The following is a 144,179-nucleotide window of genomic DNA, read 5'->3' on the forward strand; positions in this document are numbered from 1 at the left end:
CAGAGAAGTTAAGTGGCTTACTCAAGGAAAGATAATTTATTAATAATAGAGTTGGGATGGAAATCAAGTATTCTGACTTTTAATCCAATGTTCTTTCTTACAAGATCTTTAAATGCCAGCATAATTACTAGTTATCTAGTATTGACAGCCAAATTAAGACCAACCAAATTCAGGGAATTTATTTGGAGGTTAAATATGGCTTTCCAAAACAGAGGATAAGTATCAGGTAGACACTTTCAGATTCCCAGGCCTATCCTCTTAAATATACATAATTAAGAAGGAAATATATAAATATATGTGTGTGTATGTATGTATATACCTACACATATTTGCTGGAAAGGCATTTAAAGCTTTTAAATCTCTCCTGATTTTATCACTTCCTTTTAAAGAAGGAAAATTTAGGCTTATGGAGACTAAGCAAACCCAGATTGCGTTATCTGTCTGAATTATGTTCTCTTTACTCCACTAATGAAAAGGTAGCTGAATAACATGTCAGACTTGAATGAAGTAAAAAACAAAACAAAACAAAGCAGAAAACCCTTTGTTCTTGCTTTTCTTCTTAATTTCTGATTTGGAAAAATTTTCCTCTCTAGTGTCATATTTAACAAGTATTCAAATAACAAATCCTAATAACTTGATGTCTATCTCACATAATTTCTTCAACAGGAGAAATGGAGATTTTCAAAAATTAATATTTTGGTTTATTTTTAAAAAAAGCTGTAATGGAAACTGAAACTTCAAGTAGTTTCATATGTATCACATTGACAGTTTTCTCTAAGTTTCTTGGTCTTATGACTCGTTGTTTCATTATTAAAACTGTGCCAGTGTATGCATAGGGCTTAGAAATTTTTTAATGCTCACATGTATTAAGTGAAAAACCAGAATGCAAATTTGTATACAAGGTATAAACACCACTATATGTGGCCTTTTTCCTTCTTTATATATTCTACTCTTCTTAGGTTTCTACAATGAAGATGTGTTAGTTCTGTAATTAGCATAATTGGGAGACTTTTTTTTTTTTTAAGACACAGGGTCTTGGTCTTGCTCAGTCTGCCAAGCTGGAGGCTGGCGTGCGTTTGCATGATAAGAACTCACTGTAGCTTTGAACTCCTGAGCTCAAGTGGTCCTCCCATCTTAGCCTCCCAAAGCGCTGGGACTACCGGCACGCACCATCATGCCCGGTAATTTGTTTTATTTTATTTTTTGTAGAGATGAGGTCTCACTATGTTGCCCAGGCTTGTCTTGAACTCCTGGCCTTAACCAATCCTCCTGCTTTAGCCTCTCAAAGTGCTGGAATTACAGGCGTGAGCCTTCACATGTGGGAAGAAATTCTATAAACCACAAAATGTATTTAGAAGGCAGATTTCAATAATCCAATCTATCCTTGCTAAGGACAGAAGTATTCAGTTTTTTCTACTGGGAATTTGTTCTTAGCCACTTGAAAGGGAAGGTGCCTGAAGACGGGAAGAAGAGAGCTACTTTCATGGTAAAAACAAAATAAAGAAGCGGTTTTAAATGTTTAATTATTAAACCCCTAAATCTATATCTCCATTTCCTCCTATATAAAAGTGACTAGTCTTCATTCATGACCTAAAACATATTCTAAAAAGATAATTTTTAAGGTCACAATGATCAATAAACATTTAGAAACTCAACGGACAGTAATAAAACCAATGGGATTATGAACTAGAATTGATCAATGCAAACACATGAAAACCAATACATTTCACTTCAGAGGTTTATTTTATTGCTTTCTTGGAAATACAATTAATTAAAAAGACAATTTAAGATAATTTATGCAAATGAAATATTGATTGAAGAAATAATTACAGTTGGTGGGAAAATTGCCATGTTGGCCTTAGATATTCATATATCATTATAATTTTAAAAATTATTATTTTCAGTGATAGAAACTTAAACTAAGATTGGATAAGCACTTACAATAAAGCTAGGCAAAATTTTAAGTCATCGAATAAATGAGTAATTGAATGAATTAGTTAATACAATCAAATATGTTCTCCTAGAAGGCTTATAAGACATTTATTTATTCATTTATTAGATGAGGACCTAATTTATTACTGAGGACCTAATCTATGGGAGGTGCAAAGAAGAATGAAACATTGTGTCTGCCTGTGATGCACATTGCTTAATATGAATATTAAGAAAAATAGTCATCTGTTTCTGTTCCTGTCCCCCTCACTGCAAGGTGATCTCTTTGGGGTTCTAGTACCATTTTACACATATCACTTCCGAGAGTCAGTATGGTCAATAAATGCATTCACTCTGAACAGCAGGCCAAAAATACATCTGGAGGAAAAAGTTGATGTGTGTCATATGAGAACTACAAATAAAATTCAATGACTATTCACAGGAGAGAAAGATTGCATAAGGTGAGAGTAGGGAGGAGAAATGTGCTTGGCTAGAGGATTAGCAGGTATTTAAGAAGCTAAGCAGTATAATTTAGGTTCTCTAACAAAGCCATTTATGTAATAGTCTTATTCCACTGTATAAACACTAAAACCCTTTCAAGTCCTAATATAATATTCTAGCTCCTCCTTCCTCTCAGGCAGATTTTGACGTGCGTAATTCTGGTTTTGGAATAATGTGCCCTCTGAGAACACAGTAAAAAAAGAAAGGAGTCTTTCAGAAGCCACACAGGCCCAATTTTCCATAGTATAATGAAGTTGCAACGTCACGGCCATTTCTCCACTTCTGCAGGGGAAGCCAAGACTGCTTTTTGCTCAATGACCTATAGCTTCGGGTCAGTCTTTGAATGTGGACACACTGCCAAACTAGCTGGGAGTTGCCAGGATTACACAAACCAGAATTGCAAATGGGGGTTGTGTTGATTTAAGAGAAAAGGCCACAGAAGCCACATCTTTCTTACTTCCTGCGTAATATCCTCTTCTCTGAAATTTTGAAGAAGTTTCTAGAACTACTCATAAGAACATTTCTCTTTTTGGGTACACCTCCTAGCTGACCAAAAATTATGAACAACAGGAAATTTAAGAGCCAGTATGCAAATTAATTAATTTTCATTAAGTATCTATTGGATTCTTAGCAAGAAGAGGAGCTCTGGATGGAAAATTACACAGTAAAAAAAATTTTTGTCTAGTATTTATTATTTCATATACACAAGAAATGTTAAGAAAACCTAGAGTAAGAACCTGCCCTTGTGTGTGGACGAATGATTGTTCTGCTTTGAAAATCTGCTTTGTGACTGGCCATATGTGAACTTGAGTGAGCCACTTCACCTCTCTGCACTTCAGCCCTTCATCTTTAAATTGAAGGAGTGGATCATAGGAATTCATCGTTCCTCAAATATCCTTGGGGACATTTGACTAGATAAGTATCTTCTTTTGTTACTTTACATAAATTCTTGAGCCTTAGAAAAATATCAAAGAAAAAGTGGGAATGACCTACTGTTAATCACAGATTATCAGAGTCTGAAGAAATATTCTCTAGTCCAACATTTTACTTTAAAAATGTGGAAACGGAAATGCAGAAATATGAATTTAGTGGCCTAAGAGCACAGTCCGTGGTAGATCCAACTCCTGCAATCCAGTTCTCTTGCTTCTGTTTCTAATTAAGGAATTTCATAATCCTCCCAAATGTATAGCTTTATTTTCATCTGAAAGTACTGTTAGTATTTACTGAGGTTCATTTGTTTGTTTCCCACAGCTCTGATATTTAACTAGCCATTAAAAACTCAGATAGCATGAGAAATAGCAAGGGCAGAGCTCAATAATTTTTTTTTAGGGAACAGAAGTAATATTTAAATCATAACTTTCCATCACCTCTTCCTCCTACCTAGCACAACTTAGACATCTCTTAGACAAAAAAAAATATATAGTTGAAAAGAAAACTGGTATAAAAACTTAGATGTTAATAACATGTTAACAATATTGGGGAAGAGAGAGCTATAAATAAAGATATCAAAACTTTTCTATTCATACCTACATAAAGAAACATGATTTACTAAGAGTAGTTATTTGTCACAAAATTACGGTTACATTTTGGGAAGCAATAGTCAAATAAGTTGCAAACGTTAGCTTGTAGTGTTCTGAAGCCATCTAGAACAAGAACTACAAATAGGACTTACAGTTGTTTCATATCAATAATGCTATAATACTTGTTGATGTATGTGAATACCCTGGAAATTTGCCAGACCTTCTAAAACATGTCCTTTCCATGAACCTCTGTTTAACAATATCTCAACAAGGAAAGGAAGGCAGTTGATGTGATTTTAATATCATAAGGGAGAGCTGGCACACGGAGATACTTTTTAAAAAATGGTCTTATTGTATTTCATTCTATGGACTATAATCCAATTAATTGTTTGATTTCCTGTTATCGCATACTCATGCTGTTTCCAAGTTCTCTTTTTTAGCAATGCTACAATGATGTACACTTCTCCCAGAAGCATGAGATAACACCTATTTCCCCCAAAGTCAGACGATATGCTTTGTAACGTTATACATTTTTTCTTATCTCAGGAAAAATTGCTAAATTTTAGGGAAAATTTTTTATATAACCACCTTTCCTTCTTTGAAGGAAATGCTTTATGCTCCTTTTAGTTCAGAAAACCACTCGATAAGGACAAGCCTCTTTTTATGTTCTTTAAAAACACTTCCATGTGGCAGCTGAAAACAAATGTAATAAAGAACTATAGAAAACAGTGCTTGTGGCATTAAAATGATTGGAAAAGAGATGGGAAATCCACTTAAATAGTTATATCTGGGAAGAAATGTCTCACCATTTCATCAAAAGTAGTCTCAACATGTCTTTGATAGTGAAATGGACTCCAACATTCAGAGGTCACCTTAGAAATTAGAAAAGGAAAAAGAGACAACTAATGTTAACATTCTTTAAAAAAACAAAACAGTATCTCCACAAAGCTACCAAACTAATTGGGAAAGGATTCACTGTCTTAATTAGAAATAATTATCTTGTTATCAAAGTACAATGATTAATGTTTCATCAGTGACTTCATCTGCATATATACACATATATAGACAAATGCGGAATATGTGTATGTATATATAGTATATACACATTATATATCCATATATGTGTGTGTGATATGTGTATGTGTCTATGTGTATTAGATTCACTCCTCAGCCCTCACATAGAGCAATTCCAATCCATGATCTCACATTTAGAAGGACTGGTGGCCGGGCACGGTGGCTCACGCTTGTAATCCCAGCACTTTGGGAGGCCGAGGCGGGCGGATCACGAGGTCAGGAGATCGAGACCACGGTGAAACCCCGTCTCTACTAAAAATACAAAAAATTAGCCGGGCGTGGTGGCGGGCGCCTGTAGTCCCAGCTACTCGGAGAGGCTGAGGCAGGAGAATGGCGTGAACCTAGGAGGCAGAGCTTGCAGTGAGCCGAGATGGCGCCACTGCACTCCAGCCTGGGCGACAGAGCAAGACTCCGTCTCAAAAAAAAAAAAAAAAAAAAGAAGGATTGGTGGAAAGAGGGGATCCTGAAAGTTTTATGAAGCAGCCCACTCTAATCCCTTAGTGCTCTACATTATTAGGTACATAATGGGCATCCATTTTAGAAACTCTAATTGAGTTTAAACTCAAACCAAATATACATTTGGATTAATATCTCAAGTCATAGTGTGGGATATCTTTTATTACATTTGGTACCTGTCAGTGTAACCTTCTTACTGTCAGCTTCTACTCCTTTTGAAAACTTTATGTACCTGATATCCAACAATTTCTACCCAGGGGACTTCAGGACTGCAGCAAAGGGCATTTGATGGAGTCTGTAACAGGTAATAAAATGGTGCTGCGGTCTGAATATTTGTGTTGCCCCCAAATTAATATGTTGGAATGTAATACACAATGTGATAGTGTATTAGTCCATTTTCACATTGCTGTAAAGAAATACCTAAGGCTGGGTAATTGACAAAGAAAAGAAGTGCAATTTGCACACAGTTCTACAGGGTGTACAAGAAACATAGTGGCTTCTGCTGTAGGGGAGGCCTCAGGAAGCCTCCAGTCATGGTGGAAGGCAAAGGGGGAGCAGGCATTCTTACATGTCAGGAGCCAGAGCAAAAGAATGAAGGGGGAGGGGCTACACACTTGTAAACAACCAGATCTCATGAGAACTCACTTACTGTCATGAGAACAGCTCCAATAGGGTAATGCTAAACCATTCATGAGAAATCCAATCCCATGATCTAATCACCTCCTACCAGGCCCCACCTCCAACACTGGGTATCACAGTTCAACAGGAGATTTGGGCAGGAACACTTATCCAAATTATATCAGATCATATTAAGAGGTGGGGCTTTTGGGGAAGTAACTAAGTCATGAGGGCCCTCATGAATGGAATTAGAGCCCTTATAAAAGAGGTTGAGGGGAGCTGCCTTGCTCCCCTTTTGAAGCAGACACTGAATCTGCTGGTGCCTTGTCTTGGACTTCTCAGCCTCTAGAGCTGTGGGAAATACATTTCTGTTGTTTACAAATTACCCAGCCTAAGGTACTTTGCTAGAGCTGCCTGAAAGAACTAAGACAAAGGTGATTTCAAATTTTACTCTGGGGAGAGTCTGCAATGAGATTAAGAGGAATTTAGAGACAGGGAAATATGAATATTCGTTAAACATCTTGAGGGAGTATGCTCCTTTATTTAAACATTTATGACAATTGCAAGAAGTTTTATTATCACTATTTTACGCATAAGGCAATTGAAACACAGAGAACTTAAGCAACAAGTTTAAAGTCCAGTGTTTTTACTCATATAAAGGTAAGGCAAGTTTGGTTTCCATAAAGTTTAAACCCCAGTAGAATTCTGGAATTCTAGCACACAAAGTATAGCCAAAGAGCAAGAGGTTTGAAGCAGAAAACTGACAAAGTAGCTGAAGTGACCACAACAAGTACTAAGTGGTTGGATTTTATTTTTGACATAGTATATGAGAGTGCATTTACTAGCCATTTTCTGGGTTGCAAAATTCCTTTTTAAAAATGCGTGAGAATGATGCTAAGGAATACCAAATAAGTCCTCTCAACCTTTTAGGGAAATCAAAAAGGAAAACACCCACACATTTGTGGAGTTCACTCATAAAAATCATTTGTTAGAATCAAGTATTTCCTCTTTTTTAAATAAAAGCTAAATGTAGAGTTGCTTAAACTCTCTTCTTTACAAGTGAAAGTGCACATCATAAATGCAGTATAACTTTGGATAAGGAGATGAGAAAATCCAATATGATCTTAATTTTATTTCACCGGAAACAAGAGATTTGGATTCCATATTAATATCCTATGTTCCTTTAATACCAACAAAGCTACTCTTGAAAGTCTTCTACTGTTAAAGAGAGGAGATTAGATTTTTTTTCAAGATAACAAAATATAGCCCTATATTCTTTCTACCTGCAAAATAAGTTATAATCCTGCTCTTTGGAAGTAGAAAACTTCTCTGTCTATAACCTCAAAATAGTATTAGGTAGTGGTTTTAAAATACGCTCACAAATTCTTTTACACTGAAGAGGTCTTCAGAAGGTGGATCATAAGACTGCCCCTCACCCTTAGTGTGAGCTGGATTTAGTGAGTTGCTTCTAACAAATAGAATAAAATGGAAGTGATGATGTTTAACTTCTGAAATTAGGTCTTAAAAGGAATTGTGGCCTCTTCTTGTTCTGTGTCTTAGATACTCACTCTGGGGAAACCAGACGATATTCTATGAAGACACTCAGCCTCATGGATAGACCAAAGTGGAAGGGACCTATCCCTGCAGTCAATTCCCATAAAAAAACTGAGGTCACCTGCCTATAGCCATGAGAGGGAGTTAGAAACAAATCTTTCAGCCCCAGTCAGGCCTTCAGATAACACCTTGAGAGACATTAACCACCTGAGATTATAACCACATGAGAGACTCTAAGCTAGAAATGCCCAGCTATACCACTCCCTAACTCCTGACCCACAGGGACTGGGAAATAATTTTTGTGTTTGTTTTAAGCCCCTAAATTTTAAAGTAATTTGTTATGCATCAATAGATATGTAATACAATAGTTAAAAGGCATGTAATGGATAAGAAAGTACTTGAAATAAGAAACTGTTTAATACACAATATCATTATTTCATCATAATATAATCACATCATACATGAAGACTATCATTTGGTTGACACTGTCATGTTGGACTCTTTTTGTTTGTTTGTTTTCCACCTTTTAGATTGTTCACACTTTTGTTTAGAACTCCCTCAAATCTGTCTGATAAAACCTAGTGAAAGACCTGTCTCTCCTGCTTGTTAATATATCACAGCATAACCTTACATTATTTCTCCAGTGACCCAGTGTTGTGACCTCAATTAAGCCCATGAAAAATTGGTCCCATTTTGTCCATTCTACACGCATCTCCCAAAAATTGTGTGCTATGTTGGATACAGTTTTAATTCTGTATATAGCCAATGGGATGTGTATGGCCAGCCTTTTATTTGTTAGTAATCCAATTTTCATCTTAAGGACTAAATGACTAACTCTAAATGCTGGTTACACTACATGAGAACTGAAGGAGGCTAGTTTAGTTTGTGCAATAAGAGGTGAGTCTAGACACTGTTTAACTGTAGACACAATTTTGTCTGATCGCTTACATAGAGCAGAGTTTAGCATTAGCAAAAGTGACTGTTTTAAAAACAAGGTATCAGAAATGTATTCAGCTTTGAGGAAGAGAATAACCAACAGTGGTGGCTTAAACAAGTATGGGGCTTATGTTTCTGTAAAATAGAAGCGCAGACATAGGGTTTCCTACTCGGGTGCAGCTTCTCAAGGATGTCCTCAGTGAATCAGACTCTATGCATGTGCCTGCTCCACCGTCCTTCATGTGTGCCTTTGCCTCACGGCTGGAAGACAGCTGCTGACTTACCAGGTATTACATCCAGCTCCAGGCAGGAAAGAGAGCAAAAAACAAAGCTTTATCCTCATGAGACTCTGCCTTATTTTTTTATTTTCCAGAAAAGAAAGTCCTCCTCAGGAATTTCTGACTATATTTCACTGGCCAGAACTGGATTCCATGGCTACCCCTAACTACTGGGGAGGCTGAGAATTCAAATGCTGAAAATTGCAGTCTCCATAGTGAAAGACATGAAGAAAGAAATTGATTGAAATGGGTTAATTCAATTAGCAACACTTTTTCTCAGCAAAGGAGCTCAGAAAGAAAATGTTTTGGTTCAGTCCTGGGTAGGGGTGCTTAACAGTGCTTAATATCACCAGCACTGAAGGTAATAAATATTATCTCTCTTTTCTATCATGAATATGAATGATACTCTGAAGGCTGAATGCAACCTAAGAATTTACGTGAGAAATGAGGCATGCCACACTTTTGAAAATATATTAGCCCAAAGTCTGTATTACTGCATATTTTATTCCCCTCTTAATATGCTACAAAAGGTTTGAGCCATCAGCTGAATGCTGCTGGAGAAGAACAAATAAGAACAAGAATGCAAAAATAAATGCTGGGAGTCAAGTTTTCCCAAGATGTTCTCTATGGTTGGTGTATGATTACAGTACTAAGCAGACTGCTTTGTTTCAAGCTCTACCCATCAGCACTTCTTCCATAAGCCTGGTTCTCCAGGAAGTTTATCCCAGGCTAACTATGCAGAAATATACGTGGGGCAAAGTGGGTACTGGAGAAAGCATTCTGTGAACTCCTTCTCTTGCCCTGCTACCTGATTCTTTGTAACTTCTTCCATGCCTGAGATCTTCTCTTCCATTTTGAGAACATGAAGGAAACATGTTTGTTTAAGTATGTTCTGGTTGGGAATTAAATATTCAATTCTGATCATTTTTAGTGTCTGAAATATATTTTGTAGGCATGGTCATATGATAATTATAACTATAAAATGTTTTACATTCTACAAACTTTATCCCATGTTACTAATATTCAGGAAATGATCATAGGAAAATATTTGCACTAGGATACTATTCGTTATTTTAACTCTTTCTATTTATACATAGTTTTAAGAAATTCTACAATGAATTTATATCATCTCCATAATAGGGAACAAAAATCAACTTCACTTTTTCCACGAGGCTGTTGTCTTCCAAGACCATACCTAAGCCAAGTTTGGGTTTATAAAGTTAAAATCATGAGATATCCCATCTGTGAACAAATATTCATGGCTATAATTTGGACGTTTGTTGTTTCCAAACTTCATGTTGAAATTTGACCCTCAATATTGGATGTGGGGTGATATGGTTTCATTGTGTCCTCACAAAAAATCTCATCTTGAATTGTAATCCCCATAATTCCCACGTGTCAAGGGTGGGATCAGGTGGAGGTAACTGGATCATGGAGGCAGTTTCCCCCATGCTGCTCTCATAATAATGAGTGACTCTCATGAGATCTGATGGTTTTATAAGCATCTGGCATTGCCCCTGCTCGCACTCACTTCGTCCTGCCACCCTGTGAAGAAGGTGCCTGCTTCTCCTCTGCCTTCCGCCAAGGTTGTAAGTTTCCTGAGGCCTCCCCAGCAATGCGGAACTGTGAGTCAATTAAACCTCTTTCCTTTATAAATTACCCAGCCTCGGGTATTTCTTCGTAGCACTGTGAGAGAAGACTAATACATGGGCCTAATGGCAGGTGCTTGGGTTATGGGGCTGGATCCCTCTACAATAGGGTAATGTTCTCCCTCAGTGGTGAGTTCTCACTCTATTAGTTCTTGAGAGTGCTGGTTGTTTCAAAGAGCTTGGCACACACCTCCCCCTGCCTTGCTTCCTCTTTTGCCTTGGAATCGCTGGGTCCCCTTCACCTTCAGCCATGAGTGGACGCAGCCTGAGACCTTCACCAAATGCAGATGCCCAATCTTGAACTTTTTAGTCCTCATAATTGTGACCCAAATAAACCTTTTTCTTTATAAACTACCCGGTCTCAGTTATTTCTTTATTTTATGTTTATTATTGTTTCTTTATTTTGTGTTGTATTATTGCACCACAAAAGGGACTAAGACACTCACCAACTCTCTTGAATTCAAGAGTTTCATGGTTTGTGTACTGAACATTGTCACATAAAAATACCACTTCCTAGGTTCCAGTCATGATGATCCAGGTGAACAGGAGTATGGCACCAAAAGTCTGCTTTTTTCAGTAATACTCCAGTTGAGTCTGATACAGACAGTTCTCAGGTACACTTGGAAAAACACTTATCTGATAGTCATTTGTTCACTGATGGAAGGCCAAGTTTCACGCCATAGTCCACTCTTATGCCCACTGACAAGCCACTTGGCCACTCACACCAGCTTCTCCATTTGACTAAAGCTCCCTCTCTTCCCCATCTTTCAACAGATAAATTGCATCTCCTTCTCCTCAGTCACAAGGAGTTAATAAATTAATATTTTGCGTAACACTCCTTGTTAAACTATTCTGTCATATAGATAAGTGTTTCTTAGTTAAATTCAACTGAATGTCTACTGTGAATAAAATTTAGATAAGACCAGTGCCTACTCCCAAATGAGGATTTTTAGATTAGATGGTTCCTGCTTGTCTGTCACTAGCTATGAATTCCTTCAATCTTTAGTGATACACTATATGGCACAATTGAATGGTCACCATTTGGAAGCACCATTTCTTGGCCAATTTTAACCTTCAGAAGCATTGTTGTTAGGGTAAAGATTTATCTTTAACCATTTTATTCAAAGAACTTTCTATGTTACCTTCTTCTTTCCACAAAACTGGTCTGTTTTTCTATTAAAAACCTACAGAAGGATTTCCTCTTGACAGAAGGCATGTCTAGTGAGCTATTCCAGTAAACCAGCTGTTATTTTTCTCCTGGCTATCAGACAATGCTTCACTTAGATATTATATCTGAGGTCTCATCTGAATTTAGGAAAATGAGACTGCTTGTTTCAGAGATAATCTTCCAGCTGTGCTTGTGCAAGTCTCATTACGCCCTTGAAAGAGTAAGAGGAGAAGGAGAGTGAGGGAGAAGAGGGAGAAAAGAGGAGGAGCAACGACAACAAATGAATTTTTAAAAGTATGTCTTAACTACCAGACATAGAACTATAGTGTTTTAATGACAGGTCTCACTGAATCCCATGAAAGTACTGAGACATTTTTTATAGATGTATTTTACAGATGATAAAAACAGGCAGAGAGAGTCTAAGTAAATTGCACAATGCCACATAGCTACTAACAGTCAAAGCAAGATTCAAACTGAGCTCTGTCTCATATCAGAGCTCTCATCCATGCGCTGCAGGAGAACCCACTGGGAGATAGTACACGGGCAATGTGTTACCACGTCTTGTAGCATAGGCCTATCACTCTGGTAGCATCAGAGCAGCCAACAGAAACTCTAGTGGATCAAAATCATGATCTACCATCTAATTTATTGGAGGGCCTCCAACAGCCTCAGGCATCAGGCTGGATTTAGGAATGTGAGCCCCCCTTCCTCACCAAATCAGCACTTTACAATTCATATGCTATGTACCTTCTATCTACTACACCAAAGAAGTTCAGTTCTAAATTTTCTAATCAAACTATCAGAATGATTAAAGAGAACCTTATGGCTGTCACAAAAAATATCAAAAGTCAGTCTGATGCCTGAATTGGCCTTGTTGACTCATATATCCTCTCTTGTTACAGGGTGAATAGCAAGTATTTGGCTATTGATCAATGTTATGTTACTATTATTAGTGAGGCCAAACATTCAGACATTTTTAATCATCCAAACTCCTGGGCTAATTAATGCAATTTTGAAAGGGATTGGTCAGGACTCACAGTTTATGTTTTTATATAAGTGTTTAGCATAGGTCTTGAGAGAGAACATCCCAGTATATTAATTTAATATTCTCAGAGTTACTTATCAAAAGGCTGTACAATATGATGTTTTTGCAAAATCAAAATAGTTTATTATCTTATCATCATTGAATTTTTTTATTTATATTTCAATTCACAGGGACATAAGCATATCAATTACAAAACAACCTATAATAACTAAATAGAAAATAGCTAAAAGGCTGTGTAAATATTGTACACTATGCCTTATATATTACAGAGCTGAGTAACAAGACGATTTTCACAAATCATGCAAATGCTGATTATTCACATTACCTGATAGGAAGTTCCTTGTAGAGTTTTTCCTTGATGAGTATGTATGTTGTTACTTAGAAAATCATCTTCATTTAGATCTAAGAAAAGAGATAACTGTTACATACAGAATATCAGACATTACAGGATTTAGGAAGTTTATGTGCAATTTAACACTCATGTTTTTATTTAGTCTGTAAGACATTACATTGGCTAGGTCAAAAATTTTTTTTTGTTAAATATATGCTATTTTTTTTTACAAGAAACAGATCAAAATAAAATAGAAATTTAACAAAATAGGGATGCCGCTGACCAGCTGTGTCCCTGAGGAAGTGATGGAAATTCACCGTGACTCCCTTTCTTAGTAATAATAGGATTGTGGACTAGCTACAAAAGCCACTTCTAACTTCAAAATGCTATGACTCCATGCAGTTATCACCTCACCTGTTTCTATTAAACTAAGCTTTCTACCCCTGGCATTTTGAGCTTCATTAGCTTAGGTCTTCTCAACATGAATTATTTATGTTGAAATTGTTCTATGCATGCTTTAGTAAAAGCTTTGCAATGTAGCATCCATTTGCTTGCAGCTAAATGAAACCTTTTCAAATGTAGCAGCACTTCCCTTTTAGCTCCTGCAAATGGGAGCTTCATTTATTTAAGTCTGAAATATATGGTATGTTAAAAGAGGACAAGACTTTATGGGTCACTTAATCCAAGCCTCCTAATTTACAGATAAGGAGAGTGCGACCCAACTTCACCTGGTCACCAGGCCAGTGCCGTTTCCTTTCACTTTCACTCCTATTTACTTGCAACCATTGCTTCAGTTTTCTACTATTCCTCATTCTCATGTTCTGCAGCGGAAGCAGGAACAGGCAAGTCCTATCTTCCATGCACAGTGAAAAATAGGTGCAGATTTTTCTCCAGATCTCCATCACAGCTATAGTTAAAAGATACGTTAAATTCGCAGCTCAGTCTCAAAGTTATTTGCACCAATAACTTAACATTTAAAATGAGAGTAACCATACAACAGAATTCCAGAAAGTACCTAAATTTTAAAATGAGCTGATTTTGTGATCTGGTTCTTTGAATCAAGAATTTATGTCACAGGGTCAGGCTGCTAGAAGCTGAGCTTTTGCAGCTTGGTTTTTAGTTTCTGAATTGGGGAAAAAAAATATTGCCTCCCCTCTTTTATTCCTTTCCATCTTGTCCTTTTAGTCACCTTTTTACAGGAATTTTGAATGACTCCTTCTATAAGCATTCTTCTGGGTATAGAAAAAGAACAGTAAAGTGGCCTCCTGTGTTCTAGAATCTGGAATCAAGCTGAGAAAATAAGATACGAATATGTGCAATGCACTTACATAACAACACAAGGCAGAAAAATGAGTGATTCATACACAATACTATGGAGAGAGATCACTATGACTCAGAGAACTTGTGGAAGAGACAGGGCCACAGTGGAAGCTTGAAGAATGGATACAGTTTGAAAAAGTGGAAGGAAAGGAAAAGGTGTAAATATAGCAGTGATGCCATGAACGCTGGCCTATTATGCAGCATAAATGGAACATGTTTAATTAAGTGTAGAGATTGAGGCTGGTTAGGCCAGAGGGCAATTCTGGATATAGAGGAAGAAGAGGTAGGGCTGGATAGGTGACTGAGACCAAATTGTAATGGGCCCTGAGTACCGGGTGGAAGAATTTGGGCATAAATCATTAGAGCAATGTTGTAAATATAAATATCTACAGAAATCAAATATATAACTAAATGAAGTTAATTAGATCAAGAAGGCAATGGGAATTCTACAGTGAGCTTATGATCCAGCTCCACAGCTAAAGGGTAGCCATGGCTCTGAGCTCTTTCAGTTGAAGTCACCTGAGACTTTGGGTCCTGGATTGGCACTTTCCCTCCTGTTTTTCAAGGGTATACAAATATACAGATTTTAATGTAAAATTTCCTGATTTTTAAAACACCATATGGCCCCAAACAAGCTTTTCTTCTGAATAAATTCAGCTACAGAGGCACAACTTTACAGCCCCTGCTGTAGAAAATGGGGGACCTTTAAGGGCTGGGACTAAATTAGGCACACTTAAACCTTTGGTGTCTGGTCTTATATGCTTTTATTGATTTATGATTCCCAAATATTACTCTCCAAAAATGTTTTATAAAGACAGAATCTATTTGGTCCTAAGTAGCAGCAAAGGCAGGAGTTGAATTCAACAATATGCAGGCTATATTTTCCAAAGTTGGCCACAACCGTGCCTCCCATTCCTGTGTTTTTTTTTGCAAAGTGACTTTCCCATTCCATCAAGAAATGGAGTCTAATTCTTCTCCTGTTGACTCTGGGGTGATCTTAGTGACTCACTTGTCACGGTAGAGTGCAGTGGAAGTAATATTTTGTGACTTCCAAGGTTAGGTTAAAGAAGCCTTGTACAAGCCGGGGGCAGTGGAGGACCTATATACCATCTGCTTGGAAGGCTGAGGCAGAGGATTGCTTGAGGCCAGGAGTTTAAGATCAGCTTGGGCAACAGAGTGAGGCCTTGTCTCTAAAACCAAAAAAACAAAAAACAATTACAAAACAAGAAAGCTTGCAGCTTCTACCTTGGGTTCTGGGGATGCTCATTCCTAGACGCTTCTTCCTGTGATATGTGAAGCTCCCTTGCGTATTGCACACACTTGAAACCCAACCCTGAGGCTGGCAGAAGCTGGAGTGACATGAAAAGGCCACATACAGGTTCTGTAGTTGGCTGCCTGGCTGAGCCTGGCCTAACCTAGACTACTTGTCAGACATGTCAGTGAAGGAGCCTCTGTATGACTCCAGTTACCAGATGTTGAAGTCCTCCCCAGTCATTCAAGCCTTCCCAAATGAAGCCTCAGACATCACATTGTGAACCAGTTCCCCAGCTGAATTACTGACCTGCAAATGTGTGAGCCTAATAAGATGTTCTTTTATACTATTAACTATTGGAATGGTTTGTTTGCCACAATAGATTATCAGAACACGCATGAACTACATCGTAGATTACCAACATCAATGTGCATAAAAATATGCCATCCAGCATAAAAATTGAGATTACAACTGCCCTTCAAATACAGAGGCAGCAAGGGATGATGTAAAAAACGCTTTTATTTCTAATCAGTTTTGTAGGTTATTCTTGCATAGATATTTCTGAGCATATTAATTTTCAAGCAGGCAACTATAATCTCAGGAAGAACTCCTCTGAAGAACTGAAGGATCTTAAGATTCATTTGTATAAAGCACTAGAAGTCTAAGTGGTCTCATCATTGAATTCAGAAAGCCTTCCTTGGCTATGTGAGGCATCACACCATGCAGTGGGTACCCTTTCCTCAGGGAGTTTATTCCCACCTTGGAAGCAAGCATTTGGAGGTGTGAAGTAGGACTTCCCTCTGGTATTCCTCACGTAGTCCAGTTTGGCCAGAGTTGAATTACCCGCTCTTAGGAAACAAGTTTTTCTAAAATTAAATGTGTGTTTCCTGAAAATTAACCAGAATGGTGAATATATTTATGAATTTATACCATCTTTTGCCATCTTAAAATTAAGCCACTTGGCATCAGACCAACGAAGAAAAATAATTAATAAGGTCTTGAAAAATTAAGCCAAAATATTTATATGCTTACATTGAAAAGGCTGGCCAAATGATATTGACTAGAATTCAGGAGGGAAATTAGGTTTCAAACCAATGGTAATTCAAATGGTGGACTAGAGTAGAAGGCCTTAAGAACACCTCTTCTTTCCCACTGGGTTCCTCCTTTTATAATTAATCTCATTAAGCCATATGTAAAGAAGATTTATTTATTTATTTTACTTTTTTTTTTTTTTTTGAGGTGGAGTCTTGCTCTGTCGCCCAGGCTGGAGTGCAGTGGCGCGATCTGGGCTCACTGCAAGCTCCGCCTCCCGGGTTCACTCCATTCTCCTGCCTCAGCCTCCCGAGTAGCTGGGACTACAGGTGCCCACCACCGCCCCCGGCTAATTTTTTGTATTTTTAGTAGAGACGGAGTTTCACTGTGTTAGCCAGGATGGTTTTGATCTCCTGACCTCATGATCCGCCCGCCTCGGCCTCCCAAAGTGCTGGGATTACAGGTGTGAGCCACTGCGCCCGGTCAAGAAGATTTATTTTTACAGTAAGTTTGCAGCAGTATAGATGAAGTTAATGTTTCTCTTATTACTAACATTGTTTTCTGACTTTGTCTGGTCCCTCACTTCCCTTACTAACATACGCCATTTTTCCCCAGCTTTTTCTTGTGGAATAGTCTGTCACAGTTACACTGATTGAAAAATTTCTGAATCTCTAAATATGTTTTGTTTCCTTTTTATTATTTTTTAAATGTTGATTTATTTTTATTCTTTGTGGTATAAAATATGAAAACTCTGTTCTTGAAACTATCTTTAATTAAATCAAACTTAATCTTAGGTAAACTCCAATTCACAGATTCAAAAGTTTGTTCTTCTCAATTCTTTTTTATAAAGTCAAAATAAATTTAAATATTTTTAAATGGACTTTAACTTACTAAAATAAATATTATAAATATTCTTCCTATCTATAATGCTGAAAATTTAACAATTAACCTCAATTATAGATTAATTTCTCCTCACACCTAAGCTATGCCAATTTTTTAGTTGTAACGTCCTAAGCATTCAATTTATTCTACATTATTTTACAGATGTAGTCTCTTTTAATAGAACAGATGTAGGCTTAGATAAAAATCTCCTTAGAAGAAGGAAATGGACTAGATAAACTAAAAATATTATGCATCTGGAACTCAGCTTATTCTGATAAATTTGGTCTTAACCTATATAGTACAGTCATGTTGTTGAGCTATGGATTCAAACACCAGACAGAAATCTTAGCTAAATATAGCCTATGGAATTTTTTCATCAGGTCCTAATACTCTTTAGGGCTCAAATGCTATTAATATGTGTTAATGTAGAAATATCAATTTGAAATTGAAATTGAGGAAAATTACCCTTTTTTGGCCTTGAATTTTATAAGATTGCTTAGGAGTTAATGTCACTCCTACAGTTTATTTCCCTATATATTTTCTTGTATTCCATTGAAGCTATCTTTACAATTTCATCATTAGTATCTAATAAAATCATGTGGGTTGTGGATGACAGCAATGATGTACTTTCCCATCTTTATCTCACTGAACTCCACAGACTGCCTATCCTCAGGCACAGTAAACTACTCTTAAGTAGTTACACAATTAACAGCTAAAAAGGAGTGTTTAAAATGAGAAAGAAATATTTTAGGTTGATACGTAGGTCACTAATTACTTAGAAATACTCTGAGCCTTCCAAATGAAACCACCATACCCATAAAATTTGAGCCTACAACTTGTGGTCTTGAATTTCTCCCTTCAATTTATAATGTTACAGACAGCCTTGGTCTCTGGCCATCAACTCTTCCTAGCATGGCATTAATCTCTAGGAAATGTCCAGTGACTCAACTCCTTCTACTGAAATGTCTGCTGAGGTTCTTGGACACACACATGCACACTCACTCGCTGAACACGCATGGTCACTCAAGACCCTGGGAAACATCAAAGCTGGGAAAAGTTCTGTAAAGGCTTTCTTTCTTCCTTCTCTGACAAAGCAACCAGAAGTAACTCACCTAAGGTCAGGATTCTTTGCTGCTTTTTCAGTGTAGCTATAATAGAATTCCCTGCCTATTATTCCCAAATTAACAAAACAAAACAAAAAACATACATAAGAGAAAGGTAGTTTTAGGAAATAGAATGCTTGAAGAAATTTATAGAAAAATTTACATCTAAAATAATCTGTAACACCATTATACCTTCTTTATCCATAGATCAACATACAGTAATCTAAAATACAACATGTGCTTATAGAAGGATTAACAGATAGATGGAATGGCGGATGAATAGAGAAACTGATAGACGAATGTTTGATTAACTGACTGAAGGTGTGGATGCATAGAGCTGGCATCCATGTGGTAAAGACAGAGTCCAATCCAAACATGATAGAGAGGGAGGTGGAGCAAGGTGGCTGAATAGAACCCTCAGTAATCATCCCTCTCACAGGAATACCAACTTGAATAGCTATTCACACAAGAGAGCACCTCCATAAGTAAGTAAAAATCAGGTGAGTGATCACAATACCTGGTTCTAACATCATATCCTTGAAGGAGGCACTGAAAAAAGTAGGAAAGGCGGTTTTGGATTGCTGACTCCACCCTCCTCCTCTATCTCCTGATAGCATCCTCATGGTGCTGAGAGAGAATCTTTGTTCTTGGGGAAGGGAGAGTAAAGTTATCGTGGGACTTTGCATTGACCTCAGTGCTGTCTCTCACAGTGGAAAGCAACACAGGGCAAAATTCAGCTGTCCACTCCAGGGGGAGCATAGAGACTTGCCCCCAAATTCTGACTAGCCCCTCCACAGTGGGCTGAAGCACTTTGGGGTCCCAAGTAAACTTGAAAGGCAGTCCAGACAACAGGGCCTGAAATTCCTGGGCAATTCCTGGTGCTGTGCTGGACTCAAAGCCAGTGGAACTGAGGTGCACATGATCCAGTAAGACATCAGCAGGAGTGGCCAAAGGAATGCTTTCATCACCCCTTTCCCAATCCCAGGCAGCACAGCTTGCAGCCTCGGGAGAGACTCCTTCCTTCTGCATAAGGAGAGGACACAGGAGAGTGAAAGGACTTTGTCTTGCAGCCACAGTAGAATAGGGCACTAGGCAAACTCCTAAGGTTCCCAATCCATTCTTCACTCCCAGGTGAATTTCTAGACTCTTGAATCATCAATAGCTAAAATAATCAATTTTTTTCTCATTCCAATAACACTTGGGGGTGAATACCAAGCGGATCAACTTTTGATACTGTTTTTCATCTTTGTAAACTCTTAAGACTTTCTGTTATATTACTTACCTTCCCAAAGTTAAGTACTTTTAATTATGAAATTACATACTATTAATATGTTATCCTATACCTGACTGCTAATTTGCTCTCCTGGAAATTTTTACATTATAAAATGACTCAATTTTATATTCATAATCAAGGTTATTTCTCTTAAATTTTTTAAGAAGACTTAAATGTAACTATTAACATATTGATGTTATCTTTAGAGAGTTTTTTCGTGCTCTAATTTTTAATATATTTTCAAACTTTTTGTACATTAAAACTTTCAGTTTTCTTTTCAATTGCTTATTTGCTTCAGCAGGCAACTTAACCAGATTCCACTTCCTTTCTGTACATGTGTCTATGTGATATATATACACATACGTATATGTATACATGCATATATTAATAGTTTATAATAATGCATATTCTATTCTATCTTATTTGGTTTTCCTTTTTAAGTAGACCACAATGTTCTGCTTATTTTCATGGTGAAAGATGTAAATTTTTCTTACCTGCCCTTTAAACTACTTTGGGAAAAGGCAAAGTCAGCTGAACTAAATTTAGCAATTACCTTTTAGCTGACAGGGCCTTCTGATGTGGGAATCATTCTTATGCTTGCTGTGTTCCTGCCAGATTTTGTCATTCACAGTTTTTCCTTCTAAAGTGAAGCAGAGAATTGGTTAGCAGAATTCATAGTAACATTTGTCCAGTAAGTATAAGACATTTGAAATCAAAACAAGTTCAGCGTGGGGTTTGTAACTTGGTAAATGATATCTTAAGAGAGCTCTAGTCCTAGGTGACGTGGGAAGTCAGGGACCCCGAACGGAGGGACCGGCTGAAGCCATGGCAGAAGAACATAATTTGTGAAGATTTCATGGACATTTATTAGTTCCCCAAATTAATACTTTTATAATTTCTTACGCCTGTCTTTACTGCAGTCTCTGAACATAAATTGTGAAGATTTCATGGACACTTATCACTTCCCCAATCAATATTCTTGTGATTTCCTATGCCTGTCTTTAATCTCTTAATCCTGTCATCTTCGTAAGCCGAGGATGTATGTCGCCTCAGGACCCTGTGATGATTGTGTTAACTGCATAAATTGTTTGTAGAGCATGTGTGTTTGAACAACATCAAATCTGGGCACCTTAAGAACAGGATAACAGCGATTTTCTGGGAACAAGGGAGATAACCTTAAAGTCTGGCTGCCTGTGGGCCGGACACGACAGAGCCATGTTTCTCTTATTACCAAAAACGGGTAAGAGAAATATCACTGAATTCTTTCCCCAGTAAGGAATATTAATAATTAACAGCCCTGGGAAAAGAATGCATTCCCAGGGCGGGGCCTCTAAAATGGCCACCCTAGGAGTGTCTGCCTTATGTAGCTGTAGATAGGAATGAAACATGCCCTAGTCTCCTGCAGCACCCCCAGGCTTGCTAGGATTAGGAAATTCCAGCCTGGTGAATTCTAGTCAGACTGGCTGTCTGCTCTTGAACCGTGACAATGCGTGCACAGCAGGACATGGAAGTTCATTAGTGATTCTAGTTTCACCCTGAACTTCTGCCTTGTGATCTTTTGTTGCCCTTGAAGCATGTGATCTCTGTGACCCACACCCTATTCACGCACTCCCTCCTCTTTGAAAATTGCTTTTAAAAACTTGCTGGTTTTGTGGCTCAGGGGGCATCACGGAACCTGCTGACATGTGATGTCTCCCACAGATACCCAGCTTTAAAATGTCTCCCTTGTGTACTCTTTCCCTTTATTTCTCAGACCGGCTGACACTTAGAGAAATAGAAAAGAACCCACGTTGAATTATCAGTGGCAGGTTCCCCCATATCAGGGAGTTCTAGTCCTTCATGGACAACTGCAGGTATCCTGTGGGCTACCCACTTATTCCCATGAACTACATAGGCACCTCACCATATATGATAGAATGCTGTTACTCTAACGTCTCTTGATAGCTTATGATTGCATTATTCTTTGTAGTTTTCTTGAATTCATAACCAATTATTATTACTTTTCTGAGACAGCATCTTACTCTGTTGCCCAGGTTGGAATACAGTGGTGTGATCATAGCTCATTGCAGCCTCAAATTCCTGGGCCGTAGCTATCCTCCTGCCTCAATTTCCCAAGTAGTTGAAACTACAGTCATGTGCCACAATGACAGGCACATTTTTTTTTTTTTTTTTGTAAAGACAGGGTCATAATCAATTTTTTTTATTCATCCTTAAAAGGTTAAACTATCCTTACCCTCTAGATTCTCCATCATTTCTGACAAGCTAATTGTGTAGAAAGAACATTGAGCTGTGATAGTTTCAAGAAACTCTAAGATACTTGAATGGAATATAAATGATTTGCTCAGCTTTGTCCTCCCAACATCTAAAGCAGGGCCTGGACATGTGAAGAAACGAATCGCACCAAATGGAAAATTGGAGTCCCTTCTAAATTACCTACTACAGATAAATCATTCTACATGTTGTATCATACATTGATAAAACAAATGTTGAATAATGCAATCTATGCATAGCATGAAGACAAACTCAGCATGCTGTGTTGTTTCTAAAGTCACTATTTGCTCATATGTTTTGATTATAGAAAAGGCAGTTGATCATCAAGAACTGTGTTAGGATAGAAATATTGGTTGTACTGTATGTGCATGCAGAATAGACTGAGAATGGATCTAGATGAAAAATAAAATGTTGCCTTACTTCCTTTTATTTAAGACTGTGCACTATTCAAATTAGGGCTGATATTCAAAATATTTAACAACGAGTGACTGCAGGACCCTGATAGGATCCAGCACCTATAGATGCTACTGCTGGGAGAATTGAAACCTGATTAAAACGCAGATATCCTTCAAAGTTGTACCCATTGTGGGGTATCACCTTAGTCAGAATGAGCTTTTCAGACCCTACCAGGAAATTGGTTTTTTAAAAAGAAGGAAATGGGTACGAGCGCCTCACTCCTCTGCTGGGGAGAAGGAAAGGGAAAAGGGTACCCACAAGTTTGGCACACTACATTAAAAAAAATTATTGAGGCCAGGCGCGGTGGCTCACGCCTGTAATCCCAGCACTTTGAGAGGCTGAGGCGGGTGGATCACGAGGTCAAGAGATCGAGACCATCCTGGCCAACATGGTGAAACCCGTCTCTACTAAAAATACAAAAAATTAGCTGGGTGTGATGGCATGCACCTGTAGTCCCAGCTACTCTGGGGGCTGAGGCAGGAGAATTGCTTGAACCCAGGAGGCAGAGGTGGCAGTGAGCCGAGATTGCACCACTGCACTTCCAGCCTGGCAACAGAGCGAGACTCCGTCTTAAAAATAACTAAATAAATAAAATTATTGACTGGATGATCCAGATGTTTCACATTGTGAATGTTTTATAATTACTGACTCCCTATTTGCTGTAAAGTAAAAAGAGAGATAATCTATTAACTTTCTAAAAGTAATGAATAGAAATCGATTTTTACTTTAGAATTAAAATACAAACCAAACTGATTGCATGTATTATTACTATGAATGCTATCACAGAAACTAAAGAGAAGATTTGGTGTGTGAAATGTTGTAGAAGAGACTTTTATAATGAAAGCACTTTCTGCTAATTTTTTATTGTCTCCTAGATTCACAGATCTAAAAAGATCTCTAACAAGTCACCTTGACCATGGAGCAGCCAAGCTACACATGGAGAGCTGGAAGATGAGCAGCCAATGAACTACCAAAGAGGATTATTCTGTTTAAATATAAAAGGAAAATATTGCAAATAAATCAATGATTTCTTTGTCATAGCCATTTAAAGTTAGAATGAAGCCACTTTTAAAAAATGTTCTTCTATATAATTCAAAGACAACTCAATTTGACTTTCATTAATCAGTTTTGTTGCTTTGTGGCAGGAGCAGGAGAAAAGAACTTTTGGGGAGTCAGAATACATCGTTTACACTTGTAACCTTAGGAATCACTAACCAAATATTTTATTTTCAGACATAAATCTCCGGAATAACCTGGAAGAATAAAAGAAACAGATATTTAAGTCTAGATTTAATAAATAACATTTTAATCAAACAGAAATTAGAATATGTGCAACACTTTGAGAGCAGAAATAAATTCTACCTCTAACCGAGGTCTACCTATGGTCTTGAATTTTCCTAACCCTAGGTGGCAAATTACAGTAAATACAAGTACAATTTGGGTCTGTAAATTTCTATGCAACATGGAGAAACTGATATTCATAAAACTTGAAAAACATGGGAAGTCGTTTTACGTGAAAGTATCTCAGGATAACCAAATAGTTACTGGGGGGAAAGTGCTTTTCCAAATAATTATGTTAATAAATACAGAAAGAATGATGTAAATAGTATATAACCATTATGCAATCTCTAATAAAATAAAAGATCTGGAAGATAATCACCAATTACTGATAAAGCCTAATTGAAAGGCTGACGGGCAACCTTATGCCAGTGGATCCACCTGATACCATCTGAACCCACTGAGCAATATCACTGTCATAAAAATATGATCATGCTAGTCAATTCATGTGTGGGTGAACACACACATATCTCATAACTAACATTGTTATAGCTTAAGTGTTTTCTACTATTGATATTCTTTATTGTCATTAAATTAAAACTGAGGTTACCCTTTTTTTAAGCTCAAAATTGTGAGCAAAAACATGCATAGATAAGGTTTCCTTTTTGTTAATTTTTTGTTTCCTTTTCATTTTTTAATGCAAAATGGTCAGGACATCTCTTGGCACATAGCAAGCATTCCAAACAAATAAAGCTATTTATAATATTGTAAAGTGAGGTAAGTGAATAACAACGAGACTAGACATAAAGCTTACAATACAACAAAACAGAAAGTATGCAGTCACTGAAGACCAACTTTTAAATATATATATATAAATACGTATATTTGAACCTTTTCATACTTTATATGTATTTGAATCTTATCACACTTTGAGATTTAACTAAAAGTTTACAGGAAACGTAGAGTAGAGAAAAATATGCTTGAAAAAACACAAGGATTCAATCAGCAAAATTCAAAAATCTGGGAAATTCTTCAGGACACAGACTCCAGTTTCTTTAACAAATAAATGAAAAGACATAAATTAAGAGACATGAACTGAATCCAGCTGAGCTTTTTGGATCCTGATTTAAATAAACCAACTCTGAAAAAGCATTTGAGTCTTGTCAGAAATATTTTAATATTGACCGTATATTTGGCAATTTAATGTCATTTGTCTTGTTTTGTTCTAATGCAGTAATGGTATTGTGATTATGCTTTTTAAAAAATAATTCTTATTTTTTAATAACATACACTGAAGCATGAAATTATGTGTCTGGCATCTGCTTTATTAATACAAAAACAGTGGGGATGCAGTTGAGGGAGTAGAATGGGTAGAAATAAAATTGACTATAGGTTGATGCTTGTTTAAGTTTGGTGATATGAGTTTATCATTAACTCTTCCCCTATGTATGATTGAAAATTTCCATTATAAAATGTTTGGAAACAGAAACATGCTGACTTGACCGTGCTAATCAATTCATGTGTGTGGGTAAACACACACATATCTCATCACTAATTGTTATAGCTTAAGTGTTTTCCACTATTCATATTCTTGATAGTCTTGTGCTCACTTCAGCAGCACAGATACATATTCTTGAGAGTCATTAAAATTAAAACGAAGGTTACCCTTTTTAAGCTCAAAATTGGAAGCAAAAACATGCATATATAAGGTTTCCTTTTTCTTAATCTTTTGTTTCTTTTTAATTTTTTAATGCAAAATGCTTAGGACATCTCTTGGCATAGAGCAAGAATTCCAAACAAATAAAGCTGTTTATAATACTGTAAAGTCAGGTAGGTGTGTAACAACATGAGACATCATTTCCATCAGGAGAGTGGTGGGCAAAAAAAAAAATAAGGAACTCAAAGGAGTCTTCAATTTTATTTTAATTGCTTGAAATCTGAGGCCCACCTTAACTGATCTGGTTTATGTTGGAAAAATTGTAAATTGGTCAGCATCGGACACTTTCCCTTTAATTCAATCCTCCTACTGTCATCTATGTTTTGGTAGCCTATATTCTGTGGAAGCATCAATCATAAGCCAACAGTTACTACTTTGTTTAAGTACGTTCCTTGGAATTAGTGAATTTCTTATTCATGGTCAGAAAAACAGCCTCACATACATGGCGATAAGACTGAGAAAGGCCCGGCCGGGCGCGGTGGCTCACGCTTGTAATCCCAGCACTTTGGGAGGCCGAGGCGGGCGGATCACGAGGTCAGGAGATCGAGACCACAGTGAAACCCCGTCTCTACTAAAAATACAAAAAATTAGCCGGGCGTGGTGGCGGGCGCCTGTAGTCCCAGCTACTCGGAGAGGCTGAGGCAGGAGAATGGCGTGAACCCGGGAGGCGGAGCTTGCAGTGAGCCGAGACTGCGCCACTGCACTCCAGCCTGGGTGACAGAGCGAGTCTCAAAAAAAAAAAAAAAAAGACTGAGAAAGGCCCTGCCAAAGCCCCTTCTTTACTCCACCTCATGCTTAAAATGCCAGTGTTGTAGTTTAAATAGTTAATTGTAACTAAAATACAACTACACCAGCCTGACAGATCCCTAAGCTGTTAGTCAGCCGATTACCTACTTACTATGGATGTGTTTTATATTTTTAACTGGGAGAAAGCTTTGAGCAGGGGGGGAAAAAAAAAAAAGGAAAGAATATGAAAAAGCACAGAGTGTCTGGGTGGGAATAGAATAAGAGCTTTTGATAAAAAGGACACCCAGAGAGAACATCACGTAATTCACAATTGGCCTCAGACCAATCCAGGGTGCAAGGAAGCCATTCTTCTGTATCCTCGGCAACCAATCTGAAAGTTTCCCCATAAACCGGCTTCCTGCCCATGTGTAGCTCCTGCTTATCAATTAAAATCCCATTACCTTATGCAACATGTGTATGTCATATCCTCTGGCAGCTGGATGTGCTGAACGTAAAGCCAGGCCTGACCTAAATAACTTGAAACTCTTTGCAAACACATTTTTATGTGGATTAGAAAAATACTTCAGAAGAGTTATAGTTCACTGATAGAAATATGTTTTTATGTAGGCTCCCACTTTAATCTAGGCCTGGTTTAGACACATGTTTCTTCTGAAAATTTAATTTTCACATCCCTGTCTACTGGAATGTCACAACACAGCTTTCCCATGCATCAGCATAAACAGAGAAATGGTAGCAAAGCAATCCACATCTAGATTTGTACATGACAGCTGCAAAAAAAAAAAAAAAAGTACTTTGGCACAAAGTCCACTAAAAATTCACATTCAACATTACAGAACTAAAGGAATATGAAGTTTACCCAGTAAATTTGACTTACTTTCTCTTTTCTGGTTTTGCATTCTCCAAATTAGAAACTCCCTGTAAAATAAAATAAAATGAATAAAATAAAATAAATAACATAAAATAAGACAAAACTATACCAAGAGATCTGAAAGAGCATTCATTTTCTAGTATAATCCAAAGGTAGTTCCTTTTGCCTTTTCCCTAGTAAAAAAGACTGATATGTCCCCCGTTGTATTTTAGTAATGTGTCACAAAAGTTTGGCTCAAATTTTAACTTTTTTTTTCCTTTTGTCTTTGTAACTTTGAGAAAGGTAGGATGTTTCCTTTATTAAGTAGGGCTTATATCTTATTTTAAGCCCTTGCCAGTTTAAAAAAAAACAACAGTTCTTTTAAATTAAAACATCCAATTAAATCCTCATTATCTAAACCTTCTGTCCCTCCATCAATCCACCAAAACCAAGGAGAGAGACACATACCAGGGTGTGTTAGTTGTATCATAGAGTGCCTTCATTTGAGAAAGATGGAAAGTAGCCTATCACAATACCCTGAGGGTGTTGAAGTATATCCGTGATTCATCTGACCTTTTTATTCAGATCAAGTGACAGTTGTGTAAAATCCCTTACACTTTTGGGGAAAGAATTGGTCACATTTTTCACCATCCTTGAAAGAGCTTAAACTGCCCTAGACACCTTTAAAAGCTCTTCAGATTCTGTCTTTATTATTCACCTACTCCTCCATTTAAAAAACATTCACTGAATATCTACATGAAAGGCAACTGATTGTGTTCTGGAGAGGTTCATTTGTTCGGCATGGTAGGAATTTGCATACTAAAGAAAATTGCAACAAATATTCTGCTTTTGAGGGGAAAAAAACACAAATGCTAAGGCTAAGAGGAAAGGTGAATGGAAACCAGAAAAAGGAAGTTTGATTCTATCATTCCGGTCGTTAATAGTACCAGCCTGAGCACAGTGAAATCCAAGATAACCTTTCCCCAAGATAGTGATTGAAGGGGCCATTTATCTAATCTTTATTTTGTTTATATCAAGATTTTTAACTGCAGAGGACAATTTGAATTTTTTATTTTCCTAGTAGTTGAGCAGAGCGTTACTAAAACCCCACACTCTGAAACAGTCAGTCCCTGAACTCAAGGAGCACGTATTACCAAGTTTGAAATACTTGTGCATGACCCATAGGACATTGCTTGTAGGTAAGAGGTGGCGGATAGGGGTTGTAGGTAAGGACGTGGGAAGCATGAATTAAGCCCTAATGTGAGTGAGGATATCAGCAGGCCTTTGAGGAGTTAGTGGTCAGATGGACCACTCCTTCCATTCTCTATGCTTTGTCATCCTGTGCCCTAAAAGTATACAATCTCTATTCAAGGTCTTTTCCTGAAATTTTTAGGTCTTGGGCCAGATCTCTCCAAACCTCAGATTAGAAGCTAATTGTGTTCCTTGCCCCACAATCAGTAGCCACTCACATTTAACAAGCTTTGTGACAATCATGAGGAAAGAGGATGGCCATCCATCTTTGTAGTAGAGTTCTTCTGTTATGTATATTTGGAACTCACTAGGAAAGAACAAGCAAGCTCCATGTTCCACAGTTTATGCAATCGGGACCAAATAGGTCTCAATAGTTAAAATCCATCATCCTGAGTCTCATTAGTTTGTCGTATGGGTTTAGATAAATCTCTTGGGATTATGAATGTTGCCCTCTTCAAAATAGTCTACCTTTTGTGAGAATAGACAAGATTTGCAATAAGGAATATGGGAAACATTCGATACCTTTTAATTTTTAATTATTCAAGTCACAGTATTTTGGAACCAACTTCTTATATCAGTATTCCTCTGCCTTTGCTATCAAAGAGATTAACTCCAGATGGCTCACAAAATTTATATGCAATTGAGCAAGAGAGTTTGAATCTGGAAAGAAGACATATTACGCAAACATAGTCTCCTGTATCACCTGGGTGAAGCTTTTGTTAATACAATTAGGTATGGGACCCACACAAAACTTAAACACTTGTAACAGCTGATTGTGGTGAAAGGAACAAAATTAGCTTCTGGTTTGAAGTTTGGAGACATCCGGACTGAGATTAAAGTAATTTCCTAAGACCACAAATAGAGATTGGTTACTTTTACTATGTGTGTTGTCACGGTGTTCTCTAGGGACTATCCACTTTGTTCTGGTTTTACTGGAATTGGGGTCATCCAATTTTTCCTCATGACGAATCAGTTTAGGTTTGGGAAATTTTGTTAAAAGACTTTCTTGTAATGAATATTTTGGGCAAAAAATTGAGCTGAAATTTCTTTTTAATCTCTATTAAGATGAAAGAGTTAATGGAGTTCTCCTTAGGCAACCTGCTTCCTACAAGAGTAGGGAGAGTCAGGCATATTAAATGTGGGTCTGGAGTGTGATTATATGAGGAAGAGGGATTACTTAAACAGGCCAACATCTACTTAATTAGAATAATAGGTCTATTCCCTCGGTGTTGCCTAGTTGTAGATTACTACTGAACTGGTTAAGCAATTTTTAGTACTGCTTATACCAGGCTCAAAGCAGCTGTGGAAAATGTAAATGGCTTTCAATTCTGACTGCTGCTTACATAAGCAGACTGTCACGTACATTGCGGTTCATACCCTGGGTACTTTATTCCTAGAGGGGCAAGTCAAAGAAATACTACATAACAGTTTTATTTTTAGAACCACAGCTGTGTATGTGTGTGTGTGTGTGTGTGTGTTCTACTCTAAATCCCAAAAGGAAGATACCACTTCAGAGAGTTATTTCAGTGAAAAAATGTCTAGTCCTTTAATTTGACATTTGCCATGAATACTGGGTAAAACTTAACTCTTATTAGCCTTCACTTCAGTATCCCCTAAGTTAGGCAGTAATCATTCTTCTTACCTTTCATTCACTAGGGAATGTGTGGCTTAATTTTATTTTTCTCCCTAGCAATTGTTCGAAAATAAAAAATGAAATATAGAAAAATTATTACAATTGAACCAACAGAAACTAAGGAACATTTCCAAGCTGTGTTATTCTTAAGGTAAATGAGGGTAGACTCTAAGAGCAAAGCACTTCCATATATAAAATTAGGTCAAAGTTTTAAAAAATAGAGAAGATGTACCTTAAAAGAACAGATAAATTGTAGATATCAAATATATTTCTATTCTCATGCAGAGGTTACAGATGACTGTCCTCTGGGATTGAGCCTAATATGTGCCTGTTTCTTGCTTTATTGGTTTGTAAACCTCACTTTCAAATTACAAAGTCAAAAGGAAAAATGTAAATATGTCAGGAGTTGTTGTTGCCTAGCTAATGGAAATGTGAAAGGTGATTCTGTCCCAGAGAAAACTGATTGGCAGTAATTGATGATGTAAATCCCATGGTGAATTTTTAGGACTGTAGAGCTGATGCAAACTTTGATTTGAAAATGAAAAAATTGAGGCTCAAAATGATAAATGGACTCATTTAGGATCAAGCATATAGTGCTTTACCTTAACTAAATATTGGTGGATTTAAAACATTTCTGATGTATTTTTTTTTTTTTGGAATTGCACAAGTCATTCATTTCTACATTCACATTTTATTCAACAAACACTTATTGAACATCTACTATGACCAGACACTGTTGTAGGGGAGAAAAGATTTATTTCCTCACCTATCACAAAGTTCATGGCTGATATTCCTATAACAAAAGAGAGATTAGCAGGATAAAATAATGCACACTTATTTAATAAGTTTTATGTGGCATAAACCTTCAGAAATGAAGTCCCTAAAACTCAGAGAAAAGTGTATTTTTTAAATTGCCATGCAGAAATATGATTGGAAGACAAAAGGTATGATCTGATGGTAATAAACTGGAGGGAATTTAGCAAGGCCTGTTTGTTCAACGTCTTCTTGGCCTCTGTGTGACATCCCTTTTCTCTGAGTATAGGGCAGAATATCTGCCATTTGAGAGCCTTCAGAGGCGGAGAAGAGAAGAGTAATTCAGAGAGTGATCTTCTTAGATTTTATGGCCTGCTTCAGGGTAGAAGGAGAGAGGGGGAATTATAATTCTATGGCCTGCTTCAGGGGAGAAAGGGGCAATGGAAATTTCAGTTTCTATGGTCCACTTTAGGAGAGAAGGGACAAGAGAAAGTCAGAGATATCGTCCTGCTTCTGCTGTTTTCTTAATTTCCCTCACTTCAAGACAGTCAGTGATATGGTTAGGCTTTGTGTCCCCACCCAAATCTCATCTTGAATTGTAATCCCTAGGTGTTGAGGGAGGAACTTGGGGGGAATTGGGTCATGGGGGTGGTTTTCCCTATGCTGTTCTCATGATACTGAGTGAGTTCTCACGAGATGTGATGGTTTCATAAGTGGTTAACAGTTTCTCCTACACACGCATTTCTCTCTCCTGCCACCACGTGAAGAAGGTACGTTCTGCCTGCTTCCCCTTCTGTCATGATTGTAAGTTTCCTGAGGCCTCCCTCACAGAGGTTTGACTATGAGTCCATTAAACTCTTTCCTTTATAGATTGCCCAGTTCTGGGTATTTCTTTATAGCAGTGTGAACATGGTCTAATACATTCAGTATGCCAATGTGTTCTATTTTAAGGTAGCATTTCATGTACCCCTCATTGTTTTAGATGCAAAAAAGAATTGCAAGTAGTCTTTCTTTCAATTATCTATCACGAGTGACTGTTGATCTCAGAATCCTATTGAATTCCATTTTTATAGCTTTAAAGATTAAATGAGTTAACCTATATAAAATCCTTACATGATGTCAAACACACTGGAGATACATACAGATGATATTTCTCATTAGATAAATTGTTTATTAATAGTTACATAGAATTCTGATTTTGAAGTGAATTGAACATGGGTACAAACACATATGTAAATATGTATAACACACATATAAATTCCTATTAAAGTAAGCTAATTCAATTTCTATTTTGTTTAATTCATTCTCTTGCAAAAATGAAGATTGTTCACTTGCATAACTAAAATGGTTATATTAATATGAAAATATAGTGATTCCAAGAATGCCACACGCAAACTGAATAAGTATGTTTCTGAACATTTCTTGGCTTCCTATGTTTCAACAAATTTCCTACAGATTTTCAAAGAAGACACGACAGTTCATTTTTAAAATTCCAATACACATGTGGCAAAGAGGATGATTATGAAACTTCAAAGTTAATAGACAGGGTGGTTCCAAGATGGCCAAATAGGAACAGCTCCAGTCTACAGCTCCCAGCATGAGCGACACAGAAGAGGGGTGATTTCTGCATTTCCATCTGAGGTACTGGGTTCATCTCACAGGGGATTGTCAGACAGTGGGTGCAGGACAGTAGGTGTAGCCCACTGAGTGTGAGCTGAAGCAGGACGAGGCATCGCCTCACCTGGGAAGTGCAAGGGGCGAGGGAATCCTCTTTCCTAGCCAAGGGAAGCTGTGACAGACAGCACCTGGAAAATCGGGTCACTCCCACCCCAATACTGCACTTTTCCAACAGTCTTAGCAAACGACACTCCAGGAGATTATATCCCGTGCTTGGCTCAGAGGATCCCAAGCCCACGGAGCCTCACTCATTGCTTGCACAGCAGTCTGAGATCGAACTGCAAGGTGGCAGTGAGGCTGGGGGAGGGGTGCCCGCCATTGCTGAGGCTTGAGTAGATAAACAAAGTGGCTGGGAAGCTCGAACTGGATGGAGCCCACTGCAGCTCAAGGAGACCTGCCTGCCTCTGTAGACTTCACCTCTGGGGGCAGGGCATAGCCAAACAAAAGGCAGCAGAAACCTCTGCAGACTTAAATGTCCCTGTCTGACAGCTTTGAAGAGAGTAGTGGTTCTCCCAGCATGGAGTTAGAGATCTGAGAATGGACAGACTACCCCCTCAAGTGGGTCCCTGACCCTCAAGTAGCCTAACTGGGAGGCACACCACAGTAGGGGCAGACTGACACCCAACATGGCTGGGTACTCCTCTGAGATGAAGCTTCCAGAGGAACGATCAGGTAGCAACATTTGCTGTTCAGCAGCGTTCTCTGTTCTGCAGTCTCCGCTGCTGATACTCAGGCAAACAGGGTCTGGAGTGGACCTCCAGCAAACACCAACATACCTGCAGCTGAGAGTCCTTATTGTTAGAAGGAAAACTAACAAACAGAAAGGACATCCACACCAAAACCCCATCTGTACATCACCATCATCAAAGACCAAAGGTAGATAAAACCACAAAGATGGGGAAAAAACAGAGCAGAAAAGCTGAAAATTCTAAAAATCATAGTGCCTCTCCTCCCCCAAAGGAACACAGCTCCTCACCAGCAATGGAACAAAGCTGGACAGAGAATGACTTTGACGAGTTGAGAGAAGAAGGCTTCAGACTATCAAACTTCTCCTAGCTAAAGGAGGAAGTTCAAACCCATTGCAAAGAAGCTAAAAACCTTGGAAAAAGATTAGACAAATGGATAACTGGAATAACCAGTGTAGAGAAGTCCTTAAATGACCTGATGAAGCTGAAAACCATGGTACAAGAACTACATGATGAATCCACAAGCTTCAGTAGCCAATTCGATCAACGGGAAGAAAGGGTATCAGTGATTGAAGATCAAATGAATGAAATGAAGTGAGAAGAGAAGTTTAGAGAAAAAAGAGTAAAAAGAAATGAACAAAGCCTCTAAGAATTATGGGACTATGTGAAAAGACCAAATTTACATCTGATTGGTGTACCTGAAAGTGACGGGGAGAATGGAACCAAGTTGGAAAACACTCTGCAGGATATTATCCAGGAGAACTTCCCCAACCTAGCAAGGCAGGCCAACATTCAAATTCAGGAAATATAGAGAACGCCACAAAGATTCTCCTCGAGAAGAGCAACTCCAAGACACATAATTGTCAGATTCATCAAAGTTGAAATGAAGGAAAAAATGTTAAAGGCAGCCAGAGAGAAAGGTCCGGTTACCCACAAAGGGAAGCCCATCAGACTAACAGCAGATCTCTTGGCAGAAACTCTACAAGCCAGAAGAGAGTGGGGGCCAATATTCAACATTCTTAAAGAAAAGAATTTTCAGGCCAGAATTTCATATCCAGCCAAACCAAGCTTCATAAGTGAAGGAGAAATAAAGTCCTTTACAGAGAAGCAAATGCTGAGAGATTTTGTCACCACCAGGCCTGCCCTACAAGAGCTCCTGAAGGAAGCACTAAACATGGAAAGGAACAACCAGAACCAGCCACTGCAAAAACATACCAAATTGTAAAGTCCATCGATGCTAGGAAGAAACTGCATCAACTAACGTGCAAAATAACCAGCTAACATCATAATGACAGGATCAAATTCACACATAACAATATTAACCTTAAATGTAAATGGGCTAAATGCTCCAATTAAAAGACACAGATTGGCAAATTGGATAAAGAGGCAAGACCCATCAGCATCAGTGTGCTGTATTCAGGAGACCCATCTCACGTGCAGAGACACACATAGACTCAAAATAATGGGATGGAAGAAGATCTACCAAGAAAATGGAAAACATAAAAAGGCAGGGATTGCAATCCTAGTCTCTGATAAAACAGGCTTTAAACCAAAAAAGATCAAAAGAGACAAAGAAGACCATTACATAATGGTAAAGGGATCAATTCAACAAGCTGAGCTAACTATCCTAAATACATATGCACCCAATACAGAAGCACCCATATTCATAAAGCAAATCCTTAGAGACATACAAAGAGACTTAGACTCCCACACAATAATAATGGGAGACTTTAACACCCCACTGTCAACATTAGAAAGATCAATGAGACAGAAAGTTCACAAGGATATCCAGGAATTGAACTCAGCTCTGCACCAAGCAGACCTAACAGACATCTATAGAACTCTCCACCCCAAATCAACAGAATATACATTCTTCTCAGCACCACACTGCACTTATTCCAAAATTAACCATATAGTTGGAAGTAAAGCACTCCTCAGCAAATGTAAAAGAACAGAAATTATAACAAACTGTCTCTCAGACCACAGTGCAATCAAACTAGAACTCAGGATTAAGAAAGTCACTCAAAACTGCTCAACTACATGGAAACCAAACAAACTGCTCCTGAATGACTACTGGGTACATAATGAAATGAAGACAGAAATAAAGATGTTCTTAGAAACCAATGAGAACAAAGACACAACATACCAGAATCTCTGGAACACATTTAAAGAAATGTGTAGAGGGAAATTTATAGCACTAAATGCCCACAAGAGAAAGCAGGGAAGATCTAAAATCAACACCCTAACATCACAATTAAAAGAACCAGAAAAGCAAGAGCAAACACATTCATAAGCTAGCAGAAGGCAAGAAATAACTAAAATCAGAGCAGAACTGAAGGAAATAGAGACACAAAAAACCCTTCAAAAAATCAATGAACCCAGGAGCTGGTTTTTTGAAAAGATCAACAAAATTGATAGACCGCTAGCAAGACTAATAAGGAAGAAAAGAGAAAAGAATCAAATAGATGCAATAAGAAATGACAAAGGGGATATCACCACCAATCCCACAGAAATACAATCTACCATCAGAGAATACTACGAACACCTCTATGCAAATAAACTGGAAAATCTAGAAGAAATGGATAAATTCCTGGACACATACACCCTCCCAAGACTAAACCAGGAAGAAGGTGAATCCCTGAATAGACCAATAACAGGCTCTGAAATTGAGGCAATAATTAATAGCCTACCAACCAAAAAAAGTCCAGGACCAGATGGATTCACAGCTGAATTCTACCAGAGGTACAAGGAGGAACTGGTACCATTCCTTCTGAAACTGTTCCAATCAATAGAAACAGAGGGAATCCTCCCTAACTCATTTTATGAAGCCTGTATCATCCTGATACCAAAGGCTGGCAGAGACACAACCAAAAAAGAGAATTTTAGACCAATACGCCTGATGAACATCAATGCAAAAATCCTCAATAAAATACTGGCAAACCAAATCCAGCAGCACATCAAAAAGCTTATCCACCATGATCAAGTGGGCTTCATCCCTGGGATGCAAGGCTGGTTCAACATACACAAGTCAATAAATGTAATCCAGCATATAAACAGAACCAAAGACAAAAACCACATGATTATCTCAATAGATGCAGAAAAGGCCTTTGACAAAATTCAACTGCCCTTCATGCTAAAAATTCTCAATAAATTAGGTATTGATGGGAACGTATCTCAAAATAATAAGAGCTATTTATGACAAACCCACAGCCAATATCATACTGAATGGGCAAAAACTGGAAGCATTCCCTTTGAAAACTGTCACAAGGCAGGGATGCCCTCTCTCACCGCTCCTGTTCAACATAGTGTTGGAAGTTCTGGCCAGGGCAATCAGGCAGGAGAAAGAAAGAAAGGGTATTCAATTAGGAAAAGAAGAAGTCAAATTGTCCCTGTTTGCAGATGACATGATTGTATTTACAAAACCCCATTGTCTAAGCCCTAAATCTCCTTAAGCTGATAAGCAACTTCAGAAAAGTCTCAGGATACAAAATCAATGTGCAAAAATCACAAGCATTCTTATACACTAATAACAGACAAACAGAGAGCCAAATCATGAGTGAACTCCCATTCACAATTGCTTCAAAGAGAACAAAATACCTAGGAATCCAACTTACCAGGGATGTGAAGGACCTCTTCAAGGAGAACTACAAACCACTCTGCTCAATGAGATAAAAGAGGACACAAACAAATGGAAGAACATTCCATGCTCATGGATAGGAAGAATCAATTTCATGAAAATGGCCATACTGCCCAAGGTAATTTATAGATTCAGTGCCATCCCCATCAAGCTACCAATGACTTTCTTCACAGAATTTGGAAAAAACTACTTTAAAGTTCATATAGAAACAAAAAAGAGCCTGCATTGCCAGGACAATCTTAAGCCAAAAGAACAAAGCTGGAGGCATCATGCTACCTGACTTCAAACTATACTACAAGCCTACAGTAACCAAAACAGCATGGTACTGGTACCAAAACAGAGTTTTAGATCAATGGAACAGAACAGAGCCCTCTGAAATAATAACACACATATACAATCAACCGATCTTTGACAAACCTGACAAAAACAAGAAATGGGGAGAGGATTCCCTGTTTAATAAATGGTGCTGGGAAAACTGGCTAGCCATATGTAGAAAGCTGAAACTGGATCCCTTCCTTACGCCTTATACAAAAATTACTTCAAGATGGATTAAAGACTTACATGTCAGACCTAAAACCATAAAAACCCTATAAGAAAACCTAGGCAATACCATTCGGGATGTAGGCATGGGCAAGGACTTCATGTCTAAAACACCAAAAGCAATGGCAACAAAAGCCAAAATTGACAAATGGGATCTAATTAAACTAAAGAGCTTCTGCACAGCAAAAGAAACTATCATCAGAGTGAACAGGCAACCTATGGAATAGGAGAAAATTTTTGCAATCTACTCATCTGACAAAGGGCTAATATCCAGAATCTACAAAGAACTCAAACAAACTTACAAGGAAGAAACAAACAACCCCATCAAAAAGTGGGCAAAGGATATGAACAGATGCTTCTCAAAAGAAGACATTTATGCAGCCAACAGACACGTGAAAAAAAAAATGCTCATGATCGCTGGCCATCAGAGAAATGCAAATCAAAACTACAATAAGATACCATCTCACACCAGTTAGAATGGTGATCATTAAAAAGTTAGGAAACAACAGCTGCTGGAGAGGTTGTGGAGAAATAGGAACACTTTTACACTGTCGGTGGGACTGTAAACTAGTTCAACCATTGTGGAAGACAGTGTGACAATTCCTCAAGGATCTAGAACTAGAAATACCATTTGACCCAGCCATCCCATTACTGGTATATATGCAAAGGATTATAAATCATGCTGATATAAAGACACATGCACACGTATGCTTATTGTGGCACTATTCACAATAGCAAAGACTTGGAACCAACCCAAAGGTCCATCAATGATAGACTGGATTAAGAAAATGTGGCACATATACACCATGAAATACTATGCGGCCATAAAAAGGATGAGTTCATGTCCTTTGTAGGGACATGAATGAAGCTGGAAACCATCATTCTCAGCAAACTATCACAAGGACAAAAAACCAAACACCGCATGTTCTCACTTATAGGTGGGAATTGAACAATGAGAACACATGGACACAGGGTGAGGAACATCACACACCGGAGCCTGTCGTGGGATGGGGGTAGGGGGAGGGATAGCATTAGGAGATATATCTAATGTAAATGACGAGTTAACGGGTGCAGCACACCAATATGGCACACGTATACATATGTAACAAACCTGCACGTTGTGCAGATGTAGCCTAGAACTTAGAGTATAATTTAAAACAACAACAACAATATAAACACCAGGAGAACTTGATAAGACTTGGAGCTAATGTTAGATGCATAAATGCATATACACCAATGCATTTATGTCATATAAACATATAATCTTCCAAAATTTTTCACCAAATTTTACTTCCTCATAGACTCCTGGAAAACAAAAGGACTCTCTTGGTCTCTGAATACTCTCCATCCTTGCCTCAATATAGATATACTCAAGATGGAAGCACTCAGAGTGTGGCTTGATCTGACTCCAAACTGATCTAGAATTGAAGGCTGTTAGGAAGACTATTCTCACACATACTTGTACTTTGAAAGGTGGCTCTACAAATTGTCTGGAGGCCCATGGCCAATATCAACAGTGCTTTGTGAGGAAAGAGATCCCCCTAGCAGCGGTGAGCATTGTCATGCACAGCATGAATGCTCAATAAACGTACTAAATTGAACTAAAATTTTTAACAAGTATGAGGATACACTAACATAAAATCAAAAACAAAAAAAAGTAAAATGATGCTGCGAGCTTATCAGGGCATAATTAATAGAAAGCTATTTCATATTATCTTCTTAAGGCTAAAGGAAGCATTTTGGGAGTTAACTACGAGGATAAGTGATTCTAGGAAATGTGATACGGAAAAGGGGTTTGTGTCCCTGAGACTCCTCCCTTGTCTAGGGAGCAAGATTTCTCCTCCCATGTTGAATATCCTCACCCAAAAAGTGAGACAAAGTTTGCTCTAGTCCAGCAATAGACAGGATGGTACCAGGAGCTGAAATTATTTTTATAGGAATAGAAAGAAATTTCTGCAATAAGACTTAAAAATGTCAATTAAAACAAAGACAAATATACACGATGAAACACAACAGCATTCAATCAATGGGATAGGAGATTAAAATCATTTCATTAAAGGTTACAAATTATGCTGGATAGAAAGAATAACTTCTAGTGTTCCATAGAACTATAGGATGATTGACAATAATATAGTATAGTTTCAAATAGCTAAAATAAGGAAGTTGAGTGTTACCAACACAAAGGAATGATATTTGAGATGATGGACGTGCTACTTACTCTGATCTGATCACTATACATGATATATATCGAAACACCACTGTATACTCCCCAAATATGTACAATTATTGTGTCAACTAAAATATGAAATAAAATAAAATAAAACAATTTTAAAATAAAAAAAGAAAAAGTTAATAGATTAATTTTTCAGTGTATCTAAGGCAATCAGAAAGATGAAAAAATATATATTGAGCTATCAACTGTATTCTCAAAACAAGAAGATTTATGTGACTGGTAACAAGTGATCACAAATGTGAAGAAGTCCTACTGCCTTCCTCCATACCTGATTGCAAATGTATGGAAAAAATCCAATGAAGGAGAAGTCTCCCAAGTTATGAATGGGATCGCTATGGCAAAGGGGAATGTTGGTAAATGTCAGAGCCCAGTCAGTTAAAAAGCAAGTTACTAAGAATGACAAGGATAAAATCCTATCCTTTTTGTGATTTCTTGATTTTACACATTTGCAGAATAATAACGGTGGAATACATACAGTGTCAAGCATAGTTCTAAATGCTTTTTGTGCAGTAATTAATTTAATCCTCACAACGATCTGTAGGGTTGATACTATTACAATTAACCTCAATTTGTAGATAAATTTATAGATGGGTAAACAGAGGCACAGAGCAGTCAACATTCTTGCCTAAGCTCACACTAGTAAGTGATAAAACTAGGGTTTTGTGCGTGGTGTCTTCATTACTACATGATACTACTTCTGTGCTTGACAGCATACATACAAAATCTACCGATCATCTAGGTCAGAAATTTCACAAAGAAGCACTATTGGCCAGAAGGGAGATTAGCTACAAAAATGCAGAGAAATGTAATACCACATGTCACTACTAAATAACTCAGAAAGAACACCCTTCTTCAAGCACTAATACTAATAATTTAGTACTATTTGAAGAAAAGTGTGTAGACAGCACACTGATGTGTTTTAAAGGTATTAATCATTTTGTAGCTGCCATCATCATCATCAAAGAATGCCCAGCAATTTATGACAGCACGGTTAATTAAAAGTGGACACTTCAGGAACCAATGAATTTAGATGACAGACTGTGCATTAGAGCCCCCCCCCCACCCCCCGCATATTACTGTAATAATGTTATGGTTCTCAGGGAAAAGAGATTTTATTCTCCTGTGAGAATAAAATGAAGAAGGAAAAGCAATAATCAGCTCTTTCTGATGGTAAAAGTAAGGCTTTCCTGCAAGCCTGTCCAGCTCTTGTCTTCAAGTAACAACCCCATACTGCTAATGAATTCTGGTTTCTCTAAGAGGGTGGAGTACAGCATCCACACACAGCCTCTCATCGCAGGGCAGGTCCTGTAGCTTATAGTGCCTGGAGAATGCACAGGGGCCATAATCCATCAGCAAGAGGGCTGGTAAATTGCACGAACTTTGCCATTTGTCTGCTAGTGTGCGAAGAGAGCTTTATGTCAATCCTAAAGCAACAAACTCTTCTCAGAGCACTATAAATATCCAGGATGGCAAAGCAGGTTACCTAGGGGATGGTTATTTGCATTATAAAAGATTCCTCCTTTTCAAAAAGATTCCCTTCCAGATGTCTTAAAACAGAGGTCTCTTAAGTGTCCTTAAATGTGATTTATAAAATTATATTTACACAAGGTTTTAGAAAGAGAAAGAACAACTAATGTTTATTAAGTGCCATGTTTCCTGCCACTTATTATCTTCTTTAATCTTCACAGCCACAAATGAAAGAAGAGCAAGCCAAACAAACTTGCAAAAAAATGTGATAGGAAATCCGATGGGTAAAAATGTCAAATTCCAGGCCAGGCGCAGTGGCTCACGCCTGTAATCCCAGCACTTTGGGAGGCCGAGGCGGGCGGATTATGAGGTCAGGAGATCTAGACCATCCTGGCTAACACGGTGAAACCCCACCTCTACTAAAAATACAAAAAAATTAGCCAGGTGTGGTGGCGGACGCCTGTAATCCCAGCTACTCAGAGAGGCTGAGGCATGAGAATGGCGTGAACCCGGGAGGCGGAGCTTGCAGTGAGCCGAGATTGCGCCACTGCACTCCAGCCTGGGCGACAGAGCCAGACTCCGTCTCAAAAAAAAAAAAAAAAAAAAAGTGAAATTCCATCTTTGCAATGGAAAAGCACCGAACTGGTGCCCCAGAACCTGGCTGACTCTCCCAGGGCTGCTACTAAACTGGACAAGACCCAGGAGCCCCCTGAGAGCTCAGTCAGGCGTCCACGTATAAAACGAAGGCTGATGAACAGGAACTTTAAAATCCCTTTCTGAAGAAACAATCCGTGCTTCCTGATCTACGGTAGTTCAGTCCAATGTCAGTAGCGATGACAAATGCTTTTAAGAGAAAATTAAAGTCGGAACGGGCTTTTTTGCTTTACAGCTCTTTTTTTTTTTTTTTTTTAAAGATGATTAAAGAGATAACCATGGCTTTCATCAGATTCAATTAGTAGTTCTCCTGTAAGCCTAGGAAATAAAAAAAAGAACAGAGCACAATTAACCTTAATCTATTGATTTCATTTTATTTTAACATACGTCTCTATTTACGGGACAAAACCAATTAAAACTACAGAAAGGTTTTCATACGTGAATTGGTGGCAGAAGAACAGCTGTACGTAATCGTAGCTATGACAAGAAACAATAAAAATGAAAGAAAAGTGCAGTCTTTCTAGTCAACGTAATCTGTGTTTTACAGATTGGCTTGTTATGAGTCATTATACAATCTCAAAGTCAGGAAAAGGATTACGTGCACTGTTTCGACATTGACTCCTCTTGTCCACAGTTTCATGAAGACCCAGCTGATGGACGCCATTGTTAATCTCATCTTCTTCCTTTAGTGTCTATGCTATTAATAGCTACGTCAATGCTGACGATAATATAAGACAGAACAAAAAACTCGCAATTTTAATAGTTTAAGTCAAGTAAGAAATGCAGTTAAGTGGTTAGAATACCAACCTGGGAGTCACCTACTTTGACTTCTCCATTACTCACCTATTCTAAGATGACATGTCACATTTCAATGTGTCCATTTACCCATTTATAAGACACTAGACTCTAAGTGGTTTTTTAAGACCTTTTGTGAAAGGTTCTGGGACACTGTGCAGTGATAACATCTTCAACACCTCTCTTTCATCATTTTTAACTCTAGTTCTTCCTTTTTAAGCTAAGCTTAAATCTCATGTTCTCCATGGGACTTGTACCATTAAACTACGAACCACAGTTATGTACTTAGAGTTAACACCTGCTATTGATCATTTACCTTGTCCCAGCCTTCCTGCTAATAGTATAAAATACGTTGTCACTTTTTATTCTCACCTGATAATTGAGAGGTAACAAATAGTTTTCTCATTTTATAGGAGAAGAAACAAGGGCTTAAAGAGTTTAAGGAACTTGTCCAAGATGGGATTTGTTTTTTGTTTTTTGTTTTTTTTCTTTGAAACAGAGTCTTGCTCCGTCACCCAGGCTTTCTGGGTTCAAGCGATTCTCCTGCCTCAGCCTTCCGAGTAGCTGGGATTACAGGTGCCCACCACCATACCCGGCTAATTTTTTGTATTTTTAATAGAGACGGGGTTCACCACATTGGCCAGACTGGTTTCAAACTCCTGACTTCGTGATCTGCCCACCTCCGCCTCCCAAAGTGCTGGGATTACAGGCGTGAGCCACCGTGCCCCACCCAAGATGGGACTTTTATAATGTTTGTTTGACTTCCTCCCCCAAATTTTGTGCTTCTAATTACTGTATTGCATTATTTCTAGGAATTCCTTCTGGGGATTCTTATAGAAGTTAGGCTTGATACTTATAAATCAGAATTTAATCACAGTCACTTATGTTACTCTCTAGATATTTTGAATATATATTTTCTTGCTGAAGTGGACATCTGTCTTTCATTGATCTGAAAATCAACGTGTAGAAGAAGGAATAAGAAGAGGAAGATAAGAAAAAAGAGAAGTAGGAGGAAGGAAGGCAGGAAGGCAGGAAGGCAAGAAGGAAGGAAGGAAGGGAGGGAGGGAGGGAGGGAAGGAAAGGAAAAAACACATCTAACTTCTCTCGCTACTAGAAGAAGATATGTTGTTTAGGTCACATCTATCACAGATGCTAACTTAAGACACTGATACAAAACCTGACTAACATAGGGAAACAGCAAGGTGTGTGCATCTATTTTTAATGTCACAAACTTCAGTGGAGAGAGTGTGGTTCTGGATCCAGCTATTGTGGTAGTAGCTTCTTGATTTGGCCACTTCCTAACTGTGATAGAAGCAGCAGCAGCCGGGAGCAGTGGCTCACACTTGTAATCCCAGCACTTTGGGAGGCCAAGGAGGGTGGATCACGAGGTCAGGAGATTGAGACCACGGTGAAACCCCGTCTCTACTAAAAATACAAAAAATTAGCTGGGCATGGTGGCGGGCGCCTGTAGTCCCAGCTACTCGGAGAGGCTGAGGCAGGAGAATGGCGTGAACCCGGGAGGCGGAGCTTGCAGTGAGCCGAGATTGCACCACTGCACTCCAGCCTGGGTGACAGAGCAAGACTCTGTCTCAAAAAAAAAAAAAAAAAGAAGCCGCAGCAATCTTTGGTGGCTGGTTTATGCTGTGCCTTCTCGGTGTAATCCCCACAAGCTTAGAGTATGTGTTTTGAGTTCCCAATAATTCTGGGCTCTCTATTACCTGTAGTATATTCCTTTCTGCTTAAATTAACTAGCATTCATTTTATATCTGCAAATAACCCTGATCAATATCTTGTCACATTAATTTTAGTTCCCGTATTAGTTATTTATTGTTGTGCAACAAATTACTCCCAAATTTAATGGCTTAAAAAATACGTGTTTATTATCTCAGAGTTTCTGTGGATTAAGAATATGGGCCTGACTTAGACGGGTTCTCTGTTCCATGGTCACTCACAGGATTGTAATCAATTGTTGGCCCAAAGGTTTAAGGTTTCATCTGAAGGTTCAGCTAGGGAAAGGATTCTCCTTTAATTTTACTCAGTGATTGCTGGCAGCATTCAATTTCCTGAAGGCTGTTGGGCTGGAGGCCTTACTTCATTGCTGGCTATAGACCGAATGCCTTTCCTAGTTCCTTATCATGCGGGTCTCTTCCACGTGGAATCTGGCTTCATCAAAGTGTGCAAAAGAAGATAGCAACAGAGGCAGTCTGCTAGCCCGTCTTTTGTACCCTAATCACAGAAGTGACTTCCTGTCACCTTTGCCCTACTCTAGTGGAATCAAGTAACATGCAAGGATGAAGATTACACAAGGACATAAATACCAAAAGGCAGATGTTATGGTTAATTTATTTTATGTGTCAACATGGCTAGGCCACAGTACCCAGATATTTAGTGAAACACCAGTCTAGATGTTGCTTTCTCTCTCTCTCTCTCACTAAACACACACACACACACACACACACACCCCCACACACACACACACACCATGCACACCCTATTAGTTCTGTTTCTTTAGAGAACTCTGATTAATACAGTGGGGTTCATTGAGGTCCTCTTAAAATTTTGCCTTCTGCAGTACCAAAAGGAAAGTAATAGAGTTTAATGTTGGACAACCCTCCACTGCAAAAAAATCTCAAATGTATTTATGGAGCCATTTTAGTGCAGCATGGGGCCTTAAAAAACATCTGGCCTGGCCGGGCGCGGTGGCTCACACTTGTAATCCCAGCACTTTGGGAGGCCGAGGCGGGCGGATCACGAGGTCAGGAGATCGAGACCACAGTGAAACCCCGTCTCTACTAAAAATACAAAAAAATTAGCCGGGTGTAGTGGCGGGTGCCTGTAGTCCCAGCTACTCGGAGAGGCTGAGGCAGGAGAATGGGGTGAACCCGGGAGGCGGAGCTTGCAGTGAGCCAAGATTGCGCCACTGCACTCCAGCCGGGGCAACAGATCGAGACTCTGTCTCAAAAAAAAAAAAAAAAAAAAAAAAAAACATCTGGCCTAACTGTTCGTTTATAGAGGTAAAAACTGGGTTCTGGATGGGGTAATGACTTAATCAAGTTCTATTTAGGAACCAAGCCAGGAGGAGAACTCAGTTTTCTATTTTGATGCTCTTACTATTGTCTGATAAGTTATCCCAAGTTGAAAGTGGAGAATTATACCTGGTGGCCTCATACTGATTATAGTAAAGGAAAATCTTCATGGACTAATGGAGCAGGGTAGTTCTACCCTTCAGTTGTTCTTCCCATAATGGGCAATGGTTTTGTGCTGGTGCCCTCTATCCTTCAGCCGAGACTCCCTAATGATCAATAGCGTGCATATCCAAGTCAGCTATCTGAGGTCATGGATGCTGCCTTTGGCTATGAAATAGAACAAAACTAACTAGCCATGAGGGGATTAACCCCTGACTTTGGCCCCATTAGTGCTGAGCTCTAACCAACTGTTGGACACATATCATATTGTTTGTCTTTAAAACTATGCTTGAATCTGCTATATTACTTTCTCATTAACATCTAGTAGCTGGGAATAATTTAATGGATTTTTTCCAGTGCTTTTTATCAGTACAAAATGTTGATGAATAAGTATATAAAAAATTAAACTTGGGTTTTTAAAATATTTAATTTTATTATTATCATTATCCCTATTTAATAAATGGTTCTGGGAAAACTGGCTAGCCATATGCAGAAAACTGAAACTGGACCCCTTCCTTACACCTTATATACAAATTAACTCAAGATGGATTAAAGACTTAAATTTAAAACCCAAAACTATAAAAAAAAAGAAACCTTAGAAGAAAACATAGGCAATACCATTCAGGACACAGGCACGGGCAAAGATTTTATGATGAAATCACCAAAAGCAATTGCAACAAAAGCTAAAATTGACAAATGGGATCTAATTAAACTGAAGAGCTTCTGCACAGAAAAAGAAACTGTCATTGGAGTGAACAGGCAATCTACAGAACGGGAGAAAAGTTTTGCAATCTGCCATGTGACAAAGGTCTAATATCCAGAATTTCTAAGGAACTTAAACAAATTTCCAAGAAAAAAAATAAACGGCCCCATCAAAAAGTAGGCAAAGGAGATGAACAGATACTTCTCAAAAGAAGACATTTATGCAGCCAACAAACATGAAGAAAAGCTCAACATCACTGATCATTAGAGAAATGCAAATCAAAACCACAATGCAATACCATCTCACGCCAGTCAGATGGTGATTATTAAAAAGTCAAGAAAAAACAGATGCTGGCAACGATGTGGAGAAATAGAAAGGCTTTTACACTGTTAGTGGGAATGTGATTAGTTCATCCATTGTGGAAGACAGTGTGGTGATACCTCAAGGATCTGGAACCAGAAATACCATTTGACCCAGAAATACAATTTGACCCATATATCCCATTACTGGGTATATACCCAAAGGAATATAAATCATTTTATTATAAAGATACATGCACATTTATGTTTATTACAGCACTATTCACAATAGCAAAGACATGGAGCCAATCTAAATGTACATCAATGATAGACTGGAAAAGAAAATGTGGTACATATACACCATGAAATACTATGCGGCCATAAAAAGGAATGAGATCATGTCCTTTGCAGGGACATGGGTGAAGCTGGAAGCCATTATCCTCAGCAAACTAACACAGGAACAGAAGACAAAACATCACATGTTCTCACTTGTAAGTGGCTGTTGAACAATGAGAACACATGGACACAGGGAGGGGAACAACATGCACCAGGGCCTGTTAGGGAGCAGTGACGAGGGGAGGGATAGCATTAGGATGAATACCTAATGTATGCGGGGCTTAAAACCTAGATGATGGGTTGATAGGTGCAGCAAAACACCATGGCACACATATACCTATGTAACAACCCTGCACGTTCTGCACATGTATCCCGGAACTTAAAGTGAAAAACATTTAAAAGGAAAAGAAAATCCTGAAATATGAATTAGTAGGTGAAAAAATACCACTATAATAGATGTTCTTGTTTACAGCTGTCTATGTTTGGTGGGAAATCTAAGGCTGAATTGTCAAACACTGCACTACACCTAGGTGTTTGAGGCAATTTGTGGAGATTAAAAGCTTGGGTTTTCTAATGCACATCAACAATAAATCCTGTTGCTTCTTCTTGTCCAGTAAAAATCAATACTTTTAGATAAGAAGCATTGATTACAAATTATTTTAAACAGTTATTTTAAAATAACATCCAAGATTAAGTGAGAGTTTGACTTAAAGTCATTTAATCAAGGATACTAAATTAAAAGATTACTCTGCCCAGGTATGGTGGTTTGCAGAAGGAAAGGTGATGATCATTAGCATGCACCATGCGAGGTGCTTAAAGCGGGTTACAACATTTGATGCTTGCTGCAAACCAAGAGACAGGATTTATTATTATTATTATTATTATAATACTTTAAGTTCTAGGGTACATGTGCACAATGTGGTATACATGTGCCATGTTGGTTTGCTGCACCCATCAGCTCATCATTTACATTAGGTATTTCTCCTAATGCTATCCCTCCCCCAGTCCCCCACCCCACAACAGGCCCCAGTGTGTGATGTTCCCTGCCCTGTGTCCAAGTGTTCTTTGTTTAATTCCCACCTATGAGTGAGAACATGCAGTGTTTTGGTTTTCTGCAAGAGACAGAAATTTTTATCCATATTCTCTTGCTCAGAAAACTTAGGGTCAAAGAAATTCAATCACATCCCCAAAGACCCAGTTCCCAGTCTGAGAGCAGAAATAAAATGTAAGTCTATTCACCCATCTCAAGTTCTTTTCACTATGTTCTCTAGATATCAGAATATATTTAGCACATATATTATAAGGTTGGGTTATTTTTCCTACCATTGTTCCCTCTTCCTCACTTCTCATCTCCCAAAAAGACACTCTTCTAATCATCCCCTCTTAATCTCTCTCACTCCTGTGTACACGTGCATGCACATAACCCCCCCACCCCACTGCCACCACACACACTTGTGGCAGGGAGACCAAAAAACAGGACTACTACTTGGGATCCAGAACTCCAGCCTAGACTCCATCTGTCACTGCAGTCAAGTCACTAATCTCAGCTTCCTCATTGGTACACGGATGTGTTTCCTATAATTTTATCTCTAAGTGTATAACTGGCCAGGCGTGGTGGCTCAAGCTTGTAATCCCAGCACTTTAGGAGGCCGAGGCAGGTGGATCACGAGGTCATGAGATCAGGAGATTGAGACCATCCTGGCCAACGTGGTGAAACCCTGTCTCTATTAAAATACAAAAAATTAGCTGGGCATGGTGGCGCACACCTGTAGTCCCAGTTACTCGGGAGGCTGAGGCAGGGGTGGGGCTGGGGGTGGAATCGCTTGAACCCGGGAGGTGGAGCTTGCAGTGAGCCAAGATCATGCCACTGCACTCCAGCCTGGGCAACAGAGCGAGACTCCGCCTCAAAAAAACAAACAAACAAAAAAAGTGTATAACTGTTTATTATCAAGTATTGTTATACTTTAACATCTGTGCTCTTTCAAAAAGTATATAACTAATTGCCTATCATCAAACATTTTTATACTTTAACATCTATACTTCCCTAAGTGAAGAGGAGAATTGATATTATCTGGTTACTTTTATGCCTCTGTGCCATCAGCAATTTCAAGCCTTCAATCCTACCTTGTCCAATATGGCAGCCATCCATAGTCTCAAGTGGCTATTGAGTGCTTAATATGTGGCTGATACAACTTAGGAAGTGAATTTTAATTTAATTTAATTTTAATTTTAATTTAAAACCAAAGGTGAGATTTTTTTCGCTGGGACTGATTGCACTATAAGCATTGAAGTTTCAGCATCTGAACTGAAATGTGCTCTTAACTATAAAATACACATCAGATTTCAAAGTGTTAGTTTAGAAACCAGCCTACAAAAATCTCATTAATTTTGTATTAATTACATGTTGAAATGATAATACTTCAGCTATATTGGCTTAATTCAATATATTATTACAATTAATTTAACCTGTCTCTCTTTTTAAAACATTTTATTTTGACAACTAGAATAACTAAAATGTGTGAGTCACATTATATTTCTAATGGACAGGGCAGCTGTAATTGTCTTTTAGCAATGTAATAGGTCCAAGATGGGGTTTGAGTATCTGTTTGTCTTCAGGTAATCCTTCAGTTCAGCTGCTATTGAGAATGACTGACAGAAGTTGCAGCAAAGATTTTGTGTATCAACTCCTTTGTTTGTGATTTATTGTCTAAAATAATATGATTAAATAATCTTGCTTTTTTTGGTCATCTGTCTGTATCTTAACTGAAAAAAAAAAAGGTCTTAATCTATTAACAGTTTACAGGACCCAAGTATTGCAGAGGGGTGGTTATATCCAACTAATTTTAAATGTTACCATAAAGCTGCGCCTGGGGTCGGCTTAACACAAATTATATTCTCTAGAGACAAAAGAGAGCCACCTTCTGAAAGCCAGCCATGCTTCACGTACACTGCAAAGGAGTTCCAGTGGTGAGATGGCACTGTTTTTGTGTGCGTGTGTTTTGGTTTGAGTGTAGTGACAACAGTTATGATAAGGATTAAAGACCCTGGGAGGGGAGAGTGCTGGACATAGCAGCCTTCCCCTTAACATTCCCCCACCTACCTTCTGGTGTGTCTTTCTCTTTGCGAAAACCAGAAGACTAAAAACCATATTATATACACTCCTGCAAAGCTTGGCTAGCAGATATGATTTAGAGTTGGCAGATTCTATGCATCCATGTGAAATTTGGAAAGTGGGATGTGAACGTGGAGGCCACATCCAGTAGCCATGTTAAAGGAAATGAGGAGAATTTCCTTTTTACCTAAAATATATCAAATATTATCACTTCATCAAATCATCATTACAAAATTATTAATAACCTATGTTTTACTCTTTTTTTTCATATGAAGTCTTTAAAACATATTATATATTTTACACTTATTGTCCATCTGCATTTGGACTAACCACTTTTCAAGTACTCAGTTGCCACCTGTGGTTGCACAGTGTAGCTCTAGGGCAGGGGTTAGAAAACTTGTTCTGTGAAAATCAGATAGAAATATTTTAGGTTTGTGAGACACAGTTTCTATTGCATTCTATTGTCTCCTTTTTTTGTTTCTGTTTTTAAAGATACTTTTAAAAATATAAAAGCCATTTTTAGCTCCTGCATGATCCAATTACGGGCTGCCTAAGGCTATGATTTTCAGTCCCTACTCTAGAGTGTGAAAATCAGCCCTTCTGAGGGTTCTCTAACTTCTATGCTAAATCCTGCCTGCTTCTAGTAGCAAGAGTAGATTCTGTTTTCCACAGTTGAATTTGGCAAATTTATAGAGAACATTATTCACCTCGTTCTACAGTGTAAGGAAACGGAGACTGCAAGACTTTAAGCAACTTTCCAAGGTCATATAGCTTCTAAGTGACAGAGTTAGAAAGAGAATCCATAACTGCTCAAATCCAAAGCTGACAATTTTATCCGCTGCATCATTGGCTCTCCATTATTATTAAGACTTTCTTTAGCTTGAGTAATGAACCTTCACTGATCCATTTATTTAGCTTACAAATATTTATTGAATGACCACTACGCAAAATATATGAATAATAGGAAAAATGCCTTTGATCCACATTTAAGCACATTTTTTAAAAGGCTCAAGTTTTTGCTATGGTGAATAGTGCCACTATAAAAATACGTGTGCATGTGTCTTTATAGCAGCATGATTTATAATCCTTTGGGTATATACCCAGTAATGGGATGGCTGGGTCAAACGGTATTTCTAGTTCTAGATCCATGAGGAATCGCCACACTGACTTCCACAATGGTTGAACTAGTTTACAGTCCTAAATGTCCAACAACTATAGACCGGATTAAGAAAATGTGGCACATGTACACCATGGAATACTATGCAGCCATAAAAAATGATGAGTTCATGTCCTTTGTAGGAACATGGATGAAGCTGGAAACCATCATTCTCAGCAAACTATCGCAAGGACAAAAAACCAAACACCGCATGTTCTCACTCATAGGTGGGAATTGAACAATGAGAACACATGGACACAGGAAGGGGAACATCACACACCGGGCACTGTTGTGGGGTGGGGGGAAGGGAGGGATAGCATTAGGAGATACACCTAATGCTAAATGACGAGTTAATGGGTGCAGCACACCAACATGGCACATGGATACATATGTAACAAATCTGCACGTTGTGCACATGTACCCTAAAACTTAAAGTATAATAATAATAAAATTAAAAAGTAAATAAATAAATAAAGGCTCAAGTTTTCTATCAATTTATGAGATACAAAATGAAGTGGAAAATTGACAATTATTTGCTTACTTCAATCAATGTAGACAGCAAGTCAGATAATTCAGACTTGATCCAGTCAACCCCAAATTGGCAGAGATACAAACATTTTGTGTTCTCTGTCTTAATCTGTTTTGTGTTACTATAACAGAATACCTGAGACTGGGTAATTTATAGCAAACAGGAATTTACTGGCTCACAATTCTGGAAGCTGAGAAGTCCAAGACAGAAGGGCCACATCTCGTGAGGACCTTCTTCCTGTGTCATTCCATGGCAGAAAGCAAAAGGGTAAAAGAGGGCAAAACAAAGAGAACAAGAGAGGGCCAAACTTGGCTTTTATAACAAACCCACTCTCGATAACAAACTCACCCTCATGATAATGACATTAATCCATTTGTAAGGTTAGAGCTGTCATGATCTATTAATCTCTTCTTAAAGGTCCCACCTGTCAATATGATTGCACTGGGGATTAAATTTCCAACACATGAACTTTAGGAGAGACATTCAAACCATAGCATTCTCACTCTTTTTCTAATTCAAATACTTTGTGAGCTTCAGACATAAGGAGATACTAAAATAGATAAAGAATCAAGCAGTTACAGGCTACATTTAAAATAACATTATGGAATGATCAGTCCTTAGGCTAATATGTTAGTTTATTTTTCAGCGCATTTACTTAGCTGCATGCTTGTTCACTCCCGCTAGTTTTTGGCAGTGGTCCTCCAACACTTTATGCCTTTCCTAATATACTGCAAGTGGATCACTTATTATTTCTCTTTTAAACATTTAATAATGTCCCATATCTTAAATCGGTTTCTCTTTGGACGAGCTATCCATTATCAACCTTCCTGAAACTGCAATTAAAATACAAACTAGATATTTATGATGATGTATGATATTCTTTATTTAAAACCCCCAAATAAACCTCTTTCTGTTCAATGCCTCTACCCTATAATTGTACATATGAACTACACTGGATCATCTCTTTTGAGAATATTGATGATCTTATGTTCATCTATGGAATTCCCACTATGTTCAAAGCAGTGATACCCAAAGGGTGAAATTCCTAGTAAGTATGAATAAATAATAAGGGAAGCCAAAAGCCAAGGATTCTTCTCTCATTTTGATTTTCCTTTCTCAATTCATGTGGCAACTGACATTATTTTTATTAAGGGCTATAGTTTCCTCCGTAACAAATAGTTGTATTGTCAGGTTGGTTCCAGAGATTTGGGGAGTAACTCTCTTCTCTGGAAAGGTTACAAATACCCGGATCGAGGACTGGGAGCTTGAGCCATAACTCCATTAGCTTTAGGGGTGATTTCAGAGTATTTCTGAAGAATCAGTCCAAATGGAATAATATTTTTTTTTTGGTACTGTTAAGTGTGGTCCGAAACTTTTTTTCCTTACGTCAAGACGGAGGAAGGAAGTGCCAATACCAGGAGAAAAGGAAAAAAATCTATTCCTCAAAGGCTGAGAAGGAAATTTAGGAAAGCTCCAAACCATTAACTGGGGATACTAAGAAAGCAGGTACTTAAAATATTTTGATTTAATTATTCAAAAAATTGACTTTATTCGTTTAAGCTGTGAAATAATTTTCATTAGGAATATAATAAGTATTAATAATAATTTGATCAGAATGGCATAATTCAAGAGCCAAAAGGTGAAATCGAGGGTTGAACTGACTTTTCAGTATGCCTGTATACATACATACATGTTTGTATGTATACATATGTTTTTAATTAAATGCTGAGAAATTACAGAAAGAGACAGAGCTATAGCAATTTAAATCATGTTTTTATCATTCTCGTCTTCTTTTGCAATACAAATGAAGTTTGAAAAAATTTTAGTAGACTAGTTGGCCATGAAATGGTTCGGTTTTTATGCATATTTACTAAACTCACAAATTTAAGAAAGTATCTTCAGGCTTTTCAACCTATTCAATTTTTCTTTTTAATTATAGGGTGAAAATGCTTACGAACAACTTGCAATGTCAATTGACAGCCTCCATGTGAATGGTTTATATCTCTCACACTAATATGTGAAAATATTATTGCCCCCCTTTTTTTTTTTTGACACGGAGTCTCGCTCTATCGCCCAGGCTGGAGTGCAGTGGCGCAACCTCGCCTCACTGCAAGCTCCGCCTCCTGGGTTCACGCCATTCTCCTGCCTCAGCCTCTCCGAGTAGCTGGGACTACAGGCGCCCGCCACCACGCCCGGCTAATTTTTTGTATTTTTAGTAGAGACGGGGTTTCACCGTGGTCTCGATCTCCTGACCTCGTGATCTGCCTGCCTCGGCCTCCCAAAGTGCTGGGATTTATTGCCCCCTCTTATGCATATCTAGCAACACCAACATCTTAGAGACACTCAAAAAGGTGTAAAGGCAAGGGAAGAGTTTCCACTGCATTAAAAATATTTTTGTATTATTTTTATGTTACTGAGACTTATTATTATAATAACTTGCTTTCTAACATTGCTTTCTAATTGCTCCAAACTTTGAAAAAACCAAAACTTTGAAAGCTATGATGATAAGCCATTTTTAATGTACCCAAAGAACAAAATAGGTATATGTGAAGGTAAGTGCAAAACTTAGAAGTAATTTGTTGTTACCCTTTCTCTAAAGCAAAAAAGATCTGAGTTTGAATCCTGGTGCATCCTCTCTTTGAGTGGGCTAGTTATTTAACCTTTTCAACATTTCTAAATCTCTCTAAAATTGTTGTGAGAATAAACAAAATAATTTCATGTATACATACATTACCTTACAAAAATAAGGCACTGAATAAATGATCATTATTATTTTTTGTGTTATCAGGAAAAGTGTGATTTTAAGGACAGGAAGTGGCATCTAAATCTGTAAGTATATGGATGTTCCTTATCTGTAGTAGACATAGGCTGTTTTATATTGTCCTAAGCCACAACAAAAGTAAAAGAAGTTTATATGTATTAAATTATAGTTGACCCTTTAACAACATGGAGGTTAGGGTTGTTGACACCCCATGTATCCAAAACTTTCATATAACTTTTGACTCCCTAAAAACTTTACTAATAGTCTACTATTGACTGGAAGACTTACTGATAACATAAATAGTCAATCGATACACATGTTGTATGTTATATGTATTATATACTGTATTCTTACATGTAAGCAAGCTAGAGAAAAGAAAATGTTAATAAAAACATGAGCATTTATTACATCTATTATTCATTAAGTGGCAGTGGATCATCATAAAGGTCTTTATTCCTGTCATCTTCACATTGAGTAGGCTGAGGAGGTCGAGGAATAGGAGCAGTTGTGGCGAAAGAAAATCTGCGTATAAGTGGACCTGCACAGCTTGAACCCATGTTGTTCAAGGGTCGACTGTATTTTAAGTACAGATCAATTGCCTAAGAGTTAGAATAGCCAGCACTGTTAAACAGGGACAGGTACAATTTTATATAATGCAGAGAACTCTCTCTCTAGTAATTTTAAAGATAATTCACAAAACAATTTGCATTTGCCTTTTTGTAACACTTACCTTTTAGAAATGATGGTGTGTATCCATAAATTCAAGAAACAGTTTATTACAGTGGTTAGAGCATAAACTTTGAAAGCAGCCAGTGATGTGCCAGAATCAGCACTTGAGATAATTATTAACTAAATATTCAGATACTGCAAACCTGTAGTTAAACTATGAGTAGCTTGAAATTGGCCATGGTGGAGCATTTACACTGTGGAAATTGACAAATGCTATAAATCTAGGTCTCCTCCACAACCACAACCTGATTTGCCAGAAACTACTGATTCAGATATATATCTGTTTAAATGCCAACTTTAACACTTAATAGTTTATATCCTTTAGTATCTTATCTTGCCTTTCTTTCTCGCAACTTCCAAATCTAGAAAATGGTATAATTATTTATAGTCATAAGGTTGCTTTGAGGATTGTGTTAACTTACATAATCATCTAGTGCACATTCAATAAATGGTGGTTCATATTAATAAGCCAAAATCATAAAAAAGACAAGAAAGAGAAAATCAGAAACTAAAGGAAAAGGAATAACTTTCTGAGAACAGTGAATTTTTGCTGTATTAATAGGTATCATTAGGCAAGAGATTCTAGATCTATAATAGAGAAAAAAAAATCCACTCCAGTCAATGCTTCACTCACCACGAAGAGATTGTTTGGTGTTTGTTCACTCTCTCCAAAGGGTGGGATAGGAGAATCAGTTCTACTAGACGTGTTTTCTCGGTTAGCTTGTTGCTCTGGGATAGGCTCATATAAGCTATCCATAGAGCCTTCCTGCAATACAGAGATTTATGAGTCAAGGAATAACAGAATAATAATTTTCCTTGAAAAGGTGCCTAATTTATCCACCCACTTTTATATAGTACTTTATTTAAGTTATCCTGGGCATAGGGATTAAGAGTTTACAGTATGCTAACTTTCAACCGTGAACAATACAGTAAAGCCAGGAATTATTACACAGCCAGGAATCATTATTCCCACCATTATTACAGAGCCAAGAATTTAAACAAGAGTCTAAGTGTTGCAGAGGCAGGCACACAGTGAGGGAATTCCTCAAGAGGTATGTTGAAGACATTAAGTTCAAAAAACTAAATAAATGCCTTTTGAGACACCAATAAACTGTTTTGGTCACAGATTTGAGTTACATGTATATCTCTAATTGGTACCAGCTCCCTTTATAAGAAATACAATCTGCTGGACTTAGCTTTCTCAACTGTAAAGTAGCAGTTTCAAGGGCAGAGGAGGTGAAGCAAGATGGCAGAATAGAAAGCTCCACTGATCGTTTCTCCACAATAAGGACACCAAGTTAACAACTATCTACACAGAAAAACAACACCCTCATAAGAATCAAAATTCAGGTGAGCACTCATAGTACGTGGTTTTAACATCAAATCACTAAAAGAGGCACTGAAGAGATAGAAAAAACAGTCCCAAACCTCTGATGCCACTCCTCCCCTACCATGGCACCGGCGGCCTGGTGTGGAGAGCATCTCTGGGCTCTGGGGGAGGGAGAACACAGCCATTGTGCAGCATGGAACTTAGTGCTGTCCCTTTAGAGAAGAAAGAAAACCCAGACCAAACTCAGCTGATGCCCAGCCATAGATGGAGCATTTAAACCAGCCCTGGCCAGAAGGGAATCTCCGATCCCAATGGTCCAAAGTTGAGTGCCTGCAAACCTTGCCACCCAGGGCTGCAGCACTCTTTGTCTCCAGTAAACTTGAAAGGCAGTCTAGAACACAAGGACTGCAGCTCCTACGGGTGTGCCAGTGTGAACTAAGCCCAGAGACAGTAGACTGAGAGGGCATGTGACACACTGAGACACCGGTTGGGGCAGCCAAGGGAGTGCAGGCATCACCCTGCCCCTAACCCTACACTGCATATCTTGAGGCTCCAAAAGAGACCCCTTCCTTCTGCTTGAGGAGAGAAGGAAGTGTAGGGAGGCCTTTGTCTTGCATCGAGGGTACCAGCTCAGCCATAGCATAATAGGGCACTGGTGAGAGTCATGAGGTACCCCCCTTCCGGGCCCTAGCTCCCAGACGACATTTCTAGGCAACCCTAGGCCAGAAGGAAACCGCTGCCCTGAAGGAAAGGATTCAGTCCTGGCAGTATTCATTACCTGCTAACTGAAGAGCCCTTGGGCCCTGAATAGCCAGCAGTGATACCCAGGTACTACATCAAGGGCCTTGGGAAAGCCTCTGAGACTTAGTGGCTTCAGATGAGAATCAACACATTACCAGCTGTGGTGGCTACAGAGCAAAAGTCCTTCTGTTTGAGAAAAGCAGAGGGAAATGCAAAGGGGACTTTATCTTGCACCTTAGGTACCAGTACAGCCACATGGGGGTAGAGCACTGACTGGGCTCTTGTAGTCTCTTATTTCAAGACTGTATGCTTGGATGGCATTTCTGGACGTGCCCTGGGCCAGAGAGGAGTCCAGTGCCCTGCAGGGTAAGTCCGAGGCCAGGTAGCATTCACAAAAAGCTGACTTAAGAGACCTTGGGCCTTAAGAGAGCATCTGTGCTAGTCTAGCAGTACTCCTTGTACCTAGGGTGGTATGGCTACAGACTGAGGCTCCTCTGTCTTTAAAAACTGGAGAGAAGAGTGGGAAGGATGGTGTGGTTTGAGTGCCAGTTCAGCTGTAATACAATAACACCAGGTAGACTTCTAATGTATTAGACTCTAATCCCTGACTCCTAGACTGCACTTCTTGGACTCACCCTGGGCCTGGGGGCCTTCAGTGCCCTGAAGGGAAGGACTGAAGCATGACTGGATTTGCCACCTGCTGACTGTAGAGCCCAAGCGCTTTGAGTGAACACAGGCAGTAGCCAGAGAGTGGTTACAGCAGGCCTTGGGCAAGACCCAGTGTGGTGCTGCCTTCAGGTCTGACCCAGCGCGGTCATAGTCATGGTAGCCACAGGGGTGCCAGTGTCACTCCACCTCCAGCTTTCAGTAACTCATAACACAGAGAGAGACTCTGTATGTTTGGAAGAAACTAACAAAAGAGAACAAGAGTCACTGACTGGTAATCCAGAGAATTCTCCCATATCTGGTCGAAAACCATCAATGAGGTACTTCGAGTCTGCAAGAACCACAGTGCTAGTGGGCTTGGGATATCCCCTAAAGCAGACACAGCTTAGATTACAAAACACAAGTCCTTTCAAATATCTGGAAAGCCTCCTCAAGAGGGACAGCTACAAATAATCCAAGACAGTGAAGACTAGAATAAATACTTAACTCCTTAATGCCCAGACACTGAAGAACATCTACTAGCATCAACGCCATCCAGAAAAACAGGACCTCACCAAGTAAACTAAATAAGGCACCGGGGACCAATCTTGGAGAAAGAGACATGTGACCTTTCAGATAATTTGAAATAGATGTGTTGAGGAAACTCAAAGAAATTCAAAATAACACAGATAAGGAATTCAGAATTCTATCCAATAAATTAATAAATAAATTGAAATGATTAAAAAGAATCAAGCAGAAATCTTGGAGCTGAAAAATGCAATTGGCACACTGAAGAATGCATCAGAGTCCTTTAATAGCAGAATTTGTAAGCAGAAGAAAGAATTAGTGAGCCTAAAGGCAGGCTATTTTAAAATACACAGTCAGAGGAGACAAAAGAAAAAAGAACAAAAAACAATGTAGCACACCTATAGGATCTAGAAAATTGCCTCTAAAGGGCAAATCTAAGAGTTATTGGCCTTAAAGAGGATGTAGATAAAGAGATAGGGATAGAAAGTTTATTCAAAAGAATAATAACAGAGAACTTCCCAAACCTAGAGAAAGATATTAGTAGCCAAGTACAAGAAGGTTATAGAACACCAAGCAGATTTAACCGTAGGAAGACCACCTCAAGGTATTTAATAATCAAAGTCCCAACTGTCAAGGATAAAGAAAGAATTCTAAAAGCCACAAGAGAAAAGAAACAAATAACATACAATGGAGCTCCTATATGTCTGGCAACAGACTTTTCAGTGGTAACCTTACAGGCCGGGAGAGAGTAGCATGACATATTTAAAGTGCTTAAGGAAAATAATTTTTACCCCAAAATAATATATCTGGTGAAAATATCTTTCAAACATGTAGAAATACTTTCCTAGACAAACAAAACTGAGGGATTTCAACAACGCCAGGTCAGTCCTATAAGAAATGCTAAAGGGAGTACTTCAATCAGAAAGAAAAGGACCATGATGAGCAATAAATAATCACCTGAAGATACAAAACTCACTGGTAATAGGAAGTACAGAGAAATACACAGAATATTATAACACTGTAACTGTGGTGTGTAAAATACTCTTATCTTAAGTAGGAAGATTAAAGAATGAACCAATGAAAGATAATAACTACAACAGCTTTTCAAGACACTGTCAGTACAATAAAACATAAATAGAAGCAATGAAAAGTTAAAAAGCAGGGAGACAAATTTAATGTATAGAGTTTTAATTGGTTTTCTTTTTGCTTGCTTGTTTGTGCAAATAGTGTTAAGTTGTCAGCAGGTTAAAATAATGAGTCATAATATTTGCAAACCTCATGGTAAACTCAAACCAAAAAACATACAATGAATATACAAGAAGTAAAAAGCAAGAAACTAAACCATGTCCCCAGACAAAGTCACCTTCACTAGAGAAAGACAGGAAGGAGAGAAAGAAGGAAGACAAGACCATAAAACAACCAGAAAACAAGTAATAAATGGCAAGAGTAAGTCCTTAATTAACAATAATAACATTGAATGTAAATGGACTAAAATCTCCAATCAAAAGACAGACTGGCTGCATGAATGAAAAAACATAACCCATTAATCTGTTGCCTGCAAGAAACACACTTCAACTATAAAAGCACATATAGACTGGCTGGATGCAGTGGGTCACACCTGTGATCCCAGCACTTTGAAAGGCCAAGGTGGATGGATCACCTGAGGTCAGGAGTTTGAGACCAGTCTGAAAAACCTGGTGAAACCCCATGTCTACTAAAAATACAAAAATTAGCCAGGTGTGATGGCACACACCTGTAATCCCAGCTACTCAGGAGGCTGAGGTAGAAGAATCACTTGAACCCAGGAGGCTGACATTGCAGCGAGCCAAGATCACACCACTACACTCCAGCCTGGGTGACAGAGTGAGACACTGTCTAAAAACATACACATACACACACACACACACACACACACACACAGAGAAAATAAAGGGATGGAAAAAGATATTCTATGCCAATGAAAACCAAAAAAGAACAGAAGTCACTAAACTTATATCAGATAAAATAGATTTCAACACAAAATCTATAAGAAAAGACAAAGAAGGTCACTATTTAATGATAAAGGGATCAATTCAGCAAGATGATATAAACATTTTAAATATATATGCACCCAACACTGGAGTACTCAGGCATATAAAGAAAATATTTTTAGAGATAAAGAGGGATATGACCGAATACAATAATAGCTAGTGACTTTAACATACCATTTTCAGCTTAGGAAAGATCTTCCAGACAGAAAATCAACAAAGAAACATCAGACTGAATCTTCACTATAGAGTAAGTTGATCTAATAGATACTTACAGAACATTTCAGCCAAAAGCTGCAGAATACACATTCTTTTCCATAGAAAATAGATCAGTCTCAAGAATACAACATATGTAAAACAAAAAAGTTTTAAAACATTAAATAAATTGAAATAATATCAAGCATCTTCTCTTACCAAAATGGAATAAAACCAGAAACTAATAAGAGTAGGAATTTTGGAAACTATACAACATGGAGATTAAACAATATTCTCCTGAATGACCAGTGGTCAATGAAGAGATTAAGAAGGAAATTGCAAAATTTCTTGAAAGAAATGATAATAGAAACACAACATACCAAAACCTATAGGATACACCAAAGGCAGTACTAAGAGGGAAGTTTATAGCTATAAATGACTACATCAAAAAAGATGAATAACTGCAAATGAACAACCTAACAACGCATCCTAAGGAACTAGAAAAGTAAGAGCAAACCAAACCCCAAATTAGTAGAAGAAACGAAATAATAAAGGTCAGAGCCAAAATAAATGAAATTGAAGTTTAAAAAAATACAAAAGATTAATGACACAAAAGGTTGTTTTTTTGAAAAGTTAAACAAAATTGACAAACTTTTAGACAGACTAAAAAAAAAAGAGATAAAGCCCAAATAAATAAAATCAGAAAAGAAAAAGTAGACACTACAACTGATACTGCAGAAACTCAAAGCATCATTAGTGGCTACTGTGAGCAACTATATACCAATACATTTAAAAAATCTAGAAGAAATGGATGAATTCCTAGATGCATACAACCTACCAAGATTGAACCAAGAGGAAATCCAAAACCTGAAAAGACCAATAACAAGTTACAAGATCAAAGCCATAAAAAAAGAAATCTCCCACTAAAGTAAAGCCCAGAACCTGAGAGCTTCACTTCTGAATTCTACCAAACCTTGAAAGAAGAATTAATACCAATCTTACTCAAACTATTCCAAAAAGTGGAGGAGAGGGGAATACTTCCAAACTCATTCTATGAGGCCAATATTACTCTGATACCAAAACCAGAAAAAGACACATCAAATAAAAGAAAACTACAGGCCAATATCTCTGATGAATATTGATGCAAAACTCCTCAACAAAATACTACCAAACTAAATTCAGCAACAATATATTAGAAAGATCATTCATCATCCAAGTTCAACATATTCAAATCAATCAATATGATACATCATATCCACAGAATGAAGTTTAAAAACAGTATTATTATATAAATTTATACTAAAAAATCACTTAAAAAAATTTGACATTCCTTCATGATAAAAAAAATACCTAAAAAAACTGGGTCTAGAAGGAACATACATCAATATAATAAAAGCCTTACGCAATAGACCCACAGCTAGTATCATACTGACTGGGGAAAAGATGAAAGCTTTTCCTCTAAGATCTGGAATACAACATGGCTCACCAGTGTTATTCAACATAGTACTGGAAGTCCTAGCTAGAGAAATTAGACAAGGAAAGATACACATGGCATCCAAACTGGAAATGAAGAAGTCAAATTATACCTGTTTGCAGTGATATGATGTGATTTGGAAAACCCTAAAAATTCTACAGGAAAACTATTAGAACTAATAAACAAATTTAGTAACATTGCAGGATAAAATTTCAACATAAAATACCAGTAGCACTTCTATGAGAACAGGCAACAGTATAAAAAAGAAATTAAAAAGTAATCCTATTTACACTAGCCACACATAAAATTAAATCCCAAAGTGAAGGATCTCTATAATAAAAGCTATAAGATATTGATGAAAGAAATTGAGAAGGACATAAAAAACTTGAAAATATTTAATGAAAAATAGTTTATGTTCATAGATGTATTGAAAAATAATATAGGTTTATGGATTAAAAGACAATTTTGTTAAAATGTCCATACTGCTCAAAGCAAACTAAAGATTCAAAGCAACCTCAGTCAAAATACCAGTGACATTCTTCACAGAAATAGAAAAAAAAAATCCTAAAATTTATATGGGACCACAAAAGACACAGAATAGCCAAAGCTATCCTAAGCAAAAAGAACAAAACTGGAGAAATCACATTACCTGACTTCAAATTAGACTATAATTAGAGCTACAGTAACCTAAACAGAATGGTACTGGCATAAATACAGACACATAGACCCAATGTAAAACATACAGAACTCAGAAACAAATCAGCACACTTACAGTGAACTCATTTTTGACAAAGATGTCAAGAACACGCACTGGGGAGAAGACAGTCTCTTCAATAAACAGTGCTGGAAAAACTAAATATTCAAATGCAGAAGAATGAAATTAGGCCCCCATCTATCACCATATATGTAAATAAAATCAAAATGGATTCAAGACTTAAATCTGACCTCAAACTATGAAACTAGAAGAAAACATTAGGGAAAATCTTCAAGACATTGGTCTGGGAAAGGATTTCTTGAGCAATTCCCCACAACTATAGGCAACCAAAGCAAAACTGAACAAATGGTCTCGTATGTTGAAAAGCTTCTGCACAGCAAAAGATATCATCAACAAAGTGAAGAAACAACCCACAGAATGGGAGAAAACATTTGCACAATATCCATCTGATGTGCGATTAATAACCAGAACATATATGGAACTCAAACAACTCTATAGGAAAAAGTCTAATAATCTGAACAAAAAATGGGCAAAAGAATTTGAACCGACATTTCCAAAAGAGGACATACAAATGGCAACAGGCATGTGAAAAAGTGCTCAACATCATTGATCATCAGAGAAATGCAAATCCAAACTACAACAGATGTTAGCTCACCCTAGTTAAAAATGCCTTATATCCAAAAGACAGGTACTAGTAAATGCTGGTGAAGATGTGGAGAAAAAGGTACCCTATTTCACTGTTGGCGGGAATATAAATTAGTACAACCACTATGGAGAACAGTTTGGAGGTTCCCCAAAAAACAAAAAATTGAGCTAACATATGCTCCAACAATCTCACTCCCAATTTGTTGCAGTACTGTTACAATAGCTAAGATTTGGACACAACCTAAGGGTCTATCAACAGATGAATGGATTAAGAAAATATGGTACATATACACAATAGAGTATGGTTCAGCCATCAAAAAAGAATGAAATCCAGTCATTTGCAACAATATAAATAGAACCGGAGATGATTATGTTAAGTGAAATAATTCATTCACTGAAAGACAAACATCACATGTTCTCACTTATCTGTGGAATCTAAAAATCAAAACAATTGAACTTCTGTACATTGAGATTAGAAGGATGGTTACCAGAGGCTAGGAAGAGTAACGGCGTTCTGGGAGGAAGCTGGGGATGGTTAACGGGTACAAAGCAATAGAAAGAATGAATATGAGCTACTATTTGATAGCACAATAGGGTGACTGTTGTCAATAATAATCGTACATTTTAAAATAATTTAAAGGGTGTAACTGGAATGTTTTTAACTCAAAGGATAAATGCTTGTGGGGATGGATACCCCATTCTCCATGATGTGCTTATTTCACATTGCATGTCTGTATCAAATCATCTCACGTACTCCATAAATATATATACCTACTATGTACCTACAAAAATTTTAAAAATTTGAAAGACTGAAAAAGCGTCAAGGGCAAATGATACACATTGCAACACACACATACACACACACACACACACACACACGCAGCAAGAAGCTATAAGGATAAAGTAAATTCAAGGCATGTTTTGAAATAGCAAAAACATTTTACAAGTACAGTCAAGGAATTAATATTAATGTTTAGAACACTGATAATAAAAATATTATTTATTCATTTTTATCCTTGTATGAAAAAATCAATTTAAAATGCATGAGTTTGGATTTAAAATCATTGTGTAATGTATTATAACTTCTTTGTATTTGGGAAGAAAATTTATTAATCAAATTGACTTTTTAAAAAAGATATAATTAGTCTAGTTATGACATCATCTAGAAGCAGTCTTAAAGGAGAGAGGTAGACAGTATGCACTTAATATGTTGAAAAGTTCTAGGTATATTAACATATAAGTAAAGTGAAGATTGGATGCCTTGTCTACCTTTAGAACATTTGGCCAATATGATTTGCTGTTTCCTCTTTTAAGTAACACGTTCCAAACACATTACAAACTACTGGGAAAATTATTAAGAACTAAGTAAGTCATGAGTGCTCTAAAATACGTAAACATGTAGGGAAACCTAACAGAAATACAAAGTAGTGAGTGATACTAAAGTTTTAGACATATTAAGCTCCCATCCCAAAACAGACAGCATTGGACAGATCTTAAACCCTGAGGGGTAGCACGCAATAGATGTCCTCTACATAAGGCAAACTCCATGATGGAAATACAGGGCCTGTGGTAGCAACCACCGCTATAAAAGGGGGCTGAAAAAAGCTTCTGCCAACCGCTGCTAGAGCTCTTGCTAACAAGAAGATATGGGCCAGAAAAGCAAAATTTAACAACACGGCCAGCAAAACAGAATATGAAACAAGCTACCAATAGTTCAGTGTCTAGATTAGTAATAGTCCATATATCTGCTGGAATAAGATCTCTGGACCAGCATTGTAATCCCTGGTTTTTAATTGGGGCATCAGGAAGACATGAGATTTTTTGCCTCACTAGTAGATAAAGCAAGGTGAAGAAGCCAGGAAAGAAAGAAAGAGAGAGAGAGAGACAGAGAAAGAGAGAAAGAGAAAGAGTTGTCATTCTAAATTAGCCAAAGCACATGAAGAGATCAAATGCTGAGAAAGAGAGCCAACTGAATTGACAATCAGAAAATGAAACCATTTCATTCCAGATGAAATTAAAATCATAAAATAGATGGAGAGATAATTTAAGAAAGAATATATGTAATCTTCAAAGAGCTAAATAAAAAAGTAATATTCGATGAAAAAGAAATAATTTATGATGAAACCACAATAGGAGCAAAGAACAATTACAAAGTCTTGGAAATGAATAATATAATCACAGAAATTTATATGAATTAATCAAAAATTGAACTCTAGGCCTTTCGTAAGAGAGAATTAGAAAATGCTGAGTTCACTTAGGGTGCAGCATAGAAGGATAAATAGAAAACATGATACACACAGGTAAAAGTTTGGAAGATATATTAAAAGATGACAAAATACTACTAATAGGAATTCTAGAAAAAGAAAATGATGGAATTTTCCTATTAATGCAAGAAAACAACAGATCAATTTTAGGTATTAACATAGTTTTTTAAATCCTAAATAAAATATCAACAAAATCAAATAGTACATATAAAACTACATTATGACCAACTAGTGTTTAATATAGAAATGTAAGAATGCTTCAATATTTAAATATAAATTAAAATATTTAAAAGGAAGTTAATCTCAATAAATATTTAAGGCATTTGAAAATTTTTAACGTTTACCCACGTCAAAATCTTAGCAAATTGGGAGAAGGCAGGACTTCCTTAACCTGATTAGAGTTATTTTAAAAAAATTTCCTCATGAAGACTGAATTATAAATAATTATATGAGCATTAGAAATAAGAGTAGGATGGCTGCTATCATAGCATTTCTACTTGTCAATATTATGGAAGATAAAGAACTTAAGAATAACCTAAATGCTAAGAAAAGGAATAATTTATAGATTATTTGCACAGCAAATCTGAGAAAACCACAAAGTATCTCTGAGAAGAATTCTTCAAGATCAGGAAAATTATTTGTTTGGATATCAATATGTCAATAATGTATCTCTAAATCAGCATCAACAAACTTGGAGAAAAATTCACAATGGCATCTAAAATTCTTAGATGCCTAACAATAAATTTCACAAAAGGTAAGCAAGATAACATAGGGAAAATTGTAGAATATTACTGAAGGCTATGAAAGAATTGAATAAAGAGTTATCTATGTTTGTGGATGAAAAGACCTAACACCATAACGAAGTCAATTTCCCCTAAAAATGGTGTAAAATTCAAGTTCATTTCAATCAAAATCCCATCAAAGGTATTCACATAATTTGACAATACGAACCTAAGTTTATATAGAAAAAAGACGAGGTCCAAACTTTGAAGAAGGACAAATGGGGAGCGGCGTATTCTTCTGAGTAAGACTCACTTGGCAGTAGAATTATTAATATTTTAATAAGTACTTAAAAGAACAAGTAAAAGGAAAAGGATAGAAATGAACCAATGGGATAGAATAAAGAATCCAAATAAAGACAGAGGCAGCATTTCAAATTACTGAAGAAACTGTGCAGGAATAATTGATCTGTAACCTCATAGGTTACAAAGACATGTTAAATGCAATAACTATATGATGAGCTCAACAAGAAAAATCACTGTGCCTCAAATAAGCAAGTTTTCTAAAAGCCTCATCACCACGTAAAACTCTAAGAAAAATTGTGGAGTCAGAGTGGCATATATAAAAGGATATTTCTGCCTCCCTGTTGAAAGATAGACCCCATTTCAAGTTTATGGATCCAAAATAATAGCAATCACCTTTAATGGATTATTTATAGTATCCTTGGTTCAGAATGGGTAGTTCATTAAGTTTCTGCCTTTATATTTCTCTTAAAAACCCCATTTACTAAAAGATTTACAATTTTCCCCTGCACTTAAATAAAAGATGTTTAACTCTTTCATTCTTTCGTTAGTGGTGATATTTATGTGACACATAATGTTTAAAATCACCTGCTTCCCAGAGATTTAAAGGTCAGTGTTTTTACATATACCTTCATTTTTTTAAAATTCAAGAATCTTTCCATTAAACCAGTGGTTTTTATTCTCTTTTCTTAAATGCAGTGTCCCACATGTTCACATTCCTACAGCCATGGATAAAATATGTTTTGGATTTTGCATAAATTCCTGACAAGAGTTGTACCCCCACCCCTTTTTCAAAGGTTGTAACAGCACAGTAGGGTGTCACAACACTCTGGTTGAGAACCTACACTAAATTATTTTATGTATTTATTCCACAAGAAGGAATAAAAAACACCTAAGATAATGTTTATTTTTTAAGTACCTCATACACATTTTCTTATTAAAGCAATTGAATTTGATAACATAAACTTTGCAATGATTCAACAAAAACCTGGGGTTCTTGATGGTTCCGTCTAATGAAATATGTTTCTGAGCAAGTAACTGCTTAAGGACAACTTTAACAGACAGAAAAGAGTTACAGTCATACTGAGTCCATGAGTCAGGACTTTGAGGCAATCCTTTTTAAGTATGTGCTCCCTTCCCTATATCACAGAGGAAGACAATCAAGCTCATTATATGGTTATATGTCTTTAGCAGCAGCATTACAAACGTATGTCACGCCACGCTGAACCATGCTATGTTATAGAAACATTAGCATACTGATTATATTACCATTCAAAATGATTTCAGAAAGCAATCGTCTTTGGTGCCACACTGCCTATTTCCATGGGAAGTATATTCATACAAACCACATAGAGCTCTTTTAGATCAACTAGAAAAGTATGCACAATACCACTTAAATCACCTGAAATGGGATTTCTGCCGTCAGATTTATACGGCACAAAGCAAAGTTGAGAGCTGGCAGTTATTTTGTAAATTGGCTATATAGGCAACAAGAACTCGATGATTCAGCCTCCCACAACTCACAATTGCATTTTATTTTTCAAGATGCTCTAAGATTAAATCCCTTATCTTGGCTTAAAATGCCTCCTGTTTAGGTATTACAGTGTATGTCAGCACCATCTCTACTGCTTATGTTAATCTTATGTGCAATTAGGAAAGAAAACAAACATCAGAACTAGGCCATTTTATTTTCCCAAATGAGGGGGATCGCCCAGCGACATCTTGAAAAACCAATGAATAGACAAAATGCCCTGCTGTAAACACAGATAGAAATGAATAAAATTATTTTTGAAATCCATTTTTAAGCATTGGCAGATGGTCACAATTGCAGGTTAGAGTTATAAAGTATTTTCAGATCCATGACTACCTGATAACTTTCACTGATCCACTTCAGTCTAAGGAAAAAAAAGTAATAATGTGAAAACGAATTTGAGAGGTGCTTATACCCTTGAGTAAGCACATCTCCAGGAGTGGATTAATCTATTGTACCTTGCATTTACAGTGTGGTGCAACTCAGAAAACTACCTCCATGGAAGTTTAACCAAGCCAGCACTGAAAGGAATTCATTACTCAAGGAACAAAGAAGAAATTTTGATTCCTGGGGTGTCTCAAAGCAAAGCAGGCAAAACAAAGCCTGCGTATTTTGCAAAATTTTGTCTCATAACAAATAGAAGAAAATTATTTCTCAAAAATACTGTTCCCAGAACATTATACTTAAAAATTCAACATCAAAATGATAAATAACTAGTAATTGTTGCAGAACTTTTTTTAATACTTGCCTTTGAATAGAGTTGGCTTAAGGGCTTTAATGAAAGCATCCTTTCTCACTGTTCTTTGTGATGTGAACTTTCTGAGATGCTAACTGTATTAATACCATCACATAAGAAGTTTAGAATATATCCTAATTTCATTCCTTTTGACACAGTAAAATTAAAATGAGAAATAAATGCTGCAAATAAAGGAACTTACCAGCGAAATGCAGAAAAGATTCATTTTGACCAGCTTCACTCTCTTGTTGCCCTGCTTTGAGAAATACGATCGCCTGTTGTAGCTCTCTCTTGCCTTCACAGCTGTTTGGCCAGTTCTCATGGGAGATTATTACAAAGTAAAATCCCTGCCATAATCCAGGGGATTCAGAGACCATTATCAAATAATATAGGCCTTTATTGAACAAACAATTTCCTAAATTAATGAAGAACCCTGACGCATAACATGAGAGAACAAGACTTACCATGATCTGTGTAAACAGATTTCAAAGGTGGCAATGATAGTCTTAAAACCTGCAGTGAAAATGCATTGAGAACAACTACAGGCAAACCTGGAGAAAATATTATTCTTCAGGTTAAAAGTAACATCTTCCTCTTAAAGGTGGTAGGTCAAGGGTCCATCTCATATTTCTTCCCATCTCCAATTCCTATTTTCTCTTTCAACAATTAACAAAACGTTTGATTCCCTACATGACAAGATATAGAGATAAACACATTTTTAAATGGCAAGATATGCAAAGTGCATAAATCTAAAATGTACTACTTTAACCATTTTTAAGTAAACAGTTCAGTAACATTAAGTACCTCTATATTGTTGTGCAACTATCACCATCATGAATCTCCGGAACCGTTTCATCTTTCCTAATTCAAACCCCATACCCATTAAACACTAACTTCCCAATTCCCCTGCCCCTCAGCCCCTGGAAACAGCCTTTCTACTTTCTGTCTCTCTAAATTTGACTATTCTACACGCTTTCTGTAAGTGGAATCAATATTTGCCATCTGGTGGCTGACTTACCTCACTTAGCATAATGTCTTCAAGGTGCATTTATGCAATAGCATGTGCCACAATTTCCTTCATTTTTAAGACTGAATAATATTCCTTTTTGTGTATATATCACATTTTGCTTATCTACTTGTTTGTTGATAAACACTTGGATTAGTTCTACCTTTTGACTATTGTGAATAAGACTGCTATGAACATAGGTGTACATATATCTGTTTGAGTCCCTGCTTTCAATTCTTTTGGGTATATACCCAGAAGGGGATTGCTTGATTTTTTGTTAATTCCATGTTAAAGAGGAAACACCATATTGTTTTTCTCACTGACTGCGTCATTTACATTCTCACCTACAGTACACACAGGTTCCAATTTCTTTGCATCCTTGCCAGCCCTTGTTATTTTCTGTTTTTTGTTTGTTTGTGTTTTTTTTTTTTTAAATAGTGGCTACCCTAATAAGTGTGAAATGGTATCTCATGGTTTTGATTTGCATTTGCCTAGTGATTAGTGATGATGAGCATCTTTTTACTTATTAGCCATTTATGTACTTTCTTCATATTAATGTTTATACCAGCCCTTTGCTCATTTTTAAAATTTGGTTCGTTTGGTTTTTGGTTTTGTTATTGTTGAATTGTAGGTGTTCCTTACATATTCTGGATATCTCTTCGCAGATATGTGATTTGCAAATAATTTCTCCCATTCAATGAGTTACTTTTTTACTCTGCTAATCGTGTCCTTTGAAGCACAGAAGTTTTTTTTTTCTTTTTAATTTGATAAAGTCTAAATTATCTACTTTTGTATTTGTTACCTGTGCTTTTGGTGTCAAATAAATCATTGCCGAATCCAATGTCAGGATGATTTTTCCCAGTGTTTTCTCCTAATAACTTATAGTTTTAGCTCTTTGGGACTTTGTCAATTTTGAATTACTTTTTGTATATGCTGTAATGTAAGGGTCCAACTTTATTGTTTTGCATGTGTATATTCCATTTGTCCAACACCATTTGTTGAAAGGCTGTACTTTCCCCATTGAATGGTCTTGACAGATTTGCTGACAATCATTTGACCACATAAATGAGGGTTTATTTCTGGGCTCTCCATTCTATTGCATTGGTCTACATGTCTGTTTCCATGCCAGTATCACACTGTTTTAATTACTGTGCGCTTCAAACTAAGTTTTGAAATTAAGGACTTTGGCATATTGTCTCACTCCTTCAAAAAAAAAAAAACCTTAAAAATGTTCTGTTTTTTTGTTTTGTTTTGTTTTGTTTTTTGATAAGAAAATTGAGGCTCAGAAGAGTAAGTAACTTGCCAAGGCCAAAACTAGAAAATGGTAAATTCTGGAATCTAGTCCAGGAATATCTAGTTCCAAATTTTATGCTTTTTATATTAACTATATCATCTTGTGTAAACTTGAGGATGATACTTAGCTTCTGTGTCTTCAGTAAACTCCTCTGTATGATGGCATGTTAAACTTAGTTATTTGAAAACATCAAAACATCAGCTAAAACTAGGTTTTTTTTGATATTCATTTAGGTCTTTTATTTCTAGATATGCTTGAAATCTAATTATTTTTTAAATGCACTAATAGTTCCAAAAGTTAAATTTATTTTTTAAATTTTTATTATTTTTCTTTATTTTTTAATTAAATGAAAATTGTATATATTTATGATATACAACATGATGTTTTGAAATATGTATATGAAAAGGTTATATTAAACTAACATATGCATCACTTTACATATTTATTTGTGGTGAGAACACTTAAAATCTACTCTCTTAGCAGTTTTCACGTGTACAATATATTGTTATTAACTAAAAGCACCATGTTGTACAATAGATCTCCTGAACTTGTTCTCCCTGTCTAACTAAAATTTTATATCTTTCGACCGTCATCTCCTCTAGTTACTCCCCAAATCCTCCAGAGCCTTGTAATCATCATTCTACTCTTTGCTTCTATGAATTTGACTTTTTTAGATTCCGCGTTAGCGAGAATATGCAGTGTTTATCTCTCTGTTTCGGGCTTATTTCACTTAACGTAGTATCCTCCAGACTCATCGATGTTGTCACAAATAACAGAATTTCCTTCATTTTGAAAACAATAGTATTTCACTGTGTATAAATACCACATTTTCCAGCAATCCCACTACTGGGTATGTATCCATAGGAAATGAAGTCTGTATGTCAGAGAGATATTTGCACCTCCATGTTCATTGCAGCATTATTCCCAGTTGCCAAGATATGGAATCAGCTTAAGTGTCCATAAACAGATGAATAAATAATTAAAGTTAAATTTAGATCTTGCAAATAAGTTTCTTCATCACTTGGTCCTGGACTTACTTTTTGTTAAATAACATTTATTTTCAATACCCTTATTAGAAATAAGATATTCTAAGGAAGGGTATCTATAGCCCCTTGATTTTAATTAGCAACACCTGGAGATTCACATTGGCACCTTCTGCTTTAAAGTGTTATCAGTTAAGAATGCTTTGAGTTGCAGGTAATAGACTACATGACTAAGAATGTTTAATCAAGAAGGGTTATTGTTCACATATAAGAACAGTTCTATGGATTGACAATTGTTGTCACTGAAGGAGAGGGTCAGTGAGATCAGTTATGATTACCGTCTATAATGAGTACCTTGCCCTTCCTTTCATGACTTGAAGATGGCTGCAGAAGTTCATAGCGTTAAATCCTCACACAGTTGCTTTCAAACACTGGAAACAGATATCATATGCACCAATGTCAAGCAGCCCTTCCTGTTTGGCCTCCCTTCCATCATGCCTCCCAAGAGCCTCAGTACCCCTGTAGGTTTCAATGTTTCTGCATACCTTTCCAAGTTAGTACTTTTGAAGTGTATTATTTAAGAAATATTTTGAGATACAATATTAAAATTTAATCAAAAGCTAAACTAGATGAAACTAGGACTTTGCATTTCTTCTTTATAATCTTTTATTTTAGGAGCTATAATATTATTTCAAATTCTGATTTAAAAAAGATTAAAAATTTTTCACACATACTCAAAAGTAGACTACACTAATTCTTTTATATGCCCCTCACCTATATTCAATAATTATCAAGATATTGCAAAAGTTACCTCATCCGTCCTGTTTTATCCCCTTTTTCTTCCCTGCTAAAGTATTTTAAAGCAAGTCTCAGCATCATGTTATTTCACTCCTACATACTTCATTTATCTCTAATTTTTTTTGACTTTTTTTAGACAAAGAGAATGCATTCATAAATCTAAAAATTGTTTCCTATATCTCTTCATGCTATCCCTCCCCCCTCCCCCCACCCCACAACAGTCCCCAGAGTGTGATGTTCCCCTTCCTGTGTGCATGTGTTCTCATTGTTCAATTCCCACCTATGAGTGAGAACACGCGGTATTTGGTTTTTTGTCCTTGCGATAGTTTACTGAGAATGATGATACCTAATGCTAAATGACGAGTTAATGGGTGCAGCACACCAACATGGCACATGGATACATATGTAACAAACCTGCACATTGTGCACATGTACCCTAAAACTTAAAGTATAATAATAAAATAAAATAAAATGAAAAAACAAAAAATAAAATAAAAATTGTTTCCTGATTACTTCAAACCAGGAAACATTCCCCTCACAGAAAGGTAGGGTCTATTTCTCCAGTCTCTGGAATATCGGCTGAGACTATGACTACACCGAAAATTGGACTGTGGCAGAAATGTCACTGCACTAGTTGTAAACCTTTTTCCCTTTATGCATTTCTTTGAATTGAAAAATAAAAATTGTACGCATTTATGGTATCCAGTGTGATGTTTTGGCATACGTATACATTGTGAAATAGATAAACTAGTAACATATCCATCACCTCAAATACTTATCAATTTTTTATGGTGAAAACATTTAAAATCTAATCCCTTAGCGATTTTTAAATATACAACACAATTATTATTAACTATAATCATCATGCTGTACAATAGATCTCCAGAACTTTTTACAAAGTTTCAGTTAAGCCTAGCTTTTGAGAAAATTTCTGGCTTCCATTTTCTTCTCTTTGGAATCCAGCTGCCTTATTATGAGGAGCCCAAGCAGCATGTAAAGAGATCCACATGAAGGAGAACTGAGAGCTCCGGTGTCTGTCCCATCTGGTCTCCATGATGACATGGGCACCAATGTGCTCGCCCTGGGAATGAGGTCATCTTGGTAGTAAGGCCCAGATGAGCCACCTTAGCTGATGCCAGAGGAACCCCACCCCCAACCCCTGTGAGTCATGATCAAATTGAAAAATTGTGAGAAAATAAATGATTGTTATTTTAAGCCACTAAGTACCGGGATGGTTTGTTATGTGATAAAATAAAAAAAAGCACTGTCTGTAGTTAAAATTCTTCAGTGACCTTAAAGAAAACAAAAAGGACCAGAAAGAGGAGGAAGGGGAAGAAGAAAAGGAAGAAAAATCTTCTAATTTGCTCCATGTGAATCAAAATCCAAATAATGACCACATTTGACACTTGGTTATCATGCCTCTCAAGTCTCTGTAATTCAGAACTCTCACTCTCTCTTCTTTCTCCTTAATTTTTTGCAAAGGATAGGTCTTGTAAAATGTACAGCCTGAATTTTTTTCCGGTTTCCTTCTTTGTGCATCACTTAACTTCTTCTATCTCTGGAAAACACTATAAATGGGAATTAACTCTTTCCTAAATGCAAGTTGATTCGATTCTGAGTCAACCTTAAAAAGTGCAAAAACTTTTCATAAGTATTGAGTACTGTACTTGGCATCATATCAGGAAGAACTCAATATTTCCCATACTTATTAATACTAAGATAATTTCAACTATTAATTACCTTAACTTAAATTGCCTCATTAGGAGCTACAATATGATGGTTTTTGTTTTGTTTTGTTTTTTTGAGACAGAGTCTTGATCTGTCACCCAGGCTGGAGTGCAATGGCTCGATCTCGGCTTACTGCAACCTCCGCCTCCCAGGTTCAAGCAATTCTCCTACCTCAGCCTCCTGAGTATCTGGGATTACAGGCGTGCACCACTATGCCCAGCTAATTTTTGTATTTTTAGTAGAGATGGGGTTTCATCATGTTGGCCAGGGTGGTCTCGAACTCCTGACCTCGTGATCTTCCCACCTCGGCCTCCCAAAATGCTGGGATTACAGGCATGAGCCACCGCACCTGGCCCAGAATGTTTTCTTTTAATTATGGAAGTGACTGCACATCAATTACCTGGAAAATTTGGTAAAGTAGAAATTTTTCTAATCAACTAGTGCTATGGTTAACCTAAAATACAGTTTATAGAGGAACAATTATAAAGTGAAAATTTTCAAAAAGTTTGTGCCTGTATAAGTCCGTTTTCACACTGCTATAAAGAATACCTGAGACTAGGTAATTATTGAAGAAAAAAGGAGGCTTAATTGACTCACAGTTTCACATGGCTGGAGAGGCCTCAGGGAGCTGACAGTCATGGTGGAAGGCTAAGGAGAAGCAAGCACCTTCTTCACAAGGCATCAGGAGAGAGCAAGAACAAAGGGAGAAGTGCCACTTTTAAACCATCAGATCTCGTGAGAACTCACTCACAAGAACAGCATAGGGGAAACTGCCCCCATGATACAATCACCTCCCAGAAGGTCCCTCCCTGAACATGTGAGGATTACGATTTGAGGTGAGATTTGGGTGGGGACACAGAGCCAAATCATATCAGTGCTCTGGTCATTTTTTCAATGGTGTCCAATAAATTGCTTTTTCTCCTCATCCTCCTCTTCCGCTTCCCTCTTCTTTCCCTCCCTCTGTCTGCATGTCATGACAATATGAGCTTATAGACTTTTATATGTAAAATGTGCTTCAATTGATACATCCATATTTTTCATGGTGCTCAGTTTTGTCTTTTATTTGGCCATTGACTTTCAGTGAGTGTGTTTCTATGCCCCTTTGAACCAACTTACTGTTCTTTGAATTTCTTGAATTCTAGCACAACAGGATGTCTCAGCCTTATTTTGTAAGTTTTCTTCTTCAGATCTAGAGTCAGCCGTCCAATCAAAACAATCTAAAATATTTTAATAGTTTCTGAAAGGCCACATCTATGTGCCATGGTATTTTGCTGTTCTTTGTTTGCCCTGACTCTTGCTTCAGTGAATATCACTGCTTCTTGCTTCTTAAGAATACCACTTTTTTCTCACATATACAGCCTCATGTATGTTTTAAAGAGCTTATTTAAACTATCTATTGGTGGAAAATGAATATGGAAGAATAGAGAATAAGACAAGACCTTTGGTTAATATTGAATAAGCGATAACTTCTTATAATCCTTTCTTAATGTGCACTACTCTCATTTGGGAGGTGGCAGCTATTAGTAGAGATAATACTGCAGTAGACAACTTTAAAAATCTTTGTAAACATTTATTTCCCTGTAGTTATTTTTCAACTTGAAATTTTCCTTACTTCTGTGCCTGGTAGAGGCTATACAAACAATAAAATATCTAAACATTATTTTCGCAAAATTCTCTGACTTGTTTAAAATTACTCCCGGATACCCATTCCTCAAAAGCCATTGCTTATTCAAAGAGAAGAGATCTGGTAGCTACAACAAATGCCTCATTGCATTTCCTAACAATCTTCTCTTCTCATACACTGAAAATCAACTATTTTGTATCTATTTCTATTACCTTGTAAGAATTCCTACACCTTGGAGGATGACAATTACTTTTCATATTAACACGTAGTTGTCACCACATTGTGCAAGGCCACAAGCTTTGGAGCCAGGCAGACCTGTGTGTGAATTCAATAACTTACTGTGAAGTCTTTCACAAGTCACTTAACTTGTCTAAATGTAAATTTCCACTTTTATATAAAAAAGATGAATTTATTTTCAAGCCTTTTATAAAAATTGACATCAACGCATACAAAGCAAAATTCAGGGAAAATTTAACAAACTGTTATTATACATTAGTGTGGTTATAACTTTCACTTAAACTAAGATACCAAGAGCAGACATTAAATTCCACTGTCTGATTCAAAGAGAAAGAAAGAAGTGTGTCACAGCCAAAGTGCAGCAGAGCAAAAGCCACAAAAATCTGGATTCTATACCTAGCACTACATCAAAGGAATTCTGTAGCAAAGCCTTCCAAACTCAAATGGTTTCTTCTTCTTCATCTACAAAGCAAAACAGATATAATTAGTTTTTCTCAACATTTGTCATATAACAGCACAAAAAAAACAAATGGAAGGTGCCTAAAGGGCCCACTGGTAATCCCCAAGTTCTGAACAGTTGACAATATGTCAGCTGTTTAATATAAAACATCCACAGCCATTCATGGGATATCCGTATGTAACCACATACAAGATGTGAAGCTCTGGTCTGGAAGACATCTGGAGTCCCTCTAGCTCAATGATATTTGTGATGGCAATGTAAGAGCAGGGAATGGCAACATTAGAATAGGAAACAGGGAACACGTTTCAAGCTAGATAGAGGTCAATGTAATCTTTATATTCAAATCTTACAGATTGCTGCATAAAATTATAGCATAGACCTCAGACCTCACCATATCCCCAGATAGCACTTCCTAAAGTTAGATTGAAAAAAGATAAATCATATAGTCCTTTTTTTTGCAAAGGAATGAGTCTTAGCTTAATAAGTAATCATTTATTGTCCCAAGTCTATTGCCAAAATTTCCTGAAGGTTAGATGTAAAGTTATGAATTTCATAGAAGCATAATTAACACAATTAGAAGCATAATTAGCTAAACACAAAAATACTTATTTTGGAAATAATCAGAGAAAGGATTAACATCTTATCTATTATTTGGTAAATCTAGGTAACATTTTATCCCCATTTTTAAACATCCACTATCAAAGGAAGAGAGAGAGAGAGACAGAGCGAGAAAAAGGGAGAGAGAGAAACTCTAACAAGATGCGCATTTTTGTGACAAACAATAAGTATCTTACCTTTTCAGAGACTGATTCTGAATGATAGTTAGGGAGAAACATATTTGTTAGATGAAGACTTACAGAAAGATGTTGCTTTTGAAATACTGAAATTTCAAGCTTTATCTGGTGATGGCTTTTACTGTTTCTTGCAACCAAGAAACAGTAAAAGGGATATATATATATCCCTTGTCAAAGATGATAGCTTCTTTTGTTTTATGGAAGCTCTTTAGTTTAATTAGATCCTATTTGTCAATTTTGCTTTTTGTTGCAATTGCTTTTGGTGTTTTAGTCATGAAGCCTTTGCCCATGCCTATGTCCTAAATGGTATTGCCTAGGTTTTCTTCTAGAGTTTTTATGGATTTAGGTGTTATGTTTAAATCTTTAATCACTCTTGAGTTAATTTTTATATAAGGTGTAAGGAAGGGGTACAGTTTCAGTTTTTTGCATATGGCTAGCCAGTTTTCCTAACACCATTTATTAAATAGGGAATCCTTTCCCCATTGCTTGTTTTTGTCAGGTTTGTCAAAGATCGGATGATTGTAGATGTGTGGTTTTACTTCTGAGGCCTCTGTTCAGTTCCATTGGTCTATATATCTGTTTTGGTGCCAGTACCATGCTGTTTTGGTTACTGTAGCCTTCTAGTATAATTTGAAGTCAGGTAGTGTGATGCCTCCAGCTTTGTTCTTTTTGTTTAGGATTGTCTTGGCTATATAAGCTCTAAAAAAAAGAGCAAATTTCATATGGTTCCATATGAAATGTAAAGTAGTTTTTTCTAATTCTGTGAATAAAGTCAATGTTAGCTTGATGGAAATAGCATTGAATCTATAAATTACTTTGGGTAGTATGGCCATTTTCACAATATTAATTCTTCCTATCCATGAGCATGGAATGTTTTCCCATTTGTTTGTGTCCTCTCTCATTTCCTTGAGCAGTGGTTTGTAGTTCTTCTTGAAAATGTTCTTCACATCCCTTGTAAGTTGTATTCGTAGGTATTTTATTCTAACCCATTTTATGAGGCCAGCATCATCCTGATACCAAAACCTGGCAGAGACACAACAACAAGAAGAAAATTTCAGGCCAATATCCCTGATTGACATTGATGCGAAAATCCTCAATAAAATACTGGCAAGTTGAATCCAGCAGCACATTAAAAAGCTTATCAGCCATGATCAAGTTGGCTTCATCACTGGGATGCAAGGCTGGTTCAACATACACAAATCAATAAATGTAATCCATCACATAAACAGAACCAATGACAAAAACCTCATGATTATCTCAATAGATGCAGAAAAGGCCTTTGATAAAATTCAACACCCCTTCATGCTAAAAACACTCAATAAACTAGGTATTGATGGAACATATCTCAAAATAATAAGAGCTATTTATGACAAGCCCACAGCCAATATCATGCTGATTGGGCAAAAGCTTTAAGCATTGAAATCTGGCATAAGACCAGGACGCCCTCTCTCACCACTCCTATTCAATTTAGTATTGGAAGTTCTGGCCAGGGCAATCAGGCAAGAGAAAGAAATAAAGGTATTCATATAGGAAGACAGAAAGTCAAATTATCTCTGTTTGCAGATGACATGATTGTATATTTAGAAAATCCCATCATCTCAGTCCAAAAACTCCTTAAGCTGATAAGCAACTTCAGCAAAGTCTCAGGATATAAAATCAATGTGCAAAAATCACAAGCATTCCTATACACCAATAATAGACAAATCATGAGCAAACTCCCATTCACAAATGCTACAAAGGGATTTTTTTTCTTTTTTTAAAAATTATACTTTAAGTTCTGGGTTATATGTGCAGACCACGTAGTTTTGTTACATAGGTATACACATGCCATGGAGGTTTGCTGCACCCATCAACCTGTCACCTACATTAGGTATTTCTCCTGATGTTATCCCTCCACTACCCCCCTACCCAAACAGGCCCCGGTGTATGATGTTCCCTTCCCTGTGTCCACATGTTCTCATTGTTCAACTCCCACTTGTGAGTGAGAAAATGCCGTGTTTGGTTTTCTGATCTCATGATAGTTAGCTGAGAATGATGGTTTCCGGCTTCATCCATGTCCCTGCAAAGGACATGAACTCATCGTTTTTATGGCTGCGTAGTATTCCATGCTGTATATGTGCCACATTTTCTTAATCCAGTCTATCATTGATGGACATTTGGGTTGGCTCCAAGTCTTTGTTATTGTGAATAGTGCTGCAATAAACATACATGTGCATGTGTCTTCATAGCAGAATAATTTATAATCCTTTGAGTATATGCCCAGTAATGGGATTGCTGGGTCATATGGTATTTCTACTTCTAGATCCTTGAGGAATCACCAAGTTTTTAAGAAGTTTAAGAAGTGTGTTTTAGAAATTAGTAATTTGCAGATACAATAGAGAAGAAAAATGTTTCTTAAAACATATTGCAGGGTGGGGGGAGGTGGGAGGGATAGCATTAGGAGATACACCTAATGCTAAATGATGAGTTAATGGGTGCAGCACACCAACATGGCACATGGATACATATGTAACAAACCTGCACATTGTGCACATGTACCCTAAAACTTAAAGTACAACAATAAAAAAAATATTGCTAGTAGGGAAAGGGTCTATAATTTCCCTATAATGCTAGTAGGGAAAGGGTCTCTGTGCCTCAACTTCATCTGTAAAAGTATACGGCATGGGACTGTATAATCTCAAGGTTTTTACCTCTTTTTCCAAATTCCTTTAGAAAGTTACAGTGAATATAAGATGGCTTTAAACTTTGTAAGCAAACTAGAATAAATTACATGTTTAAGCTGTCTGATGAAATGAAACTAAATGAAAAAAGGGATTTAATTTAAAAGAATGTTTTATAAGCACAAATAAAATTGTCATTTTTTAAAATTAGTAGCCCTTTAAGGTTTGAATTTAATAGATATAAGTCGGTATCAGCAGATATAACTAGCGTCTTCTACAAAACAAATTTCAGGAGAAGGCCTGATCACCAGCCCCGGAGAGCACTCCATATTAGCTCCATCATGCTGATGGCTCCAGAAGAGTGCATTTTTTCCACCTAAAATGAAATTATTTCCCTGATAAGACTTTGATATGGTTTTGCTCTGTCTCCCCACACAACTCTCCTCTTGTAGCTCCCATAATTCCCATGTGTTGTGGGAGGGACCTGGTGGGAACTGATTGAATCATGGGGGCAGGTCTTTCCTGTGCTGTTCTCTTGATACTGAATGGGTCTCATCTGAAGGTTTTAAAAACAGGAATTTCTCTGCACAACCTCTCTCTTTGCCTGCTGCCATCCATGTAAGATGTGACTTGCTCCTCCTTGCCCTCTACCATGATTGTGAAGCCTCCCCAGCCAGGTTGAACGGCAAGTCCAGTAAACCTCTTTATTTTGTAAATTGCCCAGTCTCGAGTATGTCCTTATCAGCAGCATGAAAACAGACTAATACAGACTTCATGACACTAGGAAGGGCACATGGCTCTAATGTCTCTTTGCATTCGGTACAGTACAAATTTGGTATAAAAAAAGACATGCCATGAAAGAACCAACGTCAGCTCTCCAGATTTCTCTTTTTGTTGATGCAGCATTTATATACCAAGTTATCCAGAATGGCCTGAGACTGTATCAGTTTTTAGCCTGATGTTTTATTTGATAAAACTAAAATAGTCTATATTTTTATGCAATTGGCCAAACCAAAATATTCACACACTGATACATTGATTCTTCCAGGCCACCAGGCCCAGCCTGGAAGGGCCGGAGATCTTAGCTGTCTCTCCTCCAGCTGCATAATATGTCAGTGTGTCATAACAATATCAGATTATCTATGTACTATGATGAGATAAAGATTGGGAGCCATGGTGCTGGGATGACAACCTCTGAAGAGCAAATGTTTGAAGCACTTTTTGGAGTAAAAAAAAAAGAGACAATTTTCTTCTCAATTTCTTAATGGTAAGTGTTTCTTTTCAGGGAATAACATCACTGCCATTTTTTAAAAAATTGAGACAAAACTTACATATAGTAAATGTACAGTATAACTCAATAATTTTTTACACATAGACACATCTATAGAAGCACCATCCAAATTAAGATACAAATTTCTAGTGCTTCAGAAGACCACCTTGTGTCCCTCTCAGACAGTACCATCTCCACCCCCAACCCAAGGTAATCACTATTCTATCATCATGTATTGTTCTGCCTGTTTTTATTTTAATGTAAATTGTTATCATGCAGCATATACTTTAAAAATCTGACTTCTTTTATTCAACATTATGTCTGAGATTCATTCATGGTCTAATATATTCTTCTTCATATGATGTGGCATCCTATTATGTAACTATTCCATAATTTATTTACCCATGCTACTATTGATTGAGAATGGTTATTTTCCACTATTTCAGTCCTCATGAATGAAGCTCCTCTGAACATTCCTATATATCTTTTGATGGAAATATGCACTAATTTCTCTTTGGTTTTATACGAACATAAATATATGTATATATGTGTGTGTATATATACACACACACACATATATATATATATATATATATATATATAGCTAAGATAAGAACATATCTATCTATCTACCTCTATATATAAGAATAGAAAATTGGGTCATGGGTTAGGTGTATGCTTAGCTTTTGTAGATATTGGCAAATCATTTTCTAAAGTGGTTGCATCCCATCAACAATGAAGGAGAATTCTAGCTGTTTCATATCACCATCAAACCTTGGTATTGTTCATCTTTAATGTTTTGTTCTGATGTGTGTCTTAACTGGGGCTTTACCAATACTGAGGCCCTTTTCATATGATTCTTAGCCATTTTGACACTATGAAATGTGTGTTCAAATTGATCACACATCTCTAAGTTATCTGCTTTTTTTTTTGTATGAGTTCCTTATTCTGTTGATAAGTAATTTGATGAATAAATACATGTTACAAAAATCTTTTCCCAGCCTGTGGCTAACTTCTCATCCTCTTAATTTTATCACTGTATAAACAGAAGTTCTCAACTTCAATGTAATCCAATTCGTTAATCTTTTTTTTTTGCATTTTTTGTGTCTTATTAAGAAATCTTTACTCATTTCGAAGTCATGAAGATATTCTCCATGCTTTATTCTAGAAGCTTTATTGATTTAGCTTTTACACTTTAGGTCTGTGATCCATCTCAAATTCACTTCTGTGTTTGATGTAAGGTAGGAGTTGAGGTTCTTCTTTGTTTTTCACTGATATATCCAATTAACCCAGCACAATTTTTTAAGAAGACCGTTGATTCCTACAGAAATTCGTGACACGCTTTTCATATCAAGGTACTATTTTAGTGTGGATATATTTTTGGAATATCCATAATTCCACTGGTCTATCTTTGTGCAAATATTATACTTTCTTAATTACTACAGCTTTAGAGTAAGTCCTCCTATCTGGTACAGCTCTGCTCTTTTTCCTTGACAATATCTTGGCTATCTTAGGTTCTTAAGTATATATTTTTAAAGCATTAGATTAAAAATCTACATAAAAGTTTGAGTTTCATTTAGCCACTGACTACACATTACCTCATGAAAGATAATTTAACTTCCCTTTCTGTTTCCTCACTTGTAAAATGTGCAGTGCTTGAATTAGACAATCTCAAAGACTTTTGCATTTGCGATTTTCTGGCCCAATTCACACAGAAAGGGACGGCAACTAATATTCATAAATAAACCACGGGAAACCTCCATTGAAAGCCTAAATGCAGTCAATTTTTTTTCTTCACAAATGTTATTTCACATTTAAAATAATGCATTTTGAAACTGGGGTTAGAGACTACTTGTTTAATATAATATTAACAGATTTACAAATTCATTATATTTCTAATTGCCTCTTTAAAATGTGACAAAACAAAACACATTGCTGTTATTGGAAGTAAAATTTTGATAATATTAAAAACATTGGCTCACACATATTTCTCTATTCCTAGGACAAAAATGAAATTCTGCCATAATCGGCACCACTCTACCTCTCCAAATAGGATCTTTAACCTCAAACCCATCCTCTTCATTTTACCAGACTTATATACCACAATGCCACACTTTGTTTTGCTCTCAAAATTTTCCTAATTCCTCATGCCTAAAATATTCTCCTGCTTTATTTTCACCAATTCACACCTAATAGTTTCTTTACAAATCATATCTGCCTTTCTTGAGTGACTTTTTTCTACTCACTTTTTTACTTTGTACTCATCCACCTGCACTGCATTACATAGTCTATCTCTATACACAAATTTATTAAACATTTTATTCTCATCTCCCCACTTAGATTCTAAGCTTCTATTTTGAATGGTCAGATGTGGAGTACTGAGTTTAGTATTATGCAAGTATAGCTAGGTCTTTGGGAAGAAAACTTAGGTTGTGAGTACCTCCTCCGTGACAGTCATGTGTTCTCTCTTTTCACGATAGCCCTGTGAGGTATATCCGTCTCATTTTTAAAATGAGGAAATGATGTTTATTAAAATTAGGTAGCATCCTCAGTGTCACTTGCAGCATCTGAGCCTTTTCTGCCATCATGGAAATGGGGATGCTAACAAATTGGCTCAGAAGACCCAGCTGACCATTGGGATGGGGAGGAGGAGGGTCCTACAGGGCACAGACTAGGAACGAAGGAGTGCTGCTTATCAGAGACAAGAGGCATTGGGGCCAGAAAAGCAGACGAAGCAAGAAGTGATACAATCAGGTCAAGGTCTAGGCTGAGAGATATAAGATAGATGCCAAAGCCAGAGGAGCAGAGTGTGAAACAGGGAGATAAAATGGAGCAGAGCCTGCTTTGAAACGCAGAGATGGGATTGAAAGAGGGAGGATGTACAGCAACAGAAAAGGCAGCAGGTGATTAATAGGCATTCGCTGGATGCAAAAATTAAAAAATAAATGAATAACTTATAAGGGATAAATGAGACAGCAGCAACAAAACCATATTTAAACATTTGCAACCTGGGTAACTGGCAAATTATTAGTATGATTTAATAGAATTAGAGAATTCAGAAGAAAATGAAAGCTTGAGTAGGGCACATTGAAATGCATTTTGGACAGAACATCTAGCCATGAATGTTTAACAGGCAATTGAAAATGTATGGAGCTCAGAATAAAAGTAGATACTGGAGTTTGCAGCTTACAAAATGCTTTATAATGTTTTACCTCATTCTCTAAAATAACTAATAATAAAACTGGGATTGAGAAAAGTTGAGTAACTTCCCCAAAGTGGCACAGTTAATGGGTGGATAATCCAGAATTCGAATTCAGGCTTCTTACCATAAAGTTGAGTGACTTCCCCAAAGTGGCACAGTTAATGGGTGGATAATCTGGAATTTGAATTCAGGCTTCTTACCATAAAGTTCAGTGGTGGATAATCTAGAATTCTAATTCAGGCTCTTACCATAAAGTTCAGTGCTCATTTTATTACATTTTACTGCCTTTCATATAAGAATGAGCAAATCATCTAAAGTAAAAAGAGGGTATCAGATAATATGATTCTATTTGGGCTGCAAATATGATAATGCCTTATGCTAACGTGCATAGCTTCGGGTGACAACGAACTGAAATTTATCAAAAACAAGTTGACCTCCCCCTTGGTTAAGGATTTTTTTTATTCATTCCAAGAGTTGCTTGCTTATTGCAATTTTGCCTGCTGGTGTGGACATAGCTGACGGCATCACCTGCCTGCCAAAAAAGTAAATGTGCTGGAAGCTGTTAAGTGGATTAAAATTTTGTGCCACGAAGTAGTGCCCAATAACATAGTTAGAAATTCCACCTCAGCCAAAGATGTTCCTAAAAACTCAGAAACGAAAAGGAGAGGAAAGAGCATTTTAGGAGGATTTATGAGGTAGAAGATACAAAGAAATTATACAATGTACAAGCAAAGACAACAAATATTTGAAAATTTGCCAGATAGCTGGAAGCCGAAATTGAGAAAAGAAAAATCCCTATGAGAACTGCTAGTTTTATAAAATATTCTGGGAGTTTAAGAAAAGGTAAATTAAATAAACTATGCATCAGTTATATTATAATTATGCAGCTGACCTGGCATCCTTATTTTCTCCAAATTCTATCAATCAGTCAAAGGAAGTCACAGTACATGGTCAGATTCAAAGTCACCTTGCAGTGGATGTAGACACAGACAGCAAGAACAATTGCAGTCATTTTGTTGTCAGTCTACAACTACCAATAACCAGTGGTTTGATTTCAGGCAGTTCATTTCTCTTGGCCTCAGTTTCTTTATCTCCAAGATATGGCTTAGGACTTTCTCTGTAGGATTTCTTACACTACTCTATTCCTAAGACAATAACTTTCAAAACTGCCTTACAGGCAAATTAGAGGACTTTTTTGTATCTCAAAAAAAATACATATATATATATATATATATATAAACAAAGTGACATGTAGTTGCTTCACTACGTGTAAAGTCACTTATTAAAAAGCAAAAATGCCATATAGAACATAAAAAGTGAAATGGGAAGATGAAATAAAATCAAACAACATTAAGTCACTATTGCAAGTTGCAAATGATTGAAGATTGCTTGTTTAGCTGTTTGTCAACACTAAACCAAACTGTCCACTTCGTGTCCTAAATCGCCCACCTTGGCACTGGATCATAACCCATATTCCACTTTATAGATTTTTCTTTATCAATAATTCAGGGTGTGAAAGTGATCGATATTAGAATCACTCAGACTGTTAATATCGTTTAAATTAAATGGTTAATTGCTTCATTTTCTATTTCACTTGGACCATGAAGATTGAACCAATTTTAGGAAGCTCAAACTTTAGCCAAGCAGGTAGTAAGTGAAGGAAGTCAGTCACCAGCCAACAGCACTTCCTGTTTTAATATGCGGATAAGGAGACTCTCATTAGAAACCCCAACTGCCAGAGAAGACAAAATGCATTACTTCTCTCAGACTCACGGGGAAACCGTGGCTAACATAGAAATTGTTATTGTCCAGAAATAAAAACAAGCTTTCTTTGAATGCTAAGGAAAAAAATAAAGATTTAGTATTTTCCTTTGGTTTCATTTGCAAATATCTGTATGTACTGTTTTTCTTCAGGATACACAGTTGAAATGTCAAATTACTGGAATCTGGAGATTACTTTAATTAAATTTTGCCTTGCATAAATCAGTTTAAAAGAAGTTAACCCTAACTGCCTCCACCAATAAGAAAGAATGTATCTGAATTTAGCACAAATGGAAACTTGTAATGTTCTACAGTCAGGCGAGAATGAGGAAATGCTCAGATCTAAAAGCAGCTGTTGCTGTAAGGAAACCATTTCCTTGATATCTGCGTGTTCATCATCTTAACTCTCAGGCCCCCAGACAGCTGTCTCTTCAACTTCAGGAAATTAGACGCCAAAAAGAAGACCTGAAAAACTGAAACCTGCTAAGCCTGTATGTTGCACACAGGGGCCAGGCAAAACTATATTTAGGATTAATTTTGAGAGCTCTGGGTGGTTTTTGTTTTCTGTGTTGTGTTGTTGTTTTTAATTTGCAGGGAAGTCTGGATGTTAGAGTGATTAGTGTACACATCTTAGGTAGAGAAGTTACTAAGTAGATGTAAGGAAGTAAAGCCGATTTCATTAAAACCTAGAGCATTCATTGACTTGTTTATTGCTGAGTGATGAGTGGCGATCCACACACGGTGCAGTATTTATTTTTTCAAAACAGAAACCACCATAACCTATATGATGTTAACAAAGGGAAATTGCAAAACAATAACAAAAAAAGAATTTTGGAAAATAAACTCATTTTCTTCGCATTATTCTTTCCATTGCTTCTGAAAATGTTTGAAAATCAGTAGCATTATAAACTTTACAGTCTCATTTCCCAAATTGGCTTTCTTCTTTTTCTCCTCCCAATCCTTGGTTATATTTGTCACCTCCTGTTTCTATAGCACATGGCTGAAGACCTAGCATTGCATCTGCAACAAGTACTCTGACTTCCTTCATGAATATAAGTTTACAGGAATGCCTATATAAAAAAAAATAGTAAGAGATTACAAATATCACATCCCTCTTAAATCAGCTTCCTGACTTCGTTTATCCGTTCATGGGTCTGGTATGTCAACAACACTTGACAATGTGAGGTTAAACTACTTGCTCTGCTCATGATCTCATTCCCTCCTGCTATCTCTTTCAGAACAAAGACCTTATAATATCAGTTGATGAATTTTCAGCCTCTTTGCCTCTACCTGTTATATCACTGCCATCTACACATCAGCTTAAGCCATTCCTGTCTTTAAAAAACACCGTCTCTGACCTTAAGCCTTCCTCCATTAACCATCATTCCCTTTTTCCTTCCCCTGAAAGCCATGTTCTTGCAAAGACTAACTTATAATCACTTGGTCACTGCATTTATTGTTCAGTCTACCATAATTAGAATTATGTCCCATCATTCTATGGAATGTGATTTGCTGAAGGTTATTAACGATTCACATTTTTCCAATCTAATACGCTCATTGTGGACATCATCTATCTGGAGCTGGTAGCACAGTTGAGAGAGAGCTTCTTTACTCCTAGAGCTGGCTCCTCCCTTGAATGGATAAACCATTCTCCTGGTCTTGTGCTATCTCTTGGACCGTTTGCTCTCAGTCTTCCCTACGCCCTCAGCTCAGCTGCCTCTGTCTACTGCTTAACATCCCAGAGCCACCACTGCTGTCTAGCTCCACTCCTCCATCTCCAGTCCTTGAAACCAGTCTTTGAAATCTTCCCTTTACTCTGGCAATTTTCTCCTCACTCGTCTTGCTGCCTCTATTCTCTTTCACATCCACTTTATCTATCCCCTCACTGTCAGCATGATCTCTCAAAATATGATGAAACTACTTTTATCTAAAACCTTTAACTCCTTCCTGGAACTCCTTATCATGTTCCCTTAGCACAAATTTCCCCAGTAGCAACCCTGAATAAGGGTTTACATGCTGATAGTTTATTTGGGAGCACAAAGAACACCAACAAGGGAATGGGGAACTGACACAGAGACAGGAAGGCAGGGAAGACTAGAGCTTAATCCTGCTAGAATATCCTGGGGAATTGCTACAAAACTCGTGTCTCAGAGTTATCCTAACGAAGGGAGAAGGTTCTGGGATACATATACAACAAATCTAGTGAGTCTGCTTCTGGGGATGGGGGACTCACTTCCGCAGCACTTCTGGGAATGGGACGGGGGGACTCACTTCCTTCAGCACTTCTGGCCTGCCACAAATGGCCAGAGAACCTTCTAGAGATCCAACAAAGCCCCAAGGCACAGCTTGAAGTTGGCCCTGGAGCACAGTGAACTGGGCAAGGTACAAAGATATGGTGAGACTCTGACAGAATCTCCAACACATGGCTTACAAATTTTATTTATGTCACATTATCTTACCCTATCTCTTGTGGCACCCTGACTCACCTTCTTGCACGCCCCGTAGGGAAAACCTCAGATCTTGCAATGCTGGATTGCTCTGCTGTAGTTTGTGCATCTCTAGAATGCCCTTTCCTCTTTCCTCACTGGTCAACACCTGATAATTTAACAGCCATCTCAATTGTTACCTCTGTCACAATCCCTGTCCTGAAATTCCCGTGGGTACTAACCAATGCTTCGCTTGAATTCCCACGTGCTATGCTCATGATTTGATACCCTCCTGCTGTATAAATATCAATACTACAGCCTTGAACACTTCCCAGCAAGTTATGTTGCTGTATGCTGCTAAATAAGCCTTTGGTGCTAAAGCAGTGAATTTACGTCACAAAAACTCCAAATATAAAAATAAGATCATGTATTTCAGGTGAGCAATTACTCCCATAACTATTTGTAGTGAAGTTGCCTACTATACTGATTTACCTTTTTGAGCAAAGTAAACCCCTGAACATATGACTAAGATTCAAAGGTATAAAAGTCAAACAATAGAGTTGGAGCTTATAAGAAGAGTTTCATCCCAAGAGTTAAAACATTTTATAGAATTTTCAATCATACTTTGCCCTTTGGAAACACCCACTTTTATGGCATAATAAAAAAGTGCAGCAATAAAAAATGTTGACATAATTGGCCAATCTCCACCCCTACCCACACACCCACACTACATACAAGACAATGATGGTGTAGCCTGAAAGAAACTCATGACTCTGGGGCAGCCCTACTTCACAAGGGCTGGTGATATTCCTTAGTTAGAGGATGACATGCATTCTGCATTTGACATATGCAAGATAGATCAGGGATATTTCAGTAAAACGTATGAAAAAGCAGGTTGTGTGAAAATTGAATGTTGCTATAGCAAACAGCACTTGGATTATATTAAGGAGGAGTCTCTGGAGGTTAGAAGCTTGTCAAATTATTACTGTCAGAACAAAGAGATCAGCATGGCCTCTTGAAGCCAAAGTCAAAAACATCAATTTGAGAAAAACTGGATAACAAGAGGGGTAAACACATTTTTTTTATTGAGTTACCTCGTTTGCATGTCGGGAGGGCATATTTTGAACTAATCTTATGGATTCTCAGGCCCTTCAAGGTACAATGGAAAGAATGTTAAACTTGCAGTAAAGGATTGTATTAGTCCCTTCTTGTGCTGCTATAAGAAATACCTGAGACTGGGTAATTTATAAAGGAAAGAGGTTTAATGGACTCATAGTTCCACATAGCGGGGGAGGCCTCACAATCACGGTAGAAGAGGAAGGAAAAACAAAAGGGCATCTTACATGGCAGCAGGCAAGAGAGAGTGTTCAGGGGAACTCCCCCTTATAAAACTATCAGATCTCGTGAGATGTATTCACTCTCACGAGGACAGCATGGAAAGACCCACCCCTATGATTCAATTACCTCCCACTGGGTCTCTCCGTGACACGTGGGGATTATTAAAATTCAAGGTGAGGTTTAGGTGGGGACACAGAGTCAAACCATATCAATGACCTTGGCACCTACTTGCCTGCCAACTCCTTTCAATCAACAGCATAATCCCTTCCTTTTAGGAACTGGTCAAGGATCTAATTTTAAGTTGCCTTTTTTTCAATGCCCTGTCTCAAGCCCAATCAAAGCAAGTGATACTAAATAGGGAAAGTGTAAAACAATGGTATGCAACCTCACTGCACATTAGAATCACCTGGGGAACTCATAAAACCTATGGATGCCTGGACCCATCCAAGATTAATTAAAAGAGATAAAGCCCAGGAATTTTAAAATTCCCTCCAGGTGATTCCAATGTGACTTCAAGTTTATGAACCACTGACCCAGCGGCATAGGCATCGCCTGACAACTTGTTAGAAATGCAAATTCTTGGGCACCATCCCAGACTCACTGAAACAAAAATTCTGTGGGTGGTGTCCAGAAAGCTGTGTTTTAACGACTCTCCAGGTAATACTAATACTAAAATTTGAAGACCCATGTCCACCTATTTTCACTGATTCTTTATCTGCGTGATTTTAATCTCTATTCTAGCTCCCCAGAGAAATAGCTAACAACCTCACATAGATATTATGCCTAACCTTATACTTTTACTAAAGTTCACTACAGAAACCCCGTGAAAAGAGTGGGCTATATGTGATTTAGAATTCAAAAGCCATAGATTCCAAACCAGCTTTGCCCATTTGCTAGAGAGGTTACGTTCAGCAAGTTCTTAAAAGTCTCCAAGTGTCAGTTTTCTCAGCTTTAAATGAGAGTAATAGTGGTACCTATAGCAATGAGCTTTTGGGAGGAAAAAATCAGAATACCGATGTAAAGGTCTAGTGTAATGTCTCATATATAATAGCACTCAGGAAAGGCTGGCTCTATAAAGAAACTTTCTGAAAATTTGAAAATATATAACTAAATAGAGAAAAACCTGGAAAAGACTGTATCAATTAAAACAAATCATTCTCAGGATTTAAGACTAGAAAATATCCTGACCACATCAATTTCTATTAGTCTATGAAAGATGTACGATACCTCATTGTTTCTTTCCCATCAAAGGTGGTTAACACGAAGGTCAGAACTGGGCACCAAGCTATAAATTGGTAGTAACTTTACTGAACTTAGTTATTATTTTTTCATATTACATGCACTCATTTATAATATAATTTAGCTCCTTATCTGTAATGCTTGTTTCAAAACAAATCTATGTATTATTTTAAGAAACCACAAATCCTTTTGAAACAAAGCCGAAATGTGAAGAAATGATTAATCGTGTTGCCTTAGAAAAATCAAGAACCATGGACTACTATGCAGCCATAAAAGGAATGAGTTCATGTCTTTTGCAGGGACATGGATGAAATAGAAACCATCATCCTCGGCAAACAAACACACGAACAGAAAACCAAACACTGCATGTTCTCACTTATAAGTGGGAGTTGAACAATGAGAACACATGGACACAGGGAGGGGAACATTGCACACCAGGGCCTGTCGTGGGGGAGGAGAGCAAGGGGAGGGATAGCATTAGGACAAATACCTAATGCATGTGGGGCTTGAAACCTAGATGAGGAGTTGATGGGTGCAGCAAACCCCCATGGCACATGTATACCTATGTAACAAACCTGCACATTCAGCACATGTATCCCAGAATTTAATAAAATAAAATAAAATAAAATAAAAGAAGAAAATCAAGAACCACTATGTCCGTATCTCATAAAAATCTTTGAGTCTGTTTCATAATATTCCTTCTTGGGGTAAATTTTGTTGCTAGAAAATTTGCTTTCAATGGTTCCTCTTTAACAAAAAACAATAATGCTCACTCTTTTAAAAAAATAAAGTAAAAAAAAATCATTTCTGCCAACCCACCAGATTTCACAATGGTAATCTGGGTCAACCACAAATCAGTTATTGTGTGCGTGTGTGCCCCTTCAATGTTCCCCTCTGTGTATATTTGAACTGAGATTACTAAAATAGATAAATGTGCATTTTTTATTTTATAAATAGTTTGTACAGCTCTGTATGTAGTATTCTTTGTCTGTATGTGTGTCTGTATTTAAGGATATGTTTATGTTTTTCTCTCTCTAAATGATAGAATTGTGGATTTAATTTTCTACTTTCTAATTGCTGTATTTTCAACTGTTTTCTGAAACAGTATAGGTTACTTTTTAAATCAAAGGAAAATACAGATAATTTAATGCTTTTTAGAATTTCCCATTAAAATAATTTCCATTCAGGAACAAACTAGAGAACAGTCTGAGAATGTGTGATGGTTGTGGTCATCCCGGTACCCCTATTCAGATGACAGGCCTGATTCATTCTCCTGCAAAGAACTTCTGTGTACCATTGTCTGGCTTGGGCTTAAGGAGTCGTGATTCTCTGCCCATGTTTTCACAAAAGTAATTCTCCACTCATACTTTCTGAAAACTCTCTACCTTACTATATGCAAGTTGGGTGGATATTGCGTGGCATGTGGAAAACTCTATTGTTTTGCAAAGAATATGGGAGAAGATCATTTAGCAACAAAAATGCTATTAATTATTCTGTCAGATATACAGGTGAGATTTATGTGAGTTTAACATTGTCTTTTTCACAGCTGTGCTATCCCTGACCTAGAATTCTAGAAATAATAGATTGCTAGATAAAAGGCTGATCATGCATCTCCACATCTACTTTTTGCCAAGCCTTTAAAACTAGGCCAAATATCTACTCTTTCAAAAAGTTGTCACATTATAAGTGAAAGCTCTAAAGAAAGGCTTTTGTTTTACAGCCTGGATGACTGAGTGTATCTAACATGTCTGTACATAAACGTAGTTGTATGGGTACCATTGAACCAATGTTTAAATTAGATAGGCACTTCAAAGACATTAATATGTTATTGTAACATAGAATTAAGAAAGGAAGTTCAGACTAAAAGTTTATACAGAAATATTCATTAGAAAACTGAAAACATTTTTCGTTATTTAAATTTGCCTTAAAAATAAACCTACAAAATGTGGATCAAGTAGGGGGAAAAATATATGACAAAGAAATAATATATTACATGTCATACTTTAGTGTCTCTGAATATTTAGAATTAATAATTGTGGCTATAAAATGGTTATAAAAACTGTTTTAGCTAATTAAATTTATTTATCTATAATTTTAGACAATGGTAGGGATACATTTTTAGCATAACTAATCTATAGGTTCCTCTTCCTATTAACAAAAGCAAAAGAAAGAAAGGAAATGAGGAAGAAAGGAGGGAACAGGGAGAGAGGAAGGAAAGGAAGGAAGTGCTGTGGTCTGAATGTTAGTGTCCCCCCAGAATGTGTGTTAGGACCTAATACCCAATGTGATGGTATTAAGAAATGCAGCCTTTAGGAGGTGATTAGGTCACCTCTTAAATTAGGTTAGTGCTTATAAAACGAGGCTTGAGGGACACTGTTTGGCCGTTTTACCAAGTTAGGACACAGAGAAGGTGCCATCTATGAGAAACAGGCCCTCATCAGACACTGATTCTGCTGGCACCTTGATCTTGGACCTCTCAGTCTCCAGAACCGTGAGCAATAAATTTCTGTTGTTTATAAATTACCCAGTCTACGGTGTTTTGTTATAGTAGCCTGAATGGAGAAAGCAAAAGAGGAAAGGAGAGAGAGACAGAGGAGAGGAGAAGGAAGGAAGGAAAGAAGAAAGGAAGGAAGGTAGGAAGGAGCGAAGGAAGGAAGGAAGGAAGGAAGGGAGGGAGGGAGGGAGGGAGGGAAAGGAAGGGGAAAAAAACAAGCGAGAGGGAGGGAGGCAGAGAGGAAGAAAGGAAGGAGAGAAGGAAGGAGAGTAGGGGAGAGGAATCTATTTCTTTTCTCCTTTTTTTGAGACAGAGTCTCAGTTACTCTGTCACCCAGGCTGGAGTGCAGTGACACGATCTCCAATTACTGCGAACTCTGCCTCCTGGGTTTAAGCAATTCTCATGCCTCAGCCCCCGAGTAGCTGGGATTATAGCTGCATGTCACCACACCCAGCTAACTTTTGTATTTTTGGTAGAGACAAGGTTTTACCATATTAGCCAAGCTAGTCTTGAAATCCTGACCTCAGGTGATCTGCCCTCCTAGGCCTCCCAAAGTCCTGAGATTCCAGGCATGAGCCACTGCACCCGGCTGGGAGGAATCAATTTCTTAAATGTAGCAAGGGCCTTTTGAAATCTAAATAAAACACAAAAGGGCAAAACATTGACTAGCCGAACACTGGTCTTCTGACCCATCTGGGGTCTCAGCCTGGGCTACACTGAGCTGACTTCTTGTGGTGCCTTGAAGTCAGTTAATTTCACTTCCTCTTTTCTGGGCCACTTCATCTCTCCACTGTATCCAATTAATCAATGCTTTCTAGTAATACCACATCAAATAATAAAACTCACATCAGAAGCCACCATCACTCCCACCTGATTTTCAATGGCCAATGCCTTATTGGCCAGCTCTATAATTACTTACCAGGCTCACTGCACGCCACTTACTTTAGCACCAACAAACTCACTTCCTTGCTGACAGATGTGGATATGCCACTCCCCTACTTAAGTCAGTGCTTTTCCTTCATCTAAAGTACCACATGTTAATCTGGAGTTTGAGTCTTGAAATACCTTCTAAAATCTATATAAATTTGGGTTTTTCTGCATCAATGCTTATTTTTCCTGGTTGATGATGCACTGTGTCCTTCATATTCTAAAACAGGCCTGGAATTCATTCAAGATGTATATCTTCAGAACAAAGCCAAAGAGTTTAGCATAGACTGCAAGACTTTTTTTTGAGATGAAGTTTCAATCTTGTTGCCCAGGCTGGAGTGCAGTGGCGCGATCTCGGGCCACCCGGGTTCAAGCGATTCTCCTGCCTCAGCCCCCAGAGCAGCTGGGACTACAGGCATGCGCCATCACGCCCAGCGAATTTTTGTATTTTTAGTAGAGACGGGGTTTCACCATGTTGGCCAGAATGGTCTCAGACTCCTGACCTTGTGATCCGCCCACCTTGGCCTCCCAACATGCTGGGATTACAGGCATGAGCCATTGCGTCCAGTCAACTGCAAGACTTTTTATGATCTAAACCCAAAAGACCTCTGCCATTCCAGGGTCACCATCTGCCCTGAACACTTAATGCCCAGCCATATCATACTCCTTTTAAGGTCCTCTAACTGCACCAACTTTCTAACTTTTCCATGTTTTTGCACATGTTGCTTCTCCTTGTATTTTGGACTCTTCACCATCATTTATTGTCCAACTTCAACTCCCTTTTCTTTTTTTTTTTGAGACGGAGTCTCGCTCTGTTGCCCAGGCTGGAGTGCAGTGGCGCAATCTCGGCTCACTGCAAGCTCCGCCACCCGGGTTCACGCCATTCTCCTGCCTCAGCCTCTCCGAGTAGCTGGGACTACAGGTGCCCGCCACCATGCCCGGCTAATTTTTTTTTTTTTTTTGTATTTTTAGTAGAGACGGGGTTTCACCGTGTTCTCGATCTCCTGACCTCGTGATCCGCCCGCCTCGGCCTCCCAAAGTGCTGGGATTACAAGCGTGAGCCACCGCGCCCGGCCTCAACTCCCTTTTCAAATCAACTTAGAAGTCACTTTTTCTGTGAAACTTTCTCAGCCTCCACTATGCTAATATGCAGTTGATAGCTTTATCTTAGTTGGCCATGGTACCTGGGCATATCTCTATCATGACACTTTTCAAATAATACTGTAGGTGTGTATGCAGCTGGTCTACTTTGAAGAGTAAGCTACCAGAAAAAAGAAGTTGTATTTTACTCTTGTTGGTAATCTCAGAGTCCAGCAGTATCTAACACTTAGTAGGTGCTCAGTCAAACTTTGATGAGGCAAAGAGCACAAAGTCAGCTGGGCAAGAAGACAGAGACTTTTGATGGAAACAGAAAACTTCAGGGCCATATTTCACTCATGAAAACCATCCCCAGGGCAATAACTAATTAATAGCAGGCATTTGGTAAAGGCATGTTGCTGAGGGTGAACCCCTTTAAAAATTGAAATGATAGAAAGTTTTTAGTTACATTATGCACTGACAAATTACTTGAGCAAAAGCTGAGAACTAACTGTCTGCTTATAGCAAAAGGAGCTTGAAATAAGGAAGTGACATCCCAGGGTGAAATCACATGTTACTTGAGAAGTTCAGCAGAATTTTAGCAGTAGAAAAATTTAGCAATTGAAACCAACCTTGAATAGAATTCTTTTCTTAGTTCCAATTGGCTATATATAACCATTTACTCACAAGGCAAAATTGGAAATTAATATTAGAAATACCTATCATTCCATTTATAGTAAATAATTATGCTGGATTTTATTGTATATTGAGTTGCAGACACAGTTGTTCCCAATCCATAATTATTCTTTGTTTTCTTCGTTTTCTGAGACGGGGTCTCGCTCTGTCACCAGGCTGAGAGTGCAGTGGTGTGATCTCGGCTCACTGCAACCTCCGCCTCCTGGGTTCAAGCAATTCTTGTGCCTCAGCCTCCTGAGTAGCTGGGATTATAGGCACGCACCACCACACTCAGCTAATTTTTGTATTTCTGGTAGAGATAGGGTTTCACCATGTTGGCCAGGATGGTCTCGATTTCCTGACCTTGTGATCCTCCCACCTCGGCCTCCCAATGTGCTGAGATTATAGGTGTGACATAATTATTCTTAATTAACCATTTTGTTGTTTGTGGTCTTATAAAATCTTTAGTTAAAAGAAAACCTGACTGTCACAATCAAGATTCCAGGCCCCGGAATGAGGGACGCCAGATGAGAAACGAGCCTTAGTGACGATTTCTATAACAACATTTATCCCAACCACACATTACATTTGTAATCTCTTAGACCTTGTAAAGGGGATTTTATTAAAACTGCAAAAAGGTAAATGTATATGGATCTAAATAATGAAGACAGAGAAGATAAGGTTAGCATCTGAGGCTGCAGGTAGGATGGATTTCAGCTGAGCTGGGGAAAGTTTCTAGGAGCTGGAACTAGAGCAGAAGCAACCTTTCTGTGAGAAGGGTTATAGGCAGACGTGGGAAGTAGGGTGTTTAAGAAGTGTTGCAACTTTCATTTTCACATTCTCAATGTTCTCACTCTGGTTTTTGTGTCACGCCAGACTGATATGTCTTCCAAAGCAGTACCCAATGGCTGGAATTTGTGTACATTATCATTTATTATTTTAAATGTTTTCAGAGTTACTGTGATCTCTTCTGCACACCAAATTTATGCAGAGTCCTTGGCAAAGAATATAGTGGACTTGCCCACATTCCACTCCATTCCCTGTCCTCTGACCTTCAGCACAGACCACAGAACAATAGTTGAGAACGCAGACTATGGGAGCCAGACTGTCTGGTTTCTGGTGTCCGTGACCATGAGCAGGTTGTGTGCTTTGCATTCTTCCATCTGTCTAATGGGGACAATAATATTTCCTCCCAGGCTTGTTATAAAAATGAATAGTTACTGTCAACTCTAAGCGAAGCTCTTAGATCAGTTCCTGGAGCATCACAAGGCCCTGTATGTGCTTGCAAAATAAATAAATAGCTCAACTTTGGGCAGGTGAAATGAAGCGTTGAGTAAATTGTTTCTTCATAGTGAATAAAGAAACAGTTATGGAATGCCCAGCATATGCCTTAAACACATCCACTCTTCCCCCTGGGTAAAGCCAACAATGATACTAGGGGAATAGTTATCATTACTGCCTGCAACCCAATACTGAGGAAACAGGACCAGGAAGAATATCAGGGCTCCTATAACCTTACCCTTTATTTTTGCAGATAAAGGAACTGAAAAAGTTTAAAGAATTTGCTGAAAGCCACACCACAGATTTAGTATCAGAGTCACAAACCCATTTCGTCTATCAGCTTAACTCTCTCCATTATATTCATGTCATTAGAGTGGTTACGACAGGAAAGCAGAAGACAGGCCAGGAGGCCAGGGGTTCCTTGAAGAAACACCATGGAGATGTAACAGGCAAAGGAAGGATAAGCTGGGGCCCCAAAATATAACTTTGTCTACCAGTTCTGCCAGAACATCTCAGACTGGCTTAAGCAAATAACTTTTCACAATTTTTTCATCAGCTAAGAGAACAGTTTATGAATGTCTTAAATAAATTTGACTATTTTTTAGCTTAATTGATAAGAAAATGCATTTCCATTTACAGAAACTAAAAGTAACCTACTTGAAAACTCAGTCCTCAAGCTTTACAGTTTGCATGCACTCTGTAGGAACGCATAACTTTGGGGTCATGATTTGCCTTTGGGAATTCTTGAAGTGAGTCTGTTTACTCTTGTATTTCAGCACCTAGCCCAGTGCACAGCATTCAGTGAATATTTCTGATTTCCTATTTTAGTGTATATCAGCGGCCCTCAAACTTTACTGAACATGAGAATCACTTGGCAGAGCTTGTTAAAAAAAGGTGGATTCCCTGAATACAACCCCCAGAGGAGAATGACCCAGCAGGCCTGTGGGGCATTTTTAACAAGCTGCTCTTGATTCTGAGGGAGGCAGTCTTACATAATGCTCAAACTGGAAGTATAAATAATAAGCTCATATCAATTTGTCACCTTTATCATTTGAACCAAAATTTCCCCCACATACACAGGCCTCACAAAGCTATGTTACAGGTGCCCTCTAGCTCACACGCCTCAGGGATCCCATCAGCACCATGTTTTTTTTCTAGCCAGAATTCTAATGAAATGTAAGAGTAGTATTCTCCTCATGCAAAACTTAATTCTGTCAACTCTTTCTCGATTTTTGGTTATTTTTGTTAGTGAGACTTAATTGCAGAGAGCGGTTTAGAGAAATGTTGAAGGGCTAAACTTGACATTTTCAGCACAATGGAAGATTTTTGACCTCCTGGACTAGAGACTTAGTCAATATATCTTCAAGTCTATCCTTTTGCTTGTTTTCAAATACTTTAAATTAGGACAATGATCTCAGAGTAGGGCTCACATCATCAGAGACAAGGTGACTGCGGAGCAATTATGTGACTGATACTAGCCTTTGAGGACAGGTTTCCACCAAAAGGTTGTCTGGAGTCAATATGAGACATTCTGAAAACAAGTGATATTTCACATGTCCACAGATACACATTTAGGCTCAAATTCTCCATTTTCAAAGGTCTACGGGGTTCCAGTGCTCACCTCTGGGGGCTTTTTTGCTAGTAGATCTGGCACTCATAACAAGTGACAAGATTATGGCTGACATTCAAGTCTCTGGCTTATGTGGAAAATGTCATTATTTACAATTTTCCTCCTTTGGAAATATTAATTAAAGAAAATCGTTTGGTGGTTTAATTATCATCAAAAAGTAATTGAGAGAGACTGGGTACATAGAACCATAGTAGGAGTTAGAAAGTGTAAATTAATCTGTAGAAAAGTGATAGCTCTGGAAAGCTGTGCTATAAACAAAGTAACAGACACTGACAAGTTAAACAAGAAAGAACCTAACATGAGTGTAAATACAGAGTCAAGTACCTGTTGAGTGGATGGACGACAAGGAAGTTGTGAATTTACTACTTTCCTTATACCCTCTATGCTTTCCAAAGCGTGACCTGGCACACTTGAATAGATCCACTGTGTGCTTAAAGAGACCACTCTTACTGCTATTTCAAGGGAAATATTTTAAGACTTGAGATATTATAGAAACCTGAACAAATAGAAAAGGGAAAAAAAATAATTGGAGAACAAAGTGATACAGTCTCCCCAGGCTTGAGTGAAAATCAAATTAGGATGGTGTATTAGTCCGTTCTCATGTTGCCAGTAAAGACATACCTGAGACTGGGTAATTTGTAAAGGAAAGGGATTAAACGGACTCACAGTTCCACATGGCTGGGGAGGCCTCACAATCATGGCAGAAGGTGAAGGAAGAACAAAGGCTTATCTTACATGGCAGCAGGCGAGAGAGGGTGTGCAGGGCAACTGCCCTTTATAAATTTGATCTCGTGAGACTTATTCACTACCACAAGAGCAGCATGGGAAAAACCCACCCCATGATTCAACTACCTCCCACCAGGTCCCTCCCACAACACATGGGGATTATGGGAGCTACAATTCAAGATGAGACTTGGATGGGGACACAGCCAAGCCATATCGCATGGTATTCATTGATACATAAGTGGAACCAATAATCAACTAACAATGATAAGCCTTGCACTGAGAAAATGACAAAAAAGAAGTATATAGGGCCCCTGTTTTTAAGAAACTTACAAACTATTGGTGGTGAAGACAGCATAAATGCATATAGATTACAAAAGTGTCAGAAACAGGTATGTGCATATAACATAGGACAGTGGCAATAAAGTTCTAAAAATTAAAGTTTGGACAGAAATAAGTGGCCTGGTTTCATGGAAAGGGGTGTAGGCAATGTTTTAAGTGAGGGCAGTGGCAAATCTTAAAGTAGGAAAATAATAAGGCAAGCAGGATGGCATAGTTTATGCCTGGCTGCAGACGGGAGGTGAGAGCGGTGTGCAACACAAGATAAGAACAGCAAGGTACAGGATGAACAAAGAAAGAGTCAGAACATTTTATTTTGATGCAAATTAAAACTAAGAGTTCTTTTCAAGTTGTTTAAAGACAGTGACATAATCAAAAGGATGATTGCAGAAAATCATTCCTTCTGCTTATAATTGGAGGAGGAAAAGGAGACAAAAGAGTTGAGGTCTGCTGACGTTCTTAATCCATTAATTTTAAGGCACCGACGAAGGACAAAGTTAGATCAAAAACTTGAAAGAAGTTCATAACATTTCATCAGATACCCAGGAGGTCTTGGCAGTAAAAGTGAAGACACCTCTGCACCAGACCATGTCGCCTGATTGAAAAAAAAAAAAAAAACCGCCAAAAAAACTCTTCTTCCATGGAAACAAATAATGTGTTCCACTTTTGCCAAGGTCATTCTGCATATACAGATGGCTTAGGTGGCTCAGTGTAGTTAACTCCTCTCCTTTGGCAGAGGAACAGAGATTTCCATCATATCCTTCTCTGCTCACTGATATCTGGCCCCCAGCCTTGCTTGATCTTGACACTTTGGAAAAACTGTGTTGTTTGTTGTGGTGGTGATTTTAGTTTCTCTAATCTTAATGTCTTCTCAAACAATTATTAGTGGCAACATATAGATGAAGCCAATTCAACATTACCTCGAAGAGATGAAATGCTTCATCTTTGTCTCAATTGCCAAAGTTAGGTGGCTGGGAAAAGTCTGTTAACACAGCTCCCCTTGGCTGGGATTCACTCCAGTGTTTGTAATTTCTCTGAAGACCCATTGAGCAACCTGGCCTGAGTTTGAATTTGTGCAAAAAAGCCTCTAACCAGGTGAGTTGCACATTGTTTCCAGCTCATTAGAGCTGTTTTGGACAACTTTTCTAATGAGGTTTGACATTTGACTACCGTGGCATATGTGTCTTTCTCCACCATGTCACCCTCCCCCCACTCAGTGCTTCCTTTGCTCTTACTCGATTTTGTGAGTGAATCATCTGATCTGTGCCTTATATGACCATGCTCTAGTTTGATTAATCTCTCTCATCAACGCTCCTTCCTGAATCCTCTGATTAAATCTGGTCTTCTCTCTCCCCCCTCCATAATACATGGGACCTTTTAGCAGCTATTAATTATTTAAAAGAACGTTACTTTCTATCATGCTCAAGTTGGTTGCTGCAGTTTTCTGCCCACCACGTGGCTTCTGTTAAAAATTATTGAACCCAATTAAGAAAGACTTTCAAACACCAAGTTCTAAAAATCTATAGAAGCTATTCTTTTCCTGTTACATTGACAAACTTGATAGGTTGGGGGAGGAAATAGATACAATACGTCTCACCAAACTATACCTCTTTATTTTACCCTAAATGGCATGTGGTACTCACCAACAGATTGAGAAAGTGTTATTTAAATCAAATTATCAGCAGGTGACTGTAAAACTTCTAGGGGTCATTCCCAAGGAGGATTTACTAATGGGTATTTCTGATCCAAGCAGTCAAAATTCTGGCAAAATTCTACATATGTAAGTCCTTTATATAATGTTATTTTTTAATTAACCCAGTTCATGAATTACTGAAAAGTGACACAATAAATTAACTAGTTGTTTGGCTCAAACACACATACACACACACACACACACACACACACAACAAAAAACTGGCTGGACTGATTTTTCACCAATTTGACTGAATTAACTGAAAGTTTGGTCGTGGTATAGATACAGTCTTTAGTAAATCTGCTTACTAATTAATTTTCTGATTGTGATGAATTAGCTGATAACAGCTAAAATAAGACATGACCTTTATAAGCTGAAATCGCCTGTGGGTCTAAAGAGGATGAAGTAATAATATAGTGCCAGGTGCAGCTCACGTCAATTAGGTAGAAAAAAATCAAAGATCCAGAGAGAGTTAGACTGACTTGTCTAAGCCAGATAGGCATCTGAAGTCAGAGCTGACCCCACTTCAAACGTGGCATAATAATATGGCAGTGTAACTAAGAGAAGCATGGTGCTTAGCTGTATTAATAGAAAAACAGCATGTCAGGAAATGATGAAATTCTCATTAACAGTTTCCAAGCAGGGCTGATATTCAGCTAGTAAGTACCAGGGTGGCATTCAGGTAAGAGTGTTTATGCTGATTGGTCAATGTCCATCAATGTTAAATATTTAAGATTCTGTGTATATGAGGAAAGTTAGTGTTATAGGACACTATTTGGCTACTGATTAAAGGGAAAGTATGATCACCGTAAAGTTTAATGAAGATATGGACTCTACTCTTGCCTTTTCCCTTAGTAAGAGCCCAGTGCAAGTTATCTCTGTAACCCTTTGTTTCAATACAGAAAGTTGGACTAAATAATACTGATTACCACTTCTAGCTCTAAAATTATGACTCAAGGAAACCTTGTCTCTGAATTTTTCAAACTGAATAATCTCATATTTAATTTAAAATACAAAATAAGGTCTATGCCATTTATACAAGAATTGTGTCTTTAAAAAACCCTGAATCTTAGACATTTAGTAATATTAAAAATTTTACATTACTACTATGTGAATGTGAATTGTATGCCTCTCCATAACAGTAAAAATATAAATGAATAACATAAAAATGAAACTTTATAATCACTCAAAAAACCAAGACATTGGTTGGGGACACTAATGTGAATGCGTAATTTTACTTTTCTTCCTTCTCTTTTTATTTTTTTAATTTTTAAAATTTATTTTATTTTTATTTTTTCAGACAAGGTCTCACTCTGTCACCCAAGCTGGGGTGCAGTGGCACAATCACAGCTCACTGCATCCTTGACCTCCCAGGCTCAAGTGATCCTCCCACATCAGCCTCCCAAGTAGCTGGGATTACAGGCATGCACCACCATGCCTGGCTAATTTTGGTGGGTTTTTTTGTAGAGTTTTGCCGTGTTGGCCAGGCAGGTCTCAATCTCCTGGGCTTGACTGATCTGCCCACCTCAGCCTCAAAGTACTGGCATTTCAAGTGTGAGCTGTGGCACCCAGCATTAATTTTTTTTTTTTTTTTGAGACGGAGTCTCGCTCTGTCGCCCAGGCTACAGTGCAGTGGCACCATCTCGGCTCACTGCAAGCTCCACCTCTCGGGTTCAGGCCGTTGTCCTGCCTCAGCCTCCGAGTAGCTGGGACTACAGGCGCCCGCCACCACGCCCTGCTAATTTTTTTGTATTTTTAGTAGAGACGGTGTTTCACCGTGTTAGCCAGGACCAGCATCTATTTAAAAAAAAATCCATACTTATTTTTGATCCATTCAAGAGGTTGTATATTTGGAAGGGGGTGAGGAGAAGTGACTACATTAGTTTGAATGAAGAGAGAAAGAGAAGCCACTCAAAGTCAAATTTACAGAAAAAAAATTATTTGCTTTTGGTTGTTCAAATGATCATTCTATATAATTCATTAACCACATCTCATGCCATTAGAAAGGAGAACATGCAGTATTGATGCCAAATTAGAACAGATATGGCCCACGACTTTCCTGAAAACACCAAGATACACGTTATTATTAGCGTAGATCTCGCTGAATGTACGTAGAGCTGTAATTTTTATTAGGAAAAAAAGGAAAGCCTCCACACGCTGCTCCTCTCTGGTGCAGCTCATCTGCAATGCAGAAGCAAAAAGCCTCCTGAGCTTTCATAATCCCAGCTAAATGCTTTCTCAGGCATTTTCCACATATTGCTCAGAGGTGTTTGATTAAACTAGGCTTATTAGACTAATTGCTTTTTTTATAAGCACATGTGTTAGTACACGAAATGGAGAGTGAAGTCAATATGAAGAAAAACAGTTTATATAGTAAACATTTGGCCAGCAAACTGATTCTCCTGACTTTCTTCATCCATTATATAACACACACACACACACACACACACACACACACGCAATGTGATGAAGAATACCAAATAGAAAGAAACAAAATCAATTCTGGTAAGTAAAAATGCAAATTTCTTTTGAGATTCTTTTTCTTTTTGAGATTAGAAGAGGTGAATGAGGGGAGGGATAAGACATTTTCTACTTAAGAACGAAGAAGTACTAAACATGGGGGATTTATTTAACATGAAAAGTCACATTACTGAGATTATACATCTCTTTCTCAAGGTGCTCCTGGGAGATAATGGCTCTCATACCTATAATTCAGTGAAGGCATTGGTTTTGTCTGGTAACATAAAAATGGATCTGAGGACAGAAGTTAACAGCTTCATCTCTATCTAGCACATGATGATTTTAAGAATAACTCTAGAATATATTTATTCTTTTACATTATTGTCACTTCTAAATTTTTTTAAGTAGTAGGCTCTGTATGAGTCAATTTTCTTTAAAACATGGTAAGCTTAAGACAGTTAAAAAATAGAAACTATCAAATATTTTCTCTGTAAATAAATAATTTAAAATACCATTCTCTCATGTCTGTAATCCCAGCACTTTGGGAGGCCGAGGTGGGTGGATCACTTGAGGTCAGGAGTTCAAGATCAGCCTGGCCAACATGGTGAAACCCTGTCTCTACTAAAAATACAAAAATTAGTCAGGCGTGGTGGAGGGTGCCTGTAATCCCAGCTACTTGGGAGGCTGAGGTTGGAGAATTGCTTGAACCTCAAAGGCAGAGGTTGCCGTGAGCTGAGATTGCACCACTGTATAATCAAGGCAGGAAGAAAAAGTTTAGCATAAAATAGGCAGAAGAGTTAGGAAATGATTCTTCACTTTTATAATAGGTATATCTACATGGTTTTAAAATAAACTTTAAAAAAAGCAATGTTTAATATTCATTTTCACTCTCTATATTTGCTTATCTCAGGAAAAAAATGAATAGAAATAGATACATGTTGATTTTTAATAAGTAGATATTGAGCATACTCATAGCATCTTTGAATAAACCATGACCTCATCAGCAGCATCTTTGAATAAACCATGACCTCATCAGCAAACATTCCCAGCTTCTGCCCCTACCCTGCCTTTTCCTTTCAACATTTGGCCCACTACCATCTCTTTTTCACCTTCATTATATGATGATTATAACCAAATTTTAACCTTCTTAATCTGATCTCTTTATGGGCAGGGAGTGAAGTTGTAAGCCCTTCTTGTCCTCGACCCCAGTCCTTGAGCCCCTGAGCTTCATGCAGTGTGGCACCTGTTCCAGGTGCTGTAGCACACTTTACAGTGTCTCATCTTGAGGCATTGAGCATGTTTGTTCAAAGTCTGCCTCTTCTTCAGTGCTTCATTCTAATTCCACTTACTCCAAAAAGCTTTCCCAGATTTCCCCAGCTCAGAATACCTGCCTCTCCAGCTCAGAATGGCTGCTTCCCCAGGACTGTAAGTCCTTTGCATGTAATGATTTTACCTGGCCTTTTGATATCTATCAGGTGGTATTATATACTATTACAGGTGTCTTACATCTCAACTTTGCAATTAGACTGAAAGTTTTCACAGATACCATTTCTGAATGCCTATTTATATGCTAAGGGATATTTTAAATTTTTACATGAAATTGGCACAGCGGTTATTATCCTCATTCTACAAATGAGTAAATGAGGCACAAGGGTTAAGTTACTTTCCTAGGACTATATAAATACTGTGTACTAGACCTGAATTGGAATTGTATATATTTAGAAGGCAGGGATCATTGTTGGAATTTGTGCCTATCCCCTTGGCCACTTTAATAGTGCTTTATGTACATTAGATACTGAAATACTATTTCCTGATTGATTGGTTTTAAGCACTGACTTAAAACTGTCCAGGTTATTATAAGTAATGTTCTATGGTATCAATCAAAACTAATATTTAGTGCTGTCTAACTGGGCATGCAGTAGATTGGCACTAGGCCAATGCAATCAGCGATGGGAAGAAATATAATTCCTGAGGAGGAAAACAAATGCCTACATGGATGGCTGATCAGGTACATATGCTTCAGAAATAAACAATGTTTCTGACCAAGACTGTCTCTCCTTGAAATGCTACAAAACTGATGAGAAGAGACATTAAGATTAAGGATCATCCGAGAAGATGATAGCATTCTCTTCAGATTTCAAGACCAAGGTTCAAGCACCCCTGGAAAAAAAGTAGTTAATTAAAATGGCTGTGGAATGGAGGTAATAATGAAAATAAGTAACAACCAGAAAAGAATGAGCATGCACCAACTGGGACAGGCAAAATAAGCATTCAGAACTGACACCAACAATGAAGAATTGGTCCAGCTGTCCCAGTGTTTTTTTATATAAAAATATATATAATATATATTATTATATATTATATTATATATAATATAAGAATATTATATATAATATATAATATAAAAATATTATATATAAAATATAATATATTATATATAATATAATAAAATAATATAAAATTTTATAAAATAAAATAAAAATATAATAAAATAAAAAAATAAAATAAACTAATATAATAAAAATATTATATATAAAAGTATAATATATTATATATTTTATATATATTATACTTTTATGTATAATATATTATATATTTTATATATATTATACTTTTATATATAATATATAAACGTTTATATATAAAGTATATAATATATAAATACTTTATATAATATGTAAATATATATATCTTTATATAATATATAAATATATATACTTTATACATATAAAGTATATAATATATAAAGGAGTTTATATATTAAATACATCTAAACTCCTTTTCATATCTATATATACATATATATATATGAAGGGGTGTTTATTAAGTATTAACTCACACGATCACAAGGTCCCACAATAGGCCATTTGCAGGCTAAGGAGCAAGGAGTGCCAGTCCTAGTTCCAAAACTGAAGAAGTTGGAGTCTGGTTTTTGAGGGCAAGAAGCATCCAGCATGGGAGAAAGATGTAGGCTGGGAGGCTAGGCCAGTTTCTCTTTTCACATTTTTCTGCCTACTTATGTTGTAGCCCTTCTGGAGGCTGATTAGATTGTGCCCACCCAGATTAAGGGTGGGTCGGCCTTTCCCAGCCCACTGACTCAAATGTTAATCTCCTTTGGCAACACCCTCACAGACACATCCAGGATCAATATTTTGTATCATTCAATCCAAGCAAGCTGACATTCAGTATTAACGATCACAGGAGGTAATTAGGTCATGAGGATGGAGCCCCCATGATGGGATTAGTGCCCTTATTAAAAAGAGTCTGAGAACTCTTTGACCCTATTTCCTCCATGTCAGGATGCAAGGAAAAGACAGTCATCTTTGACGAGGAAGAAGATCCTTACGAAAACTCAACTAGGCGGCATCCTGATCTCAGACTTCTAGCCTCCAGAACTGTGAGAAATGCTTGTTTAAGCCATCTCATCTATGATAATTTGTTATAATTGCCTGAACTGACTATACATTGTACTAGTAACTTGACAGACCAAAAAAAATTAGACAAGTCTTTGGCAACCAGCCTGGAAGTCAACACCAGTAACCTACCAATATTACCAATAAATTCCTCTTTTTTTATGCTTTAGGCCTCTACTTCAAATTCCCAAGGGTAGCTGTGTAACAAAAATGCTAGTGGTGTTATTTCTACTGAAATAAAAAGAGGATCCAAGAGGAAGGGTGACATTCTGATGATGTCTACTGCAGTCTTTTATCTTTATGAAGATTAAGAACTATATGTAATTAGCACAATAAATGTAGCCATTGTCAAACAACAAAGATTAATATGCTAGTAACCAAAAGAGAAGGGATAACTCAAAGTAAAAAGCTTGTTTATTTCTACATTATTTAACATTAGCCCCAATATGACAAATTTTCTGCCTTTCAAAAATGTATAGGCTAATTTTATGGGACAAGTTACACATAAAATGAGCTTCCATAAGCACTCATGATAATTCATGATATAATTAGCAATTTTTACTTGCAGGCTACAGAATTTAATTTCATCTAATTTATCTAGAAAATTAAAAAGGGTTTATTTCTGTTTACTTGTGCTCACTTTTGGATCCCCAAAAGACCACCAGAAAAACCCATAGATCAAGCAAAGCTAAGTTTACCATATCTCCTGTAGTAAATAAAGTCAACAGCTTGATAGCATATTAGTATTATCACTGAAGGGGTATCTTCAAGGGAGGATAAATATGAGATTTTAGGGCCTGGATATAGTCATTTTAAAGGAAGTCATCAAGGCAGGGAATTATTTGATTAGAATTTATAATAGATTGGTGGGGACAGTGAGGCAAGGGCCTTAAAATGAGCTTTGATAAGCAAGCTGTTAGTCTTGGTTTTAATTGTTTCACGATCTTATTTTCTGGAGACAAATATACTGGAGCAAGCAGCTAAGCAATATTTGTTCCACATCAGTACTGCCTAATGCAGGCACAGGGAATTATGTTGGCTTTAGTTCTCAGTAAATAGCCTATAGACTCAAAGGAAGAAAGAAACAACTGATTTCCAGAAGGTTAGGAACTGGGGTATCTTAAGGAACACAATGGCATTGATCCCCTAAAAATCTCTAGGGCTCCGCCATCTGGAGCCTTGATTCTTACCACCCTTCATCCCTGAGTATCTTAGTTTAAGGATCAAATTCTCAGTAGGATACCAGTAACTGGTCTAGCATACGCTATGTGGTCTGCTCTGTGGTCAAGACAGACAGGGTCTCAAGTTTTATTCTACAAAAAAGTCACATGGAGAAGTAATTTCCCGAAAGAAGAGAAATTAAGAAGACAGTAATAAAAGCTATCCCTTACAATGGTCAAATCCCTCTCAAATGTCTCTCTCCTCATAAGTGTTGAATTTTGGCTGAAATTGTTTCTTTTAGTTGTTGTTGAACAATTTAAATGTATTTTTTAAGTCATTTCTTCTTTCCTCTCCTCCGATTGCTTCCCTACAACTAACCCCCAGGATCAAAACTTGTCAATTGTACGTGTGTAATGAGTTTCTCTCACCCACCCTCTTCCTTTCTAGTCTACCGATATGTGCCCTAATCTGTTCCTACAGTATATCTTTTTCTAAATTCCTGCAATGGCCTCCTACTTGTTCTCTACATTTATAGAATCTCTTATGTACTTCCAAATTATTAATGTTCTTAAAGCACAGTTGCAATTCTTTTATTCTCAGTTTTTCATGAGTCAGTCATTCCCCATTCCCTGTCACATAAGTGTCACATGCTTTGGTCTCACATCAAAGGCCACTTACAACTGCCAGCAGCTCTCTGTCTGGACTTACTTTCAGCTACTCACATTCATGTTAGCTTTGTTCTAATTAAACACATGGCAATGTCACCAGGGTACTCCCTATGATTTCTTAACTCCAAACTCTTTGAGAACAAAATGTGGGCCTGATTCACCTTTACAGACCCCACTTCCTTCTGTGGCCATTTGTGTAACTACTCTCATCCACTGAAACTGTTGCCTTCAGTGCTACTGATCTGAAAAAGATCATGAGGCCAAGTTAGGGTCAAGTGGGCAGGAATGTTGTGATTGATTATTAATGTCTGTCATGGGCAGTGGGTAGAGGACAGTAGCAGTATCTGTGCCTGGAATTTTCCATCTTTCATTGTATATTTAACAAATATTTGTTGAGTGAAGTTCAACAAGAATTTAGAATAAAGAGATCCTAGGAAAAGGCTCTTTGAGTCTCCTTTGGTTTGAGAAATGACACCACCTTTGTCCACAGAGCCTAACAATTGTCAGTAAGAACTGAAGCCACCTGCATTAACATGACAAATATTTGTTCCTGGAAATTCTTGCTCGAGAATATAAGGTTATAAATCAATAAATAACTTTGGTATTTGCTTTAGGAAAATTCCTGCAAACCAACTTGTCTGGGCAAATATTTTGCTCTCCTATCAGGACAGTAGATTGCTCACCTGGGCAAACAAATCACTTATCCAACTTCAGTTTATTTATCAGGATTCACGTTAAGACTTTCCCATCTTGAGTCCACCAACATGAAAATATTATGACACAAATATTTCCTAGGCATAATCAGTTCTCCATCTTAAACCACACACCCTAAGATCCACTTAAACCCAGATTCTATCCAAAATCTATAAATATCCTCTCCTGACATTGGCCTTCTTGAAGCATACTAAGCCCCAATAAACTAATGGTCTTTGTTACTCTAGTAAGTAAATCAACTTAGTTTTGTTTGCCAACATATTTTGTGGGTTTTTTTTATATATTTTACACTTGGTAGATTTAAGGAATACCACAATGTGATCAAATTCATGAAACTGAGAAGCCTTCTGCAAACACTAAGTTGTGCCTTCCTAGCTCTTGAACAGTTTCAGTGACATTTTGAGAAAAGGTAAACTGTTGTCTGATGCTTTGCAAAGCAACGTGACATCTTTACACTTCTACAATGCAAGGAAAAGAAGATTAATTAGCCCTAGTTACTGTCTAGAGGTCAAACACACAAGACCCGTTGGTTCTAGAGTAGGAGCATGTAGAGGTTTCCAAACAATGATGTATATTAGAATTTCCAGGGGACTTGTTTAAAATGAGGATAAAGCCCCATCTTCCAGAGACTCTGATTCAGAGTCTATAGCAGGGCTCAGGCATCTGCATACCACATAATGTTGCAAGGGGATCATGGCCCACATTCTTTGAATCTACACAGTATCTAAAGTCCAGTCACTTAAGACCATTTCTACTACTGGTCAGTTCACTTAATGGCCATTTTATCTAATATTCGACTTGCTTTTGACAAGTTTTGTGTTTATTTGACTGTCTTCTTTTTCATCTTGCCCTTTTTTCAACTTTAAGAATTTCAAAAAGAATGGAGGAAGGTGGGAGGAGAGAGAGAGAAAGAGAGAGTTTCATCTTGCCTAATTTTATTCATCTGATATGTTTTCTGTATTTTATGAATAATGATAATATATTTCCAGTTTTTGCATTAATTTTTTGTGTTTGTGTTGAAAACTAGTTTTAACTAGGCTTTTGGGAGACAATTCCTTAAAAATAATATTTCCAGCAATATTAATTTTTTGATAATACATAAAACATAAATTATAATCATTATGCAATAAACATAATGATCCCTGAAGAAAATGTAGTCAATTTGTCAAATATTAATTTGGTTTAGGAGATGCTTTCTGTTAATGAGCTTATTATATGGATGACGTCAAAAATAGCTTCTTCTTTCCTGTAAAAAACATTTGGATTTTCATAGTAAATGAAGACAAACAGATCCCCCCACACATCTTCCTGACAAGATTCACACTGAGGGCTACAAAGAAGAGTACAAAGAGAGGGTATGGTGAGAAGAAATTGTAGGTTATTGGACAGCAAATTTTCCTTCTTGACAGACTTGCACTGTGACCCTGTTTGTACTAAGCTCTTAAGCAGTTCTTCTGAACAACTGATAATGAAAGGTGAAATAACTCCAGGAATATTGCAAGTAATGTCTTTTATACATATGTATACGTGTGTGTGTGTGTGTGTGTGTGTGTCTAAAGTAACTGTTAACACCTTTTTTCTAGCAAAAGCCAATGCCTTATGTTGTGCATCTTGACAAATTCAAAAAAAAAAAGACAATATTTACATTTCAAAGATAGTACCTTACTTGCAAAGAGGCCTGTTTCTCCAGATACCTTTTTTAACCCCTTTGGATGAGATTTTTATTGTCAAGTTTATTGGACATCAGCTTTTCTATAAGCACGTTGTGCTTTATTCATTCAGCAGGAATTGTACCAATTAAACTTGCCTTACAACTTTTTGCATTATGGTTGGACTTGGTGATTGGCATTAAAAATATATACTTTATAGCTTTTATTATATATAAACTAGATAAATTGTTAATGCTTTAGAAGTCTCTAGGCAATATGAATGATGGAGATTTCTGTGCTATCCTTGATAAAGTTGAGGATACGGAAAGCAGTTTTAATCCTCTTTTTATACTCTGTCTGTCAGCCTGTGGAACAAGTTCAGGGAGCTGCTGTTCAGCAGGAACAGAGCCACAGGCTTAATTTTCAAAGCCAGATAAAAGTACATGGTCACATATTCTAAATCTACTTAAAATATAAAATAACTAAATAAACTGACCTAACTAAAGTAATTGTTGTCCTTAAACAATGAATAAGAGTTTTTGGTTTTTTTTTTTAGTCTGAATTCAAGCCAGATAAAATTTCCAATTGTTTGCATTGCTGTTGTCCAAAGTGCCAATGTTTTGTAAAATTTTAGTCTTTCATTAAAAATAAACCACTATTTTTTATGCAAGAAGGGACAATGACAAATATAGCCAGAGCCAATCTTTTAATTGTACCTGAAGTGTTCTGTCACCTATCCCTAATGTCTTCACTTCAGCTTTACACCTTGGATTATATTCAACCAGATGCATTTTTTCTTCTAATTATAATCAGGATGTGTCTACATGAAGTGGAAAATGTGAGCAATTATTTAGATTGTTCAAAAAAAAAAAAAGCACATTCAACTGAAAACATGCCAGTAATTGGAGTAGAATGAAGTATTTTTTAGATGAGAATTTTTTGAATCTTACGTTTGTAAGTAGTTTCTCTTCATTTTAAATTTCTTATAGTTTGTGGATTTGTGGATCTGGCTACAGACCTTTTTAAAGTCATCGTGAGGGCATTTTTGTTTACAAACATAGCAAGTTTATCTATGCCCTTAAACCTCTACTCTCAGAAAAGTGAAGGTTTCTGAGAATGCATGGCAAGTATGCTTTACGTACCTTGTTGGCAATGTTCACAGAAATAAAGCTTTGGTCAAAGGAACCAGTTTCTCTTTGTCATACAGATGAATGGCATTCAGAGGCATCCTTTACATAAGAAGACACATAAAATTTTCTGTACCTGACAAGCCCCCAAATTACCACCCTTGTGTCTCATTCCTTCAGAACCCTGTGGGGGTGATCTATTCTTAACTTCTAGTCCCCTTATTCCACACTTCCTGGTGTTCTGTTTTAGACCAGTGTTTGCAGTGTAATATCCACCTAGCACTTGTTAGAAATACGGAGTGTTGGGTCCCATCTCAAACCTACCAAATTATAACCTGCATTTTAATAAGATCATCAGACATTTGTGAGGGCATTAGCATTTGAGAATCTTGGGATTAGATCTCAGTAGCCATAATGTGACCAACTGTCTGCTAATTAAACCACACTCATATTGGATGTTCAGCAAAGGGCCTCCTCATACTCATGTAGGTTTCTGTACTCTCAATGAGACTTGACCTCATCTTTCCTAACTCTTCATTTTCTCTAAAGAGCCCAGCAACATCTTCAGTGTCTTCTCCTGACATAGGCAACTTCTTACCCCAAATGCAAGGTTCTACTACAATGGTGAGAATTTTTAGACACCAGTAAGAACAGGGGCAGGAAAGGGAGCACAGTGATGCGATCTCAGCTCACTGCAACCTCCGCCTCCCGGGTTCATGCCATTCTCCTGCCTCAGCCTCCCGAGTAGCTAGGACTACAGGCGCCTGCCACCAAGCCTGGCTAATTTTTTGTATTTTTAGTAGAGACTTGGGGTTTCACTGTGTTAGCCAGGATGGTCTCGATCTCCTGACCTCGTGATCCACCTGCCTCGGCCTCCCAGTGTGCTGGGATTACAGGTGTGAGCCACCGTGCCCAGCCAGGGAAGGGTTTTTAAATTGCTCTCTAAACCATATGATGTAGGCAGCAATTCACCCTATCCACATACATTTGGTAATAATTTGGTAATAATTCATTTGGATGAAGGCAATAGATTCTTAGAGATTGGGAAATGGGAATTGAAATACCAAATTTCTATCTACAAATATGTATTCAGCAAGTATATACAGTGGCACATAGAGAGAGAACTCTACACTTGATGCTGGATAGGACATATAAATTCATTCAACACGTACTTATTTTGCGTTTACTTCACATCAGCACCATTCTGGGTATTTCAGAAACATTGCTGAAAGATATAATTTCTATCCTAAATGACTGCATGGAATTGAACTCAAGACTTTGTTTATCATAATCTGGCCAACTCTCTCTTAATTCAAATTATCTGAATTCAAATTAAGAATATAAGAGAGGACTCTTTCAATTCATTTATCTTTTAGTAGCGTAGTATAATGCTTCTCAAACTTCAACGTGCATATGGATGCAGATTCTGATTTAGAGGCCCTCAAGTGATGCCCATGCTACTGGTCCATAAGCCACAATTTTATTAGCAAGGGTTTAAGGTTCAATAACAGTGCCAACCCTTCCTAGGAATGAACCTCCCTTAAATTACCAAAGCTCCAGAGTGTACTAATTAAGTTCCTCTGATCCATGGGTCAGGGTGGGATAAACACGGAGTAAAGCTAAATATGTGGGGTGCTATGCTAGGAAAATCTAGAGACAATACTTTCAAAGAAATTTGTGTGGTTTATCTGCCTCTAAACGGAGGCAAGGAAATAAAGAAGAAAAGGTCCTTGGATGATACTGGAAGTTGTTTCAAAAAGTTGCAGTAGCAACTCTCAAGAAGTAAAAGCTGGACCCAACCCGGCCTGAGTGATGGAGAAACAAGGATCTCTAGTGAAAAACTTACTTTGAATAGATGTGTCCTTGCCCAGCTTCTGTAGGACAAAGCTGTATGTAGATTCCTTTGCATTTTTCACAATACTTAGGATAGTGTTCCACATAGATACATATATGTGGAATTAATGAACGACTGAATGAATTGTCTTTATTTTACAAGATAACCGGAAGCTTTCAGGATGTAAGTGAATCGTCTGACCTATTAATTATGGAAGAATGTTTACACTTTTGTTGAAATGCTATTGTTAAGCATTGAGTTACACCGGCTTGTGTAGGATAAAAAGATTTAAGAAAAGTGCACATCAAATAAGCTGCCTTTTCACTGCCTGGGAAAGCTGTCATATAAGCATTGTGGTTTTCATGTTCTGTGGTGGTTGTCTGCCATAGTCCAGCAGAAGTTTAACAGTAAATAATGTTAAGCATGTGAATGGGGGGGGGTGGCATTTGCGTTTATATCTCATATGGTTTGTTGCCCAAGCAGAATTGAGTGGCTACATTTTTCTATTTTTTGATGTCTTATTTTGTTAATCATTCCAAACACATTTGTTCCATTCCATAAAAATGAGCAGCTTACCTTCTACCTTTGTGAAATTACTGTTAATCATTCTCTAATGTCTGCATTATCCCATTTAAACCGTTCCCCTGTGGTTTTACAATTCCTTCTGCTCACTAATCCAACAGGAGGAATGATGTGCAAACAAGCAAATACAGAGAAACAAATAGGTTTTCTTGTGAATCATCCTTATAAGCCTCATCAGCGACATTAGAGTTTCTCAAACTGTTATTTAAGAATCAAATAAATCTATAGATAAAGCATTCAAGCCAGTGGGCTTGAAATTAATCCAGGTGATGATATAAGCTCAATATAAAATAGAGGATGTTTTTATATCCATGAATCATCCCCACTTCCTGCACCTAGCCTTAATCTTGACTGATAGAACGACATTCTTAAAACTTAACTATAGTGAAATAATAGTCGGCAACATGTGAGGCATATAATGGAAAGAGAAAATGCATATAATTTCCTAAGACTTACATCCCCATTGCTAGCCAAACTTACCTCAAATGACAAAGACCTGGGTATCTCCATGTGTATTAGTCTGTTCACTGCTAATAAAGACATATCCAAGACTGGGTAATTTATAAAGGAAAGGGCTTTCCTCCACATGGCTGGGGAGGCCTCACAATCATGTCAGAAATCAGAGGAGAAGCAAGACACATCATACATGGCAGCAGGCAAGAGAGAGCTTGTTCAGGGGAACTCCCATTTATAAACCATCAGATCTCATGAGACTTATTCACTACCATGAGAATGGTATGGGGTAATCCGGTAATCCACCCCTATGATTCAATTATTTCTACCTGGCCCCATCCTTGACACGTGGGGATTATTAAAAATCAAGGTGAGATTTGGGTGGGGACAGAGCCAAACCATATCACTATGTAATTGTTACATGAGCAAGCCCATCAATAAACATTGCCACAAAGCTGCATTGAAGATAAAAACATCCAATCAGCTGGCTATTTCTGAATATTTGATGTTATACAAGTAAAATATTCAAATATTCAACTGCAGTTTATCATTCTCATGTATGTTCCATACTTTGTATATAGTACTTGAATATGCATTTTGGACCAATATTTTATTTGGCTTTCTGGAATGATATAACTGTAACATTGTATATCCATGGTCACGTCACATTAATTTTTATGAGTAAATACTACAATTTATCTGATTGGTAAATTAGAGATAAGCATGATCAGGGCTATATTGGCCCCACTGAGATGCTAAACCAGTATTATCTGATAACAATTCACTGAACCAGTATTATTTGATAACAGTACAAGCAAATATTATCTGATAACAATTCTGCTTCCTTTGCCAGCTTCTAAGATCTGGGGCTGGCGAAGGTAGCAGAATGGGAACACTGAGTGTACATCTCATTTCATAAATTTCTTTCTATCCATCCTCAGGATATCAAGCACAATAAAAAAGAATGCAAAGATAATGAAACAAGAAGCTACTAGCTGCCCAAAGTAACAATATCAAGTTCTGAAACAAAACCTTTCTCTTCTCCATCAGTTAGGATAGAAGCAACTTTCCCTCTTTAATTATGCCACAATCCTAATTTCTCAATTTTGGTTCTACTTGTCTAGGGTCCTTGCAATGATGTCATTCTATCATTAAGTTCAATTGTGACTGAGTGGGAAGGGAGAATATTTCCCAGTCACCTTCTCCTTGCCTTGTGGGAAGTCACAGAAGGATGTCAAATATTATCACATGGATTAAGTCATGCTTCTGTCAGTTAGGCAGCCCACTTGACTACCATCATAGGAAAAGTTGATCGAAATATACATTAAACCATGGTTAATTTTTGCCTTCACTGTATATGCAATACTGATACAAGATACATATGTAGGCTGAAGACTCCTTCATCTTCAATGGTGTCCTTAATTATGATGTTCTTTTTTTAACCTACAGCACCATTGACACAAACCCTTATACTCCTGCTCTTATTTCTACTGAAATATTTTATAGACAACCCTCTTCTATGATTTATACCTCATTATAAAATCAAATTTCTTGGCTGTCAGAAAGAAATTGAGTGCAGCAAACTAGGAACTAGTTCTGTGACATACTGAGATGGCATATCAGCTTGGAGGTATAAGTCCCAAAGCAGAAAGTGGGAATTATAGATACCACCTACATTCATTCATAAATAGGAGAAGAAATAATGATGGTACAGAACAGTGATTTTCAAGTCATAATCCAAGAGATTCTTAATAGTATTTTAAATTTTAAAAAATGGATTTATGATTGAAGATATCAAAATTTACCAGAGCTTATTTCCCTCTTGCACTATAAATTAATATAACATTTATCTTATTATCTTGAAAAACACAGATATTCATTAGTTATAAAATGAAATCCAGTGGCTCAACTCTCTTCAGAAGGAGGGTCTACCAGTGTCCTTAAAGCTCCGCTACTAATCATGATAACACTAGTTATTTTTGCTGTTTGAACTTTGACCTGTTCTTTTGACCAGTTCAAGGAGATATGTGAGCATAGCATGTAACACTGATTTGCACCTAATTATGAATCAAAGTTTCTTAAATCATTTACATAAATTTGTGTAATGTGGAAAGAACTAAAAATTAGACTTATGAGCTTCGCAAATCATTTCTTCTATCTTAACTCTTTATTAATGTGTCTCTTTTTTTAAAAAGAATCAACGAATTCTTCTTTGACTCAACACTCTTCACTTCTCACACTCTTACCCTCAGCATCTAACAAACCGCTTTCAAGTGTTCAGGAAATGTATGTAATGAGTGTATGTGTGAGTGCATTAGTGTATGTGTGTGTGTTTCCTTCTCATTGATGAGAAAGGGTATAGAATGCTCATCACTGCAGAGCTTCATGAAGTGAGTAAAACCCCGGTTTCCTATGATGTTATTATTCCCCTCAGGAGCTTGGGCCAGATGATCTCTTAGAGTAGTTTTTTGATCTATAACTCAGTGATCAGTGAGCCCACTTTAGGTCTTCCTGTACTCTTTAGTACACAACACTATTGCTCAAGAGTACTATATGGTGCCCCTGGGCCCTGAAAAAATTAATGTGCAACTCTAAGAGTCTAAATTACTGCCAGGGAGTGATGTAGGTAGTGAAAATAAATTCCATTAATATCTTGCTAAGTAGTTAATCAGCAAGTCAAATAATAATAATAAAGTGTTAGATCTGTTTTCTCATTCTGTCCTTTGTGGACAGAAAGAATACCTGTTAGGTGTATTCCTCTTAAAGGGCCTTTAATAAATTTTAAAGTAATGATCAAGACTTCCCTTGGGTTTCTTATCTCTAAACGAAATAAACTCTATTCCTTTCATCTTTATGAGTAAGATCTGTTTTCATCCCTTTAATCATTTTCATTGTTCTCGCCAGTATTCTCTTCAATTTATTCACATCTTTATCAATGTGATGAACAATAATATTTATCTGAAGAAGTACTAGAATATAATTTAGGTGTTCCTTCTTGACTATTTTTTGTTTGTTTGTTTGTTTGTTTTTGCTTTTGTTTTTTTTGAGACGGAGTCTCGCTCTGTCGCCCAGACTGGAGTGCAGTGGTGTGATCTCGGCTCACTGCAAGCTCTGCCTCCCAGGTTCACACCATTCTCCTGCCTCAGCCTCCTGAGTAGCTGGGACTACAGGTGCCCGCCACCATTCCCGGCTCATTTTTTGTATTTTTTAGTAGAGACGGGGTTTCACCGTGTTAGCCAGGATGGTCTCGATCTCCTGACCTCGTGATCTGCCCACCTCTGCCTCCCAAAGTGCTGGGATTACAGGCGTGAGCCACGGTGCCCGGCCCTTGACTGTATTTTTAAATGACACCTTAATCTTAATAAAGAGATTAATGCCAAAATCATAAATGGAAAATCTAGAGTTTTTATAATGACTGATTGCAATTATGGGCAACTATTCTAGCCAGTTAAGAGAGTATTTGAACACGCTCTGGTTTGCACATCAAGTTTACAAACCAAGGTCTGTTTAAAGATAACAATTTTGGTAACAGTATTTTGCTAACTACAGGAAGGTAAGGAAGTTCAAGCAGCAATATCAGATAATCTACTAGAATAAAGGATTATAAAAACATACATACAAGTTTTCCAATTCAGAGATCAACTGTCAGTGCTTAACCATTCTAGGCTTCTCCCTTAGTAATTGGATCTCTCTCTGAAGGAATCCTGAATCTAACAAAAATGCACAAAATCTAATGTATTCTTCTCTGTTGATATGGTACCACAGCTTGGTACTTCTTACTCTCATAGTTTTATTAAGTTTATCAATAATGTGGCCAATTGGAAATGACCACTAATGCAGTTAAAATAAAACAAAACAAATACAAGAGTAAAATGGAAGAGAGTCCCATGACTCACATTCTCATTCAGTTGCCTGGTTGTTTTTTTGTTCTCTCTTGTACTAGTATTCCCTGAAAGGCAGGAAATACTCATCCTCTGAACATATCCAACCTCCCTAAGGAAAGTGACGAAAGACCACTACAGAACTATGTGCTCTATAAACCAATGCCTAGGATCAGAATATCAGAACAAATTCATCCAAACCTGTTTATCTTTTCATTTGTGAGAATCAGATATACTCAAAGTTCCATACTACTTATTACAATCCCTCTTCTTCCAAATGGGGGAGTTAATTTTAAAGTTGGATGCATCATTTAGCACAGTTATTTCCAAAGACAGTTTACCAGAATATGGCCACACTAAAGTCTGCTGTTGGCAAGAAGAGAGGAAAGGAAAGCCAGGCAATGAAGACCAAAAACCGATGTTCCCATCCTTCTCCCCAATTCATGTCTCTTTACTACTGTGATACATTCTAATCTCTTTGGCAACATATTTATGTTGTATTAATGCATAGTAATCTCAATCACTTCAAAAAGTCCTCTAGCTCTTGAACTTATCACCTTCATTATCAATGCAAGAAAGAACTTGAGGGAAAGGCAGTAGATGAGAGAAAGAAAGTCACTGACTTACTTCCATAATGCTGAGCATGATGCCATAAGTTTTATTTGCAAAAGCACATTTGATTCTTCTTAGAAGAATGCAAAGAAAACTTTGCAGGACAAATCATTGAATCTCCACCAAGAGGAGAGATTTAAAACAGTCTGAATACTATGAGGAAAATAACCCAGATGGTAGGTGAAAATCAAAGGAACTGACATATATCCTGGGGCAACAGATGTGGTCAGATCAGACAGATACTATTTATATGTCATTGAGGAAAGACACAGACATATTTATGTACTTAGGCCCAAAGGAATGTAAAGCTACCCTTGACCTTAATGAAAACAGCTGTAACTCTGTTGGTGTTCCATGGTAAAATTAGTGGTCAACACAAGTTTTGTTGGAAATGTTAGATAACCACACTTATGTAGATCATAATAACTGTTGAAAGATGAGCATTCAGAAATAACTCATTATGTACAAGAGATAATGCATTAAGATTAACAGCTAAATTATTCAGAAACCATGGAGGCCGGAAGGCACTGGGATGACATATTCAAGGCTCTGAAAGTAAAAGATTGTCAGCCAAGAAGTCTGTATCCAGCAAAACTACTTTTCAAATATAAGTAAGAAATTAAGACAATCCCAGATAAAAAAAACCTGAGATAATTTATTACTATTGCACAAGAAATACTAAAGAGAGTCCCTCAGGCTGAAATAAAAGGATGCTAGATAGTAATGTGAATTCACATGAAGCAATAAAAAGCCCTGGTTAAGGTAACTACGTAGGTAAATATCAAAGACAGTATGTATTTGATATGTTTATTTTTTTCTTCTCCTATTTAATTTAAAAGATAACTATGCAAAACAATAATTATAAAACTCAGTTGATGGGTTTATAATGTATAAAGATAAAACTTCATGATAATCCCAGAAAGAAAAGTGAGGGAACAGAGCCAAATAAGAGCAAAGTTTTTTGTACTATTGAAATTGAAAAGACACTAACCTTTTTAGCTTCCCCTCAAGATGATACTATTCTTAACTAAATTATTATAAATTAAGTGTTCTTTGTAATCTTTGGGAAATCACTAAGAAAGTGAATCAAGAAATATAATGAAAGAAATGACAGGAGAATTAAAATGGTACACTAGAAAATGTCTACTTAACACAAAAGAAGGCAGTAATATAGGCAAAAAGGAGCAAGAAGACATAAAAACCACTACCAAAACATCGGACATAAATCCTACCATATTAGTAATTACATTAAAGGTAAATGGGCAGGGGACCAAGATGGCCAAATAGGAGCAGCTCTGGTCTACAGCTCCCAGAGTGAGCAACGCAGAAGATGGGTGATTTCTGCATTTCCATTTGAGGTACCGGGTTCATCTCACTAGGGAGTGCCAAACAGTGGGTGCAGGACAGTCGGTGCAGCGCACCCTGCGTGAACCAAAGCAGGGCGAGGCATTGCCTCACTCGGGAAGTGCAAGGGGTCAGGGAGTTCCCTTTCCTAGTCAAAGAAAGAGGTGACAGACGGCACCTGGAAAAACGGGTCACTCCCACCCTAATACTGTGCTTTTCCAATGGGCTTGGGAAACGGCACACCAGGAGATTGTGTCCCGCACCTGGCTCGGAGGGTCCTACGACCACAGAGTCTCCCTGATTCCTAGCACAGCAGTCTGAAATCAAACTGCAAGGTGGCAGCGAGGCTGGGGGAGGGGCGCCTGCCATTGCCCATGCTTGCTTAGGTAAACAAAGCAGCCAGGAAGCTCGAACTGGGTGGAGCCCACCACAGCTCAAGGAGGCCTGCCTGCCTCTGTAGGCTCCACCTCTGGGGGCAGGGCACAGACAAACAAAAAGACAGCAGGAACCTCTGCAGTCTTAAATGGCCCTGTCTGACAGCTTTGAAGAGGGTAGTGGTTCTCCCAGCACGCAGCTGGAGATCGGAGAATGGGCAGACTGCCTCCTAAAGTGGGTCCCTGACCCCTGAGCAGCCTAACTGGGAGGCACCCCCCAGTAGGGACAGACTGACACCTCACTCAACAAGGTACTCCTCTGAGACAAAACTTCCAGAGGAACAATCAGACAGCTGAATTTGTGGTCCACCAAAATCCACTGTTCTGCAGCCACTGCTGCTGACACCCAGCAAAACAGGGTCTGCAGTGGACCTCTAGAAAACTCCAACAGACCTGCAGCTGCGGGTCCTGTCTGGTAGAAGGAAAACTAACAAACAGAAAGGACACCCACACCAAAAACCCATCTGTACATCACCAACATCAAAGACAAAAAGTAGATAAAACCACAAAGATGGGGAAAAAACAGAGCAGAAAAACTGGAAATTCTAAAAAGCAGAGCACCTCTCCTCCTCCAAAGGAACGCAGTTCCTCACCAGCAACAGAACAAAGCTGGACGGAGAATGACTTTGACGAGTTGAGAGAAGAAGTCTTCAGACAATCAAGCTACTCCGAGCTACGGGAGGAAATTCAAACCAATGGCAAAGAAGTTAAAAACTTTGAAAAAAAAATAGATGAATGTGTAACTAAGATAAGCAATGCAGAGAAGGGCTTAAAGGAGCTGATGGAGCTAAAAGCCAAGTTTCGAGAACTACGTGAAGATTGCAGAAGCCTCAGTAGCCGATGCGATCAACTGGAAGAAAAGGTATCAGCGATGGAAGATGAAATCAATGAAATGAAGCGAGAAGAGAAGTTTAGAGAAAAAAGAATAAAAAGAAATGAACAAAGCCTCCAAGAAATATGGGACTGTGTGAAAAGACCAAACCTACGTCTTATTGGTGTACCTGAAAGTGACGGGGAGAATGGAACCAAGTTGGAAAACACTCTGCAGGATATTATCCAGGAGAACTTCCCCAACCTAGCAAGGCAGGCCAACATTCAAATTTAGGAAATACCGAGAATGCCACAAAGATACTCCTTGAGAAGAGCAACTCCAAGACACATAATTATCAGATTCACCAAAGTTGAAGTGAAGGAAAAAATGTTAAGGGCAGCCAGAGAGAAAGGTCGGGTTACCCAGAAAGGGAAGCCCATCAGACTAACAGCTGATCTCTCAGCAGAAACTCTACAAGCCAGAAGAGAGTGGGGGCCAATATTCAACATTCTTAAAGAAAAGAATTTTCAACCCAGAATCTCATATCCAGCCAAACTAAGCTTCATAAGTGAAGGAGAAATAAAATACTTTACAGACAAGCAAATGCTGAGTGATTTTGTCACCACCAGGCCTGCCTAAAAGAGCTCCTGAAGGAAGCACTAAATATGGAAAGGAACAACTGGTACCAGCCACTGCAAAAACATGCCAAATTGTAAAGACCATCGAGGCTAGGAAGAAACTGCATCAACTAACGAGCAAAATAACCAATTAACATCATAATGACAGGATCACATTCACACATAACAATATTAACTTTAAATGTAAATGGGCTAAATGCTCCAATTAAAAGACACAGACTGGCAAATTGGATAAGGAGTCAAGACCCATCAGTGTGCTGTATTCAGGAAACCATCTCACGTGCAGAGACACACATAGACTCAAAATAAAGGGATGGAGGAAGATCTACCAAGCAAATGAAAAACAAAAAAAGGCAGGGGTCGCAATCCTAGTCTCTGATAAAATAGACTTTAAACCAACAAAGATCAAAAGAGACAAAGAAGGCCATTACATAATGGTAAAGGGATCAATTCAACAAGAAGAGCTAACTATCCTAAATATATATGCACCCAACACAGGAGCACCCAGATTCATAAAGCAAGTCCTGAGTGACATACAAAGAGACTTAAACTCCCACACAATAACAATGGGAGATTTTAACACCCCACTGTCAATATTAGACAGATCATCGAGACAGAAAGTTAACAAGGATACCCAGGAATTGAACTCAGCTCTGCACCAAGCGGACCTAATAGACATCTACAGAACTCTCCACCCCAAATCAACAGAATATACATTTTTTTCAGCACCACACCACACCTATTCCAAAACTGACCACATAGTTGGAAGTAAAGCTCTCCTCAGCAAATGTAAATGAACAGAAATTATAACAAACTGTCTCTCAGAACACAGTGCAATCAAACTAGAACTCAGGATTAAGAAACTCACTCAAAACCGCTCAACTACATGGAAAGGGAACAACCTGCTCCTGAATGACTACTGGGTACATAACAACATGAAGGCAGAAATAAAGATGTTCTTTGAAACCAACAAGAACAAAGACACAACATACCAGAATCTCTGGGACACATTCAAAGCAGTGTGTAGAGGGAAATTTATAGCACTAAACACCCACAAGAGAAAGCAGGAAGGATACAAAATTGACACCCTAACATCACAATTGAAAGAACTAGAAAAGCAAGAGCAAACACATTCAAAAGCTAGCAGAAGGCAAGAAATAACTAAAATCAGAGCAGAACTGAAGGAAATAGAGACATAAAAAGCCCTTCAAAAAATAAATGAATCCAGGAGCTGGTTTTTTGAAAAGATCAACAAAATTGATAGACCGCTAGCAAGACTAATAAAGAAGAAAACAAAGAAAAATCAAATAGATGCAATAAAACATGATAAAGGGGCTATCACCACCGATCCCACAGAAATACAGTCTACCATCAGAGAATACTACAAACACCTCTATGCAAATAAACTAGAAAATCTAGAAGAAATGGATAAATTCCTTGACATATACACCCTCCCAAGACTAAACCAGGAAGAAGTTGAATCTCTGAATAGACCCATAACAGGCTCTGAAATTGTGGCAATAATCAACAGCTTACCAACCAAAAAGAGTCCAGGACCTGATGGATTCACAGCCGAATTCTACCAGAGGTACAAGGAGGAACTGGTACCATTCCTTCTGAAACTATTCCAATTGATAGAAAAAGAGGGAATCCTCCCTAACACATTTTATGAGGCCAGCATCATCCTGATACCAAAGCCCAGCAGAGAAACAACCAAAAAAGAGAATTTCAGACCAATATCCTTGATGAACATGGATGCAAAAATCCTCAATAAAATACTGGCAAACCGAATCCAGCAACACATCAAAAAGCTTATACACCATGATCAAGTGGGCTTCATCCCTGGGATGCAAGGCTGGTTCAACATATGCAAATCAATAAATGTAATCCAGCATGTAAACAGAACCAAAGACAAAAACCACATGATTATCTCAATAGATGCAGAAAAGGCCTTTGACAAAATTCAACAACCCTTCATGCTAAAAACTCTCAATAAATTAGGTATTGATGGGACATATCTCAAAATCCGAAGAGCTATCTATGACAAACCCATAGCCAATATCATACTGAATGGGCAAAAACTGGAAGCATTCCCTTTGAAAATTGGCACAAGAGAGGGATGCCCTCTCTCACCACTCCTATTCAACATAGTGCTGGAAGTTCTGGCCAGGGCAATCAGGCAGGAGAAGGAAATAAAGGGTATTCAATTAGGAAAAGAGGAAGTCAAATTGTCCCTGTTTGCAGATGACATGATTGTATATCTAGAAAACCCCATTGTCTCAGCCCAAAATCTCCTTAAGCTGATAAGCAACTTCAGCAAATTCTCAGGATACAAAATCAATGTACAAAAATCACAAGCATTCTTGTACACCAATCACAGACAAACAGAGAGCCAAATCATGAGTGAACTCCCATTCACAATTGCTTCAAAGAGAATAAAATACCTAGGAATCCAACTTACAAGGGATGTGAAGGACCTCTTCAAGGAGAACTACAAACCACTGCTCAATGAAATAAAAGAGGATACAAACAAATGGAAGAACATTCCATGCTCATGGGTTGGAAGAATCAATATCATGAAAATGGCCATACTGCCCAAGGTAATTTATAGATTCAATGCCATCCCCATCAAGCTACCAATGACTTTCTTCACAGAATTGGAAAAAACTACTTTAAAGTTCATATGGAACCAAAAAAGAGCCCGCATCGCCAAGTCAATCCTAAGCCAAACAACAAAGCTGGAGGCATCACGCTACCTGACTTCAAACTATATTACAAGGCTACAGTAACCAAAACTGCATGGTACAGGTAGCACAACAGGGACATAGATCAATGGATCAGAACAGAGCCCTCAGAAATGATGCTGCATATCTACAACTATCTGATCTTTGACAAACCTGACAGAAACAAGCAATGGGAAAAGGATTCCGTATTTAATAAATGGTGCTGGGAAAACTGGCTAGCCATATGTAGAAAGCTGAAACTGGATCCCTTCCTTACACCTTATATTATACAAAAATTAATTCAAGATGGATTAAAGACTTACATGTTAGACCTAAAACCATATAAACCCTAGAAGAAAACCTAGGCAATACCATTCAGGACATAGTCATGGGCAAAGACTTCATGTCTAAAACACCAAAAGCGGCCGGGCGCGGTGGCTCACGCTTGTAATCCCAGCACTTTGGGAGGCCGAGGTGGGCGGATCACGAGGTCAGGAGATCGAGACCACAGTGAAACCCCGTCTCTACTAAAAATACAAAAAATTAGCCCGGCGTGGTGGCAGGTGCCTGTAGTCCCAGCTACTTGGAGAGGCTGAGGCAGGAGAATGGTGTGAACCCGGGAGGCGGAGCTTTCAGTTAGCCGAGATTATGCCACTGCACTCCAGCCTGGGTGACAGAGTGAGACTCCATCTCAAAAAAATAAATAAAAATAAATAAATAAATAAAAATAAAATAAAATAAAACACCAAAAGCAGTGGCAACAAAAGCCAAAGTTGACAAATGGGATCTAATTAAACTAAAGAGCTTCTGCACAGCAAAAGAAACTACCATCAGAGTGAACAGGCAACCTACAAAATGGGAGTAAATTTTCCCAACCTACTCATCTGACAAAGGGCTAATATCCAGAATCTACAATGAACCCAAACAAATTTACAAGAAAAAAACAAACAACCCCATCAAAAAGTGGGTGAAGGACATCAACAGACACTTCTCAAAGGAAGACATTTATGCAGCCAAAAAACACATGAAAAAATGCTCATCATCACTGGCCATCAGAGAAATGCAAATCAAAACCACAATGAGATACCATCTCACACCAATTAGAATGGCGATCATTAAAAAGTCAGGAAACACCAGGTGCTGGAGAGGATGTGGAGAAATAGGAACACTTTTATACTGTTGGTGGGACGGTAAACTAGTTCAACTATTGTGGAAGTCAGTGTGGCGATTCCTCAGGGATCTAGAACTAGAAATACCATTTCACCCAGCCATCCCATTACTGGGTATATACCCAAAGGACTATAAGTCATGCTGCTATAAAGACACATGCACACGTATATTTATTGCGGCACTATTCACAATAGCAAAGACTTGGAACCAACCCAAATGTCCAACAACGATAGACTGGATTAAGAAAATGTGGCACATATACACCATGGAATACTATGCAGCCATAAAAAATGATTTCATGTCCTTTGTAGGGACATGGATGAAACTGGAAACCATCATTCTCAGTAAACTATCACAAGGACAATAAACCAAACACCACATGTTCTCACTCATAGGTGGGAATTGAACAGTGAGAACTCATGGACACAGGAAGGGGAACATCACACTCCAGGGACTGTTGTGGGGTGGGGAGAGGGGGGAGGAAGAGCATTAGGAGATATACCTAATGCTAAATGACGAGTTAATAGGTGCAGCAAACCAACATGGCACATGGATACATATGTAACAAACCTGCACATTGTGCACATGTACCCTAAAACTTAAAGTATAATAATAATAATAATAAATTTAAAAAAAGGTAAATGGAATAAACACTGCAATAAAAAGTTAGAGATTGAGAGATGGACAAAAAAAAAAAGATCCACCTCTCTGCTGTCTACAAAGACACTCTTTAGATTCAAAGACACAAATAGGTTGAAAATAAAAGGGCATACCATGTAAACAGTAAGTAGAAGAAAGCTGGAGTGGCTATACTAATATCAGACAAAACAGATTTTATTTGAAGCCATTCAAGGTAAAGAAGAAGCATGAAATATAATTCCTGAGCTATTGATCACTTCATTCTACAGTAGTAGTTTAGAGACCAAGGAGCATCTGCCACCAATTCCTATCTCTTGATTATTGTCCCTTCTTTTGCTGTCGCCTTGGAAACAAAGGCTTCATAAACAGGTAAAATTGATTATACATTCTGTCTAAAATGTAGTTGTGTTTATTTTATCTTTAAATAAAATTTGATTATATTTTAGAATATATTGATCTTATTAAACACTTACGTACACAAAATAATACAAAACAAATGTAAGCTCAATTAAAAAGTGTGACACACTCATGTAACCAACATTCAGATTAAGAAATGGAACATTATCAGCATTCCAGGACCTACATTCTTATCCTCTCTTTCAGTCATTTTTTTCCCTCAAAGGATAACCACTACCCACCCAAAGGCAATCGGTAACTTTCGTCTGTTTCTAGGTATCACATAATGTAATTGTATAGTACGTGCTTCTTTGTGTCTGGCTTCTTTCATTTGATTACGTGTTTATACAGTACAACCATATTGAGGCTGTAGTTCTAGTTTGCTCATCCTTATTGATGTATAGAATTCCATTATGTGATTACACCATAATGTATTTATTAGTTCTACAATTGATAGACATTTGGTGGTTTCCAGATCGAGGCTATTATTAGTAATCCTGCTATGAATATTTTTGTAGATATCTTTTGGTGGATAGATGTACACATTTTTCTTGAATATCTTTTGGTGGATATATGTACACATTTTTCTTGAATATCTGACTAGGATTAAAACCATCAGGTCATAGGATATACAAATGTTCGACTTTAATTAATACTGTCAAATATTCCCCAACGTAGCAATATACGACAGTTAATTGCTCTATTTGCTCACTGATATTTCATTGTCTGTTTATCATTTTAGCCATTCTTATGGGCATGTAGTAGTATCAAATTATGATTTTTCATTTTCATTTCTCTAATGACCGACAAAGTTGGACACCTTATCGTATGTTTACTAATCATTTCGAGATCTTCTTTTCTGGATGCTCATTTTTACATTTGGATTTTTTGCCTTTTACTTATTGATTTGCAAATATTTTTCCCAGTCTGTAGGTTGACTTTTGTTTTCCAAATGGTCTTCTTTGGTGAACGGATATTCTTAAAATGGTAACAGTTATCATTCTTTTTCTTTTGTGGTTATTGATTCTGGTATTTCTTTAAGAAATATTTGCCTAATCAAGGATCTTTAATATATTCTTCTATACTTCTTCTAAAAGACTTATTGTTTTGCCTTTTACACAAGTCAGCATTTCATCTAGAATTTTTTTATGTGTAATGAGTGATATGTGTAGAGACCTATATTTAGATAAATATCCAATTGACCAAGCACCAGTTATAAAATGGTCATCTTTTCCCCCTTGACTTCTAGTAACACTTTTGTTGTTTAATTTCTTTGTCCTCTTTTATTTGGCCAACTCTAGTTCTAGAGAAGTTATCTTGTAAACATGGATGTACAGAAAGCCAGGAGTCTAGTGCAAGAAAAAAAAAATCATGTAATTATTTCTACCATTTCTGAGTGCTTTATAGTCTATCCATGCTTAATAAATGTTTTCCTTTTCTCATGTTTCCTCTTTTACCTTTGCCAAATAACACGTTACTAGTAGAATAAGTAATATTGTTCATAGAATTTTTAAAAATTGTAGCATACAGAAAATAAGAAAAACCCACAATGTCACCACCCAAATGAAAACTACTAAAAAGTTTTGATGAGATTTCTTCTCAGTCCTTTTCTTAACAAGCCTATTCTTAATTCAAAATCTCTAAGTACACAAAAGCAAAGGGTTTGTAATGAAAACCTAAAAGATTACTTCTGGCTTATCAAAATATGTATTCAAGAACATTTAAAAATGCAGAAGAAAAACATCTGATATGAACAAGATGGTGCAGATTCTTCTTTCTCTGTTTCTCCCCAACTAAGTACAATTACAAACCCAGACAATTACATAGAGCAACCATAGAACGACACAGAAAAATGATAAAAGAAAGGTGAACTGGCTAGAGGCCCCACGAGTGATGGAAAAACACAACAGCCTGGCATCTTCTGAACACCACACCCTTCATTCCATTTGCAGAAGGATAACCCAGGCCCAACATCCTCTGACCTAAACCTGTGGCAGAATGTTGTCCAAGTAAGCAGATTCCTTCCCCCACTCCCTGCAGATTAAATAAGAGTCTCCAACAATAAGCAGCCTCGGAAATTGTTCTCTGCTTCCATGATCAAGACTCTCCTTCTTCCCTCTCCCTGACCCCCCATTAGAGACACCGGGCAATCATGTCAGGTAGAAATTAAATGGGTACCCTACCAACAAGAGAAGTCCTATGAAACTGCATCAAACCCATGACCGGGGGTCTCCCTCTCCTTGCTTAAAGACTCTAGGTGGCCTGGCCTGGTGGCCAGCACAAAGAGAATCTCAGGAGGCCCAGTAGCACCAAGCAAACCAAGGAGACCAAAATTGGCTATTAAGGCTCAAAAAGCTAAGTCGGGAGAGTAACTGTAGCCCACAAAATGTAGGCTAGGGCCTGTCACTTATAGAGGATGACTGCTTAATACAGCATAAAAGTTAAATAGGATCCAGAGTATTCTAACATAACCACCAAAATATGCAGGATATAATTTAAAAACACCTGCAATACTAAGCAATAGCAACAGGAAAATCATGACTTGAATGAGAAATGACAGCAGTTGACAACATTGAGAAAAGTAGGATATTGGAATTAACTAACAATAATTTTCTCATAGTCATCATAAAGGTTATTCAGCAAACAATAATGAATACCCTTGAAGCAAATGAAAAAAACAGAGTATCTAACTAAAAATCAAAAGACTAAAAGGAAATTATAGAACTAAAACTACAATAACTGAAATAAAAATTTCACTGGCAGTGCTCAGAAGCAGAATAAGCATGACAGAGGAAAGAATAAGTAAATTTGAAGATAGAACAACAAATTGCTCAATCCAAACAACAGAGAGAACACTAACATATACACACTTACACACATACAAGACTTCAGACTTCTGTGGGACAATAATAAAAGATCCAGCACTCATGTCATCAGCACCTCATAAGAGAAGAAAGAGTGGAATGAAAAAAATATGTGAATAAATAATAGTTAAAAATTTTTTAAATTTTGTGTAAAACATCTGTCAACAATTTCAAGAAGCTAAGAAAACCTCAAGCAGAATAAACTCAAAGTACTCCACACCAAGACACATATAATTGAAGTTCTGAAAACTAAAAACAAAGAAAAAATCTTGAAAGCAGCTAGAGAGAAACAGCACATTACCTATAGTGGAACAACAATTAGAATGACAGCTTTCTCATCTGAAACCATGGAGACCAGGGAGAAGTCTGATATTTTTCAAGTGCCTAAAGGAAAGAACTGTCAACCCCAAATATATCCTTCAAGAATGAATGGGGAAATACATACATTCTCAGAAAAAGGCAATCTAAGAAAAGTTATCATCAGCAGACTTATCCTTAAAGAATGGCTAAAGGAAGTTCTCCAAACAGAAGGGAAATGATAACAAAGTAAGATTTGGAACTCCAGAAAGGAAGGACAAAAAATGCAATGGGTAAAAATAAGAGTAAGTAGACCAGCCTCCTCATGAGTTTTAAAAATAGTATTTGATGATTGAAGCAAAAATTCAATTAATAAAGAGAAAATATTCAAGTTAATTGTATTTCCAACGTGGGAGGCTAAAGAGACCTAAGTGGAAATAAGGTTTCTACACTTCACTGGAAGTAGTAACATGTCAATACCAGTGGACTGGGTTAAGTTTTATATGCAGATTATAATATTTAGAGCAACCACTAAGAAAACTATACATTGGCTGAATGCAGTGGCTCGCGCCTGTAATCCCAGCAGTTTGGGAGGCCAAGATGGGAGGACTGCTTGAGCTCAAAAGTTCGTGACAAGCCTCAGCAACACGGCAATACCCCATCTCTACAAAATATACAAAAATTAGATGGGAGAGGTGGTGTGCACCTTTAGTCCCAGCTACTCAGGAAGCTGAGGTGGGAGGATGGCTTGAGCCTGGGAGGCAGAGGTTTCAGTGAGTTGTGATCATGCCACTGCACTCCAGCCTGGGCAATAGAGCCAGACCATGAGAAACTTTAAGGAAAAAAAAAAAGAAGAAGAAAAAAGAAAGAAAGAAAAACTATACAAAGAAATATTGTATTAGTCAGCTGAGGATGCCATAACAAAATATCATAGACTAGGTGGCTTAAACAACATGAATTTATTTCTTACAGTTCTGGAAACTGGGAAGTGCAAGATCAGGGTGCCAGCAAGGTGATTCCATTCTGAGGTTTCACTCTTCTCTTGGTTTGTAGGCAGTGATCATCTTGCTGTGTATTAATGTGATCTCTTATTTGTGCAAGAGCTGAGAGACAGAAAGACAGCTTTCTCTCTTCCCCTTGTAGAAGGCCACTAATCCCATCATGAGTTTGTTGTCACCTTTATGACCTTCTCTAAATCTAATAACTTCCCCAAAGTCCCATCTCCAAATACCATCACATTGAAGGCCGGAGCTTCAATATATAAATTGGAGAGGACTCAATTCAATCCATAGCAAATCTACTCAAAATCTTCGATAAATCAAAATGAAATCCTCCCAAAATGGCAAACTAACTCACAGGAAGGCAAGAAAAGGGAGACACAGGGATGAGAAACATATGGAATAGAAAACAAACAAACAAACAAACAAACAGTATGGCAGACTTAAGCCCTGTCATATTACCTATAGTGTAAATAATTTAAATATGCAATATAGTAACAGAGATTGGCAGAATGAATAAAATATAGGACTCAACTAGATGCTATCTACAAGAAACTCAGTTCAAAAACAACATATGTAGGTTGAAAGTAAAAGAATAGAAAGAGATGCACCATGCAGGCATGAATTTTCAAGAGCTCAGAAGGAAATTTTTGATCCTTTACACACTCATGATGCTCAAATACTTTAATACACAGTGAGTCCCAGTCTTCATGAAATTAATAATTACTGTTTGTCGACTTTCTTAGCTCTTCCTGAACCAGATTATTCAAATATGAATGAAAGATCTTAACAATATATTTTTAAAGGAGTAATAGCTAGACAATCATCTAGATAAGCACCCTGAGAGAGGGACATTGCCGACTGGAAGAGCAGCCAAAGCTAAAGAAAACATGTAGGCAAGATCAGTTATTTGAATGACGGTCCTGCTTTGTATTTTGCATTTAGAAGAAAAAAATTCATACATTACAAAAATAGCAATAGAGAAAGGATAAGTGGAAAGATAATTTTTTATCTTTAGTTCTATGGTGTGGCTTGTGGTTCTGCTCTTTTTAACATCTGTCAGCCTCCATCAATATATGCCTGCATAAGAATTCAGGCAATTATCATTTGAAAGGTTACAAAATTGTCCACACAGTGAAATTCACCTTCCAAGTCGTAGTTTGACAGCTATATTGATAAGCTAAATCCAAATAAAATTAGCCTTCCTTAGACGCTCTCATGTTACTGTAATAAACTTCCTAGGACATACAGTGTCCTTTGGAGGACCAGGAACCTCACCCAAACAGACTTGAAAAACTGTTGACCAGACTTGACAGCATGCAGTCCACAGAAGTGCCTGAAGCCCCGGGGGGCAGGGTGGCGGGAACAAAAACAAGACCGTTTTTATCTTTTGCATTCTCCCTTTCTCCTCTAGGCCATTGTTGAAAAGGGTAGCTTTTTTTTTTTTTAACATAAAAAGAAATATACTATACTTTCCATATTTTGGGCAATTTTAGGATGTTTTGTGGAATCTAGAACCAACCAGAGTTACCCTGAATGTACTGGAAAAACTTTTGATTGCTCCCAACTTACTTGTAAACCTCTATGTAAAAGTGCCATAAATACAAACCTATAGATGGCCCTGAACTAGACCCTCTATAATATGATAACAGGAGCCACAAGAGAGCTCAGTGTGACATAGTGTGGAAATAAGATATGACCCTCCCTCATATATCCCTTCCACGATCTTGCATGATCCATCATCATTATCATGAGAAATACTAATTTAGATGTTTAATCTGACTGCATCCTTTTTTCTCTCAGCCACATTCTCTCTGTAGCCAGATGCAGTAAAAGGACATTCGCTATGAACAGAGTGATTAGTAAATTGACTTCATATTTCTAACACTAGATTATACAATGACCTTGCAGTGGTTTAGGGTGGGGGTAGCAAAGGATGGGCTTGGATAATCTTTCTCAGCATTATTAATATTCTTCTTTTAATTCAGTTCAATTCTATTCGATTCAACAAACATTTATTAGACACTTGGCATAACAGGCATTCCACAGTGCCAATAAACCAGGGGAAGACTATAAGTAGCTGTCAATCTTATAAAGGAATATATTAAATGCAATAATGACAATATCACAAGATAAATCCCGTTCTCCTCCCTTCTTTCCTCCTTTTCTCTTTCTTTCCTACTTTCTTTCTTATTTTTGTTCTTTTCTTTTGTTCCTGAGGGGATCATATTCTTCAATGTGACATTAACAAATTCAAACAAAGGTTGACTTCAACCTGTCATTTCTATAGCACATTTCATTTACCAATCTAAGATATCATACAGAAGATACTAGAAAAGCAGTCACTTCCTTTGCAGAGACCTAGACAGCTAAGAGGACTTTCTCAAGGTCACGCTTCACTTTTCTGATGCACACAAAACAAGCACTAGCACCTTTGCTCTTTGGTTAAAAGCATGTCTCACACTGCAGTTTTCTGTCGCCGACTATAATGCACTATTGGTGATTTTCATCTACCTCTATATGAACACAAGACAGAGTGCGCCTCTTCCCTGGGTTATTTCCATAGCTACTGTATTTATTATATTAATGTTTATCACTTGGATGTCATTTAATGAATGTCGGCAGGGGGGAGGGAGAAGATGGAATGTTCAGGGAAAGAAGCTGTGCTATTAATTCAAATGGATAGTAAAGACAAGCATGTACATTCACATTGCCATATGGGGGCTGTTTTAGGGCACTGAAGCAGTTAATTTTGTTTTAAAGACACAAGCTTAGATAAAATAGATCTTTTTGACTTTGTTGAGAATTGAAATTATAAAGCATGCAAGGCTTCAGATCAAAATGCTATATTATTCTCTCCTCCCCACCTTATCTGAGGAGTGTAATGCCCTTACAATAGCCCACTTCTTGAACTCTTTCCAATTTCAGATATTTCCTATCTCTTTTAATACCTCATTGCTTTTGCATCAATTACAGCCTGACCTAAAGCTGCACTGGAAGTGGAAGTGATATATAGTGGAATCCATTTAAATGAATTTCTGATGAAAGAATAAAACTGTTAAAAGAATAAATTTACTGCACACAAATTTATACAAATCCCATATATGCTGTGAAATCCCCTGAAATGAAAAACTGATGAAAGATTAAAACGTTAAATGAATTAAAATCCACCATCCCAGTGAAATATAATGATGATTTGACCTACTAAATGAATGGCCTAAATGAAGATATAAATTTGAAGTGCTCCAATGTATGTCAATTTTAAATGTGCGGTAAGCCCGCATAACACAAAAATATGGCTCTCACTATTAAAGGAACACATTTTTTTGTGGAACCAGCCATTATTTAGAAACATCTGTGTTGGTGCTTTACATGATGAGAAAGGCAAAATATTCTGTTGCTCATACAAGGTAACATTATGTATTAACCTTTCCCTCTTTCCTAATCCTTTATCTCTTGATCTCTTCAGATTATATTTGTATATACTGCCTTAGGGATGGGTAAGAATTGGGACACTCCTATGGCAATTTCTATCTTTCAGCAGGGGTCCTTCCTAAACTCAGTTTATATCATGCCTGCAGAATATAGAAAAATAATATTAGGATATACATTTTTAGTGAAACATAGGAAGTTAGCCAAGTAATTTTTATTAACAATTACTACCCTGCCCATCTAATTCCCAATTTAACGTTAAAAAAAGTAAAAACTTTGTTGAAAAGCTCCTAGCCCTTAAAATAAGCTTGCAAACTAGTTTATTGCCCAGGCGAATTGTAGGTTCTAACTCAGGTTAGGGCATAGGTGATGTGTGTTTTGTTGATAATAAATTTAAGTTTCAGTCACTGAAAAATCATATTCTCTAATTAGGCACAACTAGAAGATTTTCATCATTGGCAGGAAAAATAAAAAAGAATTGCACTATGGAGAACTGCACCCAGTGATTCTCTGACCTCTAGTAAGATTATGGTATTACAGTCATTTGCAACTGGAAGCTATGGCCAGGATAGAGGTCATTGTCCTTACTGGCACCTCTGGCAGTGTCCAAATTTTAGAGCATATGGCCAAAACGCACATGGTCATTAATTCGCATGGATCCACTGACCAACATGAAATGATATATAACTTGCCTTGATGGACCAAAGCAGGAGGAGTTTCTATGCTAATTAAGTCTGTCCAGTCCTGAACCTATTTCTCTCTCTCTCTTTTTTTTAATATATATGATTTTATTTTACTTTAAGTTCTGGGACACGTGCAGAACGTGCAGGTTTGTTACATAGGTACACATGTGCCATGGTGGTTTGCTGCACCTATCAAGCCGTCATCTAGGTTTTAAGCCCCACATGCATTAGGTATTTGTCCAAATGGTATCCCTCCCCTTGCCTCCCACCCGCCAACAGGCCCTGGTGTGTGATGTTTCCCTCCCTGTGTCCACATGCTCTCATTGTACAACTCCCACTTATGAGTGAGAACATGCGGTGTTTGGTTTTCTGTTCTTGCGTTAGTTTGCTGAGAATGATAGTTTCCAGCTTTATCCGTGTCCATGCAAAGGACATGAACTCATTCTTTTTTTATGGCTGCATAGTATTCCATGGTGTATATGTGCCACATTTTCTTTATCCACTCTTATCATTGATGGGCATTTGGGTTGGTTCCAAGTCTTTGCTATTGTAAATAGTGCTGCAATAAACATATGTGTGCATGTGTCTTTATAGTAGAATGATTTATAATCCTTTGGGCATATACCAAGTAATAGGATTGCTGGGTCAAATGGTATTTCTGTCTTAAACCGATTTCTTTGTTTTTTTTTTGAGATGGAGTCTTGCTCTGTCGCCCAGGCTGGAGTGCAGTGGCGCAATCTCGGCTCACTGCAAGCTCCGCCTCCCGGTTCACGCCATTCTCCCGCCTCAGCCTCTCTGAGTAGCTGGGACTACAGGCGCCCGCCACCATGCCCGGCTAATTTTTTGTATTTTTTTTAGTAGAGACGGGGTTTCACCGTGGTCTCGATCTCCTGACCTCGTGATCCGCCCGCCTCGGCCTCCCAAAGTGCTGGGATTACAAGCGTGAGCCACCGCGCCTGGCCCTAAACCGATTTCTAAGGAGAAATAAAGTTGCTACTGAACTTACAGCTTCTTAAATTTTTATCAACTCCACATATTTTTTGGTAGAAAACTGCCCAAGCTTTATTGGAATTCCTAAAGAGGAAGGATTCCTAGGGTACAGCGATAAATGGCCCAGGATAGTCTGCAATGATAATTGGTGTAGCCTTGAAATAAATATCTTGGGTGCTGCAACACCCCTTAAACCTTAAACTCGTCTAAAAGGCCACGTGTTTTGCCTTTAGGGGATAACTTTGTTGTGGTTGATCACCTGCAGGAGTTTCCATACCAGTGTCTAAATTCTTCAAGAGGAAGCACTTAGTCTTAGTTATCTTTGCAATTCTAAAGAAACCCACAGCACTCAGTAAGTGTTTGATGAATTAAACTGAAACAGTACAGAGCAATTTTACTCTGGCTACAGTTATCAGTAAACAAGACTTGGGGTTTTAGCACCCCATGGGGATGCCATAGTTGGCTCCCCTTACATTTCTTTATGTATTCCAGAATACATTTGGAGGGCCTCTTCTGAAGTGTTAGGTACCAGGAATGGGTTTCCTATCCTCAGGAGGCTTACTAGCTGTCAGAGATGCTCAGGTGCCTTGGCTAATTGTTATCTGGTTATTACTTATCAAGGAACAATTACTACCAAGGCCTGTAGGAGGCATAGATTTACGTAGAAAACAAGGTGTAGTTTCAGTGTGAGGTAGAACTGATGGGTAAAGAAGCAGTTAAAATTGAATACAAGAAGTTACCTAAAGGGGTAAGCAGGGAATGGGAAGGAGGAAGTCATATCTAAACTGGAACCTGAGGCCAGGAGCGGTGGCTCATGCCTGTAATCTCAGCACTTTGAGAGGCCGAGGCAGGCAGGTCACTTGAAATCAGGAGTTTGAGACCAGCCTGGTCAACATGGCAAAACCCCATCTCTACTAAAAATACAAAAATTAGCTGGGCATGGTGGTGCACACCTGTAATCCCAGCTACTCTGGAGGCTGAGGCAGGAGAATTGCTTGAACCTCGGAGGCAGAGATTGCAGTGAAACGTGATTAAATACTTACTGGCATTACTCTTATCCCTAATATCACCTTAAAACTTAAAGACTGTCAATACTTGTTAGAGTCAGAGTGAAAAAGAATTCTGACATCACTGAGTTAAACGTAGTGGAAATTAAGTTGTTGAAAATAAAAAAATGTATATTCTTTAAATGATAACTAAAAATATGCATACATACCCTTATTAGTTTTTAGGGGTATTCATTGAAAATGAGGATTTATCTTCACTCAATGTTAACATAAAATCTAAAGATTACTTAGAATTATAAAACATAATTTAAATAAAATAAAAAGTATATATAAAATAAACATTAAAATCAACATAAAAGGCAACTAGGAAAGTTTAACAATTAATTTCTAACATTTCAAAGACTTCTTTTTTCCCTTATTGTTTTTTCCTTATTGTTTGTCAATTTCTAATTTAAATACATTAAGAATTAGGGCCAGGCGTGCTGACTCATGCCTGTAATCCCAGCACTTTGGGAGGCCATCACGGGCGGATCACGAGGTCAAGAGATCGAGACCACCCCGGACAACATGGTTAAACCCCGTCTCTACTGAAAATATAAAAAATTAGCTGGGTGTGATGGCACACACCTGTAGTCCCAGCTACTTGGGAGGCTGAAGCAGGAGAATCACTTGAACCCGGGAGGTGGAAGTTGCAATGAGCTGAGATTGCGTCACTGCACTCCAGCCTGGGCCACAAGAGAGACACTCTGTCTCAAAAAAAAAAAAAAAAAAAAAAAAAAAAATTAGAAAACCACACACATCTCAAATTCTACATTACAGATCAAACTGTCTTTCAATAATTCTTTGGTTTATCTTTATCTTAGTCAATAATTCCTCTTTTATCTATTGTTATTAAATTCCATTTGATTTTCTTATCTTTTGTATCCAATAGAATTAGTTTCTACTGTATATAATATACTAACAAAAAGTAGCACAGCTTAAACAAAATAGAAGTTTATTTCCCTGCAATGTGAAAAAATCCACATGTAGCTAGTCGTTATTTGCTTAGAGAGGGTACAAAAAATTATCGAGTTCCTGATGACTTCTGTCTCACAGCTCTGTCAATTTTATATTTGTTTTTCAAGATAGCTTCCAGGACTCTGACATATGTGAATATTCTGTTGACTGTATAGCTACAAAATAGAAAGTTTCCTAAGAGTTTTAAAAATATAGTAATTTGTACATTCCTGGTGCTGTATGCCCTAAGGTCAAAAAGACCTTTCTTTTTATTTACTTATTTTTGTTTTTTTATTTTTAATTTTTGCGGGTACCTAATATGTGTATATATTTATGGGGCACATGATATATTTTGGTACAGGCATGAAAAACAGCTTTCGTCAAAACAATTTATAACCTATTTCTATATGCATATCATTGCGAATACTATACTGCTCTTCTTAGATTGCTTTCTGGGTAATGCAGGATAAAGCAAAGAGACTAATTGGTCTTTTGCTTATGGTAGTTTGATTTTGCTCATGGTATTTTGATTATAGTATCTGTAACATACCTAAGAACTAGGATTCTCTGTGCGGGATAAAGAAAATATATAGTTCAGATGGAATAGGTTACGTATAAACTGATAATTGTGAATTTGAATTAGAATTAAAAGTACAAATTCTTAATGTGTTTTGTGTTTAAAATACATATATTATAATATATAACACATATATATGTATTAAAAATACATATATATTTAATAACTCTGAAACTGCCTAGAAAAAAATGGCCCACCTGGTAGCAATAACTACCTCTATTGGGCCAGGCATGGTGGCTCATGACTGTAATCTCAGCACTTTGGGAGGCTGAGGCAGGAGGATCACTTGAGGTCAGGTGTTCGAGATAAGCCTGAGCAACATAGCAAGATCCCATCTCTACAAAAACTTAAAAAATAATTAAAATCACCTCTGTCATGGTCTACAGATACCATTTCCTACAGGCTGATTCCAGACCTAGGGCAGAAAACGTACAAGATGAGCCTGGATACTGTATCATACCACAGAACAAGAACAGTATTATATATGACTACGGTCTCATCAAGAGGATTTAGGAGCTGACTTAAAAGGGCTCCCACTGGCCAAAGATTGTTATGTAAAAGAATAAAAACTGCAAACGATTCAAATACATTAAATATGTTTGTTCATGAGTTCATAACGATGCAAAAATACATACATACACATGCAGAGAGAGAGAGAGAGAACCAGAGGGAGGGAGGATAGAAAACATCTATTGTGTCATCCTTACCGGATTCTAGGGAAATAATTTATTATTTTGGGAACCAGTAAATAAAGAAAAGAAACAAGGCATTTGTTTGCCTTGTCTACATAAACTATACCACTGGATAATCTAATAAAAGATCAGGAGATGTTTTTCTTTATACAGATATTCTAACTAATAAATAACAAATGAATGATAGATTAGAAATTTGCAATTCACAAAAAAATGCATTTATGACTTTTATGAGACTATTGAGAATTTGAACACTGGATATTTGATTATGTTAAGAAATTATTAATTTTAGGTGAGATACTAATATTTTGGCTATGTTAAGAGAGTCATTATTAAAGAATCACAATAAATATTTATGGACGAGATAATATGGTCTTCGCAATTCACTTCAGGATAATCGGAGGGAGAAAATGGAAGAAAGTATAGAGGGGCAACATTGGCCTTAGCCTCATATTTCTTGGAGCTGAGTGATGGAACTTCATTATATTAGGTTGATGTGAAAGTGATGGTGTTTGCCATTAAAGTAGACAAAAACCACAACTACCTTTGGACCAACACAATACTGTGCTATCTCCTTTTGTATGTGATTAAAAGTCTCTATGTTAAAGGAAAATGTTAAGAGAGAGTATAATCATGACTTTTATAAAAAACTATTAAATGAACCTGGGTCAAAGATTGTAGTTTATTAATTTATAAGGAAACCAATAAGATGTTACTATTAATTTTTAAGGAGATTATATAGTTTATAGGAGATGTCAAAGAAGTAAATCTTTGTAAGCATTAAGTGTGCAGAAATGAATTTACAAAACTCGCTTATTCTATGAAACGTGTGGTTGTGGTGGTGGTAACAGGAAAGGAATTGGATTTCCTCTGGACAAAATATGTTTACATGTCTATAGTCAGGAATCCTTTGTTGGTATCACTTATTTGCAATTTACAGAGTGGTTAAGAAGCTTAAAGGCAACAAAAATTGTAGAAACACCATAGAATCAGATGACCTGAAAGAATATGTTTAGGCAGCACCTACTTTTCATTCTTTCTCACTTTTCAGTGATCTTTTCGGTCTTTCTCACTCTTTCCTATGGTCCCTGTGCTAGGCAGAATAATGCCCACTCCCCACAACCCCCAGAGCCTGTGAATATGTTAATTTACATGGCAAATGAGACTACGCCGTTGTGATTAAAGAGGATCTGGAGGTTGGGAGATTATCCTGGATTATCTGGATAGGCCCAGTGTAATCACAGGAATCATTATATTGAAAGAAAACACAGGAAAGTCAAAGTAAAAGAAGGCCATGTGATAATGGAAGGACAGATTGAATTTACGCAATTGCTGACTTTGAAAATGGAGGAGGCAGGCCATGAGTGCAGGAAGGCAGGTAGCTTCTAGAAACTGCAAAAGTCAAGGAAACCAATTATTCTCTAGGGCTTCCAGAAGAATGCAGCTCTGCATTCTGCAAAATGGTCTCAGTGAGACCCATTTCTGATTTCTGACCTCAGAACTGCAGGATAATACATTCACGTTGTTTTGAGCCATTAAGTTTGTAGTAATTTTTTACAGCAGCATAAGAAATTAATACAGTCTCCAACCACGCTGAACTTTAAGATCATATTTATCTCAAACAAGGAGTATTCTTGATCACCAAAATACTTGGTCCCACCCACAATTTTTAGCCCGATTGATTGCTAATAAGATGCAGCAAGAGTGTTGACAAATCTCTTTGAGACTGTTTTGAGAATCTAGAGCTATGCAATGTGGAACAACCAGTGAGAACACAAACTTAACTTCTGTCTGTAAGTTTCCAGAAGAAATAATTTCTTTCTCAACATTTCCTGCCTCATGCAAGTACCAACATTTGTCTCATTATATCTGGATTATTTAACATACGACTAATTTCTGTATTTCTCTGTATCAACTACTGTATTTGTGCATTTAGAAACATCTCATATTCGTTCTAAGACCAGAAAATCAAGCCCAAGCAAATATCTATATCACATTTCATCTGTATAATTTACAAATCTGAGGGAATTCCTCTCTTCTAGGGGTCCC

At 37.4% G+C, this 144,179-nt stretch overlaps 1 protein-coding gene across 1 annotated transcript; it reads right to left on the minus strand.

The window, feature by feature from the left end:
* Positions 1–2,129: 2,129 nt before the first annotated feature.
* Positions 2,130–69,548, minus strand: LOC100607341 (putative uncharacterized protein ENSP00000383407). The gene is made up of 8 exons (XM_030805979.1): positions 69,429–69,548; positions 56,008–56,139; positions 27,265–27,305; positions 23,864–23,901; positions 20,475–20,561; positions 13,054–13,130; positions 4,757–4,822; positions 2,130–3,385 (listed from the first exon to the last, which is right to left on the minus strand). Exons 1-8 carry the CDS (start codon positions 69,546–69,548, stop codon positions 3,368–3,370), a joined length of 579 nt encoding a protein of 192 aa, XP_030661839.1. The 3' UTR covers positions 2,130–3,367.
* Between the last annotated feature and the right edge of the window lie 74,631 nt (positions 69,549–144,179).

The sequence above is a fragment of the Nomascus leucogenys genome, chromosome 25, assembly GCF_006542625.1.
Source record: "Nomascus leucogenys isolate Asia chromosome 25, Asia_NLE_v1, whole genome shotgun sequence".
NCBI lineage: Eukaryota > Metazoa > Chordata > Mammalia > Primates > Hylobatidae > Nomascus > Nomascus leucogenys.

Coding starts and splice junctions, on each gene's coding strand:
- LOC100607341 (XM_030805979.1), bottom strand. CDS start 69,548: ATGAGAACTGGCCAAACAGCTGTGAAGGCAAGAGAGAGCTACAACAGG. Junction 56,140..69,428: donor ATCTTTTCTGCATTTCGCTG/GTAAGTTCCTTT, acceptor TCTGTATTGCAG/GAAGGCTCTATGGATAGCTT. Junction 4,823..13,053: donor TACAAGGAACTTCCTATCAG/GTAATGTGAATA, acceptor CTAATTTCTAAG/GTGACCTCTGAATGTTGGAG.